The sequence below is a fragment of the Staurois parvus genome, unplaced genomic scaffold (genome assembly GCF_062004578.1).
Source record: "Staurois parvus isolate SC_StPar_1 unplaced genomic scaffold, SC_StPar_1.0 ptg001065l, whole genome shotgun sequence".
Taxonomy (NCBI): domain Eukaryota; kingdom Metazoa; phylum Chordata; class Amphibia; order Anura; family Ranidae; genus Staurois; species Staurois parvus.
Window position 1 is genome coordinate 1,751,149 of NW_028318861.1, and position 144,179 is coordinate 1,895,327.

Genomic DNA, 144,179 nt, shown 5'->3' on the forward strand with positions numbered 1-144,179 from the left:
TTGATTTGGAATAGAATGTGTAGTGTTCCCAATGCATTTGTGTGGATGGAAATAAAAGCTATTAGAAGGATTTTGAGCTTTATTCACTTTTTTCAACACACTGCTATTATTTTGAACACATCTGTATGTTGCAGTACAATGGTACATGCACATTTTGGTGCATTTGGCTGCCCAGTAAAATGAATAGCCGTTTTAATAAAAAACAATATTGCAAATGGGCCCATATTTCAACATAATGCCAGGCCTTTCTAAATTGTAACATAGATCATTTTTGGAATAGATATATTTGCTTTTTTTAAAGAATACCCTTGTATGCTTTTTTCTTTTTTTAATTGCATACTTTAGCAAGACAGATTTTAGGAAATGAGTGCAGTGTTACAAATCTCAGAGGTGCAACCAATATCACTGGTCAGTCAAAACAGTATCCCAGCATATTTATAAGTACTAAACAGTAAACAAGGACAATACTTATGCAGCATGTAATAAAACAATGGTAACTGGACCAAAGCTAGCCATCCAGCTGGGGGAACTCCCCGGACATATAGACTTGCAGTAGGTATACGTTGTGTAGACATACAATTACAAAACCTCTCCAGCTGAGTCTTACTTACATACTTAAACGTTCTCCAGGATTGATCTTAAAAAAGAGGGAACCCAACTAAGTCGTTAGTAAAGCCATGGTGCTCCAGCTTGTTAGCTGACTATGTGCCAATTAACATATGGCAAATAATATGCCCTAGAATATATGAATTGATCTTAGTAAGGACAGGTTAAAGAAAAGAGAGTAAGGAAAAAAAGAAGGAAGAAAAAGGGGGGGGGGGGGTAGGGAATACTCTTACAGAGTATGCATGTGGAGAGGTGGGGGGGGGGGGTTGTGATGATTGCGGCGTCAGACCCCAGCCCTTCTCACCAAACTCGTGACCGAAGGACTAGCCAATCTAAAACTGCGCTGTCACATGCGTAAGAATGCCACGCCCAGCTGCACCCTACACAAAGATTTTCCAGCTAATGGACTACAATCTGTGTACCTGCAGCATCAGGTTAATTACGCAATTAACCCTTCACACTGCCACCACCTCCTTTTTGTACAGAGAAAGAGGAAACTCTGCAATATTAGCAATAACACTAGGATGGTTGGATAATCGTCTGTATACCACTGTCACCGCAGGCAGGTTATACAGAGGGTTAAACACACCTACAGTAGCGCTCTTCAGTGGCAGGAATTCATAATTTGCATTAAAGAGCTTTAGAAACAGTTCAACACTTTCAGAAAGTAAGATTTATTACTAAAAGGTCAAAAGGGTGCAATAAAAATATTTACAGGAAAAGATGTAGCCAATATATAAATAAATATACAGAGAATAGCACAGCAAAGAGATAACAGAAAGAAGTTTAGGTAGATAAGTACTTGCCAAAAAGCCTTGGGTTAAGCAGCTTCAGGTTTCATGAGCCAAAAAGGATTTCTTATCTCCCACTGTCAGTTTCGATGTTAAAGCAGGGAGATTCCTCAACTCTCACACACCGCTCAACTCAGCCTAGCTTAGCTTTTCTAGTAACTCCACAGGGTGTTTCCCTGGAGCAGTAAACCAATCGCCTCATTTGGGGAGAGAGGTGTAGGTGGAGACCTAAGTTATGACCAAAAACTCTTGTAGCTTCTATTATAATTCATAACTTATTCTCGGGGCATTTAGCAGCCTTGCCACTAGTAGATTAATACACAGCCGCATCTGCGGAATGGTTAGATAAGAAATATGACATATCTACTTGAATGGTTCAGGAGATACAATTTACTGCTCTCCTATATATGTCAGATAAGGGGTGTAATATATCATGAGATTGGTATAAAAAGTGAGCCATCCGAATCTGTGCTCCATGTTTATGTAAGTCTTCCATAATCCAAGATATGTAATCATAGGGGAAAATGGATGTTGAATGTGGTGTCTAGTTTATGACTTATCTGGAATGTCTTTGAACTCAGTGGACTTGGTTTATGGTCTTAGGAGAGCTAATAGGTACCTAGGCACCAGCTCGGCTGGGGGTTTTATAGTCCTGACGCCCTCCCAATGAGCTTTGCTGCCTGTGATCTCTAATAACACACACTGACCACATTCCTGAGGGAGGGGGGAAATCGGAGGAGGGAGCGAGATACAAAATGGAGGGGTTTGGAGCAAAAAGGGATGACCGCGTCCATCTCTGTGTGCATGATTGCTACAGGGGTAAGTGGAAATAATAACACAGCTGGGACACTGAGGAATGGTTCGGCATATCACGATCTAAATAATTCCCCCGGGTCACTTTATTTATGCACATTCTTCAGTGGATTAGAAGAGAGAAGAGGACATATAAGTGTTGTAGTTGCTGGAGTATTGGAAATCATGCCAATAGTACCATGTTTTGCGGTGTTGTTCCTCCTTGCTTCTCGTACAGTGGGGATCGAAAGTTTGGGCACCCCAGCTAAAAATTTGTATTAATGTGCATAAAGAAGCCAAGGAAAGATGGAAAAATATCCAAAAGGCATCAAATTACAGATTAGACATTCTTATAATATGTCAACAAAAGTTAGATTTTATTTCCATCATTTACACTTTCAAAATAACCAAAAACAAAAAAATGGCATCTGCAAAAGTTTGGGCACCCTGCAGAGTTAATATCTTGTACTGCCCCCTTTGGCAAGTATCACAGCTTGTAAACGCTTTTTGTAGCCAGCCAAGAGTCTTTCCATTCTTGTTTGAGGTATCTTTGCCCATTCTTCCTTACAAAAGTCTTCCAGTTCTTTGAGATTTCTGGGCTGTCTGTCACGCACTGCTCTTTTAAGGTCTATCCATAGATTTTCAATTATGTTGAGGTCAGGAGATTGTGAAGGCCATGGCAAAACCTTCAGTTTACGCCTCTTGATGTAATCCCCCGTGGATTTCGAGGTGTGTTTAGGATCATTATCCATTTGTAGAAGCCATCCTCTCTTTAACTTCAGCTTTTTCACAGATGGCATCAAGTTACCATCCAAAATTTTATTGAATCCATTTTTCCTTCTACTAGTGAGATGTTCCCTGTGCCACTGGCTGCAACACAACCCCAAAGCATGATTGATCCAACCCCATGCTTAACAGTTGGACAGAGGTTCTTTTCATTAAATTCTGTGCCCCTTCTTCTCCAAACGTACCTTTGCTCATTCCGGCCAAAATGTTCAATTTTAACCTCATCGGTCCACAGAACTTGTTTCCAAAATGCATCAGGCATGTCTATATGTTCATTTGCAAAGTTCAAATGATGATTTTTGTGGTGAGGACGTAGAAGAGGTTTTCTTCTGATGACTCTTCCATGAAGACCATATTTGTACAAGTATCTGTTTATAGTGGACTAGTGTACCACAACTCCAGTGTCTGCCAGATCTTTCTGGAGGGATCGTGCAGTAAAACGTGGGTTTTGAATTGTTTTTCTCACAATCCTGCGAGCTGTTCTGTCTGATATTTTTCTTGGTCTTCCAGATCTTGCTTTAACTTCCACTGTTCCTGATGACTGCCATTTCTTAATTACATTCCAAACAGAGGATATTGACATCTGAAAACGCTTTGCTATCTTCTTATAGCCTTCTCCAGCTTTGTGAGCGTCAACTATTTTCAGTTTTCTAGACAACTGCTTAGAAGAACCCATGGTGCTGATTGTTGGGGCAAGGTCAGATGAGTCTGGGCATTTAAAACCTTTGAGCTTGACATCACCTGGTCTTCCCAGACGATGATTGAGAACAATCCATGACACTGGCAGGTCTCAGCTTTGCAAAGGGGGCAGTGCATACTATAAATTCTGCAGGGTGCCCAAACTTTTGCAGACGCCATTTTTTTGTTTTCTGTTATTTTGAAAGTGTAAATGATGGAAATAAAATCTAACTTTTGTTGACATATTATAAGAATGTCTAATCTGTAATTTGATGCATTTTGGAGATTTTTCCATCTTTCCTTGGCTTCTTTATGCACATTAATACAAATTTTTAGCTGGGGTGCCCAAACTTTCGATCCCCACTGTAGCTGCCATTAAACCTTCCATTTCAGCAATCTCGTTCACCACAGTGATCCACTGACCCATCGTCTGCATTCCTCACACCGTGAGGAATGCAGATTTTTGCAGCAGTCAGTAAATGTATCAAAAGTGATTTCTTATATCTACGTCATGATAGTGAAGTTAAATGAAGTAGACATGTTTCTGGCTTTCCTCTAAGCTTCTGTCGGTCAACTGGAAGATTAAGTACCGAATCAAGTCCCAAAAGGGGTGAATACATGGACCCGTCCAGAAAATATGTAGACGGTGCCATTATCTTGTTGCCAGTGCCAACATATTGGTGATATTGCAGGGTAGATCCTGTGTAAAAGGGTAGGTACCCTGCTGTACCATCACATCAGTACTTTATACCCAGATCCCTGTAGCCTGCTGGCTAGAGAGGAGTAGTAGGCAAAGTACAGGATACAGTCTTGCTGCTTATCCGTGAATGTCAAATCTAAGTCCCGTTCCCATTTACTTATAAACTGAGGCATATAGCTTAAAGGCAGAGTAGACAGGACAGAGTAAGCGTTGGAGAGAGCATGGCGTAGAGGGGATGGGTCTAGGCAACAATCCTCAAAAGCAGTAGTCAGGCCTCTTGGGATTCCTGTTCTCGAAGAGGACATCAAATAATATCGAAGCCCTCCAATGGTCTAAAGGGGGTGACACTGTATTCCTGAAGTCCTCTATGGAGCTCCAGTGTGTTCCCTGGGTAAAAAGGTGGCTCCTAAATTGGTTAGTCTGAACAAAAATTTTGAATCTAGGATCCGTCAAACCCGGTGGAAAGTCTAGTGCCCCGATGACTTTGTAATAAAGTTGTAAAAGTGGAGGAGGGAGATCTAGATTGGCATCCAGCCTTATTTAGTATCAGGAGCAAGGGGTGAGATTTGACACAAGTCAGCAGTGGTGCCTTTTGCCACAGAATGGTCTGTAATGGCACTGGAAAAAGAGTCCTGTTCTAACCCTACCCGCCCCTTCTCTTGAGAATGTTTGATCCAATCAAGCATTCTTGCCAGATGTACAGCATAATATTTAGTGGGATCTGGAAATCCAATGCCACCATGTTTCTTTGGGAGGGTTAAGAGGCGATGAGTGATCCGGTTTTTGCAAATTTATCAAATAGTTGGACATGGCTGCATATGTCTTTAGGGATTTTAACAGGTTAGAGATAGTAAGTTCGGGGTTAGTTACAAAAAACAATAAATCATCGTCATAGGCCACAACTATATGGTGGGTGTTCCCACTTTGCATGCCCTTTATGTCCGGGCTGGTCCCAGTATGACAAAGAAGGGGTTCCAGGACTAGCACAAAGATCAGGGGACCCTTGTATGCTTCAAGTGTTACTAAACCCACAACAGTAGAATCAGTCTGTTTATGCAGTAAAAGCATGCTTGTTATATTCACTGTGGAACCTGTTAATCCTCTGCACTGTGTAAAAATTCTGTTGGATCCTGTCTTCTCTGATCACCCCCTACTTCCACAGTCCCCAATCCATCTGCTGACAGTACAGAAGCCTAGGAGGCAGTCTGCAAATACTCAGTTTGGTGTGTATTGCTAGAGATTTGGGTTGTCTTTGGAAGGGTGCATGTCATCAGTACAGGGCCAATCAACACTGTCCAGATGGACGGTCAGGCCTTATAGGACACTCAGAGGAGAATGAAAACTCCTCCTACAAGCTTTAACCAGTGCTCAGCCAGACACTGTTAGAAGTCACAAGACTGCCATGTACTGCTGATGAGAAAAGGTATTTAGCAGTTTAGATTTACTAAAATAATTGCATTTCCATTTCTGTGTACTGTGGGAGACCAGCTACAGTGAATGCAGGGTCCTGGGTTTAGTAACGCTTTAAGCAATTGCTTTCCAATCATGTAACATGAGTTGATCACAAATGATTTAAAGGGACACAATGGGGCAGGTGGAAAAGGGTTAAAAAAGAAAAAAAAAAAAGTTTATTTTACAAGTACAAGAATTTAGATGAACCGTGCAAAAGTGGAAATACTACAACTTCTTATTCTCTCAGCATTTGTGCTTTCAAGGATCAAGAGCTGTAATTATATGTTTCACCTCCTCTGCTGTAGTGCATTCATCAAATGGTCCTCCAGAAGGCTAGAATCACATTAGCCAAATTTAGTAGCTCAACTGCACTAGTAAAGTTGCGAAGAATTGCGCTTTATAATAAACTACAGTAGTATATATTAGAAATTATCGCTACAGGGTCCATGTATAACCATGTACTGCATGTAGCTACACAGAAAGATCCAACTAGATAGCAGATTTCTAAGCTTTTGAAAATCTCTCTGTAGTCGAAACTTATTTTTCTAGATTTGGATTGAGTAGGAAAGGGTTAGAACCCTAGTCAGGGTATACACACACACACACACACACACACACTATATATATAAATTTTTTTTTCTTACTAAAAGTGAACTTGGCTTTTAGGCTCCATGCACACTGGGCGTTTTAATAACGCTGGTAGCGTTAGCTGTGTAAAGTCATGTTAAAACACAAGTTTTTCAGCGTTGGGCAGTGTTTTTCTTCCACGAAAAAAAAAAAAAAAAGAATAAAATTTTTGTTAAAAAAAAAAAAAAAAACCCCCAAACACACCCAAAAACGCTGGTTTGCCACGTTTCATCACATTGTTCAGCATTAGAGCGTTTTTACAGCTAAAAAACTCCTCTAGAAACCCACTAGTTCTGGGGGGGTTTTTCCAGCCAAAAAATGCTGATTACAGTCTATGTGTGCATAGACACATAGGATAACATGCTGGGGAGTTTACTAGCTTTAGAAAAAAACACCAAAAGCCAAAAACAGCCGCTGTAAAAATGTCCCGTGTGCAAGAGGACTTAAACTCAATCTTCACTGTCCAAGCTTGCTATACAGAAAAATTCAGCACACAGTTTAAACCGGTAGTCTTTTATTTAAAAAATAACAAAGTTATAAGATCACATCATGGTAAATACATTGCTTTGCATTTCAGTAAAAAGCTTGGAATAGAAGCAGTCTTTGTTTTCAAAATACATTCCAGAATTCTGAATACAGTTAATATACAGTTTTATAGTTCGTCAGTACAATAATTGAGGTATACAATGCACGCATATAAATAGGTTTTTCATAAATAATAAAGAAAAAAAAAAACGTCACTATATTTGGTCAGCTTTCTCATACAGCGACTGGCAGGAAGATGTACACCTATCATTGCATCTTGAAAGCTTTTGTGCAAGTATAGCTGTCATTACTAATACAGGCTGATAAGCATGAATGACGCTCTTTATATAGGGACAGTAAGGGAAAGGCAAAAACACATTTACAAAAGTGCTTCATTATACAGCCTGTACCAAACTTAGTGTTTCTTCTTGATTAGAAGTCATGTTTCTAAGATACAGGAGTTGAGCACCTTTGGATGGAAGGATATACTGCATGATCATTAATAAGAAATATATACAACTACAAAGCCTGGGTTTGCAACCATATGACAAACACAGTAAAAATATGTCCCTTACCTACCTTTGGTGCAGCTAAGAAAAGCCCCTATGCAGCTGCTCATTACTTATGTCTAATGCATTAAAGTATATATACAGCTATTATTCAGTTTTACCGCACATACCACCTCCTCAAGTTATAGAGTGTCTCCCAGCGTTATTTTTTTCTTTTACTGTGTTAATGCTGCAAGAAACAGCTTTTACTATCAATGTATTTTGTGAAGAGGGACAGAGGGGTGAGGATAGGTAGAGTTCTTTACCTAGGAGTCAGGGCTGACAACACCGCTTGAGATTTAAGCGCAGAAAAGGCACTGTGTCGTCAGCTCAAACAGGAAGTAACAGGCACACTGGATTTCTGATCGATCAACAGGTATTACTCTGTACTAGCAGCGTTTTTAAAAGGATAAGGCTTGAGGAAATATACAGTATCTCACATTGCTGCAGAGGTTGAAGGGGTTAGGGGTCAGCCTGTCAGTGCTCACACCATATGCCACACACTGCATCAAATTGGTCTTCTTGGCTGTCGTCCCAGAAGGAAGCCTCTTCTAAAGATGATGCACAAGAAAGGCCGCAAACAGTTTGCTGAAGACAAGCAGACTAAGGACATGGATTGCTGGAACCATGTCCTGTGGTCTGATGAGACCAAGATAAACTTATTTGGTTCAGATGGTGTCAAGTGTGTGTGGCGGCAACCAGGTGAGGAGTACAAAGACAAGTGTGTCTTGCCTACAGTCAAGCATGGTGGTGGGAGTGTCATGGTCTGGGGCTGCATGAGGGCTGCTGGCACTGGGGAGCTACGGTTCATTGAGGGAACCATGAATGCCATGTGATATACTGAAGCAGAGCATGATCCCCTCCCTTCGGAGACTGAGCCGCAGGGCAGTATTCCAACATGATAACAACCCCAAACACAGCTCCAAGATGACCACTGCCTTGCTAAAGAAGCTGAGGGTAAAGATAATAGACTGGCCAAGCATGTCTCCAGCCCTAAACCCTATTGAGCATCTGTGGAGCATCCTCAAATGGAAGGTGGAGGAGCGCAAGGTCTCTAACATCCACCAGTCGTCATGGAGGAGTGGAAGAGGACTCCAGTGGCAACCTGTGAAGCTCTGGTGAACTCCATGCCCAAGAGAGTTATGGCATTGCTGGAAAATAATGGTGGCCACACAAAATATTGACACTTTGGGCCCAATTTGGACATTGTCACGTCGGGGTGTACTCATTTTGTTGCCAGCGGTTTAGACATTCATGGCTGGGTGTTGAGTTGTTTTGAGGGGACAGCAAATTTACACTATTATACAAGCTGTACACTCACTTTATATTGTAGCAAAGTGTCATTTCTTCAGTGTTCACATAAAAAAGATATATAATTTACAAAAATGTGAGGGGTGTACTCACTTCTGTGAGATACTGTACATGTATTGCAGAGATTTATTGAATATTTTAATTTTACACTGACATACACTCTAAATGTCTCTCAAGGGGCTAAAGTCAGAAGACTTGATGGGAAACGGTCTTTAATAGCATATATACACGTATCAAACTATTTAATATTAACTACTCATACGTAAAAGAGGTGATAAAGATACTGGGAGGTAAGATGGTAGCAGTGTAAAGTGTTTGTAAACCACTAACAATGAGTTTCTCTTATTCGGTCCCTTTTGGTCATTGTACCATTGAACGTGCATTTTGTTATATTGGTTTTATAAGTTAATAGAAAAAGTATGGGATTCTTTAAAACTGGGCTGTGGAAGGGGTGGGAGAGGCTCACTGCGAGGCTGAGCTAGCTGCTGGTCTAGGCATCTAGGTGGAACCTGACTGTAAAAGTAGGGATCTCTCCAGAGCCTGGACCAGCTGAATGACGGCAACCGACAGCGAACTTTTGCTCATTGTTGGCTGAAAATGGGTCTCATGAATGCAGAATGAACTGATCCATAGGAGTAGGGTAAAAAAAAAAAAAAAAAAAACTTTACTCCTACTTCTTCTTTAAACAAATACCTGTTGATCTTGTGCACCAATCCTGTGAACTGTTCTCATGCATCTCTGAGGACTACATAACCATGCCCTTCTTTTATCAGTAGACCAATCTTGTTTGTTGCATCAATATAGTATAGTAAGAGTGCTCATTGTCACTCTTGGGCTGGAAATGAGTTACTGGTACAAATCACTGAGCGAAAATATAAAGACTGAACAAAGAAAAAACCAAACCAGCCACCAAATCTGGCAAGCTGCAATATATTACTTTGTTTTTGGGTTCAGATACGCTTTAAGGGAAAATAAATGTATGATCATCTATGACTGTTCCCAAGAACATTCATAGATGAAAAGGCCTTTGAGGGTCAGTTTGGTAAAAATTAAAGTGCTATTTGAAAGTCTGAAAAGAGATTTAGGGCTCATTCTCACCTGTGGCAGTCATTTCCCGGTAGAGCAGCGTCTGCCAGGCATTCAGAAGGCGATACTGCTGCCTTCTGAATGCCTGTTCCAGTTTTTTTTTTATTGACAGCTGGATGGGGAGATTTTGTAAGTAAATACCACAGGGCAACTGGAGCTCAGCATCTGGTTCACAGAGCGGCCCAATTCACTTGAATGGGTTACTACCCGCTGTCAAGGGGTAGAATTTTTGCTGTGGAATGTCTACAACCCTGCATGCTTTATTTTGAGAGGGTGCCAAAACGTCCGCTAAACCACCTGTACTTACTGGCTGCCCGTCAGACATGGCCTTACAGGGCTGTGGACATAGCAACACATTCCATCTCATACACTACAGCATGGGCAGAAGTAAGCTGGCAGGAAGTTTAGAAGACATTTATCTCCACAGAGAAAGCATGTCTATGCATATATTAAATCACAACTGGAAGAACTATAATAGAATGCACTTTATTAATTTATGTTTGGAGATGCCTCTAAAAGCAGTGGACTCCAAACTGCGGCCCTTTGCTTGCCTTTATCTCGCCCTTGGGACACTATTCTTCCCACTTATACAAAACACAATTCTGCCAACTGACATCAACAATGGGGCACCATATCTCCCACTGATACCAGTAATAAAACACTATTCCTCCCACTGACACCAATGATGGGGCACTAGTCCTCCCACTGACACCAATGATGGGGCACTAGTCCTCCCACTGACACCAATGATGGGGCACTAGTCCTCCCACTGACACCAATGATGGGGCACTAGTCCTCCCACTGACACCAATGATGGGGCACTAGTCCTCCCACTGACACCAATGATGGGGCACTAGTCCTCCCACTGACACCAATGATGGGGCACTAGTCCTCCCACTGACACCAATGATGGGGCACTAGTCCTCCCACTGATACCAATGATTGAGCACTCTTCCACCCAATGATGGGGCATAATTCCTCTCCTTTATACCAAATGTTGCAAAGTTTACTACCACTGATTCCAGGAAAACGTCCACTCCTGCTGGCTAGTCCCCCTAAAGTCTGAAGGACAATAAACTGGCCCTTTGTTTAGAAAGTTTGGAGGCCCCTGATCTAAAGGTTTAGTTCCCAATGCTGGTGAAGGAGGTGGCACCTTCAGTTCTTTTCACATTAAAATAAATGGAACAAACCACTAATAGTGCAGTAGCACAAAAACAGCAGCTGTGTATCCTAACCCTATTGGCTTTAACTATACTAAAACATTTTGCCCTCAACAAAGTTTACAATCCTATCGAGTTGGCTTTACAACCCCCCAAAAAGTCAGCTTATTTGATATAACATGTATGTGTTAACCTCATCATTGGCACAGAGAAGTAGCAAAGCTATGGCAGTGGAGCAAAAAATGATCCGTACATGCAGGCAGACGAAGCTAAGGAACTTCACATACTTTGTTGGCAAGTACATACTGTACCATAGGTAATACTAAAAATAGGTATATTAAGATATTCATTGTTATAACAGCCATTTGATCTCAGAAGTTTAAGAAAATATTAAGCATTTAACATCATATACAACTAGGAACAAAATACTGCACAAGAAAACTGTATATAACAGGAATAGAATTTAAATCATTCAAGCATTTTGAGTCATTCTAATTACTACATACTTAGTAATCGCATACCAAAATGTATATAAAACTGTATTATAGAAAATAATTTGATCACTTTATGGGAAATACCATATGAAAAACTACAGTACATGTTGAGCTCACCAGTGTCTGGTCTGAATTATGCCATTTGCACTCCAGCTCTTGGTTATCTGTTGAGTGATCTATATTTGTACCGTATTGATACAGACAGATATTGGACCCTCTTCAAGAGATAAATGCCTTGGGAAGCATAAGTAAATACATTGCTCAGTGCAGTTTGGGATTCATCTACCAAATGTGGAGGATAAAACTAAAGCCCACATTAATAGCAAGACTAGCTGCATGTTTTCCTGTACATGTGGACCTCACCCTGGCTTTCCTGTGAACCCTGAAGTTTGGGAAGCCCTGGATCTTACACCATACCCTCAATAATTAGTTACCAATAAATGCTAACAACTCTGGGATGTAGAACATCTCCAGTCTATGTCACCAATGCTATGCTGCATATAGTTATTTAATGTTACCTCTACTTTGGCATATCAAGATGTCCAAAGATCTCAAACTCAGAAGAAGCCAGGGAAAAGATATCAGCACTGGGAATGGGAGCTGGCAGACATTGCATCAATGGAAGGAAGGCGCGTATATTTCCGCTTTGATGGGTATTGTAAACCCAGACAATGAACTTCTCTTACTTGGTCCCTTTTGGGCTTTTAAATATACAACTGAAGGAAAATGTTTTGTTATGCATGTTCAAATAGTACAAAAAAATACCTCTCAATTCTGCAATAAATCTTCTTAGTTAATAACTTTCTGTGCTCTCTGCCTCTGCTGCATTCTTACTAGTTCCCAGCTATTTTTGACTTCCATCTATAGTAGGAGGAGAAGATGAGGAGCGAGGGTGGGGACAGGAAGTGTGTTACTGGTGAAAATAAATCTAATGCAGCCACCACATCTAAGGACTGATTCAAATTTTGTTGGGTTTAATATTCCTTAAGCAAGTATATCCGAATCTGAACTAGTGTTTGTGGGTGGCAAACCTTCATTTGTATGACTGACAAACTTTAAAATGCTGCAATAATTTAGTGTTCAGTGTCAGTGGTACTAGAAGTAGACTAGAGGTGAATTCCCTTTAAAGGTTCTTCCAATTACAGCATGAGCAGCTTTTTCTGCTCAAGATGGAAAAAAAGTAATTAATAACTTCTGCGCTCTGCTACTTCTGAATTATTTATGGTCCAGCAAATGTGACCTTGAGGAGGCCATCAGATTACCAGCATTACATGTGCTTCATGTGGTTAGGGATGTCCACCAGTGCATAAAGAATATTCTTTTCATCACATAAACAGATTGGTATTTCCACAATTATCAAGGCAAAATGCAAACTGCAAATCTGCTTCCACTTATTGTGAACAACATATAAAATACCGAACTGTTAAGGAAATAAGTACATTACTCTACAAGATATGTTAGATATGCTAAAAGGAGTTTTTCAGCATAATGAAAGAAAAACTTTAATCACAAGTAGTCTTTTATCATTCGCGTGAACCCAAGAAAGGATTTAAATTGATATACATTTACCCAAATGCCTACCCGTTATCTTATTCCTGGGAGTGGGCCTCCACCCGGTAATCAATTTAGTGCACATACTGCTGGCGCTATATAAATCCTGTATTATAATAATAATAAAAAAGGCCAGTTAAGGGTGCCTAAGCCCAAGAGAGTAAAGGCTGGCCATACATTGTACATTTTTCTTATTCAATTACCTTTAGATTTATTTTCAACTATGTAGTGCAAAGGCCTGCCTGATTGCATACAAACTGAAAGTGTATAGGTTTGAGCTCATATTATATGGTTTTGGCAAATTTAAAGGGAAATTGTACAAGAAAATTGTATCCTGTCCCATGTATTAATGCTGCAAGCCAATCAAACCAAACTGTAAATTCGGATTAACCACTTGCCCTCCAGCGGATTTACCCCCCTTCCTGACCAGGCCACTTTTCTCATTATGGCGCTGCGTTACTTTGAAAATTGCGCAGTCATGCAACACTAAACCCAAATGAAATTTATGTCCTCCCCCCCCAAATAGAGCTGTCTTTCGGTGCTATTTGATCGCCTGTGCGTTTTTATTTTTTGCGCTATGAACAAAAAAAAAGACAATTTTGAGAAAAAAATATATATATATTTTTGACTTTTTGCTATTAAACATGTTCAATAAAAAGGTTTTAAAAAAAATCTAATTTTGTCATAAATTTAGGCCAAAATGTATTCTGCGACATGTCTTTGCTAAAAAAAAAAATCCCAATACGTGTAAATTAATTGGTTTAGGTGAAATTTACAGCGTTTACAAATGGCCGTATATATACTGAAATTTTTTTTTCTTTACTAGTAATGATGGCGATCAGCGACTATCAGGGACTGCGGCAGGCATTCTGACACTGGGGGGAACTGACTTGGTGTCAGTGACATCTCCGGTGACACCAATACAGTTATCAATGCTAATAAAAAGGACTGACACTGTACTAATGGCATTGGGCAGGAAGGGGTTAACATGCAGAGCAATCAAAGGGTTAACTGTGTGCCGTTTCACATTATGTGCCGTGTGTGCTTTCATCTGTAAGCACACTGCTTTCATCTGTAAGCACAAAGCAGTGTGCAGGACCTGACAGGGGAGAGAACTAAACTGTTTGCTCGGCGATCACCGGCCGGGACCTGATGATTGACAGCCGAGGCCTCGAATGGCGGCCGGGTAGGGAGCTGCAAAATTGCATATATATATATATATATATATATATATATATATATATATATACACACACACACACACACAGATACACAGTATATCTGCTATAGGCCGGACGGAAGCTGTTAATAGTGTGCATGAACATTATGGTCGCCGCTAGTGCTGGTGCTTAGATTTGCAGTGGCATGTTAGAGGAAACCAATATGACTAAATAGATTCTAGGAGATTGAAAAAAGAATAGTTGTGATTGGAGTTTCTCTAAGTCAATAAAAAGTGAAGGTGTTGCAGGACTTCACCAATCGTATTTAAGATTTTGCGATTGCTTGAAAGTGAAAGCAAACATATAATTTTCTGCTGGTGGCAACACCTACACCTTCCTTTCCTGAAACGTAGCAGACTGCCCATATTGAATGAAATATGTCTAACATATAACACCTAACATAAAAAAGTATACAAACTGAAAATATAAACCTTTTTTTATAAAAAGCCCTCTATGTTTTCAAAATGCTCACAGCAGTGACAATCGCCTATAAATAAAGGTATCAATGGTGCTCATTGTTCACTGCAGCACATTCAGGGTTCACTGATCTATTTTTTCAACAAAACTGTTAAAGGGACACTATCATCAATTAGGAAAAAACACAACTTGTAATATTTATTAATATAGTATTAAAGTGTTACTAAACTCACAACAGTAAAAACAGTCTGTGCATGCAGTAAAGCACTGTGGAACCTAAGGGATTAATTCCCTGCATTGTGTAAAAAGGCTGTTTGATCCTGACTTCTCTGATCCTCCCCTTCTTCAAGTGTCCCCCTCTTATCTCCGGATAAAGACATATCATGTGGAGTCACTCTGTACATGCTTAGTTTTGAGTGTATTGCTAGAGAGGTTTTTTTTTCTCTTGGGAGAGTGCATGTGATCAGCACAGGGCCAATCAGCACTGTCCAGAAGTCAGGGGTCCTGCAGTCTCCTAGAGCAGAATGAAAACTCCTCCTACAAGCTTTAACCAGTGCTCTGCTGAACACTGATAGAAGTTACAAGACTGCTCTAACAACTGTTAAGAAAAGGTATTTAGAAGTTTATATTTACTAAAATAGTTGCTTTTTCATGTTGTGTGTATTGTGGGGGACCGGATATAGTGAATGCAGGGTCCTGGGTTTACTAACACTTTAAGCTGAGTCCCGACAAGGAGGAGGTGCTTCTGACCCAAGCCAAGTCCCCCCCCCCCCCCAGGTCTGACAGCTTTCACAAAATAGAGCATCTCTGTATAAACCTCTGTGTCTCTCAAGTTTCACATTGTTTATTGCTGAATGCAAATGTTTAGGACCCGCTGAGTCCCTGAGCTAGCCCTCATCAAGAGAATGTTCTTATGTTTGGTTGCCTCTGTATCCACCATCCTTAGAGATCCTGACTTACATATACTTTCTCATATTTGCATTTTTTGGTTTGTATCTTCAGTGATCAACAATTTGTCACATGATCACGGATTAATCAGAGACCTTTATTTGTCGATCAACCCAAAGTGGTTATTTCAGTTACAGATAAAGAGTAATGACAGTCACTGGTAATTCTTGGGCTCTTCTCTTAATAGTTTTTGGCTAAATTCCTTTACAGTCTCACTTTTCATCTTGTACCCTGCATAATATAGACATCCAATATCCAACAGAAAGCATAGATATCCGGCAATGCTAACAGGAGTCCCAGATCGAAGAGACCAGTAGTTGATTTTACTTTTCATCTCAGCTTTCCTAATCAAGTGTTCTATGAAACCTTAAAGCTGGAGTTTAGGCCGGCTTCACACTGGTGTGCTGCGGATTGGCTGCAGAGCACGTGTATCCGCAATTTTCATGCGCTTTACCCACAGTCCTATATACTATTAGGTTTTTGCCGCATTTTCTGAAAGCTTCCTAATAGTGCTGCATACTGCATCTTTGCTGTGCTTTCAGAAACTCCATCAAAAAGAAACAATGTAATAGAAAGTAGATGGGACTGCAGCTAAAATCGCAGGTAAAGAGCGAAAAAAAGAAAATTGCGGATACATCCATGCTGTGGCCAAACCGCAGCGCACCAGTGTGAAACCAGCCTTAGTGAAATTTTTTTTCTTCTTTTAAATCAGCACCAAGAGCAGTACTTACAATGAATGAGAAGCGTCCCTTTGTGCTGGTGGCTGATATGTTCTTTTAAATCTTAATTTTTCTGCCCCCCCCCTTCTTATCCTCTGAAAAAAACCCCAGCTGTCAACTTCCTGTGCTGCAAGGGATAATACAAGTGGCTGGACCTGTCACAAGCACTCATCAAAAGTGCCGAGTACACCTGCCCTTGCTGTCCCCCCCAATTCATAAAATCTGTATTATCGCCTCCTGCAATCAAAAGTGTTCTATGAATGGAGGACAGGCAGGTGAATGAAAAGTCTGTCTTCTTCATTCATGGAGCAGGTTTCATTGATGATAGCACAGCTTTAATTAACGGAATGGGGGTGCAGAAAGTGTGGGTCACTTTTAAAAGAATGCTTGAGAAGTCCAGCAGTTCATATTAACTCCTGCAGCATTGGAAAATCACAGCTGAAGGGGTATCTGGGGGCAGAGGACTGAAGATTTCAACAAACCTAGCACCCACTAGCACAAGGCAGACTTCTCATTCCCTGGTGCTGCTGATTAAAAAAAATATATATAATTTAACAAAAAAGCTTCAGCCTAAGTTAAGGTTCCTCCAGAGGCTGCTAGGGGCTCACTGAGCAGTAGTGGATTAATTTCCTTTCTAATGGTATTTGTGTAGTTCTAGCACCTGCATTGCTCAACAGAACCAGTGGAGCTCTTTTTTTTTTTTTGCATCTCTCAGGTAAGAAGCCACTGACACCAATGAATATTTTAGATGTCTATGAGATGGGTCTTCCTTCCACTGACCACCAATGTAAAGGGGTCATTCTCCCTCTGACCACCAATGTAACCGGGTAGTGCACAGGTGACAAATGTAAAGGGCCCTTTCCCCACTGACCAACATTAGGGGGTATTTTTCAACAAATCCCAAATACAAAGTAGACACTACAAATTTCAGTGTCTGTTTTTTAATTGCCACTTAATACTCAACGTTATTACTGAAAATAGTTTTGTCATGGGGAAAGGGGGGGGGGGATGTTAAAGAAAAATCATCTGCACTGGGTGACAATTCAACATAGAAGCAATTGAGTACTGTTCATGATACTTTTTTTTATTTTCACTAACATACAATTTTTCAGGACAGTGCTCAGTTGTTTCTGTTGTGAGTGCACTAATATGGCCACAATCACTTCAATTCAACATGGTAAAGCTAAATGCAATTTTTTACTAATCCACCTATGTTTTCATTTGACTGCTCCCTTTTGCAAACTCTCATTACGTAGCTTGGGTAAAACAACTACAATAAGATCAACCTTACTTAATAAATGGGTTACTAAGCAGGTTAAAATGACTACAGTCATCAAGAAGCTGTAGAGAAAGGCCAACCGACTTCAATGCATTAGGTTCCACAGAGTACAAACCTTGGGGTTAAAAGAAACATTTAGGAGCCACCGCAGAAAGAACACCACATGAGGGCAGAAAATAAACATAAAACCTACATACAGCGGGTAAAATAAGTATTGAACACCTCATTCATTTTTCTCAGTAACTAGATTTCTAAAGGAGTTATCGCCATGCAATTTTCACCACGTCGGTAACAACCCATGCCATCCAAACATACCAAAACAAATAAGTTCAGAAATTGTTATGTGTAATAAAATGGAATGACACAGGGAAAACGTATTTAACATGCTAACTGAAATTTAATACTTTGCCAAAAATCCTTTGTTGGTAATGACAGCTTCAAGACGTCTCTAGTATGGAGAAACTAGTCACATGAATTGCTCAGGTGTGATTTTGTCCCATTCTTCCACAAAGTATTCAAATCTTGAGGGTTCCGTGGGCCTCATCTATGAACTCAGCTCTTTGGTTCTTTCCATATATTTTTTATGGGATTCAAGTCAGGCGATTGGTTGGGCCATTCTAGCAGCTTTATTTTGAGATTTCTTTGGCTTTGTGTTTGGGATCATTGTCTTGCTGAAATGTCCACCCTCGTAACATCTTCATCATCCTGGTAGATGGCAGCAGATTTTTATAAAGAATGTCTTGGTACATTTTTCCATTCATCCTTCCTTCAATCACACGAAGTTTGCCAGTACCGTATGCTGAAAAACAGCTCCACACCCCAGATGTTCCCACCTCCAAACTTCACTGTTGTTATGGTGTTTTTGGGCGATGTTCAGTGCCATGTGACCTCCAAACACGGTGTGTATTATGACATCCAAAGAGTTCACTTTTGGTCTCATCTGGCCAGGCTATATTCTCCTAGTAATTCACAGGCAGCAAACTTTAAACAAGCTTCAATATGCTTTTTTTTCAGTAATAGAGTCTTGCATACAGGCCATGGTGGTTGAGTGCATTACTTACTGGTTTATTTGAAACAATTGTACCTGCTAATTCCAGGTCTTTCTGAAGCTCTCCACAAGTGGCCCTTGGCTCTTCAACAGCTCTTCTGATCATTCTTTTCACTGCTCTGTCAGAAATCTTGTGGGGAGCACCTGGTCGTGGCTGGTTTATGGTGAAATTATATTCTTTCCACTTCGGGATTATGGCCCAAACAGTGCACACTGGAACATGCAGAACTTTAGAAATCCTTCTGGAAATCAAATCCATCAGTATTTTTTGTAACAATAAGGTTTCGAAGGTCTTGAAAGAGCGCTTTTTGCTTTTCCCCCTCATGAGATGTTTCTTGTTTGACACCTTGGTAATGAGACACCTTTTTATAGGCCATCAGTTGAGACTGAACCAGCTGATATTCATTTGCACTGGCAAAGGGGAGGATTGCTTTCTAATTACTGATATATTTCATCTGGTGTCCTGGCTTTCCATGCCTTTTTGCACATTCCTTTCTTCATGTGTTCAATACTTTTTACCTGTGTCATTCCATTTTATTACACTAACTTAATTTCTGAACTTGTTTTGGGTTCTTTGTATGTATGGATTGCATGGGTTGTTACCGACATGTGGTGAGAATTTCATGTTGATATCACCTTTACAAATACATTTCTTGAGAAAAATGGTGACCTGCTCAATACTTATTTTGCCTGCTGTATACCTAACCATCTACAATGAAAATTAAGTTGAGGATAGTGTCCCTTTAAGGATGTTCTTTGACAATAGGCAGCCATAAGGCAGAATAGGTTAAAACACAGGATTTTTGGCTGGACCTGGTTAGCAATAAATGGGAGTAGCAGGCATGGTCATGGTGCAAGGAACTGGGATGAATCTTTGTTTGCAGTGGGAGCAGGAGGATGTAGTGCTGTCAATGTCGGAGGACGATTCTGAGGGCTCCGCCGGAGATTATCATCCATCTGCAGAAAGCACAAGGGAATGTTAGCAAAATGTGATTCATGGAACAGCAAATACTACTCACATGGTGTTATTCTGAAAGAGATTAACTAAGTGCAAAAAGCCATAGCACGTAATCAGAGTAGATCTTCATCTGATAGGTCTACAATAGATTGGGTCCTAGGGGTATGCACTGGACACATTTTTACTGCCTTACTGAGCCTGCATGATAAATCACATTGCATAATTGGGCCTGGTTACTGAAGATTTGGCATTTTGGAAAGCTCATGATTTCCACTGATGAGTGTAGCCATGCACAGTCATTGGAACCAATCATGAGAATCAATTTCTTTCGTTCCCCACAGCCAAAGAGGATGGCTGCTTCACCTCTACAGATTACTCTAGCTTGCATACTGTCGTCTTACAATTTATACATTTTACCCTCAGCATTTGTATTTAAGGAACTCGTTTGTTTTGGGAAAAACCACAAAATCTAGTAAAAGTCATGTCCACACATGCAAATTTTAAAGCCTGAACAACGAACACATTATTATGGCTCACAGAGCATAAAGAAAAGATCAAAATGAGCTTAAAATGTATCCTGAACTGACCTAAAACAGGTCAAAACAGTACCTATGTTAAGCTTGCCATATATGGATTGAAATTTGGCCTGTTCAACAGGGACTGTATGAATTTCGATCCACCTATGGCCATTCCCATTTGTGAGAAGTCAACCTACTGATCGATTTCTCGTGAACAAACTCATTGGAAAATTTTTGTTCAATCAGCACTGCAGCCAATCATGTGGCCTTTGGAACCCTCTGATGTGGCCCTCAACCTCAAACCAGGAAAGCACATGCCCAGTGTCAGCAACCTGTTGATCATGATCTGGGCTTGCCGACCCGCCATCCCAGAACATCAAAGTGCATCTAGCCAGCAACAGAGGAAGGAGGAGCCACATAAGCCGATGTTTCCTTTGTAGAGCCAGCTCCTGTCCCAGGCAGGAGTTAGACCAAAATGCACTTCACCTGGGGCCTTTCTAGCAGCCTAGAGGGCGATGCCAGCAGAAGCTGGAAGATGAAAAGGTCAGTGTAATAAACACAGACACTGAGCTTTTGCAATGGGCATATTAGCATATTAAAAGGGTTAACAATTATTAGTCTGCTTTGAGAATGATCCGCAGGTGCAGTGCAATGTACCTGCAGCTTTCCTGCACTGAGACACAGGCTTCTATTATATCCTGTGAGTTTGGTGTGCTGCCGGAAAGTGCGCCACAAACACAAGATATAATAGCTATGGCAAAGTGCAACTAACCCGCAGAAAAGCTGCAGATGCACATCGCTGCACCCGCAATGTGGGTAAACCATAGTGCATTAGTTTGAAAGCAGCCTTATAGGGGGCTCTGGACAGTAAGGGCGTGTTTACATTTGTAGTTTGGTAGCGGTAAAACCCCATAGTTCATTGTGGCCCACTACCAGTAACCAAATCAACCGCAGCGCATCAGTGTGAAAGCAGCCCTATAGGGTTTGTTTACATTTTTGGTTTGAGGGAGGTGAAACCCCATAGCTGAGATGTGTTTTTACCACATTCCCTCAACCACTGGTGTAGTGTCAGGGGTTGCAATGGTGACACCATCACATGCTCCAGGGGGCCCATGCGACCTCCCCGTCACATACTGTTTCACACTCGGGCTGCTGAAATCTGGCTTCTCCTCCTCTCCCTACCGCCAATATTCAGCAGCTGCAGGAGGAAAATGTTCATCATGCTCTTCAAAATAAAAAAATGTAAAATTCAGAACCATTTAATTACACTGTGGTCAGTGATTGGTTACCAACATCACTTAAGTGGCCTTCGTTCTTCAAAAGGTTGAGCACCCCATCCTACACCTTTACTTTTGGTTGGTAAAGCTGAGTATCCAATTCAGAGCCTAATAAATAAGAGCAAAGGAGGCAAAAAAAAAAAAAAGGATAGGCCACAGCTACAGCTTAAGAACTGCAGGCTGACCTTTGCAGACTCGAGGGGAGATTTAAAACTGGTTCACTCTAGTGCAGCTGTGCATGGTAGCCAGCTTCTAACCTCAGTTTGTTCAATTAAGCTTTGGAAGTAAAACCTGGAAGCCGATTGGATTCTATGCAGAAGTTCACTCGATTTTGCACTCTCCAGCTTTAGTAAATAAACCCCTCTGTGGCCAGGGTTCCTAGGCTCATGAGATACAAATAAGTAGAAGTATGGGAAGGCTTTTATTTCTGTTGCCAATTTATAGACTTTAATATATATAGAACTGGAATAATAAGGTGTTTTATTGTCATATTCCTTACACTTTAGAAGCTAGCCAATGCAGTCTCACAAAAATGGATCTCAACAGCTACCTATCTGAACTCAATTTCCCCCTTTTCTATGTGCCCAGAGTATCTCGTTAAAGATTTCTTTTACGGAAAAGTGAAGTGGTGTTAAACTACTGCTGGGAAAAGTCCAAATCGCTTCCAAAAGACAACACAGCTCATTAAGGCAGTTAATGAGTGCGTAGACACAAAAATATTCTGTTTATAGATACTTCCCCTGCAATGACATCATCACACTTCCACGTAAAAGACGCAGAATTTCTGAAATCAGGATAATTGAGAAAATACGGGTTTCTTATAAACTACTGGAAAATATGACTGGGCTCAAAGCAAAATATAATCAATGTGGCATGCCAGCGGGGTATAAAGAAAGCTTTGTTTGAGTAATTCAAGAGGGAATTATTCATATCGCAAGTTATGTACAAGAACAAATGGTGTGCTTTTCTATATGCGCTGTCATCGGTCTATGGGTTAGACATAAGAGTATGATCTAGGGCCAATAGATTGTACTATCCATTCACACCTACTTAATTCCCAGAAATATGAAACGATTTTCCAGATGAACACCTATAGGGAATTGTGACTGAACAGCAATGGCATTACCAGATGTGTATTGTTCACTTCTCTAGTAAATGTCGTCTTTTAGTTCTAATGCAATACACAATGAGGGAAAATGTCACCTTCACTGGGACAAAGTAGATGTGATCTATGAAAACAGAAGGGACAATACTGTGCAGAACTAAGATTTATCATGTATATTACATATCAAAGCAAGTGCAAAACAGGAGAAGTAAGACACATTTGCTATAAACATGTCACATGCAACAGTGTGGTAATATGTAAGTGCGGTAAACCGAGCTCCTGGTCTTCCCCCCACCCGGTGCCCCCCCCCCCCATCTTCTCCATCACTACTAACAACGCCACCATCTCTCCCACCCCACATGCCAAAGTCCTGGGTGTCACCCTGGACTCCCACCTCTCCTTCCTACCCCACGTCCAACTGCTATCTAGATCTTGCAGGCTCCACCTCCGCAACATCTCCAAGATACGCACGTTCCTCACCCCAGACACCACCAAACAACCCGTACACTCCCTCATCATCTCACGCCTGGACTATTGCAACTCCCTTCTCACTGGCCTACCCAAACGAGCGCTATCCCCACTCCAGTCGATCCTAAACTCAGCGGCTAGACTCATCCACCTCACCAACCGCTCCACATCTGCCTCCCCCCTCTGCCAATCCCTTCATTGGCTTCCGATTGCCTAACGCATCAAATTCAAACTGCTAACTCTGACCTACAAAGCCATTCACAATGCCGCCCCAAACTACATAACTGACCTGATACCCAAATACTACCATACCCGTGCCCTCCGCTCCTCACAGGACCTCCTACTTTCTAGCTCCCTGGTCTCCTCCTCCCACACCCGATGGAAGTCCTGGAGAAGTCCTGCACCCATCCTCTGGAACTCCCTACCCCAATCCATCAGACTGCCACCTACCCTCCTCACCTTCAGGCGCACCCTGAAAACCCTTCTCTTCGGGGATGCCTACCCCAACCTCACCTAACACCCGACCTCACCTAACAACTGACCTCCTCCCCTCCTCCCGCCATTCCATCCCCCACAGCCATCTCCTCCTGTGTCACCTTCCCCTCCCTCCTAGATTGTAAGCTAGAAAGAGCAGGGCCCTCGAACCCCTCGTGTATTGTATTGTTACTGTCTTGTCTCATGTTCTGTCCCCCTTGCTATTGTACAGCGCGCTGAACATACCCTTTGGCGCTATATAAATACTGTATAATAATAATAATATACAATGCGACTGAGCATGTCAAACTGTTCCTCTTTTTATTGCTGTCTCTGCTGTAGATACTTACCCTTTCTATTGTGTCACCATAACAAAACCACGGGTTGCAGAAATGAAAAATCGCTTGATTCCACCATCAACAGTCGATGTTGATGGGGAAATCCCTCCCACGGAGCCACTGTGTTCTCCCGTCCCCGCCGGGAGAACACAGTGATTACTGCTAGTGGCTATAACAGCCACTAGCAATAATTGCATCTAAAATCTGACAGGCTGGTTGTACCCAAGTTGATTGATCGATCAACTTAGGTACAATCATCCTGCCCATAAATAGTTAAAATCTTGGCCAGTCCCTGCTGAACTGTCCGAGATTCGAACCGTCTATGGCTGGCTTAAGAAGGGCTTTCCTTTAACTCTGTAAAAATTTCCTCTCATTTTCAGTTGTAAATACAATTGAAGGTAGTTCTCCCCTATGGACACGACAAGATTGTCAGATTTCAATAATTTCCTGTTCCACCTAAAAGCTGAAAAATGTTTGGCTGCAGATACACTTTAAAGGAGATGTATGGCCAAAGATCTTTTGTTCTGCACTCCTTATCCGTTTTCAGCTGACAGCAGGCTAAAGCCCACTGTCTGTTGACATCGCTCAGCCGGCCCAGGCTCTGGAAAGATTCTTTTATGTCTGGATCCACCCAGATGCCTGAACTGGCATTTGGCTCAGCCTTCCAGCGAGCCGCTGAGAGCCTGAGCCAGCCACTCCCTTCCCCTCCACAGCCCATGGACTGATGCTGCATCCACCTAGGTGAGTATCTATGCTTGTTTGTTTTTTCCTGAACTTCTTTTTTAATTTCATGTGGATTTATGGTGTCTCAATTATAGGGGTAACTTTGGTATGGACTTTATAATGCAATGTTAGTTGGCTACCCAGCACTGCAGGTTAAACAAAAAAAAAAAAAAAAAAAAAACAGGAAAAAAAAAGAAAAAAGAAAAAGGTTGCAGATCCTTTGCTAAAATGTAAGACAGGCAGATTTTCAATAAATAGGAAGGGAAATGATAATGTTAACATTTTCCAATGATTGTGGACATACCGGTAAGTCCCCATTCACACTTGAGCATTTTTCCTCTCCTTTCCCTATGCCTGTCTATATCTTACTACACTCGACTATGCTGACTTCCCATTCTTTCAAAATTGTACATTTCATACTTGTATGCTCAGTTAGCCTATGCTCTACACCAGGGGTGCTTAACCCATGGCCCGAGGGTCACATGTGGCCCATGGAACCCTCTGATGTGGCCCACGACCTCAAGCCAGGGAAGCACATGCCCATTGATGGCAGGTCAGCAAGCCCAGATTGTGAACAATGGGTTGCCGACCTGCCATCCCAGAGTGCATGGAGCCACAGCCAGCAGCAGAGGAAGCAGGCAGCCATGGAGGAAGCATGAGCCACATAAGCCAATGCTTCCTCTTGGAGTGATACCAAGTGCACTTCACCTGGGACTTTTCTAGCAGCCTGGAAAGTGATGCCAGCATAAGCTGGAAGAGGAAAAGGTCAGTGTATTATCAGATGCACTGTTGCAATGGGCATATTAGCACTTATAAAAAAGGGTTATTAGGTTGCTTTCACACTGATCTGCAGGTGCACCTATGGCTTTCCTGTGGGTTAGCTGAGCCATAGACTTCTATTACATCCTGTGGGTTTGGTGCACTTTCTGAAAGAAACAAGATATAATAGAAGTTTATGGCTCAGCACAGCTAACCCGCACAAAAGCTGCAGATGCACTGAGCTGTACCTGTGGTGCGGGTAAACTGTAGTGCATCAGTATGAAAGCAACCTTATAGGGGGTCAGGACAGTAATGGCTTGTTTACATTTGCGGTTTGGTGGCGGTAAAACCCCATAGTTCATTGTGGCCCACAACCAGTAACCAAATTAAGCGGCCCTCACTCTTCAAAAAGGTAGGGCACCTCTGCTCTACACTCAAAACAGCATGTTTCTTTTTTTTTTTTTTTTACGTATATTCAGGCTTTTGATCCCACAGGCATTGACATGAATGCCTATAAATGCACTATGCAAGCATTTTTGCTTTTGAAGTTTGATACATGTGCAAGAACATCAGTAAAACACCTGTAATGCACCTGAAAACCGCCAGTAAAACCTCTGGAAAAAACCCCTCAAGATCACCAGGAATACTGCTCAGGTCTGAATGCAGGCTAAATGTTATTTAATTTTGGATAATGTAGACAGATTTTAGTACCTCTGCCACCAAAACAGAAAATGATGAGAAACCCAAAATTGTACAGTTGTTACCAAAACCAGAGGTGCGGTGTGAATCTTCTAATGCACAGGTGTCAAACTGGCGGCCCCCCAGCTGTTGCCAAACTACAAGTCCCATGAGACATTGCAAGATTGACAGTTACAAGCGTGACTCCCAAAGGTAGAGGCATGATGGGACTTGTAGTTTCGCAACAGCTGGAGGGCTGCCAGTTTGACACCCCTGCAACTGAAATACAAATGTTCCAGAGACAACCAAGAGAAGAATACCCCTCACTCTGCAGAGATTTCCTCCCACTTCCTGTTGTGTGTCTGGGAAAGGAAGTGAAGATATAAATCTTCAGACTGCAAAAATGTATTAACTGAAGAATTTGAACCCTTCCTTAGTCTGCCCAAATAGATTTCAATATACAGGTCCTTCAAGCGGTCATTATAAATACCAGAAATGCATAGTGTAGGATTCTAAAATTCCTTTTCTAGAAGAAACACACACCTCTGTGTGTAGGAATACAGGCCAATGTATCCCCTTTAAGAAAGAGCCCCTTCCATCCCATCAGAATACATTTATCCTTCTCTCAGCAGCATTCATCAATTACAGCCTTCCGAGAACAATGTACCTTTTTCCTAGCTATTGTACTATTACCATTACTAAAAACGTATAGTTAGAGATCAGTAGAAAGATGAAACAAGGAAAGGAATGCTTCTTATAAACACAGGTTAGTAGAAAGGAAATGAGAAAGAAGAAATGGGTTATAACCTTTTCTATGAGGTTGGATTCCTTATTTACAAGCTGTGTTAGTTTCTGTAAGTTTGCATCTATTGATTCCTGTCCAGCAGGAGATGAACCTATAGAGCCAGGGAGGGCGAGAGCAGAAAATAGCAGTATTAGTACAGGACATGAGACAGATTGTTAATTCTAAGTCAAAGTGCATCTGTAAGGGATTGTAACCTTTTTTAAAGATGAATTCCAGGTAATGGATATTTTAGACAGATGGGACCAATGTAACTATGTATATACCATACGTGGGTGATGCCCCTAGAACAGGGGTGTCCAAACTTTTTTCAAAGAGGGCCAGATTGGATGAAGTGAACATGGTGGAGGGCCGAACATTTTTCCAAACATTCTTTGAACCATTACAATTAAATGCAAATAAATTATTTTATGCCAAGTTACCGTATTTTTCGCCGTATAAGACGCACCTGACCATAAGACGCACCTAGGTTTTAGAGGCAGAAAACAGGAAAAAAAAAAATTCTGAACTAATGGACTGCAGACACAGTACAGGAGATGACCAGAGACTGCGGACACAGTACAGGGGATGACCAGAGACTGCGGACAGCACAGGGATGACCAGAGACTGCGGACAGCACAGGGATGACCAGAGACTGCGGACAGCACAGGGATGACCAGAGACTGCGGACAGCACAGGGATGACCAGAGACTGCGGACAGCACAGGGATGACCAGAGACTGCGGACAGCACAGATGACTGCTGACCTTTGGGGAGGTGGGGAGCGGGTACCTGAATTTGACAGGTACCCGCTCTTACTTCCGCAGTTGTTCTTTGATCTTACCTGTTCCTCGATCCAGCCGCGCGCTGTCTTCCCGGCTTCTGTAATGGCGCTCGGCATGACAGCCGGGTGCCCAGTGCGCATGAGCGAGAAGCACTTGCGCTTTGTGATTGGTCCGGCGGCTTCTGGGATCTGTCATGTGTCCCAGGTACCGCCTTACCATTCACAAAAAGCACCGCTTCTTGCGCATGCGCACTTGGCACCCGGCTGTCATGCCCAGCGCCCACACTACAGAAGCCGGGAAGACAGCGCGCCGCTGGATAGAGGAACAGGTAAGGTCCCGCTGCAGAGCTGAGCGGCCGGCCTGGTATTCTGACACGGCCGCGGTGGAAATACCGGACCGGCCGCTCCATATTCGCTCCATAAGACACACTGACATGGAGGGCCGTATTAAACCGACCCTCGGGCCATAAATGGCCCGCGGGCCGGACTTTGGACATGCATGCCCTAGAAGCTGAAAATCACTGTAGGCACCACTACTCCAATGACATCCACTTGATTCCAGGTCTAGCTCCAAGAGGCTCCCTTGCTGCATGGTGAACAAAGGAGGTTGGCCACACGGCATGGTGGCCATCCAGAGAAAGCTTTGCATTTTCCGAAGAAAACCACCTCTCCATCTTGTCCATTCAGAAAATGCAAAGCTTTCTCTGAACAGCGCCTGTGCCCAAAGCCCAACCTCCTGGACCACTGTGACTATGTATAAAATAAAAGATCTACACCTGGAATTCTTCTTTAAATAATATAGCTACGTACACTACAAGTATATCCCTTTACTGTATGCCTGGAGCCAGGGACGGACTGACAACTCATGGGGACCCCGGGCAATAGGAAATAATGAAGCCTCACCCACACTCAAACCACACCCAAAAAAGCTTATGAAACGTACCAAGGGCATCTCATGGGGCCCCCTACTGACCCCGGGCAGTGCCCGAGAGCCTGAATGGTCAGCCCGCCCCTGCCTGGAGAGCTCCTCTGATCCTCGTTGCACACAGAACAGAGCCCTTAAAGCTGAACTCCAGACAAACCGCTAAATACACAGTTGAGAGCCTATAGTTTGGTTTATAAAGTGAAAAGTGACAAAATTTTCACAACTGTTACTCTACGCCCTTTCAAGGAAGTTGAAATAAAGCAATCAAGATGCTATTGAAGTGTAGATATTCAGCTTTAAAGTGGTTGTAAAGACTCAAGGTATTTTACCTTCATGCATTCTATGAATGAAGATACAAAACCTGTGTGCAGCAGTCCCCCCAGCCCCCCTAATACTTACCTCAGCCCCAATCTATCGATGTGTACGAGAGCCTCACACACAAACTCTACCTCCTCATTGGCTGAGCCAGCAGCGCAAGTCATTGGCTCCTGCTGCTGTTAATCACAACTAGTGAGGAGAGGGAGGGGGGCAGGGCTGACTGCTGCTCTGTGTGTGAATGGACGTGCAGAGCAGTGGCTCAGGAGCAAGCCTGCTTGGTTGGCCCTATAGAAAGTGGTTTGCTCTGGGGGAACTTGGCAGGAGGGAGGGGCGAGGAGCGCTGGTGGGGGATCTGAGAAGAGAAGGCTAAGGGCTGCTCTGTGCAAAACTAGACAAAAGGTAAACATGACAATTTTTAATGAACTTTAATATAACTTTAATACAAACAATTTAACAAAAATATTGTACAAGCCATGTAAATAATAAAGCAAACATATATATTAATATATATATACAGTCAGGTCCATAAATATTGGGACATCGACACAATTCTAAAATTTTTGGCTCTATACACCACCACAATGGATTTGAAATGAAATGAACAAGATGTGCTGTAACTGCAGACTGTCAGCTTTAATTTGAGGGTATTTACATCCAAATCAGGTGAACGGTGTAGGAATTACAACAGTTTGCATATGTGCCTCCCACTTGTTAAGGGACCAAAAGTAATGGGACAGAATAATAATCATAAATCAAACTTTCACTTTTTAATACTTGGTTGCAAATCCTTTGCAGTCAATTACAGCCTGAAGTCTGGAACACATAGACATCACCAGACGCTGGGTTTCATCCCTGGTGATGCTCTGCCAGGCCTCTACTGCAACGGTCTTCAGTTCCTGTTTGTTCTTGGGGCATTTTCCCTTCAGTTTTGTGTTCAGCAAGTGAAATGCATGCTCAATTGGATTCAGGTCAGGTGATTGACTTGGCCATTGCATAACATTCCACTTCTTTCCCTTAAAAAACTCTTTAGCTGCTTTTGCAGTATGCTTTGGGTCATTGTCCATCTGCACTGTGAAGCGGCATCCAATGAGTTCTGAAGCATTTGGCTGAATATGAGCAGATAATATTGCCCGAAACACTTCAGAATTCATCCTGCTGCTTTTGTCAGCAGTCACATCATCAATAAATACAAGAGAACCAGTTCCATTGGCAGCCATACATGCCCACGCCATGACACTACCACCACCATGCTTCACTGATGAGGTGGTATGCTTAGGATCAAGAGCAGTTCCTTTCCTTCTCCATACTCTTCTCTTCCCATCACTCTGGTACAAGTTGATCTTGGTCTCATCTGTCCATAGGATGTTGTTCCAGAACTGTGGAGGCTTTTTTAGATGTCGTTTGGCAAACTCTAATCTGGCCTTCCTGTTTTTGAGACTCACCAATGGTTTCCATCTTGTGGTGAACCCTCTGTATTCACCCTGGTGAAGTCTTCTCTTGATTGTTGACTGACACACATACACCTACCTCCTGGAGAGTGTTCTTGATCTGGCCAACTGTTGTGAAGGGTGTTTTCTTCACCAGGGAAAGAATTCTTCGGTCATCCACCACAGTTGTTTTCCGTGGTCTTCCAGGTCTTTTGGTGTTGCTGAGCTCACCGGTGCGTTCCTTCTTTTTAAGAATGTTCCAAACAGTTGTTTTGGCCACTCCTAATGTTTTTACTATCTCTCTGATGGGTTTGTTTTGTTTTTGCAGCCTAATGATGGCTTCACTGATAGTGACAGCTCTTTGGATCTCATCTTGAGAGTTGACAGCAACAGATTCCAAATGCAAATAGCGCACTTGAAATGAACTCTGGACCTTTTATCTGCTCATTGTAATTGGGATAATGAGGGAATAACACACACCTGGCCATGGAACAGCTGAGAAGCCAATTGTCCCATTACTTTTGGTCCCTTAACAAGTGGGAGGCACATATGCAAACTGTTGAAATTCCTACACCGTTCACCTGATTTGGATGTAAATACTCTCAAATTAAAGCTGACAGTCTGCAGTTAAAGCACATCTTGTTCATTTCATTTCAAATCCATTGTGGTGGTGTATAGAGCCAAAAATTTTAGAATTGTGTCGATGTCCCAATATTTATGGACCTGACTGTATATATATATATATATATATATATATATATATATATATATATATATATATATATATATATATATATATATATATATATATACATATACATACACACACACACACACACACACATATATATATATATATATATATATATATATATATATATATATATATATATATATATACACATATACACACACACACATACATATAGACACACACACTTAGTCCCCCCTTAAATGCTGCAGCTTATCAGCCCTTACATGTGGTGACTGCATTTGTTTTTCCTTTTCAGGCTAAGAATGCTTTCAGCAAGTACAGAAAATACTAGTTCATCTTGCCAGGAATGCAGTGTTGCCTACCATATTTTGTAAGCTAAAAAACAAAAGCACACGCTCATTTTTCATGTGCAAACCACCATTTCCATCAACCCTTCAATGTAATAGAGAAGAATAACAGACATGTTTAAAGTGCAGTCTGTGTGACAACCATGGCTACCCCACAAGTACATAAAAGGCCAGAAAGTGTGTTACCAGGTGAAAAAGTATTTTTTTTTCTCAGGCTTCTATAGCAGCCACCTCATCTAAGAACAGGTAAGCTACAATATACGTATTACATTTTTGGTTTTGGATTTAGATACACATTAACAGTGCCAACTGCAGTGCTGGTGTGCAGTAACACATTTACCAAGCAAAATTAGTGCTGTGTATCTGAGGGGGCAAAGGTTAGTGAAAAAATGATATCCAGTTTTGTCTGGTTGAGTTGGCACTGCTCTTTGCCCTGTCATGCATTAGAAAATCAGTTGATTGTTACCGGTGTGGTTACCATCCACCAATATGTACCTATAGCTTTACCGTCCATGCTACAAATGAAATGTACATACCTTCAGCATTCTCTGTGAAATAGGCACCAAGGATACGATCACAAAATTCACACAAGTTTGGAAGCTGCTTTAAATGTTCTTGCAGCTGGACTTTGCGAAGGTGAGCTTTATAGAGAGGAGCCAGGAAACCAAAGACAAAAGCATCCAAAGATGTTGGTCTGCAATTAGACATATATTTGAAGTCACTGCTGTAACATTTGCTTGAAATTCAGTTATGACACAACAAAACGTAGTAAATGTACATTCTATAGCAGGTACCTCCAGGCAGTAAGGCACAGAGGCTGGCCCAGAATCAGCATCTGGTATAGTGTACAACCAGGGTGGATAAAAAAAAAAAAAAAATCAGATTTTTTTTATTTAAATCGGATTTTTTTTATTTAAAATCGGATTTTTTTGAATAAAATGCTTTTTGAGGAAAATATATTACCATCCAAAGGTTATTCCATCATGAAATAAAGATTAGTTTTTTAATTATCTAGAATAAGGCTGTATATGTTTAATTGTTTTGGTAAATAAATTCCATGAATCCATTCACAATGTCATGCTCTTCCAGAGGTTTTTGTAAGATTATTGGGCAGTTTCTCTGCCTACAAGATATTATCACAGATGCTTGGTTTACTTTTGCAGTTCTCAAAACTGAATTTGACTCAGCGGAGATCTCATGCCTCTTCTTCACAGCAAAAATGTTATAACATGAACAGAGTTAAGAAAAAGACCTTAATCCTAACTTCTACAAACCTATGAATACAGAATCAACCCCTTCAGTGCTAAGTTTCAAGAAGTTCAGTGAATAGAATAGAAACAATATTTTTCTGATTGTTTGGAGTGGAATAGATCTGCACAAGAAGAAAGTGAAACTAAGTGTGAGGAGGAAGGGGCTGACAGTCTAAGTTTCTTAAAATATATATATTTTGTTTAGCCAAATTAGTTAACAAACATGGATGTTTGTTTAGGCAAATAACATATGCTGGAATGTTATTGTTTCAGTTGAATAAATCTATTTAAATTATTATTAAGGTAATGATTATTTTTCTCCTTCCTAAGTACAACAGAAAAGTTGTCCAAATATGAATGATTAACCTATTAAACTGGGGATAAAAAAACTAATATGAAAAGTTGTTATTCTAAAAATCTTCATCTACTTGCATATTAAAGTTATACCAGCAAGAATTAGTCTATGTAAAAAACTATGATTTAAATCAAGCCTTACTGACTAGTGATTTAAATCGTGATTTAAATCAGTTTGATTTAAATCAAATCCACCCTGTGTACAACTGTAAGTTTATTTATTTTTACTTTCTTTATGGTTCACATATATGCAGATTGGATGTGGTTTGAACTACATCCAATCTGCATGACATGTGAAATAACATTGCTTCCTATGGTGCCTGTTCACATACACTATATTGCCATCCCAGCCTTCGTCCGTAGGGTTCAATACGGAGTTGGCCCATCCTTTGCAGCTACAACAGCTTCAACTCTTCTGTGAAGGCTGTCCACAAGGTTTAGGAGTGTGTCTCTGGGAATGTTTGACCGTTCTTCCAGAAGCGCATTTGTGAGGTCAGGTACTGATGTCGGACGAGAAGGCCTGGCTCACAGTCTCCGCTCTAATTCATCCCAAAGGTGTTCTATGGGGTTGAGGTCAGGACTCTGTGCAGGTCAGTCAAGTTCCTCCACCCCAAACTCGCTCCTCCATGTCTTTATGGACCTTGCTTTGTGCTCAGCTGCGCAGTCGTGTTGGAACAGGAAGGGGCCATCCCCAAACTGTTCCCACAAAGTTGGGAGCATGAAATTGTACAAAATGTCTGGATATGCCGACGCCTTAAGAGTTCCCTTCACTAGAACTAAGGGGCCAAGCCCAAGCCCTGAAAAACAACCCCATACCATAACCCCCCTCCACCAAACCTTACACTTGGCACAATGCAGTCAGGCAAGTACCATTCTCCTGGCAACTGCCAAACCCAGACACGTCCATTGGATTGCCAAACAGTCAAGTTCATTCACCCTAAATCTAATGCACACCAAATCAAAAATATCAAACGTTTTTTGAAGTACCTGTAATGTCATCAAATGTACTAATCAGAATTTTCCTATGACTAATTGTTTGAAAATTTACTAGTGTATGACCAAGTCTCCTTCAGACAAAAAAAAAGAAAAAAAAAGAATACAACACAGGTGCCAGCCACATGGACAGTGTATGTGAACCCCAACAATGAACTTCTCTTCTTTGCTCCATGGTCTTCTAAAAACACCAACACATTTAGTTATATCTGTTTGATAAGTGCAAAAATACCCGCTGATCAAGTCAGAAATACAGAGTGATCCTGGGTCCTGTGCACAATTCCTGTGTTATCTCAAGAAACCTATTAGCCCTTCTAGTTCTTATCTTTGAGCTACACAGCAATTAGTCCTTCTGTTGTGGAGAATAGGATAGTGGGAGGATTTGAGTAATTTAGCAAAGGACAATATCATTCAGTCCAAAAAACCTGGGTGTGATCAGCTCACAATAGTGAGATTAGTGCATTTCTAGCAGATATTTTTCTGTACTTGGAGGGCCTTTCGAGCAATACAACATGAGAAATGTGCATGTATTCCAGAGATGTACTGCATGTTTTATATATGCAGATATACTGTATATTTGCAAAAACTTACATAATGAAAAAAGCCATCAGTGAAGAATGAAAATTCCTAAATCCTAACTTCAGAGAAGGTCACTTTTCAATCTTGACACACAGCAATTTACCCAACTTGTGATCAGTATTTTTATCCAAATCAGTCAGGTATCTAAGCAATAACGAAAAATGTTTTACTCTGAAGCCATCCGCTGAAACTTGTGGGTTCTCAATTTCCTTTCTGTAACTTACATTTCTCCAAAAAAGAAGCGCGATGCTCCCAGTCTGCTGGAGAGGAGATTTAGACATTCCTTGGCATCTTTGTAAACCTATAAAAACAGAAAATGTTCTGAGCACAAAATCCCAAGATATGACTATTGCAAAACTGGTGATCTCTCTCGAGAATGTTTTTTTGTTGAATGTTCTTCCATTGAAGCCCAGTCATTTCAAAAGAAAAACAAGTCAGGAAAATTTTGGAAAAACCTGGATACTGTATCAATGAGTCACATTATGACATTATCCAGATATACAGCTCTTTATTCAAATAAAATCCTCTCTTGGACTTTTCTGTATTTTGTAGTATTACTGCTCAGAATTAAAAATGAATCAGCTGCATTTTATATGACTAATCTACATAAAAGAGTAGCTACTGTCAAAAGTGGAAAAAAATCTGAGCTGTCCAAACTACCAAATGAAAAATTTAAAAAAAATACTTTGGGTACACTTAAAAGGATAAGTTCACCTTCTGAACAAAAATAATAAAATGTGCATTTTTTTGCAGGTAAAAAAAATGTGCATTTATTATTTTTGTCCAAAGAACCCTGGAAAGCATTGCACTAGCGATCAGTAGATTGCTGATGCCATGCAGGTCTCCTGAAGACCTGTCAGAATATCTGCTTGCTGTACGGAATCTACAAATGGCGGCCGGCAAAATCCATTAGCGTTCCGGGTGGACGCCATATGGCGTCCTCCCAGGCATGCGCAGTTTGCGCGCCTGCAGTGCCACGATCTGTCACCGGCCGTGTACCTCGGACACAGCTGATGACAGATCTGAGTACCGGCCCCATTGCCGATACCATGTGACCTGCTGTGACCAATCACAAGACAGTTGTATACAATGGATGGCTTCATTCATGCCATCCATTGTATACTAGTGTGTAGCTGTGATTGGTCACAGCGATCACATGCACGAGCTGGGCTAATCACAGCTGTGTCATGTGATTAGCTGTGGCCAAATCACAGCTAAGCACAAAAAAAAACCCCTGAATGAATCGATGTCATTCAGGTAAATGCTTGCTTATAGCAAAGTAATTCTTTGCTATAAGCAAATTGTGTAAACAAAAAAAAAATATACTGATCACTTCCCCAAAGTAGTAAAATGTTACTATGGTAACATTGTACTACTTTGGTCATAGTGAAATATGAAAAAAAAAATCGTTAAAAAAAAAAAAAAAAAAAAAGTAATAAAAAATAAAAAAAAATTAAAAAAAAAGTATTTTTTTTTCTTATACTATCACCAGTCAGTGTCCCTGATCACCGCCATGCCAGTTATATGATGATGCTGTACTGCACTGGTGACAGTATGAAAAAAAAAAAATAGTGAAAATAATTTTAATTTTTTCATTTTCCGAAAAATTATGACAAAAAAAAAATACAACTTCAAAAAACTCGCCATGCCTCTTATGAAGTACGTCAGACTGTCTACTTTGCATATTTGGGGGATATCTGTACTGTTGACATTCTTGGACCTCAAAAAATTAGATTGGCTGCCAGTACTTCAGGATTGATCAATATTCAGATCTATACCATAGTTTGTGACCTCTATAACTTTCCTACAAACTAAATAATACATCCTAATTTGGGTTATTTTCACCAAACACATGTAGCAGAATACATTTTGGCCAAAATTTATGAAGAACAATTATTTATTTGCAAACGTTTATAACAGAAACAAAGAAAAACGTGTTTTTTTTTTTTTCAACATTTTTGGCCTTTTTTTTGTTAATTTAGCAAAAAATAAAAACCCAGCGATGATTAAATGCCACCAAAAGAAAGCTCTAGTTGTGTGAAGAAAATAATAAAATTTTAGTTTGGGTACAATGTTGTATGACCGCGCAATTGTCATTCAAATTGTGAGAGCGCTGAAACCTGAAAAATGGCCTGGGCAGGAAGGGGGTAAAAGTGCCCGGTATGGAAACGGTTAAGTACACTTTAATGAAATGTCAATGTAAACAATTTGGGGAAAATTGCGACTGAGGCCTTTATACAGTCTACCTTGAAGGATGAGGAAAATATTAGGAAAAATAGAATGTCCAACAAGATTATCCTTCTTATATTAAAGTACAGGTGTTAGACAGAAAATGGAAATACTACATGATTTGCAGCTGTTAGAGTGACATTTTACGCATTAAACACGAAAGTGATGTAACACTCTTGCTTCTGCTGTGTGATGAGACACCTAACAGGTGGGAAGCCTCACTTTCATAATTCACTGCGTGAGCTGCTATTAAGGAGTCACGTCAGGGCTTACTTAGCCACATAAAGGGCAAACTGTTGGTGTCCGCTTAATTGGTACCGCTCTGAAAGACGTTGCCAATTTATTCGCTGTGTCGCGAGGTACAGTATTAAAGGTTATGATGGCATATACAGTTTCCGGGAAAACGTCCTCTGATAAGCATTAGCCCGGTCATCATGGTCAACTGACCAAGAGACAAAAGGACATTGCGCAGGACTGTGACCCAGAATAAGAAAACAGGTGCTGCAAAAGTGACTGCAGAGCTCAATCTCAGTCCCATGAAGACGGAGATTGAGCTCTGCAGTCACTTTTGCAGCACCTGTTTTCTTATTCCAGGTCACAGTCCTGCACAATGTCCTTTTGTCTCTTTCGGTCAGTTGACCATGACGACCGGGCTAATGCTTATCAGAAAACGTTTTCCTGGAAACAGTATATGCCGTACTAACCTATGATACTGCACCTCACAACACAGTAAATAAATTGGCAACTTCAGTCAGTTATATTGCAGCTTACCAATCCATACATAGTTTTCTTTTTTTTTAGACTTTCTTCTATTTTCATCTGGTGATCCAACCAGTATGTCGGTTATATTTCAAAAGAACAAGCTTTCTTTTAGAAGTATCAGTTACAGGGATGAGATAAACCATATACCACTGACAGGGGTGTTTACAATGATGAGCTTGTATTTAGGTAAAACAGTTATCCCAAAAGGAAAAAAAAACCTGTTACTGTAACAGCTTATAAAGTGTGAGCTGGAATTTGGCTTCAATTCCTCAGTGTATTGTAATTTGTGATTTCATCCAATAGTCCCCTCTCCCCAAACTGGCAATGCTGCTGTCCAAATGTGGCCCCTGTGCTCCTTCATCCAGAGCAGGGACACACTAATACAGGAGGTGTGTTACAGGTCAGATCACCAGGTAAAAACAGAGGGCAAAGAAGCCTAAAAAATGGAAACAAATGCAGCCACCACATCTAAAGATTGGCAAGTTGCAATATATTACATTTTTGGTTTTGATTATTAAGGCTTCAGCTGAAATGCATTAGAACTGCGCTGTGATCGTTGATGCTCTAGACCAGTGGTCTCCAAACTGCGGCCCAGAGGCCAGATGTGGCCTTTTGCTTGCCTTTATCCAGCCCTTGGGGCATTATTTCTCCCACTGTGACCCAACAATGAGGCTTAATTCCTGCCACTAATACCAACATTCATCCCCGACACTAATGATGGGGCACTATTCCTTCACCTGACAGCAACAATGCAGCAATATTCCTCACTCTAATACCAATGATGGGGCACTGTTTATTTCAACTGACACCAGGGCATTTCTACTCACGCTGGCCATAGTCCAGCCCCTCACATTCTGAAGGTCAGTAAACTCTTTATTTAGAAAGTCCCATACTCTAGATCACTTGATTTTTTTGATGAATAAAGCATTTTTAGGGATTGTGGACAGATTCCAGCTCTCTTATCAAACTGCATATTTTGGAGATGTGCAGGAGCATGGGCTGTTTGAGCCTGACATCCCGGGAGTGAATACTGACACAAAAGTAGAGCTACTTTTTTGAAGTTTTGTATTTGTAACTTTGATATAAAGTAAACAGAACGGATGTTCTGACTTTAGCACATTACAATTTTCACATTTACAATTATTTGCCTAAAGCTGATCTTTTCTATACACACAATCGGCACCATTGCTACCTGAGCTTCTACTTCATTGAGACTGTACAGAGGAGGCTGCCCTTTGGTCACCAGGATCCTGTTCAAAGCCTCTCTGGACATCTTCCCAGGCAGGTAATATCTCAGAGGGAAAGGAGTGTGTGACGAGTACCAGGGCCTTGTTACATCGGAATAATTCTCAGCATCAACCCAAAACGTGTGCAGCTGTGAAAATACGAATGAAACAGGAAGAAAAGTTAAATAACCAGTACAGAATCTTAATTCAGCTAGAAATCAGTTTAGACAAGATTACATGATTCATAAAGCAATCCCCATCCATATTTCTGACAGATTAAGTGCCGATTATCTTGATTCAGTCAGCAAATCCCCCATGATTTAAAGTGGTTGTAAGGCTCAAGGTGTTTTTACCTTCATGTATTCTATGCAAAAGGTAAAAAACCTGTGTGCAGCAGGCTTTCCCTCCTTATGGAGGGTGTCAATGATGGTTTTCTGCACAACTGTCTGGTCAGCAGTCTTTCCCATGATTGTGATTCCTACTGAACCAGACTGAGAGACCATTTAAAGGCTCAGGAACTCTTTGCAGGTGTTATGGCTTAATTAGCTGATTAGAGTGGGACACTTTGAGCCGAGAATATTGCACCTTTTCACAATATTCTCATTTTCTGAGATTGTGGATTTGGGGTTTTCATGAGCTGTAAGCCATAATCATCACAATTATGACAAATCACGGCTTGAACTATCTTGCTTTGCATGTAATGAGTCTATCTCATATATTAGTTTCACTTTTTAGGTTGCATTACTGAAATAAATGAACTTTTGCACAATATTCTAATTTTTCGAGTTTCACCTGTATATAGCGCCATCAATTTACACAGCGCTTTACATACATATTGTACATTTGCATCAGTCCCTAACCCTCAAGGGGCGTACAATCTAAGGTCCCTAACTCACATTCATACATACACATACTAGGGACAATTTAGACAGGAGCCAATTAACCTACCAGCATGTAGTCGGAGTACCTAGAAAAAACCCACGTAGGCACAAGAAGAACATGCAAACTCCAGGCAGGTGGTGCCGTGGTTGGGATTTGAACCAACGATGCTAGTACTGCCAGGGGGAAGAGGGATGTCTAGAGGGATGCAGAGCAATGGCAAGCTAATTGCTAGGAAGAAGGAGCCAGGAGCGCCAGCAGGGTACCCGATAAGAGGAGGATCCAGGCTGCTCTGCACTACTGCACAGAGCAGGTAAGTATAGACATGTTTTTTATTTTCTTTTTATAAAGTGAACCTTTAGTTTCGCTTTAACTATATCCTGACCATACAAAAGGTCTATAGGTGTTTTACTTTAAAAGAATCCTGTATCGTCAGAGACCGTCATTCTGACCACCTTCTCTCGTTAGTTGCCTGGCTGTCTATGACTTCAACACTGTATTAATCCCTGACTTTGAACAAGCATGCAAATCAAGAAATTCAGAAAAAATACTTTTTCTGCATCAGTAACTCAGAAAGTACAGAAGCAATAAAAACAGCATAACAGCCTGGCAGCTAGCATTTTTAGAAGAATCCAGCATAGCAGCCTCCATACCTTTAGTTTAGGTTTCAATTTCAGGGGCTATTGTTAAAACGTGAACGTGTGTTTGTCCATGCAGGGCAAGCAACAGGTTAGACTTAGGCCCCTTTCACATGTAGCAGACACCATTGAGATCAGCAGAAAGATGGCACCAGATCGTGCTAATGACAGGTCCATGTCTTCTCAGTTTACATAGTGCACACGGACTGAGCCTGCTGTTTTATGAGCAGCCGGGGGTAAATTGATTCCACTATCCGTTTACACCTGACTGCCCTCCAATCCACGAAGGAGGATGGATCCCCTTCCTCTTTTTTATTTTAGCGGACCGGATGTAAGCGCATGTAAATGGACACAAGTCAGTTTACAACCGCCGATTCATAGGGGTGGATGAACTGTCCAAACAGGTCCGCCTGAAAAACTGACCCTTCGAGTGAAGGTAAACTCAAAATCTAATTTTCAGTATGTTTTGCATTAGTTCTTACGGTATACAATTTTTCTAAAGTTGAACTGTAGGATTAGCAAACACTGCCTAAATACAAGAACAACGTATATATTTACTAGAATCTGTGTGTGCTTTTTGTATTTCTTCTAGACCAGTGTGCTAATCCAGCATAAAAAGTGGCCTCCTTTGCAGGAGCTCTTTGTAATAAAGACCAGTTACTACTGCTCTCTCTCCTGGTGCAGAGAGACTGGTCTTGTATGAGGCAGTCTGTAACTGGTGGACTTGCTGGGTCCCTTCCACAGCTCTGCTCTCTCCACATTCTATGTGAAGCACAGAGATTATATCACAGATATTTTTACAAAGTAATACCTGGGGTTGTAAGGACATTTGCTGCACACAAACTAGATTTATATCCTTTGTAGGCAGAGGCATAACTAGAACCTTCAAGCCCCGGTGCAAGAAACCATAAAGAGCCCTCCTGACCCCCAGCCGGGGCCGTTCCCACTGATCCTGGGACACTTTACTCCAGTCACGGGGCCCACAGCAAGACCCTTTCATGTGTTCTGGAGTGGGCCCCCTTCCTGCCATCTTGCCCCCCACCCCCCCACAGTGGTTGAACTCCAGGACCTGGTAGCAAATTTTACCTTTGCGACCCTGGTAGTTCCGCCACTGGTGTCAGCTTTTATTTTTGTGATTTGTTTTCATTTTATTTTCTATTGTTATTTACAATTTTTTAGGAGCTCTGTTGGGGGGCTTTGGTGAAATATTAGGGTTCCAAACAGACCTCTGATGTTTCACCTTTGAGAGTTCAGTACAGAGCTTTCCATTCATGCACACACTAAAGCATAGCAAACACAGTTTATGTCAGTTATGAATGAACAGAGTCAGTCTCTATACATTAAGACAAAGAAGAGGCCAGTAATGACACATTTACCAGCCCAGTCCCCACTGCACTGCTGGGGATGAGGGGGGCAAGGGGATCACACAAGGGCCCAATAACAGCAGAAGGTGGATAGGAGGGGTGGCAGGGCAGCATATACAGGAACAGATCCCCTCTGTTTTCCTTCTACAGCCACTGAAAGGCTGCAAGAGGAAAATGGAGGGTATTGGTTCCTCTATATGCCCCCCCAGCCCCCCCCCATCCAGATGCATAGGGAAACCGCATGGGCCACCTAGAGCATCGGGTCAGGTTGCAACTGCACCCCTGTATGTATGCCGTTTGTAGGTATTGAAGAATATACTGCATGTAAATGACATTTTTTAGCTTTAAGCAAATAATGTTTAGAATCTGAAATTTTAAAGTTTCTTTCCATGAGATCCTGCCAGTAAGACTTCTTTTTGCAAGCTGAAAACGCTAAGCAGCTGAATCGCAGCAGCATTGTCACCCGTTTGTACCTGCTACTTCAGTTGGTCGTTAAGCTGCCTGATACTCCTGACAGGCAACTCAATGGTCAGCTAAAGGAATTTTCTGCAGCAGCAGTGACTGTTGGTCAATATTCCTATATAGTAGACACTATATCAGAGTGTAAATAGCTAGGCCACTTATCCCTTTTGAAGCCTTGTGGCAAGACACAGTGAACACTCCTCACCTTCTCTCTGTGATGTCCCACCTTATATACGTAAATAGAAATTAGAATTGTGCATCGCATTTATCAAAACCCAGACACCGAGAGCCAGCTCATTGTCTTGTAGGGCATTTCTATTTAACAGATTCCAGGCAGAAAGTTAGAAACTTCTCATGTGATGGCATAGCATACCAGCCCTTCTACACAAGGGAATTCCACAGGTCCCAAGTACCTGTTGGTCCTGTCAATGGGACTTGGGATCATTATCTCACATATTTTAGGGCTACCCTCCGCTATGCCCGTTCAGGGAAGAGGTATGCAAAACAATTTGTCAGCTTACATTGGTGGACTTCGGGACCAACAGTTACCTCCAACACATCAATAAAGTGCCAGTAAAACACTATAAAATCTTCTCTCATGGCACAACTTTCTACTGTGGCCCAAGCATATTTTTCAGTCCTATGGAAATAACCCCCCCCAATGATTTGGATGTGGTTCAACAGAGTCAATGAAATTTGTAAGATGGAGATGTAGACATCTACTTTACATAACAGAGAAGACCATTTCTGCAATACCTTGCTCCCCCGGACAGCTTTTACATGTTCCCCTAGTTAGCAAATTTTGATGTTTCAAGAAAATCTGACTTTCCCATCTTCACCTGATTCTGTTAGCATGCAAGTGTTCTTCACTCTTGTACTACTTTTAGATGCTAATAACATGCCTCCTCTGGGCCATGTCTTTAACCCCTTTTCTGCCAGAGCCATGCTGTATAAAAATAATTTTTTGGTAAAATGTAAAAGATGAGGATTTGCCGAGTAAATAGATACCCAACATGTCAAGTTTTGCAATTGTGTGAGCTCGTGAAATGGCGACGAACTTCAGTACTCTACATTTTCCATAGGCAATGCTTTAAGAGCCCTTACAGGTCATCAGTTTAGCACTAACTGTAAATAATGGGTCCATAATTATTGCTGACATGCGCAGTGTTACGTAACATGCATAGCGCAATCAACATTTTAAGGCATAGGTGCACAAGACACATGCATTTACCATTGCACGTACATGTATGTGAGTCTGATTGGTGGGGCCTCAAAAAAATTTTCTTGGGGAAAGTCACATTTTACATTTCGCTTCTAATAACAGGAAAGGAGACCAGTAAACAGACGCTTGGTAGCCTCCTTCCTCTCTAGCCGGTTGCACTCTCCATGTTGGCCCCAGGACCACTGTCAGCTGAAAATGGGTCACATCAGTGCAAAAATAACTGAACTCCTGTGATCCATATGAGAAGTATTGCAAAAAAGCTTTGGCCATACTTCTCCTTTAATGCCTTTATTCTTCACATGGATGGCCGTGACCTGTCTTACATAAATAATCTCCCAAAAATATCTTGCAGAGTACTAACCAGTCTACCCACCATTGCAGGAAGTAGTTTCTCCTCCAGTAGAGCGATGTATGCCAGTGTGTCCGACCCCTCTCTCGCTGATAACACATAATCAGCATTATATTTCTGTCAATAGTAAGAATATAGCATTTAAGTCACAATAAAAGTGCACACTTCAGCTGATATGTTACAAGGATTTTCTAAAAACATGAGCTCACATTGCAAAAATGGATCTTTTACCTGGCAGCATCAATACTACTAACCGCTTTCCTGCCGCCCTATAGCAGAAATACTGCTACAGGGCGGCAGGGGTGCACAAAAATCACATATATACACATACATATACACACACGTAATTTTGCATTTCCAGGTAGAGCCGTGCACTCGACCTAACCGCTCCGCCATTGGCGGCCTCACCTGTCGATCACCAGGTCCTGGCTGGTGATTGCCATGTATCACCGACGGGGGAGAGACCTGTATGTAAACAATACAGATCTCTTCCTTGCCAGCTCCTGCACACTGCTTTGTATGGCTCTGCAAAACAGAGTCATACAAATCAGTGTGCTTACAGTGTCAAGCGCACGCAGCACACAGTAGAACAGTACACAGCACACAGTTAACCCTTTGATTGCCCCAGATGTTAACCCCTTCCTGCCCAGTGTCATGAGTACAGTGTCCGTGCTTTTTATTAGCACTGATCACTGTATTGGTGTCACGGGGGATGTCAGTGACAGTTCCCCCCCAGTGTCAGAATGCCAGCCGCAGTCCCGCTATAAGTCGCTGATCACCGCCATTACTAGTATAAAAAAAAAATTCCAGTATCTTTACCGCCATTTGTAGACGCTATAACTTCCATGTAAACCAATTAATTTACATGTATTGAGATATTTGTTTTTTTTAGCAAAAGACATGTAGCAGAATACATTTTGACTTAAATTTATGACAAAATTTGATTTTTTTAAATTTTTTTTTACTGGACACGTGGATAAATAGCAAAAAGTCAAAAATATAGTTTTGGTTTTTTTTTTCAAAAATTGTGGGTCTTTTTTTTTTTATAGTGCAAAAAATTTAAAAAAACTGCAGAGGCAATCAAATACCACAGAAAGAAAGCTCCATTTGCGGGAAAAAAGGTACATCAATTTCATTTGAGTGCAGCATTGCATGACCGTGCAATTGTGAGTTAAAGTAACGCAGCGCCAGATCGCAAAAAAAATGGCCTAGTCAGGAAGGGGGGTGGGGGGGGGGGGTAAATCCTCTGGAGGGCAAGTGGGAAAAGTAGGTAAATTATAGACGGACATGGACCTTGTGATGTACAATGATCAACGATGGCACATAAAGCTGAAAATCACCTCAAATACACTAGCCTGTGTGGTAAAACACCGTATTTTACCATGCAGGATATTTAAATTTAATATTTCAGATGTGCCTGATTTAAACCTTTTTTTTTTTGAATATACTAAAGAAAATATAGAAAAACACCTTTAATGTGTCGTTGTACACACTTTCAGAATTGGTATGTACATGACAGCAAAATTATGGTGTTTTCTATAGGAGTTAGCCACAGTTGAATACCCGTTTCTGTTTCATCATCTTCTACTTTGAGAAAATACCTGCCGCTTCTATCCAGCATGATTAGGATCAACAGACCACCAATGCTGGAGGGATCTGCTCCAAGAAACTGTCAGTCCAACAGCGCAGATCAAGCTTAAGGAGCAGATTGATTTCATTGTATTTCACGTCTGCAAAATCTAGTTAAAAAAAAAAAAAGGATTCCAAGGCAATACGAGAAATAAAACTTTCCTTCAACATCTGGTTTTTATATAGGACAACACTATGTACAATGGAGTCATCAAAGAGGTGACACCGTGTGGAATGGCTGTTAGACCTAAACTCCAGGCAAACAGCTAAAAAACAGATGAAATAAACATATAAGCTGTTTTAGTTGCCAAGAGAAGTGTATTTCTGTCCATCCAGTCCTGTGAATTACACAGCTTTGTCGCAGAGCACAGCCTTGCATGGCAGGGCAGGGGACCTGATATTTCTCTGCTGCAGTTCAGCAGCAATTATAGATCTTGCCCCTCACCACCATGATTAAATCTCTCGGTCACTCTGCTCTCTCCAGTCAGCAAGCTCCTTGCATTGCAACACAACTAATTGGCTCCTTGTGCTGCTTCACCCTCCACCAGACTGTTGCAGAGAGGCTGCAAGAGACAATTATTAGGTCATATTTGGGTTCTAAGTCCTCATGCACAATGGATGTTTTTACAGTGGCTGTTTTTGGCTTTTGATGTTTTTTTCTATAGCCAGTAAACTCCCCAGCATGTTATCCTATGTGTCCATGCACACATAGTAATCAATGTTTTTTGGCCGAGATGTTTTTTGGCTAGAAAAAAACCCAGGACTAGTGGGTTCCTAGAGGAGTTTTTTTAGCTGTAAAAACAATCTAATGCTGAAAAATGCAGCAAAACATGGTAAATCGCTGCAAACCAGCGTTTTTAGACTTTTTTTTGTTTACTACAAAAAAAAACAATAAATCAAAAAACATGGCAAAACGCAAAAAAACGCCACTAACCGCCAATACAAAAATGCTGGAAAACTCACGTTTTTAACATGACTTTACACAGCTAACATTACCAGTGTTATTAAAATGTCCAGTGTGCATGGAGCCTTACACTGCTTGCAGTAAAAAAAACAAAAACAAAAACACAATGATGATGTATTAAAGATACAGAGCTACATTACTCTCTGCCTTTTATATATGTCTGGTGTTTGGCTTTAAGCACTTGCCTACAGGGCACTTTCACCCCCTTCCTGCCCAGGCCAATTGTCAGCTTTCAGTGCTGTCGCACACTGAATGACAATTGCGCGGTCATGCAACACTGTACCCGTATGACATTTTTGTCATTTTTTGAGACAGATAGAGCTTTTTTTTTGTGGTATTTAATCACCACTGGGTTTTTATTTTTTGATAAACCAATAACTGAAAATTTTCAAAAAAAAATGTGTTTCTTAGTTTCTGTTATAAAATGTTGTGAGTAATTGTTCTCCTTCCTGATGTGCGCTAATGAGGCTGCAGTGATAGCCACTGATAGGCTGCACTGACAGACATCACTGGTGGGCACTGAAAGGAAGTATTCATATGGCATGGATAGGCGGCACTGACTGGCACTGTTAGGCTGCACTGACTGGCACTAATAGGTGGCACCGACTGGCACTAATAGGTGGCACCGACTGGCAGCTCAGATGTGCACTGGTAGGCACCGATATGTGGCATTGATGTGCACTGATGGACACTGACAGGTGGCACTGATGGACACAGATCATCAGTGTAGATGTCTCCTCTGAGCAATGCCAATTAGCGGCTCTCCTCTCCTCACAACATGTCAGCTCATGAGGAGAGAGATACCAATAACTGGCATTTCCTTATTTACATGCGATCAGCTGTGATTGGACACAGCTGATCACATGACAGAGCCGAAGTCAACGGCTCTTTCCGCTGATCGGTGATCCAGCGCACCACCAATTGCCGCATTGCGAGCCCCCGGGGGGGGCGCACATGTGGTTAGAGTGGGAGGACGTCATATGACATCCTCCCAGAACGAGAGAACCACCGACCATCTGTCAGGGAGGCGGTTAAGGAATTCACATTCTATTCAGTTGAAAACTGTACCTTTGTTCTGACATACAAGGGCATTTTTCAGCAGACACGTTTCATTTTCTCAGGAAAAACAAAAGGCAATCTTGTGCTGTAGGCAGGCTTCATCAAGCCCTAAAGAGAGCACAGCTACATCAGAGTACTCATGTTTAGAACCCTATGCATTAAAGGATGAATGACGGATTGCATGCATGGAGCTAGATGCCCCGTGTACAAGGGGCCTAAAGATGAAAGTGAGCAATTTTAACTGTTAAGGAGTGTCAATGGTATATTTAGGAAAGCTTCACAGAGGTCCTGTCTGAGGAGGCAGTCTAAGACTGCTGAAATATCTGTGGATGAATGGGTATGACCACCAAATGTGCTCAAATTTTTATGGCCTCTAAAGCATAGGGTAGATGAGGTTGGACACAATTTCACTCTCAGTAATGGCAATAGGTACCACCTTGAGCTTATTTTTTAAGTAGTTTTCAATGCATTAACATTGTTAGAAAAAGATTTATTGTTCCTACAGATCTGTCTTGAGTCTTCTACACTGATTGAGGTCTCCAGCTTACTTATGGGGGTGGAGAGGAGAGACGCTCCTCTAAGATGGGAATGTAAAAGTGAAACCATGCCTGATGAGGTTGTGGGTACTTTTTGACACGGATTCAAATGGAGTTAGGGATGAATGCGCATCTGGTTTGATGTACTGCTTTTAAAAAAGGTTTTTAAGTTGTGAATACCTGAAAATCTCAGTATTTGGGAGGTATTTTCGTGAAGAATTTTTTTTGTTTTATATCGAGATTTGGTGCATAATGTGTGATCCCGGCCAGAATTCAGCTGAAGTTTTAGGGAGTTTCCCAACCAAAAGCAAAGAGGGATTAAATAGTAATGACTGTGAAGGGTTGGCGTGTTGATTCTAGGTTTCCAGAGAATGCAACGTTGTCTCAAGAGTCCTCCCAGAAGCTTAGATAAAGAGTTTTCTATTGCGTAGTCTGGGCATCTGTCTATCCCAAATAAAAGGATGTATTTTAGCTTGGGTAGATGAAGGAAGGAATTTGAATTATTAACAACCAAAATAGATATTGACAATGATTATATTATTTGTAATCATAACAGGGTCTCCTTAAGATCTGTGATAAGCTAGGGGAACAATGGGGGCTGGAGGCATTGAAGAAAGCTACAGGGCACTGTAGGGGCCTGGGGGACACTGTGGGATGTCAATGGCCACTGCATGCCAACAAGAAAGGTCGGGTAGCACTATAGGAGTACAAAGGCACTAAGGGAGGTTAGGTGATCAGCGGTTGGCTGGAGGTCCGGGAGAAGCAAAGCTCCTCCTTGGCCTCCAGGCCCACAGCCCAGTGGTTGAGAATCACTGATATATAGTGTAGGGAGGTCAAAAATATTGTGTGCAGCCTATAAGGCTATCTGGACCACAAGACCAGTTGAACAGAATTACAAATTTTTTAGCATCTAAAAATCAATATTGTATTGAATTTACTAACTTTAACTGTGTACATGAGCACCCTAGGTATTAACATCCTACTAAATCACCTAATTTTCCAGTTAAGTCAGAGGTCTGACTGGCATTCCTGAGAATGTTTCCTGCATATGTTGCAATAACTGTTCCAGCTGCTCAAATATTTCAGCCAAGAGAAAGATTTATTAGGGCACGAGATTCTCCTGCAACTCTGCAAGCCTAAGCGGCATCAAATTATACAATTGCTTCCTTAAGATAACATCACTTCTGCCAATGAGCCTGAAAACTAGACTGTTATAGGCAAATACCGATAACTGTATAATCTAAAAGAATGGAAAAAGCACTGAAATCATTAAAAAAAAAAAAGAAGAAGAAGGAGCCATATATATTTCCTGATACCTAAAAGTCATTCAGGTACGACACAAGACAATATGATGAGTAAGGAATCTCACCTGTTTCCTAAGAAAATTTAAAATGTTGGCTGGTTGTGTAGTAACTTCATCTTTGGATATTAAGATTGGCCCAAAACCTATGAGATGGAAATAGCACAAGTGAGTCCACAGCAATCTTTGGCTTCTGACAGATGTTTGCAGACAGACTACAATGACAGTCAGAAAGGTACATTCTTTACATCCACAGGAGCCTTAGACTAACCCAGCAGAGGATTGGAAGGTGTTACTTTGTGACTGCAGAGAACATGGTGTGCTGATCAATTCAACCCACCTTACTCAAGTAGTAACTACAGAAAAATAGTCAAATGAGGCAGTTCAGAAGTTACATTGAGCATGTATTGTACCATACTGATTGTTTCAAACTACCACGAGGAACAATATTTTAGAGAAGCAATCCCCTTTGTCTTTCTGGTGACCACAAGATATGATGCCCTCTAGGGAGTGTAGAACCCCTTTAATAAAATAATGGCAGATACTTTCTTGATCTAAGTACTGGTCTTCGGTGGCATCTTTTTTCAGGGACACTTCTTTCACGGAATAAAACGGAATGTATTGAAACTACAGTGCCTTGATAAAGTATTCATACCCCTTGAAATTTTCCACATTTTGTCATGTTACAACCAAAAAAAAATGTAAATGTATTTTATTGGGATTTTAATGTGATAGACCAACACAAAGTGGCACATAATTGTGAAGTGGAAGGAAAATAATTAATGGTTTTCAAATTTTTTTACAAATAAATATCTGAAAAGTGTGGCATGCATTTGTATTCAGCCCCCTTTACTCCGATACCCCTAACTAAAATCTAGTGGAACCAATTGCCTTCAGAAGTCACCTAATTAGTAAATAGAGTCCACCTGTGTGTAATTTAATATCAGTATAAATACAGCTGTTCTGTGAAGCCCTCAGAGGTTTGTTAGAGAACATTAGTGAACAAACAGCATCATGAAGGCCAAGGAACACACCAAGACAGGTCAGAGCTAAAGTTGTGAAGAAGCTTAAAGCAGGGTTAGGTTATAAAAAAAAATCCCAAGCTTTGAATGTCTCATGCAGCACTGTTCAATCCATCATCCGAAATGGAAAGAGTATGGCACAACTGCAAACCTACCAAGACATGGCCATCCACCTAAACTGACAGGCTGGGCAAGGAGAGCATTAGGCTGGCCATACACTATACAATTTTCTGTCCAATTTCTGCCCAACTTCCTTTAGATTTACCTTCAACTGTGTAGTGCAAGGGCCTGCTTAATTGGATACAACTGAAAGTGTTGTTTGGGTTTGACCTTATAAGGTTTTTGGTAAATCTAAAGCAAAAATCTTAAGAAAATTGTATAGTGTATGGCCAGCCTTAATCAGAGAAGCAGCTCAAAGGCCCAAGATAACTCTGGAGGAGCTGCAGAGATCCACAGCTCAGGTGGCAGAATCTGTCCTTAGGATAACTATTAGTCGTGCACTCCACAAATCTGGCCTTTATGGAAGAGTGGCAAAAAGAAAGTCATTGTTGAGTGAAAGCCATAGGAAGCCCTGTTTGCAGTTTGTGAGAAGCCATGTGGGTGACACAGCAAACATGTGGAAGAAGGTGCTCTGGTCAGATGAGACCAAAATTGAACTTTTTGTCCTAAAAGTAAAACACTATGTGTGGTGGAAAACTAACACTGCACATCACCCTGAGCACATCATCCCCACCGTGAAACATGGTGGTGGCAGCATCAAGTTGTGGGGATTCTTTTCTTCAGCAAGGACAGGGAAGCTGGTCAGAGATAATAGAAAGATGGATGAAGCTAAAAACAGGGCAATGTTAAAAGAAAACCTGTTAAGAGTCTGCAAAAGACTTGAGACTGGGGCGGAGGTTCACCTTCCAGCAGGACAACGACCCGAAACATACAACCAGAGCTACAATGGAATGGTTTAGATCAAAGCATAGAATGACTCAGTCAAAGTCCAGACCTAAATCCAATTGAGAATCTGTGGCAAGACTTGAAGATTGCTGTTCACAGACGCTCTCCATCCAATCTGACCGAGCTTGAGCTATTTTGCAAAGAAGAATGGGCAAAAATTTCACTCTCCTAGATTTGCAAAGCTGGTAGAGACATAACCAAAAGACTTGCTGCTGTAATTGCAACGAAAGGTGGTTCTACAAGGTATTGGCTCAGGGGGGCTGAATACACATGCATGCCACACTTTTCACATATTTATTTGTAAAAAAATTTGAAAACCATTTATCATTTTCCTTCCACTTCACAATTATGTGCCACTTTGTGTTGGTCTATCAAATCAAATCCCAATAAAATAAGTTTACATTTATGGTTGTAACATGATAAAATGTGTACTATTTCAAGGGGTATGAATACTTTTTCAAGGCACTGTACCTACAGTGCACCTGCCAGGCTCCGCTTAGTTTTAATACTTCGGAGCCATAGATTTGGCACAAGCAAAGAGTACATAAAATCCAGAAAAGTCAGAATTATTCATTCTTGAGTGTATGTAAACCGTAACAATGAACTTTTCTTAGCTCAGTTTTTCTGAACTTGCAGGATCTTTTAGGAGATGTATTGCACAGGTATACTGCATGTGTTCTTTTTTCATTTTGCTATGAACATACACTTTAACAAATATTTTAGCAAAAGCATCAACTAAGCAGCCAGACAAGTAGCATCTTCAGACAGATAGCTCCGCAAGAGCACCCTACACATTTCTCCAATGACAGGTTTAATTTTTTTTAAAGTTACTTAAAGTGTTACTAAACCCACAACAGTAAAATCAGTCTGTATATGCAGCAAAGCATGCTTGTTATACTCACTGTGGAACCCTACATTGTGCAAAAAGGCTGTTTGAACGTTTCCTCTGATCCTCCCCTTCTACTGTCCCCAAACCATCTGCTATAGTTAGAGCAGCAGCGGCAAGTCTACACATGCTCTGTTTGGTGTGTATTGCTAGAGTTGTTGTTTGGGGGGGGGATGTGAGGTGTTTGACTGAACCCTAATAGAAGTCACAAGACTGCTCCAACTGCTGATAAGAAAATGTATTTAGTAGTTTATATTTACTAAAATAATTGCATTTATTTCCATGTTCTTTTTTACTGTGGGAGACCAGATAGAATGAAGGCAGGGTCCTGGATTTAGTAACATTAAGTTTTAAGGACAAGACACTTTATAACATTGGGCTTTATAACGAATATTTTGGGAATGGTCTGTGCTGTCTCCAGCAATCAGACCCAAAGTTTTCATTCCCTGTCTTTTTCCCCACACAAATCTGAATCCCGATTGTTGTCGTAAGGACCAGTCTGTCTATTCTATTAGCGGTAGGGTAAGTTTTAGGACTAAAATAGGGCTCAATAAATTAGAAGCCAATTGTACTGTTTTGGTCATTGCTACATGACTCCCAGGAATAGCCCAACATTGTAGGCCTCATTTGACCTCAGAAAACTACCTTACTGATATATTTGCTCATACAACTGGCGGCACAAAAGAACTCTTTATGCAAGGAATATCAGAGAAATGGAAACAGAAGGATAATTTAGTGAACCAGCACTAGAATACTCAAGTGGTTTAATCAGTGCATATGGTACATGGTCATGGCATTTGCTTCAAAATCCAATACTGGATGTTCTTTGTTTGAACACCAGACCCCCTTGTATCTCAGAGTTTACACAATCCTCTCAAAGCCCCTATCACCTAGGAAAACCATTGCTGAGCGTTCTTTCCTGAACAAGTAATGTCTATGGGACTGTGCATAGGGATTTGGTATTATCTCACTGTATAATCTTACTCTAATGTTAACCAGAACATCTACAAGTATAGGACATGTTTCTTCAATAAGTAACTTCCCTAGAACAAAATTCCAGGGTTCACACGGTTTCATGTGTTCCTCATTATTGTATATAAATGATTTCTTTGTCACATTATCAGAAGTAGCCAGTTGGGAAACAGCTTTTCCTATCTCTGTGCTGATGATCTCCTACAGCATTTTCATCTGCTTTCTGTGTATGTAAACTTGCTCCAGCAGCTATATTTTATTCCTCTAGTTCAGTTTCCTGAAATCTGACAACACTGGGCAATGCCTCCACAATGTGTGTTGGCACAACCGATTGTAGTCTCCACAGGGGGTAAGGGGTTAAAGAGGAGGAGCACAACTGGAAGAAAGGGAAGGAGTGCTGTCCCCCCTATACCAGGTGGTGCCTGAACAAGGACCTTTATGACAAGGTCACCGAATATAAAGTTTGATGAATGCTGCAAATTTAAAAATTGAAAACTTTAATAAGCACATTAACATGTTAAAGCGTATGTGATTTTTTTTACCCTAATGCATTCTCTGCATTAAGGAAAAAAACCTTTTATGTGTAGCTGCCCACCCAGCCCTCCCTAAATACTTACTCAAGCCAGATCTCAATCCAGAGCTGTGTGTCTGCAGTAGCACTGCTCTCTTCCTTCTCACAGGACTTCGTGAGAGCAGTGAGAGCCATTGGGTCATGCTGCTGTCAATCAAATCCAGTGACAAGGGAGCGGGGGGCACGATCAGGCTCACAGATGTGCCACCATAGGAAGTGGCTTCCTATGGTGACACAAGGAGAAGAGAAGGAGCCAAGAGAGCCGGCTGGGGACCCCAGGATGAGGATCAGGAGAGCTGTGTGCAAAACCACTGCACACAGCAAGTAAGTATACCATGTTTGTTATTAAAAAAAAAAGAACCTTTACAATCACTTTACAGTAATATTAAAGGCATTTAACATAAACAAGTTGTATGGTTTTGCGCAATGCAGCCCCGATCCTCCTCTTCCTGGGTCCCCGGCTGGCACTCCGTGCCCCTCCCTCCTGCCAAGTGCCCCCACAGAACGCAGCTTGCAATGGGGGCACCCAAACAAGCTAGCTCCCGAGCCAATGCTGTGTCCATTCGCACACAGAGCTGTGGCTCAGTCCTGCCCCGCCCCCTCTCACTCCTCACTGGCTCCTAGCTGTGGTTGACAGCAGCGCTGTCTCAGCCAACGAGGAGGGAGTTACCTGGGATTGCCGAGGCTCTCCTGCACATCGCTGGATCGCAATGGAGCTCAGCTAAGTACTGGGGAGGCTGCTGCATGCACAGAATGCATGAAGGTAAAAAACCTTAAGCCTTTACAACCACATTAAGGCTTTAGTCTACAAGGGTTTTTAGGATCAAAGAAGTTCATTCTGAATAAGGATTGTTCTTTGCTTAATTTCTCCATGCAAGTTAATATGAAGCAGGGCAAATGTATTGAGATGCACACATACACCACGCACACTTTAAGATACCAATTATATAAAATTACACAGAATTTCCCAATCCCAGTGGCTCAGCTTCTATTAGACAGCTTCCAAGGTGAGGCTTGACATGTAAAAACTACCCTAAGGGAATACAATTCCAAAATAATTTGCGAGAAGTCCTTTTCCAGGGTTCCTGATGCCCAAGAAAGGATCGGGAGGAGCTGGAAAACAGGAGAGCAACAGGATCCTCCTATCTTGTTAATAATGAAGTCCAAAAAACACAAAAAAAACCCACTACACCTGTCAAATCACTGACATGACCGCTTGCTAATTCCACATAAACCCATGCAGACTGAAAGCATAACCATGAAAAATAATAGCCATGTTCCACTGACAATTCTGTTACTGGATATATAGAAGTGTACTTACCATACATCTAGCAGCCCACTACAATGTTTAAATCCAGCCAATAAATGTTTTCCTTTCTCCTCACCTCACATGCACAGTCAATCCCTATAGACTTCTATGGAGTTATCTCTCTTTAGACAGGGGACCCTCAGAAGATGGAAGTCTATGGGAATAGACTGACCTGGCCGGTGCAAAGATTTTACCAGTTAGATGTAAACACCACCCCATGCCACAAGATGGTGGCAAGCATACAATCTGGGGGGGGGGGGGGGGATTTGGGTGGTTTTATTTAATTTTGGGGTGGGGGCAAGAAGAATGTGTACTTTTCTGATAGTACACGAAAGGTGGTCATACAATGATTGAATTACTAGCTTTAATGGACACTTTTTAAGGATCCTGTAGCTGCTGACTTAATAAAAGGACACTTGTCCAGGAATTCAGCGCCATCCCCACCCAGGCTAGTTCTTCACTAGCCTTCAAGTTCCCGGCGCAGGCATCCTAACTGTGGGCAGCTGGCTATGCTTCTTTTGGCTTTAGAGTCAAGTTGCACTTTGTGAATGGCCCAGCAGTCTTCTGGGACCTGTGACATATCCCAGAAAACTGCAGGGAGGAAGGGGAAGAGGAGCACTTCTGGAAGTGGGAGCGAGTACCTGCTGAAACTAGGCACCTCCCCCCCAAAAAAAATAAATAAATAATATATGCCGAATATGGAGGGGGGGGGGGGGGGTGGAGTTCACTTAATTTGGAAATGGAATGGAATTTCCGCTTTAAGCTGACCATACACGTCATGCATTTCAGGTGATCCCTGCTGAAACATCCAAAATTTGAGCTGTGCGTGGCCTTGTTGGCACCACCTAGCATGACCAACTTTATCTAAAAATAAAAAAAACAACGGAGCCAGGTGGAAAACAGTTAGCCGAACAGGGACCACATACTATCAGATGCAGTCACCACTTGGATAGTCAGACAGCCATGGGCACTGTGGTTATCTGAATACAATAGCCGGCAAAGATGATAAAGAGGTGCCAGTACAATACGGTTGATCGGTGCGTGACTTCAACTGAATGCTGTGTACAACCATTGCGAGTATACAGATTACCTTGAAGACTTGCCCAGGTGTAATCCACGGGGTTCAACTTCAGAGGAGCACCAACAAATCTTGCATAAGCCTGGAAAGTACACAGAAGTAAAAATGTAATAGAGATCTAAGAGTACAAAAACTGATGTTGTGCTCACAAGAAAAGCTAACACAAATCGGCAGAAAACTGGGGGAAGGAATACACATTAATTATTACTGTAGGCTGCACTTTTTAATGGACCAGGTAAAGACAGAAAGACCATGATCACACACAATTGTTAGAGAACGAATATGCTGCTCCGAAAATTAGATTATTGCATTTTTTAGGTAAACAACATACCCCAGCCATTGGGAATTGCTTCAGACCTGATTATACAGAACATGGATATCTGTGATTAAACATTTTAGAGAGATTTTTCCATTAGCTATCTAAAAGTAGTAACCCACGCAGCAGTAGGATTGGGAGGGTGGGTTACATAGACAGACTGGTGGGTTGTCTTCTTGCCTCAAACCCCTGTGACCTGCTTTGCCAAAAAAAAAAAAAAAAAAAAAAAAAAAAAAACAACAACCTTCTGCTTTGCTCTTGCACCCTATCATAATTTTCTTTTCTACCAATGGCAGCACACTTGCAATTTATCTCCACCCCCAAGGAACCACTGATATCTTTTACATCTTTTTGACCTCACATTCTAGTAAACAGGTTAAGACAGAGCAGATTTGTATGCCATCATGAAAAGGCACAAAAAAGGAAAGAAAATGTAGGTAAGCACTGAAATTTTTTTTTTCTGATGGCTTGAGAACAGCATACTTGTTGTAATTAAAGTATGTGTAAACCCTCACCTTTTAAAACAACCCATTCAGTTTAAAATAGAAATGAAAGGCAAAACATTTATAGATAGAAAAAAAAAATATAAACACATTTTTTCTCCTTTTCTTAAGTGATCACATACCCTCTGTTCACAGCTGCATAAAAAGCTCAGAGCTGGGGAAGGAGCAACAGCAGTATACTGATCTTCCCAGTGAATGGCTGTGCAACAGGGGCCTGTCAGGATGAGTCTGATCATTGAATGAGAGCACGCAGAGTTGTGCTCTTATATCTAGCATGGACAGATTTTTAAAGGAAAGCAGGGGGGGGGGGGCAGGCAGGAACACCAGGGATTTCACACAAACAGAAAAGGTTACTTTTTTTTTATAGAAGTAAATGGTACTGCAGGCACAGATCAGGAACTAGATAGACAATGAAGTCAGATGCAACAAAAATGGTTTTTGCTGTTGCTCTTACTGACCTCTAAGAATGCTAGTTACCTGGTTGTCTACGGTTTATGTGCTTCAAATCGCTAATCTAGTAAAAACGTACTCTGCCAGTAAAATTCCTAATCTACATACAAGTATGCTGTCAACAAAGTCAGAACTCCTGATCTACATACTGGGTCTAGATCAGGGATTCAGAAAGCACTGAAACCATTAGCAAGACGTGAAAGTCGAACGGCTTCCATTTTAAGGAGAGGCAGCCCTACATATTGATCAGGTTTCTTTGGGACCAGTTCCTTATGTTATACAGCCACTTGGCTCTTTCTGAAAGGCATCATCCCCAGACATATTAAAAGACAGATAACATTTTACTTCCCTAGCAAAGCATGAGAGGCAATGTTAGCAAGAATGCCCTATACGGCAAGCTTTAAACCATGGCAGTGAAGTATTGCATGTTACTTCTGTTAATGCATTGCAGTGCAATTTATTTAAATGGTACCCCAACATACAATAATGCACTATTGTGCGATGTGGTGTGCTGTATTGTAAAAAAAGGTGCATTACTGTAGTTAATCTCCTTTTAGTATATGAATCTAGTTTGTAATATATCTAGAGAATAAAATCTGTAATCCATGTACTTCAGTTGTTGATGGGATCTGTATTTACTAGGAAATATTGGCATCTGACTGCATCATAAGGAATTTTATGCTGCAGTAGTTCTCAGCTATTAATTAGATGGAGATTGTTGCTGTCTCTACTTTGCATGGGTAATGGTTACACCTTAAAGCAGGGGTGTCCAACATGCGGCCCAGGACAGCTAAGAACAAGGACCAACTCAAAATTGTAAACTTACTTAAAAATGTTGATAATTTTTTTTTATATATTTTGTTAAAAAGCATTTACACTTGAGGCCAAAAAAAAAAAAATTGACAGTGTCTCTTTACTGGACTTTTATAAGTTTTATCTTCCCAAAGAAAAATCTCCCACTCTTAACAATCACACCTTATCCATGTCATCAGTTTTCGGCAGCACCTAAATTTGAGAGCAACTATTTTCAAGGATGAAGCACATGAAGGACTAAATTAGAACCAAAATATCTGAGGAGCACCCTGAGAATTCATTGAGAATTGCTACTACATACATCGAACCAGATATTGAAGCTTTAGTTTATCAAAAACAGTGTCAAATATCGCACTCGTTTTATGTTGCCCTTTTACTTTAATAAAAAATTGTACATTACTTATTTCAGTAAACATTAGACATGTGCACACCAGAAATTTTCATTTTGTTGTGGATGCATTCGTTCATTGAAGAATTTTGTTTTGTCATATTTGTTATGGTGAAATGATTTGTCTTTGGGATTCATTTAGTATCTTTGGCATTCATTTTGTATAATCCTTGTTCCAGGAGGACTCGAAAATTGTTTCAGTTTTTCAATAGATTGCTATAGATGCTATATACATATATTGCCAAAAGTATTGGGACACCTGCCTTTACATGCACATGAACTTATATGGCATCCCAGCCTTCGTCCATAGGGTTCAATATTGAGTTGGCCCACCCTTTGCTGCTATAACAGCTTCAACTCTTCTGGGAAGGCTGTCCACAAGGTTTAGGAGTGTGTCTATGGGAATGTTTGACCATTCTTCCAGAAGTGCATTTGTGAGATTAGACACTTATTCGGACGAGAAGGCCTGGCTCGCAGTCTCCACTCTAATTCATTCCAAAGGTGTTCTATGGGGTTGAGGTCAGGACTCTGTGCAGGCCAGACAAGTCCCTCCACCCCGAACTTGCTCATCCATGTCTTTATGGACCTTGCTTTGTGCACTGGTGGGCAGTCATGTTGGAACAGGAAGGGGCCATCCCCAAACTGTTCCCACAAAGTTGGGAGCATGAAATTGTCCAAAATGTCTTGGTATGCTGATGTCTTAAGAGTTCCCTTCGCTGGAACGAAGGGGCCAAGCTCAACCCCTGAAAAACAACCCCACACCATAATCCCCCCCACCACACTTTACATTTGGCACAATGCAGTCAGGCAAGTACTGTTCTCCTGGCAACCGCCAAACCCAGACACATCCATCGGATTGCCAGAGAAGCGCGATTCGTAACTCCAGAGAACACATTTCCACTGCTCTAGAGAGTCTAATAGTGGCAGCGTGCTTTACACCACTGCATCCGACGCTTTGCATTGCACTTGGTGATGTAAGCCTTGGATGCAACTGCCTAGCCATGGAAACCCATTCCATGAAGCTCTCTACACACGATTGTTATCTGAAGGCCACTTGAAGTTTGGAGGTCTTTAGTTATTGACTCTGCAGACCGTTGACGACTTCTACACACTATATGCTTCAGTATGCACTGACTCCACTCTGTAATTTTACGTGTCCTACCACTTTGTGGCCGAGATGCTGTTGTTCCCAGTTGCTTCCACATTTTTATAATACCACCAACAGTTGACCGTGGAATATTTAATAGCAAGGAAATGTCACGGATGGACCTATTTTACAGGTGGTACCTTATCACGGTACCACACTTTAATTCACTGAGCTCCTGAGAGCGACTCATTCTTTCACAAATGTTTGTAGAAGCAGTCTGCATGCCTAGGTGCTTAATTTTATACATCTGTGGCCATGGAGGTAATTGGAATACCTGAATCCAATGATTTGGAGGGTGTCCCAATACTTTTGGCAATATAGTGTATTTTTTAATTGGAAGGATTCAATGTTTTTGGACACTAGTCCAACCCACCAAGAGAAATTGCACAACCTGATGAGACAATTTCGACTGACATCATGTACATTCGAATTAATGAATGGAGTGAAATTCGGATCCATTCCTTTTCCAAATTATCGAACGAATTTGAAAAATAAATTAATTTCCACATGGGCCCGAACTACTATCACATCATGTGATATCACCTGAATGAAACAAATGCATTTGTTAATTTTGTTACAATGTTGTTTCAGACTAGTTCACATTCGTTACTATGTCCATTCGGAGATTAGTATATATCCGAATCACTGAAAATTTAATTTTAGTCTGAAAAATGAATCATACTGAAAACGCACATGTCTAGTGATGGTTAACTTGTGATCTGCTGACTTTTTCTGCTCATCAGCGATCCTTATTGTTAGTGTAGCTAATGACAAGACAATTCCTGTTCTTCCAATGTGGCCCAGGAAAGTTAAAAGGTTGGACAGCCCTGGTGTAGGTCATTTGTAATCTTTCCTGAGTAGTCCCTGTTCTGATGTAAATCAGCTCTCTATAGGCAATAAAAAAATAAAAAAAAAACTTATGTCACCATTTGCTTTTAAAAAGCAAATGCTAGTAACCACAGCAAAAGGTAAACATGTTTGCCAGGTCATTTCCCCAAACCATACTACCAATTACGTCAGCATACAGTATATAAAAAACTGTATGTATTTTATGCACATCATTACTAAACAGGTCTATAACACTTTACATGGATATGGTCCAATGTAATTACATTGCTATTATACCTATGTAGTAATGGAAATTTTTAATTCAGAATATTAAATTTACTACTGGTTTTACTTTCCTCATAGGGGTTTTGAATTCCCCATCTTTCTTTAGTCAAGCTCATAAAATCTAATAAAGAAATTATATTTACATGAAAAACTATAAGGACATTTTAATCAAAGCTGGAAGTGAGGATTTAGAACACACCTTAGAAGAATCCACCGACCCCCCAAGAAAAAGTTAAGGACCATAAATCGAGCTGGCTACCTGGTGCCTGGGACTGGTACAGTCCTATTGTGAACAAGACTGGCCCATTCACACTGAGCATGGGATGAAAAAAAAAAGTAGAAGCTGAGGCTAAATTCACAGATAAACACGTATCAAAATGACAAGCAGATCCAAAAATAGACCGGTTATATGCAAATCTTGACTTTATTTGTGGCCCATAGATCCATCATGGGTCCGCAAACGTCCACTGTCAAAATACGGATTAATGGGTACAGATATCACAAAACTGACACCTGTCAGCTCCAGTTACCCCAGCAGTGGGTCACTTCATGGATACATAAACACACACAGATATAAACTCATCGAGCACTTTTTTTCAATCCCAAAAAAAGTCGGGACGCTGTGTAAATTCTATATAAAAACAAAATGCAATGATTCGCTAATCTCATAAACCCATATTTTCTTCACAATCGAAAACAAATCAAATGTTTAAAATGAGAAAATGGACCATTTTAAGAAAAAATAAGGTAATTTTGAAAGTAATAGCAGCAACACGGTGTCAAAAAAAGTTGGGACTGGGCAATGTTTATCACGGTGTAGCATCCCCTCTTGTTTTAACAACACTCTGTAAATGTCTGGGAACTGAGACCAGTTACTGGAGTTTTGGGAGGGGAATGTTGTCCTATTCTCAGCTGATATAGGATTCTAACTGCTCAAAAGTCCTGGGTCTTTTTTGTTGTATTTTTCCCATTTCAAAATGCACCAAATATTTTCATTTGGTGAAAGGTCTGGACTGCAAGCAGGCCAGTTAAGCATCCAGGCTCTTCTACTATGAAGCCATGCTGTTGTCATAGATGCTGTATGCAGTTTAGCAGTGTCCCACTGAAATATACAAGGTCATCCCTGAAAAAGATGTTGTCTGGATGGGATTATATGCTGCCCTAACACCTGGATATATCTGTCAGCATTGATGGTGCCATTCCAGATGTGCAAGCTGCCCGTTCCATACACACTAATGCACCCTCATACTATTAGAGATGAATGCTTTTGAATGGAGCGCTGATAACAAGCTTGAAAGTCCCTCTCCTCTTTAGTCTGGAGGACTCGGCGCCCTCAGTTTCCAAAGAGACTGTCAAATTTCGATTTGTCTGACCACAGAACAGGTTTCTACTTTGCAACAGACCACATTACATGAGCTTTGGCACAGAGAAGATGGCAGCATTTCTGGATCATGTTCAGATGTGGCTTCTTATTTGCATCATAGAGCTTTACCTTGCATTTGTAAATGGCAATGTTCAGACATTGATTTCTGGAAGTATTCCTGAGCCCATGCAGCAATGTCCACCACAAAATTTTTAATCCAAAGTCCAGATCAATAAAGAATAGATGTCATTGAACTATTATGCTTTGCACGGCACTAATCCTGCTATTTGGCTTGCTTTTTCACCACTAACATGCCAGCTGCTTTTTGAATGTGGAACCGTTGCCATATATTCATTATTGATCTGGACTTTGGAGAAACAGTATTACAATTTATGACTCCAATTTTATGTAATGGGTCCTCCTGACACTATCATTTATTACCAACTTGTAATAGGACTATTTATTTGAGAAATCCAATGGTGTCACCTCATCCACTGGAACGTTCTCCTTACTCCACAAATTACCACGTTAGATAGATTATATATATATATATATATATATATAGGCTTTTTTCACTATTGATATGTATATGCAGCTAGTTGTCAGGACACTGAGATAGATAGAGATATATAGATAGATAGATAGATAGATAGATAGATATATCTGAAGACATCTGGACGTCCATATGCCGACATTGTTTTTAAATTTTTTTTCTTTTGTGATTTATGGTAAGGGTATTGAGCACTGCGTGTTTTCAAACATATGATATGTAATTTTATTTTTTTTGATAATTACACTGCTTTATAATTTAATTAAAAAGTAATTTTTTTTTACATAAGTCTAGTTTGCCGTTTCAGTAACCGCTTGTCCCACCAGGGGGCTTTACCTTGTGGTTGGGGTGATTTTTCTGTCTATAGTAACTTATGGTTTAGACCAGCGGTTCTCAACCTGGGGGTCGGGGCCCCTTTGGGGGTCGAACGACCATTTCCCAGGGGTCGCCTAAGACCATCGGAAAACACATATTTCCGATGGTCTTAGGAGCCGAGACACCGCTCCTCCGTCTCCGGCGATGTGTGGGCGGGATGATACGCTGCTCCTGTCACCGCCTCCTCGCCGCTGATTGGCCACCGGAACTGTAGCTCAGGAGAGGCACACAGGCGGCCAATCACCGGCGAGAAGGTGGAGCTTGGAGAGGAGGAGCCGAGCGGCAGAGCGCGGAGATCGAAGAAGATCAAGGGAGCTGCAGGAACGAGTGAAGAGAGAGGCCAGAGAAGGAAGACAGCTGACAGGTAAGTGCAAATTTTGCTGCTGCAGCCAGGAATGCAGGTTGTAGATGGGAGAGAGAGAGAGCGAGCCCAGGCTGGAGCAGGAGTCAGCAAGGTAAGTATCATTGGTGTCAGTGGGAGGAATTGTGCCCCATCATTGGTGTCACTAATACCAATGATGGGGCACTATTCCTCCCACTGACACCAATGATGGGGCACTATTCCTCCCACTGACACCAATGATGGGGCACTATTCCTCCCACTGACACCAATTATGGGGCACTATTCCTCCCACTGACACCAATGATGGGGCACTATTCCTCCCACTGACACCAACGATGGGGCACTATTCCTCCCCCCACTGACACCAACGATGGGGCACTATTCCTCCCCCCACTGACACCAACGATGGGGCACTATTCCTCCCCCCACTGACACCAACGATGGGGCACTATTCCTCCCCCCACTGACACCAACGATGGGGCACTATTCCTCCCCCCACTGACACCAACGATGGGGCACTATTCCTCCCCCCACTGACACCAACGATGGGGCACTATTCCTCCCCCCACTGACACCAACGATGGGGCACTATTCCTCCCCCCACTGACACCAATGATGGGGCACTATTCCTCCCCCCACTGACACCAATGATGAGACACTATTCCTCCCCCCACTGACACCAACGATGGGGCACTATTCCTCCCCCCACTGACACCAACGATGGGACACCATTCCTCCCCCCACTGACACCAACGATGGGGCACTATTCCTCCCCCCACTGACACCAATGATGGGGCACCATTCCTCCCACTGACACCAATGATGGGACGCCATTCCTCCCACTGACACCAATGATGGGGCACTATTCCTCCCACTGACACCAATGATGGGGCGCCATTCCTCCCACTGACACCAATGATGGGGCGCCATTCCTCCCACTGACACCAATGATGGGGCGCCATTCCTCCCACTGACACCAATGATGGGGCGCTATTCCTCCCACTGACACCAATGATGGGGCACTATTCCTCCCACTGACACCAATGATGGGGTACTATTCCTCCCACTGACACCAATGATGGGGTACTATTCCTCCCACTGACACCAATGATGGGGCACTATTCCTCCCACTGACACCAATGATGGGGCACTATTCCTCCCACTGACACCAATGATGGGGCACTATTCCTCCCACTGACACCAATGATGGGGCACTATTCCTCCCACTGACACCAATGATGGGGCACTATTCCTCCAACTGACCCCAATGATGGGGCACTATTCCTCCCACTGACACCAATGATGGGGCACTATTCCTCCCACTGACACCAATGATGGGGCACTATTCCTCCCACTGACACCAATGATGGGGCACTATTCCTCCCACTGACACCAATGATGGGGCACTATTCCTCCCACTGACACCAATGATGGGGCGCCATTCCTCCCACTGACACCAATGATGGGACGCCATTCCTCCCACTGACACCAATGATGGGGCGCTATTCCTCCCACTGACACCAATGATGGGGCACTATTCCTCCCACTGACACCAATGATGGGGTACTATTCCTCCCACTGACACCAATGATGGGGTACTATTCCTCCCACTGACACCAATGATGGGGCACTATTCCTCCCACTGACACCAATGATGGGGCACTATTCCTCCCACTGACACCAATGATGGGGCACTATTCCTCCCACTGACACCAATGATGGGGCACTATTCCTCCCACTGACACCAATGATGGGGCACTATTCCTCCCACTGACACCAATGATGGGGCACTATTCCTCCCACTGACACCAATGATGGGGCACTATTCCTCCCACTGACACCAATGATGGGGCACTATTCCTCCCACTGATACCAATGATGGGGCACTATTCCTCCCACTGATACCAATGATGGGGCGCTATTCCTCCCACTGATACCAATGATGGGGCACTATTCCTCCCACTGACACCAATGATGGGGCACTATTCCTCCCACTGACACCAATGATGGGGCACTATTCCTCCCACTGACACCAATGATGGGGCACTATTCCTCCCACTGACACCAATGATGGGGCACTATTCCTCCCACTGATACCAATGATGGGGCACTATTCCTCCCACTGATACCAATGATGGGGCGCTATTCCTCCCACTGATACCAATGATGGGGCACTATTCCTCCCACTGATACCAATGATGGGGCACTATTCCTCCCACTGCAAAATTACAGTTATGAAGTAGCAACGAAAATAATTTTATGGTTGGGGGTCACCACAACATGAGGAACTGTATTAAGGGGTCGCGGCGTTAGAAAGGTTGAGAACCACTGGTTTAGACGGCAACACTTAACAAGCGATTAGGTGGTCAAGTTTCACTTATTCCCTAATTTTTTTGCTTATAGTTACTTCCTTGTTAGTATCACTTACTAACAGTTAACCCTTTGATTGCCCCTGATGATAACCCCTTCCTGCTCAGTGCCATTAGTACAGTCAGTGCTTTCTTTTAGCACTGATCACTGTATTGGTGTCACTGGGGATGTCAGGGACACCAAGTCAGTTCCCCCCAGTGTCAGAATGCCCACCACAGTCCCGCTATAAGTCGTTTATCGCCACCATTACTAGTAAACATTAAAAAAAAAATCCCAGTATATACACCACCATTTGTAAATGCTATAACTTTGACATAAACCAATTAATTTACACTTATTGGGATTTTTTTTTAGCAAAGACATGTAGCAGAATACATTTTGGCCTAAATTTTTGATGAAATGTGATTTTTTTCTGGACATATTTAACAGCAAAAAAACTCTAAAAATATTGTTTTTTTTACTCAAACATTGTTTTTCTTTTATAGCGCAAAAAATAAAAAAGGCACAGGCGATCAAATACCACTAAAAGAAAGCTCAATTCATGGGGGAAAAAAAAAAAAAAGACGTAAATTTCATTTGGGCGCAGCGTTGCATGACCACGCAACTGTCAATTAAAGTAAAGCAGCGCCGTAACGGAAAAAATGGCCTGGTCAGGAAGGTGCGTAAATCCTCTGGAGGGCAAAGTGGTTAAAATGGTACATTTTCTCAGTTTAAATATTAGATAGATATATATATATATATATATATATATATATATATATATATAAGTGCAAGGATAATATATACAGTATATATGAACAGGGATTATATTTATTACAGTTAGGTCCATATATATATTTGGACACAGGCACAATTTTAGATTTTTTCAGGTATTTACCAAAACATATTCAAAGCTACAGTTATATAATGGATATGGGCTGAAAGTGCACACTCTCAGGTTTAATTTGAGGGTATGTACATCCAAATTGGAGGAAGGGTTTAGGAATCACAGCTCTTAAGAGAAGCCATCCCCCTCTTTTCAAGAGATCAAAAGTAATTGGACAATTGAATCAAAAGCTGTTTTATGGCCAGGTGTGGGCTACTCCTTTATTTCTTCATCAGTTAAGCAGGTAAAAGGTCTGGAGTTGATGCTAAGTGTGGTATTTGGAATCTATTGCTGTGAACCTACATCATGCGTTCAAAGGAGCCATCCATGGAAGTGAAACAGGCCATTGTAAGGCTACAAAAACTAAACAAATCCATCAGAGAGATAGCAGCAACATTAGGAGTGGCCAAATCAACAGTTTGGTACATTCTGAGGAAAGAAGAACGCACTGCTGAACTCAGCAACATAAAAAGACATGGACGTCCACGGAAGACAACAGTGGTGGATGATCGCAAGATCCTCTCCATGGTAAAGAAAAACCCATTCACAACATCCAGACAAGTGAAGGGCACTCTCCAGGTGGTGGGCATATCATTGTCAAAGTCTACAATCAAGAGAAAACTTCATGAGAGCAAATACAGAGGATTCACCACAATGTGCAAACCATTCATAAGCCTGAAGAATAGAAAAGCCAGATTAGACTTTGTCAAAAAACATCTAAAAAATCCAGACCAGTTCTGGAAAAGTATTCTTTGGATGGATGAAACTAAGATTAATCTGTACCAGAATGACGGGAAGAAAAAAGTGGGGAGAAGGGTTGGAACAGCTCATGATCCAAAGCACAACGTCATCTGTAAAACATGGTTGAGGCAGTGTGATGGCATGGGCATGCATGGCTTCCAGTGGCACTGGATCATTGGTGTTTATTGATGATGTGACAGAAGACAGAAGCAGCCAGATGAATTCTGCAGTGTTTAGAGATATACTGTCAGCCCAGATTCAGCTAAATGCAGCAAGGTTGATTGGACAGCGCTTCACAGTACAGATGGACAATGATCCAAAACACACTGAAAAAGCAACCCAGGAGCTTTTGAAGAAAAAGAAGCGGAATATTCTGCAATGGCCGAGTCAATCACCTGATCTCAACCCAATTGTGCATGCATTTCACTTGCTGAAGACAAAACTATAAGCAGAAAGACCCACAAACAACTGAAGACAGCTGTAGTTAGAGCCTGGCAAAGCATCAGAAAGAAGGAAACCCAGTCTTTGGTAATGTCCATGGGTTCCAGACTTCAGGCAGTCATTGCCAGTAAAGGATTCTCAACAAAATATTAAAAATGAACATTTTATTTATGATTATATTCATTTGTCCAATTACTTTTGATCCCTTGAAAAAGGGGGGATGGCTACTCTGAAGAGCTGTAATTCCTAAACCCTTCTCCAATTTGGATGTACATATCCTCAAATGTAACCTAAGAGTGTGCACTTTACTTCTGGTCAATACCTGAAAAAATCTAAAATTGTGCCTGTGTGCAAATATATATGGACCTGTGTGTAATATATATATATATATATATATATATATATATATATATATATATATATACACACAGGGATAATATATGTACACTGATCACAGATAACAGAGCAGGGATCATGGTGTCGGTGCACAGCTCCCCTCCCCCTCAGCACGGTGTATATACACAGATGACCTTGCTCTGATCACTTTCACTTTGTTCTCCCAGGACGTCCCAGCTGGCTGCATACCATCCGGAGCTCAGGACGGGCAGTGAGCACACCATGAGCCGGGACACCGATCCCACATCCGTGCACATCTCTTACCAGGACCACCAGGCTCTCCGGGTGCACGGAGGGCAGGCCCCAATCTCCGCCCCAGAACCTCAGCTCCATGGCACGAATCCCCCCTCCCGGCAAACCGGCTGCAGCAGCGGAGCTTCAGCCCGGAATTTCCTGCGGAGACTCACAACATGGCCATCCCTGGAGGGCGGGACCCAGGAGTCCAACACGAAGCCGTGAGCAAAAGCTAGCCCCGCCCACTACGGGGAAGCCGTCGAAAAGAACGTCACCATTATGGAAACCACGCCCCAAGGCGTGGTAGCCAGCACACCAGGACCACCCAGCGTACCGCCCACTGCTCAGCTGTAGGTGACATCACGTGTGGTGATGGAAGGCTGTGGCGGGAGGGAACCGTGTGCCTGCACAGTCTATGGGATTCAGAGGTGCTGTCATCATTATAGGAGGCCCTGTCACCACACCATCACTGTCGATGGAAATCCAATCTTCTGCTTGAGAAATGAGTTTGGTTTTGGTGATCTTGTCTTGTTCAGCTACTTCCTGTCATGAGGTGACAACTGTCCCCCCCTTCCCCCTTCAGTGTTACTAATACTCAATCTGGGCCTAGGCTAGGTTCACACCAATGCGTTTTGCGGTACATTTTCAGATTTGCAGATAAGCAGTACAGTCCATGCGCAACGTCACTTACAAAGGAACATTCTGCTTTATGTCATCTTTGGGGAGGAGCCGCTAACTACAGTAGTGCGCCAAAGTTTATATACCCGGCAGAAATCATGATATTTTAGCATTGATGTTGAAAATATGTCTGATCATGGCAAACAAAGTCTTATTTAAGAATAGTGATCATATGAAGCCTATATTTATAAAAAAAACCCTCCGCAATAAACTTCCTATGAAACAAAATGTGCAGCTAGCATGTAATGTGTTCCCACATGTAAACCGGAAATCAAATGAAAAATGCAGCAAGCAATATAAATCCAATGCTGCTCATAATACAAACATGCATAAATGAATAGAGAAACAGGTATTGTGTATGTGACAATAAATATGTGCTGCATCCAATGTATTCTTACCACATACACGTGAATCACCATAGACTTGCACATAGGAGTGCTGAAATGAATATAAAAAACAAATAAATGATATTTAACCACTTGCCCTCCTGAGGATTTACCCCCCTTAATGACCAGGCCTCTTTTTGCTACTCGGCGCTGCACTAATTCAACTGATAATTGCGCGGTCATGTGATGCTGCACCCAAATGAAATTTACGTCCTTTTTTTCACACAAATAGAGCTTTCTTTCGGTGTAATTTGATCACCTGTGCGCTTTTTATTTTTCACGCTATAAACAAAAAAAGGCCAAAAATTTTGAAGAAAAACAATATTTTTTATTTTCAGCTATAAAAAATATACAGTAAACTCAAAGTTGGTTATAAATTTAGGCCAAAATGTATTCTGCTACATGTTTTTGGTAAACAAAATCCCAATAAGTGTATATTGATTGCTTTGTGTGGAAGTTATAGCGTCTACGAACTATGGTATAGATACTGCAATTTACGCCATTTTTCTGCTATACAGCACTGCGCTAGTTTAGCGGACAATTGCGCAGTCATGCAATATGGTACATAAATGAAATTTACATCTTTTTTTTCCCCCACAAATTGAGCTTTCTTTCGGTGGTATTTGATTGCCTGTGCGGTTTTTATTTTTTGCGCTATAAAAAAAAAAGGCTGACAATTTTGAGGAAAAAAAAACAATATTTTGGACCTTTTGCTATAAAACATGTCCAGTAAAAAAAAAATGCAAAAATCTAATTTAGTCATAAATTTCTGCCAAAATGCATTCTGCGACATGTCTTTGCTAAAAAAAAAAACAATACGTGTAAATTAAGGAAGATACTGGGATTTTTAGGGGGTTTTTTATACTAATAATGGCGGCGAGCAGCGAATTATGGCGGCGATCAGGGACTTATGGCAGCGACTTATGGCGGGACTGTGGCGGACATTTTGACATTGGGGGGTACTGACATCCCCAAAAACACTAATACAGTGATCAGTGCACAAAAAAAAAAACTGACACTGTACTAATGGCAATGGGGAGGAAGGGGTTAAGTTTATTTTGCAGGGAAGGGTTATAGGAGTGAGGGGAGTGTTTTACTAGGGGGCGGGGGGGTGTACTGGGCGGGACAAGGCTGATCGAGAAAGAGAAACTGTTCTTTCTCGATCAGCTCATCCTCGAGCTGACAGGGAAGTGACAGACAGCACAGCTACTGCAACTGTGCTCTCTGTCACTGTTTGCCGCCGATCGCCGGGACATAGCCGCTAAGGAGCAGCTGTGACCCGGCGACTGACATCTGCGGCGGTGATCTGCGGGACAAATAGGGCGGCAGCGCGCCTCGAGCGCGCCCCCTATTTGTTTACAAAACACATGTTTTAAAACAAGGTTTTGCCTGTGACTGCTGCCCTGCCGCCTTATATGTACAGTGGCTGGGCGGCATGTAGTTAATAGTGAACTGTCCCATGTAGCACCGCACATGTGTATGCAGTAGTGTGATTACACTGATCCACTTGGAGTAACTCAGATTTAAAGGGACAGTTCACCATTGTTTGGAGATTTTTGTTGCTGGTGTATTTGGAGCCCGATATATAGGAGACATACCGCACAAACACACATGAAGATTTCTGAGACTTAAAGGGACAGTTCACTATTAAATATAATTTATTTGGTTTTTATATCTATATTCAATTCAGTACTCGTATGTGTAAGTCTATGGTAATTTATGTGTATGCAGTAAGAATACATTGGATGCAGCACATATTTATTGTCACATACACAATTCCTGTTTCACTATTCATTTATGCATGTTTGTATTATGAGCAGCATTGGAGTTTATATTGCTGCGCTGCATTTTGCATTTGATCATATGAAGCCATTGATTATCACCTAGTATATGAAGCCATTGATTATCACCTAGTATATGAAGCCATTGATTATCACCTAGTATATGAAGCCATTGATTATCACCTAGTATATGAAGCCATTGATTATCACCTAGTATATGAAGCCATTGATTATCACCTAGTATATGAAGCCATTGATTATCACCTAGTATATGAAGCCATTGATTATCACCTAGTATATGAAGCCTTTGATTGTCACCTAGTATACGAAGCCATTGATTGTCACCTAGTATACAAAGCCATTGATTATCACATAGTATACTAGTGGTGGGCAACCTTTTTTTTCAACTGAGCCAAATCTCGCCAAAACCACTATTGAAATTTATTTTGAGAGCCACATTTTTAAAACTGAAAATACATAGGATGGTACACTGTTTTTAGTTTCAATAGGTTTTTATAGTAATTCATCCCCCATAGTAATTCATCCCCCATATAGTAATTCATCCCCCATAGTAATTCATCCCCCATATAGTAATTCATCCCCCATATAGTAATTCATCCCCCATATAGTAATTCATCCCCCATAGTAATTCATCCCCCATATAGTAATTCATCCCCCATATAGTAATTCATCCCCCATAGTAATTCATCCCCCATAGTAATTAATCCCCCATATAGTAATTCATCCCCCATAGTAATTCATCCCCCATATAGTAATTCATCCCCCATATAGTAATTCATCCCCCATAGTAATTCATCCCCCATAGTAATTCATCCCCCCTATAGTAATTCATCCCCCATATAGTAATTCATCCCCCATAGTAATTCATCCCCCCTATAGTAATTCATCCCTCATATAGTAATTCATCCCCCATAGTAATTCATCCCCCCTATAGTAATTCATCCCCCATATTAATTCATCCCTCATATAGTAATTCATCCCCCATAGTAATTCATCCCTCATATAGTAATTCATCCCCCATAGTAATTCATCCCCCATAGTAATTCATCCCCCCTATAGTAATTCATCCCCCATATTAATTCATCCCTCATATAGTAATTCATCCCCCATAGTAATTCATCCCTCATATAGTAGTAGTAAGTAAGTAGCAAGTAGTAAGCCAAGTCCCCCCTGTGTCAATTCACTTACCTTTGCTCCGCGCGTTCCTCTCGCCGTGTTCCCGCACCGTTCCGGTCTTCAGGGCGGACTGTGAGAGGAGCCTAGCTCCTCTCACGTTCATCACGCTGCCCCGCCTACACACATCCTGACAGCCAATCACTGGCTATCAGGATGTGAGTGGCAGCGAGACTGGCCAATCATTGCATTTGAGCGCGTTGCCCTGGCTGTTTTTTTTTTTGGATTTGCTGCAGAGTCCCTGCCGCCCGAGAGGAGGGAGGGGAGCGGGCGCCCGGCACACAAGAGCCGCATTAAAGCGTGTAAAGAGCTGCATGTGGCTGGCGAGCCACGGCTTGCCGACCACTGTAGTATACGAAGCCATTGATTGTTACCTAGTATACGAAGCCATTGATTATCACCTAGTATACGAAGCCATTGATTATCACCTAGTATATGAAGCCATTGATTGTACATAGTATATGAAGCCATTGATTATCACCTAGTATATGAAGCCATTGATTATCACCTAGTATATGAAGCCATTGATTATCACCTAGTATATGAAGCCATTGATTATCACCTAGTATATGAAGCCATTGATTATCACATAGTATATGAAGCCATTGATTATCACATAGTATATGAAGCCATTGATTATCACATAGTTGTTTGGCTCCTTTTTAAATCACACTGATAACAGAAATCACCCAAGTGGCCCAAATCAAAAGTTTCATCCCCTGGAATGTTTGGTTTTGGTACAGATACACAAGGTGGCACACACAGGTTAAAATGGCAATTAAATTTCCCACATCTGTGCCTTTTGAAATTGCAATTAGTATCTGTGTATAAATAGCCAAAGAGTTTGTTAGCGCTCACATGGATGCACTGAGCAGGCTAGATACCGAGACATGGGGAGCAGAAAAAAAATGTCAAAAGACCTGCGTAATAAGGTAATGGAACTTTATAAAGATGGAAAAGGATATAAAAAGATATTCAAAGCCTTGAATATGCCAAGGGCCATCTTTAAGGAGGGACAAAAGGGGCAGCTGCCCTGGGCCCAGTCATTGTTGTGGGGCACAAAGCAGCTGCCCCATACTTGCCAACTGTACTGGTTTACATTCCTTTGTTCCTTGATGTCTTTGTCCCGGGCTGTGCCTAATATCTGAGTGTGAAGTGCTGTCACTTATGCTGCCCAGCTCTGTCCTATTGCCATGTACAGATGACTCATGTGTGAAGACCCTGCCAGCATTCACATGTAAATAACAACAGTATTCATATGTATATTATACATTTATAGTGTAAATTCTTCATTTAATTGGTCATCAGTTTTTATCCCCCCTAACATTGGTGTAGAAATGTCACCACCCATCCCCATCCAGCACTGCCACTAATGCCATTCTCTCAAAGCACTGCTATTGATCCCATCCCCCCAAGCACTGCCAATGATTCCATCCCCCATCAGCACTGTCACTCATCCCATCCTCCCAGCACTGTCACTCATCCCATCCTCCCAGCACTGCCACTTATCCCATCCTCCCCACCACTGCCACTGATCCCATCAACTCTCCTCTAGCACTGCTATTGATCACATCCTCCCCCCCAGCACTGCCCATGATTCCAGAAGTCCTAGGAGTTTTCTGTCTATTGGTGGGTCCCCTCACTACCTGCACACCATGGACTGAGAAGGCTCCTTAACGACCAGGCCTCTTTTTGCTATTCGGCGCTGTAATGTTTCAATTGATATTGAACCTGTGTAATCTAGCACATTGTAAAAGATAACCCAAGCCTTCCACTGAGCTCAAACATATTCCAGAAGGAGTAGAAACTAGATAACATTTTTAAACTCCATTTTCTCCTTATGTCTCATATCTTGGAATATGAGAGACTTACATAAAAACCAGCTATATCTTCAGATTGGCCACGAGAAGACAAACAGTTTGATAGGTCACACTCCCTGACTGGAATACCTAGGACAGCAGAGAATTATATCTCTTGAACTTCAAATATGTATTTCATATGTAACCGTTCCTCAGAGGCGTCTGCATACTAATCTACCCGCCGGTGGAATGTCACTTGTGCATACGGAAAGTTATGAGCAAGATATGAGTTATGAGAGATTTTGGCTCTAGTTTAGGGCTCCGCCCGGACCTTCCCTCCCTAAATGAAGCATTGATCCTTGGCTTTAGAGACACTCCCTGCTGGGGGACAACAAAATGGGCTGTCAGGCCTAAGAGAAGTAAGTTGAAGAATTCTCCCGTTTAACATCAGAACCAACCTGGGAGACCTGCCCTTTTGCTCTGAAACTTGATCTGCAAACGCAAGGCTGATTGGCAAGTACTTTAACCCTTTAACCTCCTTTCTGTCACCTCTTTGCTGTGCTGTTGTTCTCTGTATATTTATATATGTATTGGTTACATCTTTTTTCTGTAAATATTTTTATTGCACCCTTTTGACCTTTTAGTAATAAATCTTTCCTTCTGAAAGCGTTGAACTGTTTCTATAGCTCTTTATTGCAACTTACGAATTCCTGCCTCTAAAAGAGCGCTACTGTGTTTGTTTAACCCCCTGTATAAGCGGTCTGCGGTAACAGTGTTATACAGACAATTATCTCAACCATCATAGTGTTATAGCTGATATCGCCGAGTTTCCTCTTTCTCTGTACAAAAAGGAGGTGGTGGCAGTGTGAAGGGTTAATTTCGTAATTAACCTGACCCAGTAACAATCGCATTCAGGCTGCCGGTACATCGATTGGTGGTCCATTAGCTGGAAAATCATTGTGCAGGGTGCAGCCGGGTGTGGCATTGTTACGCACGTGACATCGCGGTTTTAGATTGGCTAGTCCTTCGGTCAGGAGTTTGGTGAGAAGGTCAGGAGTCTGGCGCTGCGATTGTCACAGTGAGTATTTTGCGATCTCATTTTTTCTAACAAGGTTTTGAAATATAAAAAAAGAAAAGAAAAAATATGTTTTTGTTTTCTTTCTTCATTTTCCAAAAACTTATGGCAACAAACGAGATCTGCAAAATACTCACCATGCTTCTTATCAAATTCCTTGGGGTGTCTACTTTCCAAAAAGGGGTCATTTGGGGGGGGTTTGGTTCTATCCTGGCATTTCAGGGCCTCCGAAACTGTGATAGGTAGTCTGGAAGTGTAATGGGGAAATAAAGCCCTTTAAATGCCTGAAGGTGCTTATTGGATTTTGGGGACCTGTACTTTTCTAGACTGCCAAAAAGTCTCTTACCTGTGGTACCGCCATAGTCGAGAGGAGTAGCAGAATCTATCATGGGGAGTAATTCCACATATACCCATGGCATGTGTGAGCAATAAATCATTTAAGTGACAATTTTGTGTAAAAAAAAAAATATATATAGGGGGGGTTAAGCGTAGGGGCTAAACGCAGGTGCTGGCGTTGATCCCGCTAACTGTGTTTTTGGGGACACTATACTAATGTGAACGCTGGTATAGTGCTGATCTGATCAAAGATATTGATCCGTTCAGATACTATACTAGCAATGGAGGTTTATTATTTATGTGCGTGTTCCTGGCAATCAAAGGGTTAAATGTGATTACTGGTGTACTGATGCTATCTGAGAGGTGCTTGAAAACCACGGGAGCGCGAATCACGTATTTATACGTGATTTTGCGCATCCGTGCTGCCCTGTAATAGTATTTCTGCTATAGAGCGGTCAGGAAGCAGTTAAAGAAGCGGTTTGCGTTACGGCACTGCGTTACTTTAACTGACAGTTGCGCGGCCATGCAACTCTGCACCCAAATGAAATTTTGTTTCGCACTAATTCAGCTTTCTTTCGGTGGTATTTGATCCCCTGTGCGTTATTTTATTTTATTGACAATTTTGAGAAAAAAACATTATTTTGGACTTTTTGCTATAAAACATGTCCAGTAAAAAAATGTAAAAATAAAATTTTGTGATAAATTTAGGCCAAAATGTATTCTGCGACATGTCTTTGCTAAAAAAAATCTCAATACGTGTAAATTAATTGGTTTACGTGAAAGTTATAGCGTTTACAAATGGCAGTATAGATACTGGAATTTTTTTTTATACTAATAATCAGCGATTTATGGCGGGACTGGGGCGGACATTCTGACACTGGGGGGAACTGACTTGGTGTCGCTGACATCCCCAGTGACACCAATACAGTGATCAGTGCTAAAAAAAAGCACTGACACTGTACTAATGGCACTGGGCAGGAAGGTGTTAACATTTGGGGGCAATCAAAGGGTTAACTATGTGATGGGAGTGTTTTACTAGGGGATGGGGGTGTGTGCTTCACTGTAACTGTAACTGCGGCGGCACGGATCGGGTGGCTCACGGTCCCTAATCGGTTAAACATGGCCCTGAATATGCCAGTCAATCACTTATTGACCCCTTGGCGCTGACGCCACCTGGCCCTTTAAGGGGTTTGTGACACCAGGGTTTGTGGTGGGGTGAGAGACTCCACTGTCATTAGGAGCTTTGGATGTGCATTTTCCAGAGCGAGGTTGCCAGGAGAATGGGAAAACGCTGCATTCTCTCAGGCTGTCCAGGACACATGCTTCCTCTTGCCATGACGGTGACTGAAGATTGTACCACCACAGCTGCATAACAGCAGGCTTAGCAGGATGCAGAGAGCTGAGTCCAGGTATGCCAACAGCCAGTCACCTGGGTGCAGAGCAGAGAGTGGACTATGCCCATGTGCAATGATGGTACAGCTGTGCCCCAACACTAGCCGGCTTAAAAGTTAAGAGTAAAGACTGTTCCTTTGCAGCTGTTACACAGAGACATTTGCTTATTGCTTTTGCTGAGTTACCTCTCAGTGGACATTGCACCATATCCTATTCATTCTCCTAGAGTGCACACTAGCCTAGTTTTAGTATTATTCACATTGCAGTTAATGCTGATATGCACAGGTTATTGCTGACTATGCTGATTCATGAGTTCATCTCAGTGTGGTGGTGCCGGAACTCTACTCTTAAGTTTCATTGTCATAGTGATTATACTGTCTACAGGACTGTGTCTCAACCTTCCTTCTGGGTGTTCATTTATGTTCAAACCACCATTTATTCTATGCCTTAGCAATACATTGAGTTCATTTACCACTAAGTGGTCTTGTGTCTATTCCCTGGTGCTAATTCACAGCCAAGTAAAAGGTATCATTTTCGTGTTTTTATAAGTGCTTGCAGAAAATTTCATTCAACCAGTTACGTCGGAGGGAATGAGACTGTTTTTGGAGTTGATGTGCAGAACAGAGAACCCAATCTACCAAGCGGCTCCTGCGGGGGTAGCGCTATATCAACAAATTGATATTGTTTGTAACCTGCAAAAATACCTGTATGACCTGTAGAAGTAGTTTTAGTAGGTAGTTCATGAGCTATATTTGCCAATGATGTATTCATGTAACCTTTGTCATACTCTCATCTTTTTTGTCTTTTCTTTTAACCGCTTAAGGACCGCCCTATAGCAGATATACTGCTACAAGGAGGCACCTGTGCGCAGAATCACGTATATATACATGATTTTGCATTTCCGGGTAGGGGGCGCACGCATCCTACCTGTGCCGCCATTTGTGGTCACGGATGTCAATCACTGGGTCCTGGCTGGTAATTACCTTCCGGCACCTGGTGATTGCCGAGCATCTCCGACGGGGAGGAAGATTGTTTTGTTTACAGTCTTCCTCCCTGTCAGCTTGAGCACACTTCTTGGGATGGCTGTGCACAGTACAGCCATCCCAATCAGTGTGCTTACAGTGAAGAACACGCCCCCTAGTAAAACACTCCCAGTATACAGTTAACCCTTTGATCGCCCCTCACATTAACCCCTTCCTGCCTAGTGCCATTAGTGCAGTGTCAGTGCTTTTTTTTTAGCACTGATCACTGTATTGGTGTCACTGGGGTGTCAGTGACACCAAATTAGTTCCCCGCCAGTGTCAGAATGTCTGCCGCAGTCTCGCTAAAAGTCGCTGATCGCCACCATTACTAGTAGAAAAAAAATCCCATTATCTATACTGCCATTTGTAAACACTATAACTTTCATGTAAACCAATTAATTTACACGTATTGGGATTTTTTTTAGCAAACACGTCGCAGAATATATTTTGGCCTAAATTCATGCCGAAATTTGATTTTTAAAATTTTTTTACTGGGCATGTTTAATAGTAAAAAGTCCATAATATTTTTTTTTTCTCAAAATTGTCAGTCTTTTTTTGCTTATAGCACAAAAAATAAAAAACACACAGGCGATCAAATACCACTGAAAGAAAGCTCAATTCGTGGGAAAAAAAAGGACATAAATTTCATTTGGGTGCAGCGTTGCATGACCACGCAATTGTCAGTTAAAATAATGCAGCACCGTAACGCAAAAAAATGGCCTGGTCAGGAAGGGGGGTAAATCCTCAGGAGGGCAAGTGGTTAAGGAAGTTCTTCTAACGATTTGTTTATGAAAATAACTCAATCACGTTACTATTTATAAAGCCTTTGTTATCTGCTTCTCATCTGGGAATGCTCTTCACTGAACCATCAATTTATACTTTGTATACTTAGTGGAGTGTTTTCTTTTCAAGTGTGTTTTCTACAGTCTGCTACCATTTACATCGATGTTGTTTCATTTCTTGCAGATACATTTTGTGGTGTCAGACAGAGTCTGGAAAAAACATCATGAGCATCATGCTTCCCACTTTATTTATTACAGGATCTTATATAGTGCAGTTAATTTACACAGCACTGTACATACAGTATATATTGTACATCTACATCAGTCTCTATCCTCAAGGAGCTTACAATCTAAGGGTCCCTAACTCAAATCAATACATACATGTACTAGGACCAGTGTCATGTTTCACATGACTGTCATATTGACTGTCATATGCCTTTAAGTGTTTTCTATATTTTGTTTCTGCTTCTCCCTTTCCTTTGGTTTAGTTAATGCTGTATAGATAGCCCTCCCCCTTTCCCAGAAATGCATTGCAGCTCTAGCCTCATGTCATGGAGCAAGAATCATTATGATCTTTTCACCTATCGAATGTTCATTGTTGTAAGATTCTCTCAGTTTATGGAATAAACTTCACAAGATCTACAAGATGTCTTATCGATTGAGTCACTGACTGTGGTATCCAACTGAGGTTGAAGTTATCGCTATCTCATCACAACTGTAAGTTACAGAGATCACACTATCAATGCTTAGATTGGAGAGATAGAACAGCCAGTTTAGCCAGGAGCCAGTTAACCTATCAGCATGTTTTTGGTGGGTGGGAGGAAACCAGAATACCAGGAGGAAACCCGTGCAGGCAGAGGGAGAACATGGAAACTCCAAGCAGGTGGTGTCATTGTTGTGGATCAACCTAGTGACTCTAGTACTGCCAGGTAGAAGTGCTAACCAGTTAACCACTGTGCTACCCCAATGATTTTACAATTATTTCAAATGTATAGAGTTATATCAGATGCAAGTTTTGGGTCAGTCTTGGCTTCACAGCTTTAAGTGTTACTAAACCCAGGACCCTGCATTCACTATATCTGGTCTCCCACAGTACACACAACATGTAAGTCCAATTATTTTAGTAAGTTTAAATTGCTAAATACCTTTTCTCATCAGCAGTTAGAGCAGTCTTGTGACTTCTATCAGTGTCCAGCCAAGCACTGGTTAAAGCTTGTAGAATGCGGTTTTATTTTGCTCTAGGAGGATGCAGAACCCCTGAACTCTGTCTGGACAGTGCTAATTGGCTCTGTGCTGATCACATGCACTCTCCCAAGAAGAAAGAAACCTCTCTAGCAATACACACCAAACTGAGCATGTGCAGAGTGTCTCCACATGATATGTCTTATCAGGAGATAAGAGGGAGACACAGAAAGAAGGGGAGGATCAGAGAAGTCAGGGTCAAACAGCATTTTTACACAATGCAGAGGATTAACCCCTTAGGTTCCACAGTGAGTATACCAAGCATGCATTACTGCATATACATACTCATTTTACTGTTGTGGATTTAGTAACACTTTAAAACCCAACTCCAGGAAATGTTAAAATTCTCCCTTGCATTGTGGCTGGAGAAGCACTTTTACTTACCTGATTCTCCGCACCCCTGGCAGATGATGCTTCCCCATGTGCTAGCGATGGCCTATCCCTCAGCGTCATCACGTACAGTACACAGCCACGGACCCTACTTTGGTCTCAATGACATTAGGACTTTAGACCAAGGGAATGAAAGTGAAAAGAGGCTGCGGGGACTGGTCTAGCAGCACAGAGGAGTGGAGGCTCAAGAAAATAAATCTTTTCTGTATCCCCCTAGACCTAAGTGAGCAATTACCCTTGCAGTCCTGGCACAGCCCCATTGCAAGGGATCATTTTAAAGTTTCCTGGAGTCCACATTTAAGTTGACCAAACTTGTTTCATGGGTGGTCCTGTTGTTACCACCTGGCTCGAAAAAAGATGTTTCAATTGACTTTCGTCAGGGAGCCAGAAAACTTCTCAGCTGCATGGTGTCTGTATGCAATTAGATGCAAGCAATGTTCAGGTATCCTGGCAGCTGTGGGTGTCAGCTGTCAGAATACAATAGCTGGTACTGCAGAGCTGTCCATCCAAGCAGCAGTTTAGCGTGGATAAGGGAATAAAGGGCTTTGTCTGAGTTTGCTTGCAAGAAATCTTGACATGTATGGCCACCTCAAGTGAGTCACTGATTAGGAACAAGTATGCAAAACAAAGGGGAGTGAAGCAAGGTAAAAGTCCCTCTGTCACTTCAACACAGAACAGCTTCTAGTGCTCCTACTGTACCTGAGTGCTGAACAGTTCTGATTGGGCAAAGCAAATAGAATAGGAAAGAAAACAAGTGAACAGAAAGTCAGTCAGACAGGAGACGCATCGCTCAGTAGAAGAAATATCTATTTAAAAGCAATCTTGTAATAGGTTACACATTCTTTATGTAGCACCCTCTAAAGTTGCTAGAGAGTTAGGAAAATGTAATGGCTCACTCAGTAGTTGAAGTGAACATGTCTGAGTAAGGGTCAAGCCCAGGTTTGGCTGGATGACTCAGTAGGTTGGGCCTCTATCACCTCCCCCTGGTTCTAAAGATCCATGGGAACTTCCAGAAGCTAGTTGGAGACCTGGATCTACATAAGTCTGACAAATTCCAAGCAGGAGGTCCTGGCAGTGTGGAAAGACTGACCCATAAATAAAAGAAAGCCATGCCAATAGAGGAGTCAAGTGGAAGATGGAGAAGTGAAGAGTTGCTGTGTAGCCTGGGAGAGGACCCTAGAGAAGAGGGGTTTTGCCTCCAGGCTGGAGGCTGAATGAAAGGAAAAGAAATTAACAGAGGGAAGGTGGATTGCCTTACAGCAGGGACAGAAACTGGCTCAGTGATAGGCCAGAACACAGGTTACACAGAGTTACAGGATACAAGGACAGTGTGAGTACCTCTACACCCCTGAGGCCTACAGGAGGGAGGGCTTCTAGGTGCAATACTTAACCAGTTCTCCCTGGGGCATTGCTGCATGCCTGTCTTGGAATATCTTGCTTCAGGATATTCTTCAAAAGACAGCCAGGTTAATGGGCATTTCCTAGCTCGGGTCTGAAGAGAATTCACTTAGAGGGGATTGGGTGCTCCACACAGAGACTGCTGTTGATTTATTAAGAGATTGTGCCACTCCGGCTGGAGTAGAAAGTTCAGAATCTACCTTTTTTGTTCAGAATTAGAAAGTCTGTCCTCAGAGTTATTACTGCAAGTCAAGTTGGGCATCTCATATACCCCTAAACCCTATCCAAGTTGTTTATCCAATAAATAAAACAACAAAAATTAGCTCATGGACTGGTTACTATTGACTGGGTGGAAGTCTGAAAATGCATGTTGCCTGGATGTGCAGGACATGGGGGACCCAATACTCAGTGGCTCCTTTGGGGGTGAGCACTACATTTAAAATCCCTGCTGCAGTAAAGCCCATATAGGCAGCTGCCTACTAGGTACCACATGTACACTGTTTTTTTATTTGTTGTAATAAAGTTTGTTTAGTGTTCCGCATTTACTTGTGGAATTGTGGTGGATAGTGTACTAAATGCTCTTGCCAGTCTGCTCCCTGATGTTCATGGCACTGCCCCTTGGGTGGCACATAAATATTAGAGGAGGCAAGCCTCATGGATGTTCTCAATCCTGAGATGAGAGGTGTTAGAAGGAACTGTCTTGAGATGTAAACAGACTACACGTCAGGACACCAGGGGCAGCACCGCCAACCTATGTCATTAATAATGCTACAATGCTAAGATGAGGTTTGTGTGATGGGAGTTACTATGTATGGAATTCTCCAGTAAAAGTATCAAGAAAAGCTGAAGAAGAGTCTTTGCCTGATCTGAATTTACTGGGAGGGGGAGGAGAGTGCTGCTTTAAAGTAAATAGAAGTGTTTTGCAATTCCTCTCCTAATTTTCTCTTGTGGAATGACACTGTGTGCCTTTTTGTAAACTGAAATTGTGAAACGTAAGGGCATATGCAAAGTGTATTGAAATGTATGTGAAATTCGCCAAATATTAAATACAAGTGAATATTTGGTAACAATGCTTATAAATATATCCATTGGTGTCAGCCCTACTCAGTTGTCTGTTTTTAAAGTACTGATTCCTGCCCATTCTCTTAATCTCAACAGCGTAAGGACTAATTGTTCTGTAGTGCAAGAGAAGTACTGAAAAGACTCCTTGGGATAACAGAGGAAGTGTGCGCAGGACACAGGACAGCTCTGAATTTGTGACATGATCAACAGGTATTTAAAATTATTCTAAAGGCAGAAGTTTTTTTACCTTAATGCATTCTATGCCAGTGGCATCGCTATGTGGGTGCGAACCGCAGGTGACTTGACTGGCTTACGTACAAGGGTTGCAGGGGTTGCAATTGCGACCCTGCCCCTGCTTCAGCGGGCCCTTGAGGCACCCCTGTCACATTATTCAGTTCTCCAGGCTCAGGTGATGCTGCTCTGCATCTCTCTCTTTCACAGTCATGCCCCCAATCCCTGGAATCAGACTGGCTGCCAGCTAACAAACCCCCACATTCCGTCTCAATGGCATTTGCAGGTGGACGGGGGGAGAGGACAGTTTCGGGGGGATGACAGCTCACATCAGTATGTATCAGCATGAATTGGACTTTGCTCCACCTGGATCACTGATAGCCGACCTGTACTTGGCTGATCAGCCTCTGCATCCTTACTAACCTGACCAATCTTTGCATCCCCTTCTCTTCATCATTGCTATGCATCATTACTGGGCTCCATAACCCCCACTTCTGGACACATATAGCTGTATTTCCCCCAGCTGTCACTCATCCACCTGGCCCTCCACCTACCCTCTACTCTGGGCTGCATCAATCCAGCAGTCAATAATCCAGACCCCATGCCCACCTCTGCACCTGCACTCTGTACCCTATGCCTCAGTCACCTCCCTGACCACCTGCACTGTATCCCATCTACTGATACCCTGCACCCCATCCACCCAGCATTGTCTGCTATTCCAGTGCAGAAGGAAGGTCTGCATTGAGGGAGGGGGGTCTGTACTTTGTAGAGAGAGGGGTAAAAAAATTATTGGGGGAGGTTACACCATGTTTTACCGCACCAGTTGACACCCTTATTGACACCACTGTTTTATGCATGAAGGTAAAAAAAAACTTTTGCATCCAGCTCTGTCCCAGCCCCCCTAAATACTTACCTGAGTCCGATCTTGATCCAATGGTGTGCACAAAAGCAGCAGCTATCTCAGCTCTCTCTCTTCTCCATGAACAGAGAAGCAGCAGTGGGAGCCATTGGCTCCTGCTGCTCCCAATTACAGCCAGTGAAGAGAGTGGGAGGCGGGGCTGAGCCGCGCTCTGTGTGTCAATGGACACACAGAGCTTGCTTAGGAGTAAGCAAGTACAAGTGCCCCTATAGCAAGTGACCTGCTATGTAGCACTCAGCAGGGGAAGAGGGCAAGATTGCCAGTGGGGGACCTGAGAAGAAGGGGATCAGGGCTGCTCTGTGTAAATGTATAGGCTGCAGTGCTGATCGGTGTAAATGTATAGGCTGCAGCGCTGATCAGTGTATTCTGACAGCGTAGGAGTCCCCACTGTCAGAATTCAATACCACAGCAGGGAGGATTCCTCCATCCAACTCGCTTGTGCGGATGGGGGACTCTGTTCATTTTTTGATAAGCCTGCTGGAAAAAAGATCAATGTGTGGTCAGCCTTACATTCAAGCCATGCCATGAATGATAACTGTAGCAGTTGCCTGTGCTAACAATCATCAAATGGCTGGTGTAATAACTGATCACATGTGCAGTACCTGTTGTCCTCCTGCCTGACACCCTTCAATTAAAAAATCGAAGAAGCCAGGTGGAACATTGTTGGCGAAAAAGTGGCTGCTTCTAATATGATTCAGCTGCTGTTTGGATATTGGATGGAAAAATCTATTAAAACGTTTTAATTTAGCCAGCAAACTGAAAGAAAAAAAATCTACAGGTGAAACTCGAAAAATTAGAATATCGTGCAAAAGTTCATTTATTTCAGTAATGCAACTTAAAAGGTGAAACTAATATATGAGATAGACTCATTACATGCAGAGCAAGATAGTTCAAGTCGTGATTTGTCATAATTGTGATGATAAATGGCTTACAGCTCTTGAAAACCCCAAATCCACAATCTCAGAAAATTAGAATATTACGTGCAATCAATAAAACAAGGATTGTACATAGAACAATATCGGACCTCTGAAAAGTATAAGCATGCATATGTATTCAGTACTTGGTTTGGGCCCCTTTTGCAGCAATTCCTGCCTCAATGCGGCGTGGCATGGAAGCTATCAGCATGTGGCACTGCTGAAGTGTTATGGAAGACCAGGATGCTTCAATAGCTGCCTTCAGCTCTTCTGCATTTCTTCGGTCTCATGTCTCTCATCTTTCTCTTGGCAATGCCCCATAGATTCTCTATGGGGTTCAGGTCAGGCGAGTTTGCTGGCCAATCAAGCACAGTAATCCCACGGTCATTGAACCAGGTTTTGGTGCTTTTGGCAGTGTGGGCAGGTGCCAAGTCCTGCTGGAAAATGAAGTCAGCATCCCCATAAAGCTTGTCTGCGGAAGGAAGCATGAAGTGCTCCAAAATCTCCTGGTAGATGGCTGCGTTGACCCTGGACTTAATGAAGCACAGTGGACCAACACCAGCAGATGACATGGCTCCCCAAATCAACACAGACTGTGGAAACTTCACACTGGACTTCAAGCATCTTGCAGTGTGTGCCTTTCCATTCTTCCTCCATACTCTGGGTTCTTGGTTTCCAAATGAGATGCAAAAGTTGCTCTCATCAGAAAAGAGAACTTTGGACCACTGAGCAACAGACCAGGTCTGTTTTTCTTTAGCCCAGGTAAGACGCTTCTGATGTTGTTTGTTGTTCAGGAGCGGCTTGACAAGAGGAATACGACATTTGAAGCCCATGTCCAGGATCCGTCTGTGTGGTGGTTCTTGATGCACTGACTCCAGCCTCAGTCCACTCCTTGTGAAAGTTCCCAACACTTTTGAATGGCCTTTTCCTGACAATCCTCTCCAGGCTGCAGTCATCCCTGCTGCTTGTGCACCTTTTTCTTCCACACTTTTCCCTTCCACATAACTTTCTATTAATGTGCTTTGCTACAGCACTTTGGGAACATCCAGCTTCTTTTGCAATTACCTTTTGAGGCTTTCCCTCCTTATGGAGGGTATCAATGATGGTTTTCTGCACAACTGTCAGGTCAGCAGTCTTTCCTATGATTGTGATTCCTACTGAACCAGACTGAGAGACCATTTAAAGGCTCAGGAACCCTTTGCAGGTGTTATGGCTTAATTAGCTGATTAGAGTGGGACACTTTGAGCCTAGAATATTGCACCTTTTCACAATATTCTCATTTTCTGAGATTGTGGATTTGGGGTTTTCATGTGCTGTAAGCCATAATCATCACAATTATGACAAACCACGGCTTGAACTATCTTGCTTTGCATGTAATGAGTCTATCTCATATATTAGTTTCACCTTTTAAGTTGCATTACTGAAATAAATGAACTTTTGCACGATATTCTAATTTTTCGAGTTTCACCTGTATAGGTGTTTGGTCTTTCAACTGTTTTCCTTCAAGAATAATCAGCTGGAAATGTCTTCTGGTACCCACTGATAAGATGTGGATCATCAAGTCATCAGAGTAGCAATTTATAAGTGTGGGAATCTTTAGTTGTGTTGGGATGGCAACTATTTAGTTAATGTATAAAGTGAAAGACAGAGTAATCTGTTGCACAGAGACTGATAGTTTTGTGTGCACACTCCCCTAGGCATGTCTGGCAAAGTTTTCAATCATACCCAGCTTTAAGTTCAAAAGCCAAAGTGACATCTGTAAAAAATTATATCAGTCCCCTGCCATCCTTCACAAGCCAAAATAAATTGAGCTTTGTGCTACTCCCTCCCCAGTCCCAGTTTGATACCCGAATGCGGAGAATCAAGCCACTGTCACATTGGTGCTCTTAAATATTTAATACTTCAACACTTTCAATAAATTTCCCTTGCCATGCTTCATCATACAGAAGTAGATGTACATATTAAAATTCTTTGGACGAGCTTTGGCTGAAGTAGCATGGTCAAAGTACTATAGTGCACAAGAATGGAAATGTACTTTTTTTTTTTACAAGTTTCTGTGTTATGAAGGCTTAAATCTTGGCTTAGGTCTTTAAGGACTACTTAATATGCTAAGACACATTGTTTGTCTAGAACATTTTCCTTAGTGATATTTTCAGAGCTAATTTAAAGGCTCAAATAGGCCTACTTGGAGGAAGAAATGAGCTTCAGCTGTTCAAAGTGACACATGCTTCTGCTATGTCACCAGTTTGCAGTCCGTTTGGCTGAACACTTGTTTAGTCTAAAAATTCTTGCTTGTCTTCAATCTATAAGTGTTCTATAGGCTTGGTATAGAGTGCCAAAAAGAATAGCATGATGTTGGAGTGAGTAGTGGCAAAACAGGGACAGCATGAACAGGAAACTTTATCAAGCCTAAAGCTGGCCATACACCAGTAGAATTTCATTCACACATTCATTAGAGCATTCTTTCTTGCCATCATTAAGTCAACTTTTTTTTTCGGTCAAAAGCCCTTACAGTTTTGTCTGGACCTGCTATTTGAATGGAATCTCAGACATAGTAAACAGGTTTCTTCGGTAACTAGGACATGAACATTAATATCTGTATGAGATATGTATGACTTTTCCTGAAAGAAACCACATTCACAGTTAGAATTCAGTTCATTTGAGAAGAATTTTTGATTCTGCTCCTTCAAATTATCTTGTCTCATCAATTTGACCTTATTGATCATCAGAAGATATAATGAATATTCTGAAACTTACATTTTTAAACTAAATGTTACTGTTCCAAGGCAAGCTTAAAACTCAGTTTTTATGCTGTGTAGCACTTATAGTTGGAGAAAAAAAATGTCCTTTTCCTTGCGTTTATGTGCATTAATTTGTGGGTTTTTAAAATACTATTAGAAGTGGTTTGTATGTTAGGGACAAAAAGGGTTCAAAATAGCAACTTTTGCGATTTAGATACTGGTCACAAGGTTAGGCGTCTCTTTCTAATTGAAAGTGGTTTAAAGCGTGAAGTGTTTTTACCTTCTATGCGTAAAGGTAAAAAACCTTCAGTGTGCAGCTTCCCCTGCAGCCCATCTAATACTTACTTGAGCTCAATCCAACGATGTGCATGAGAGCAGCGGCACTCCCGGGTCTTTCTCTTCTCATTGGCTGAGCCATTGGCAGCGGTGTGTCCCATAGTAGCTAGCTTGCTCTGGGGGCACTCTGCAAGGGAGAGGACAGGCAGGAGACCCAAGAAGAAAAGGATCGGGGCTGCTCTGTGCAAAACCATTGCACAGAGCAGGTAAGTATAACATGTTTGTTATTTAAAAGAAAAAACTGAACCTTTATAACCACTTTAACCACTAGCCTACAGGGCACTTATACCCCCTTCCTGCCCAGGCCAATTTCCAGCTCTCAGCGCTGTCGCACTTTGAATGACAATTGCATGGTCATGCAACACTGTACCCATATGAAATTTTTATAATTTTTTTGTGACAGAGCTTTATTTTGGTGGTATTTTGGTGGTATTTAATCACCTCTGGGTTTTTTATTTTTTCTTAAACAAACAAAAAAAACTGAAAATTTTGAAAAAAAAGAGTTTTTTCTTAGTTTTTGTTATAAAATTTTGTAAATAAGTGATTTTTCTTCTTCACTGATGTGCGCTAATGAGGCTGCAGTGATGGGCACTGATGGACACTGATAGGTGGCACTGATGGGCACTGATGAGGAGGCACTGGTAGGTGGCACTGATGGGCATTGACAGGCATCACTGATGTGCACTGAAAGGCAGCACTGACATATGGCACTGATAGGCGGCACTGACTGGCACTGATAGGCGGCACTGACGGGCACTGATAGGCGGCACTGATGCACACTGATAGGCAGCACTGATTGGCACTGATAGGCGGCACTGGCTGGCACTGATAGGTGGCACTGATTGGCATTGATAGGTGACACTGAAGGGTGACACTGAAAGGCAGCTCAGATGGGCACTGATATGTGGCATTGATGTGCACTGATATGTGCCATTGATGTGGCACTGATGGGCACTGGCACATGGCACTGTTCAGCACTGACAGCTGGCACTGATGGACACTGACAGGTGGCATTTCTGGGGCAACACTGATCATTAGGGCACACTGATCATCAGTGCCCTGATGATCAGTGTACATGTCCCCTCCGCGGAATGCCGATTACCGGCTCTCCTCTCCTCTCGAGATGTCAGCGTGACAGCTTGTGAGGAGAGAAATGCCGATAACCAGCATTTCCCTGTTTACATGTGATCAGCTGTGATTGGATACAGCTAATCACATGACCGAGCCGACAACTTCGTCTCTTTCCGTTGATCGGTGATCCGCTGTGTCCGAGAGACACAGCGCACCACTGATCGCCGCGCTGCGCGCTCCCTGAGCCGCGCATGTGCAGTGAGAATGGGAGGACATCATATGACGTCCTCCCAGAATGAGAGAACCACCTTGCGCCCGTCATTGCACTATATGGCGGGTGGTAGGTGGTTAACCTCTTCCCGTCCGGCCGTTGTATATGAACGGCCGGACGGTGGCAGTGCAGGGTTGGGTGGCTGTTTATAAACGGCTTCCCCGCACCCTGCTTGTGCGCGCTCCCTGGGAGCGTGCAGCACTGCGATCCGGTGCCCGCTGTGTCCTCCGGACACAGTGGAACACCGATCGTCAGACGGGACCTCGCATGTGATCACTGATTGGCCAATCAGTGATCACATGCAGAGTAGTACGCAAAATGTCACTTGTGACATCATTGCTTACTACGTGTGAAATCTGTGAATGATCACAGAGGTCACATGATACAAGGCTATTCACAACAGCCTTGTACCATGTGACAAGCTGTGACCAATCACAGCTCATTCAGTAGTTCTCAATGGCTGCAAGAATGCAGCTAGAGAGAAGGAGAAATGATTGCTTTTACATTCTTTATGGGTGTAAAAGCAATCAGTGTAAGAAAAAAAAAAATCTTCATCACCCCCCCACAAATAGTACAGTGTCACCATGGTGACACTGTACGGCTAGGGTGACAGTATGTAAAAAAATAATATAATAAGTGTAAAAAAAGATGTTTACAAATAATACTTTTTGGTTATAAACTAATTTGGGTTATTTTTTTTTTTTACTAAAAATATAACGGAATAAATTTTGGCCAAGATTTATGATGAAATACTATTTATTTGCAAAATTTTATAAGAAAAACACTTTTTTTCAAAATTTTTGGACTTTTTAATTTACATAGCAAAAGTATTTATAGTGAATAAATACCACCAAAATAAAGCTTTATCTGTCTCAAAAAAATGCTAATAAATTCATATGAGTACAGTGTTGCATGACCGCGCAATTGTCATTCAAAGTGTGATAGCACTGAAAGCTGAAAATTGGCCTGGACAGGAAGGGGGTAAAAGTGTCTGGACTAGAAGTGGTTAAAGTCCCCATTTGAAATGCAAAAAATGCAAAACAAAAAATTGGAAAGCACATAAGCATTTTATTATTTTGAAGTTTGTATTTTGTATTTGTTTTCTTCAAGAATGCAGTTGTTCTTGTAAATCCCTTCATAGTACTGATCTCTGAAGTTAGTACAATGTCCTCACTTTAGCTTCTTACCTTCGTATAAATGGCTTTGTTTACCTTAAAGCCTAAGCACATCCAAAAAAAAAAACACAAAAAAAAAATAGCACTGTGGATATGCCCCACCTGAAGCTGTAATCTTTCAATGTGGAGGGGGTAATAGAACTGTGAGAACTGGCACAGGAGACCCTGACAATGCCCTCTCCTTCCAGCCAACTACTATATTCATAGATGCCATACTACAGCTTCAATGAATGAAGAAGAATCTGTGAACGGAGGGAGCACACCTTTGAAATATTCCGCTCATCTGCTAGTCCTCCATTTATTGATCCTGTCTCTGGGTCCATAGGGGGCCAGAGACAGCAACAAAAACTTGACAAAGGCTTTAACAAGAGAAGACCTGGAAATTTTGACCTGAAAGCCAAATATAACCAACTGGTCCTGTCATGTTACAAACAGTATTCAGTGCGCCTAAGAAGTTTCTCTAAAAGTGTGTCACAATTATTGGTGGCCATGGTTAAAGGTGGGCATGGTCTCAAAAAATACAGTTTATTGCATCCCACCCTTTCCCATATATGTTAAAAAAAGAGAAATTGCATATAATGAAGTTTATAGGTTTCATTTGTGTCAGACATGTTGTAGAGACCCATATTTGACTACCATGTGTTCCTGCAACTTTATTGGAATGTCTGGTATGGAACTCCCTACTATCTCTTATTTGGAAGGCCTATTGCTTTTTTGAGACCAAATCCCTCTGTCTATTATGCAGCCTCAGTTGTCCCTCTTTTTGTTCTGATCTGTACTTCTCTATACAAAATGTGCTTCTCTTACTACTAAATGTTTTATGCTGCAACTAAACTTTTTATCCAACTACTATATTATTACTTTTAACCCCTCATTTTCATGTATATTAGATCTTTCTGGTCTATGCAAACGGGGCCATGGAAGGTATGTGTCCTTTGCCTACATACTGGACTTGATTTACTAAAACTGGAGAGTGCAAAATCTGGTGTAGTTGTGTATGGTAGCCAATCAGCTTCTTATTAACCCCTTCATGCTGCTGTAACACAAATATGCAGCCTCACAGAACTGGACTTTTTTCTGTGGGGCCGCATATTTGCATACCTGTCTTTGTGCTGGGAGCACGCCGCACAGCGTCCTCCCAGCACAAAGACCGGGGTGTCACTGAGAGCCCCGGGTCCCGTTCTAACGATTGGGACACTGGACTCCTGATTCTGGGTCACATGATCGCTGTGATACCCTCTGATTGGCTATCAGAGTGATCAGTCACTGTACAGCCCACCCCTCTTGTTTTTCTTTTTTCCCTTTCTCTCTGAATGGAGGAGAGAGATACACTGTATCTCTCTCTCTCCATACATAGAGGAAAACAACTGTTTGTTAAAAATATAAATATATAAATATTAAAAAAGAAAAGAAAAAATACCTAGATCAAGGTTTGATCTAGTTCAGTGCCAGGGTTAGTGTTTGGGTCAAGGTCAAAGGTCAGGTTTTTTTTTGGGTTAAATTGGTATCAGTGTCAGTTAGTGTCAGTGTGTTTTAGGTAAAAAAAAAAAACACAAAATGCGCACTATTGTTTGTGGGCTGTACTGTGGGTACAATTAACAAATAACATACACATAAATGGTATCGCTGCAATCGTCAAGAGCTGGAAAATGTATTTTGGGTTGTTCTTTGGTGGTAGGTTATTGTAGTAACAAGTATCACACAGCTAAATTTAAAAAAAAAAAAAAATGTCACTATTTTGGGCCAGTTTTCCTTTGATAATAAAAAAAAATCAGGAGATATCCATTACCATTTACCACCAAATTAAAGCCCAATTTGTCCTGAAAAAAGCAAGGTATAATTCACCTGGATGTACAAAGTAGTTGTGATGATATGTACGGTTTTACTAACACATGTCAACGTTGCAAAATTGTGCTTAGCCTTTAAGATTTGTTTTACCCTTAGGCATGAATGGGGTTAAGCTTTGACAAAATATTACCTGGAAGCTGATTGGTTTCTATGCAGAGCTGCTCCAGATTTTGCACTCTTCAGTTTCAGCAAATCAACCCCATTGTGTGCAAAAAGTATCTCTATTTATCATTTCAGAAAGATGGGAAGTATGTAGATTGTAGTACTGTGCCAGGTCAATCTCATGGCTTGCTGGTGACGTACTTCATCCACTGGGGAGAATTCCCTTCACTTCTTGTCCTGCAGACAGTGGTCACTGAGACAGAAAATGAAGAAAATCAATAAATACCAACTGAGGTTCTAAACCTTCCCCTCTGTATCCCAAACAAGAAAAACAATCTTTTGGCTGAAAGTTCCAAGCATGTCAGAGAAGGCTTCATTTCCTGATAGAAATGTAAAACTTTGACATAACTTTGACTCTAAAAGTTTGGGCTTTTGATATATGTAAAATAAGGAAGGCTATTCTAAGATATATTATAGTTATCACATGTTATTTTATTCCAGAAATATAGTCAACGGTGCTTTGAAAATAGCCAAACTCTATTCCTAAGAATGCACAACGTTTATCCAGCTCTTCCTGTTGGATGGGACATCTTGATCTATTTCCATGAGCCTCAGGCTTCCGAATTATTGGATTGAAGTTTCTCTGGGACCCCAAATCCCCATATGTGTATAATAGTGCTATAATAAACCAAGAAATAAAGTCTTGAACTGAGTGGTCAACGCAATGCAGCTTTCAGCTATTCTGAATGTTTTTATAGTATGAAACCTTAGCTGCCTGGCATAGGCTCCTTATACCAGGCTGGAGGTGTTGTGTTACTGTTCACTGTTTTTACACTTGCTTTGTCGAAGGAGGTAATAGACACTTTGGGATTTCAAACAGCTGGAGTCCCCATGAAGAGACCACCTCTTTTCAACAGGGGGACTGCCAAATAAACTCTGCAGGCTGTGAGGGCAGATCATCATTGCCCCCAAAAAGCTGGACCAGACAGCTGCATCCACTGACTCTCCCCATGCGTGTGCTTTAGAGAGGATCAGGTTCTGTCTGCTTGCTTCCATCCACTCTCCAGACTGCTGCTGGGGAGCTGCCCATCTGCTGCCCTGTGAGGGGATAGAGGACTATTATTCCTGGAGATCACATAGAAGAAATGAAGATGCCTAAAAGGAAAAATTTGCTGCTGACATGGCTTGTTCTTCTGGAACTCTACTGGGGATGTGAAGCACAGGCAAATTATCAAGGTAACTAATATACCATAACTTCACATAGCAGCTGAATACACACCATCCTCTTTTTAACAATCTAACACATTTTATAGAAGTATTGATACAGCATCTGAATATAGTTGATATACTTGGGTACTGTGTGTAACATTTTATGTGTCTAATGACTTTAAAGATATAGGTGGGTTCATCTGGGTATTTAAAGCAGTATTAAACCCAAAAGTAAACATTTATTTAATGGCAGCTTACCAATTCTTAGATGTGATGGATGCATTTGTTTTATTTTTTAGGCTTTATTTCTTTTAATTTCACCCAGTGATCCTGCCAGTCTTTTATGTTATTAACAGAACAAGCTGAACTGCAGATGTAGTGGTTAGAGAGTTGGAACAAACCATTTAACACTGACAAATGTTCTTACAATAATCAGCTTGTATTTGTTTATGTGAAACCTTATCCCAAAAGGAACAAGACTGTTTGATGTAACTGCTTAAAGCATATTAGCTGGAGTTTGGCTTCAATTTGTTTATTATGATTAAATCTACTAGTACATTTAGCACTAACCCCCCCCCCCCCCCTCCAGATTAAATATGTTGCTGTCCAAAGGTGTTTCTGTTGCTCCTCCATCCAGAGTGTAAGCACCCTAATACAAGAGGCATGTTACTGGCCACTTCAACAGGTGAAAACAGAGGGGGAGGAAGCCTAACAAAAGAAAACTAATGCGGCCACCATATCTACTGATTGCTAAGCTGCAATATATTACATTTTTATTTTGGGTTTAATACTACTTTAGCAATAACACAGATCTTATTCTTACATATACTATAATATCTGGGACAGCCATATTTAATGAAAATGTATTGATTATAAGTATTTATATAGTGACATCAAATTATGCACTGCACATTTACATCAGGTCCTGCCCTCAAAGAGCTTACAATCTTTAGACCCTATTTCACATACATATACTATGGTCAATTTAGACAGGAGCCAATTAACTTGCCAATATGTCTTTAGATTGTAGGGGGAAAACAGAGTACCCAGAGGAAACCCACACAATCATATGGATAACATGCAAACCGATAGTTTCATGGTAAAATTTTAAATTTGTCCTAATTAACCTCATAGATGTGTATTCCGAAGTCACCATGATATACTCATGTCCCCTTCTTTTGTGCCAATTTCAGCTGCTGGTTTTAGTTGTGCACTAGCCCTATAGTGATGATCAGATTAGTCTGTCAGTGGAACTATACTCACCTCACTCCAGTGATGTGGTGTCCATGAGTACCCTCGTCAGCCTCTGACATCTTTGGACAGATTCTGATCATAAACAATTTAAATTGTATTAAACAAAATAATTATTAATTAAAACCCTACTTTAACAAATATGGCTGCTATTACTTGGTGTTCACAATTTTTTTTGGTATAAAATACCAAGTGGCAGCTGCAACAGAATATTTTATTTTTTATTTCAGGTACTTATATAGCGCTGTCAATTTACACAGTGCTTTACATATATATTGTACATTCACGTCAGTCCCTAACCCTCAAGGGGCGTACAATCTAAGGTCCCTAACTCGCATACATATACGCATGCTCCCCCATTGACAACTGCCTAGTTTGACAACCTGAGTGGCATCACGTACAATAAGAATAGCATTTGATATTCCTTGGTAAAGATGGTGAAATTATTATGATACAAGATATATTTCTCTAGATCAGCCTTTCTCAACCAGGGTTCACTGGAACCTACAGTTCCTCTAGAGGTTCCTAAAGGTTCCTTGAGCAATGAGCAATCTTTGCCTCTTAGATAAGTTAACACTGACACCTTTTAGAGATCTTTTAAAATGTTACTAAACCCAGGACCCTGCATTCATTATATCTGGTCTCCAACATTGCACAGAACATAGATGTGCAATTATTTTAGTGAACATAAACTGCTAAATACCTTTTCTCATCAGCAGTTAGAGCAGTCTTGTGACTTCTATCAGTGTCCAACAGAGCACTGGTTAAAGCTTGTAGGAGGAGTTTTCATTCTCCTCTTGCTGTCCTATGAGGCTGCACTGTCCTGTACAGAACACATGCACTCTCCCTAAAAATAAACTCTCTAGCAATACTAACCAAACGTAGTATGTGCAGCTTGCCCCCAAGGCTCTGTTCTATCAGGAGATGAGTTAGGGACAGTAGAAGAAGGGGAGAATCAGGGAGGACAGGATCAAATATCCTTTTTACACAATGCAGAGGATTAACCCCTTAAGTTTCACAGTGAGTATAACAAGCATGTTTTTCTGCATATACAGACTGATTTTACTGTTGTGGGTTTAGTAACACTTTAAGCTATCTATAAGGGAGGCATTTGTCTCAAGTGAAAGGAACCTTCTTCCCCCTGACCATCATACGAATGTACCATGAGCTAGAGATATAGTAATTATTAGCAGGGTTTCCTTGAGGCTGAAAATACATTTCAAGGGTTCCTCCATGTTAAAAAGCTTGAGAAAGGCTGATTGAGAATAAAATGCTTGAGAAAGGCTGCTCTAGAATAAAACACTTGAGAAAGGCTGCTCTAGAAAAAAATGCTTGAGAAAGGCTGCTCTAGAATAAAATGCTTGAGAAAGGCTGCTCTAGAGTAAATCGCTTGAGAAAGGCTGCTCTAGTGTAAACCGCTTGAGAAAGGATGCTCTAGAGTAAAGTGCTTGAGAAAGGCTGCTCTGGAATAAAACGCTTGAGAAAGGTTGCTCTGGAATAAAACGCTTCAGAAAGGCTGCTCTAGAGTAAAATGCTTCAGAAAGGCTGCTCTAGAATAAAACGCTCGATAAAGGCTGCTCTAAAGTAAAACGCTTGAGAAAGGCTGCTCTAGAGTAAAACGCTTGAGAAAGGCTGCTCTAGAATAAACCACTTGAGAAAGGCTGCTCTAGAATAAAACGCTTGAGAAAGGCTGCTCTGGAATAAAACGCTTGAGAAAGACTGCTCTAGAGTAAAATAGTTGTACAATACTGTCTAGAACTTCCTAAAACTAAAGCCATCTGCATCACTAGTGTCCACTAGTGAACACTAATCACTTCCAGAGCCTGCGTCTCAGTGAGAACACTCTAGCACCTGCTGGCACAACAGAGTTTCTGTGCTTGTATGCTCTAGAGCAGTGATGGCGAACCTATGGCACGCGTGCCAGAGCTGGCACGCAGAGCCATCTCAGTGGGCACGCCAGGAAGAAGAGCATGATGAGCGCGCATGGACCGGCCATCCAGATCTTGTCCACACTGGACCCCCATCAAACTACATTTCCCACATGTCTCTGGGGCCAGGGTGGGCGTGGACGAGAGGAAACGGCTCCAATGCGGCTCTGGCACCAGGGGTGATGTACCCGGGGATTGGCGCGGAAGAGAGGAAGAGGCTCCCACACTGCTCCCACACCGCTCCGGGGCCAGGGGCAACGTGTTCAGAGTGGATGGGAATGAGCTGCTGGGTTGGAAGCCACACCGACGCTGCCAGAGGTGAGATTAACTGCTTGCAGTGTCGCCTGTCAGTGCCCAGCAGTGTCGCCTGTCAGTGCCCAGCAGTGTCGCCCATCAGTGCTGCCCATCAGTGCCATCCATCAGTGCCCAGCAGTGTCGCCTGTCAGTGCTGCCCAGCAGTGCCACCTGTCAGTGCTGCCCAGCAGTGCCACATGTCAGTGCCCAGCAGTATCTCCCATCAGTGCTGCCCATCAGTGCCACCCATCAATGATGCCCAGCAGTGCCATCCATCAGTGCCCAGCAGTGTCACCCAGCAGTGTCGCCTGTCAGTGCTGCCCAGCAGTGCCACCTGTCAGTGCTGCCCAGCAGTGCCACCTGTCAGTGCCCAGCAGTGTCGCCCATCAGTGCTGCCCATCAGTGCCACCCATCAATGATGCCCAGCAGTATCCAGCAGTGTCATCCATCAGTGCCCAGCAGTGTCACCCATCAGTGCCCAGCAGTGTCGCCTGTGAGCGCTGCCCAGCAGTGCCACCTGTCAGTGCTGCCCAGCAGTGCCACCTGTCAGTGCCCAGCAGTGTCGCCCATCAGTGCTGCCCATCAGTGCGACCCATCAATGATGCCCAGCAGTGCCACCGATCAGTGCCGTCTGTCAGTGCGTCCAGGTAGGCAAGTGGTTAATTGCAGTGTTGGCACTTTTGAAATAAAAAAGTTGGTTTGTGTTGCAGTTTTGGGCACTCGGGCTCAAAAAGGTTCGCCATCACTGCTCTAGAGTAAAACGCTTGAGAAAGACTGCTCTAGAGTAAAACGCTTGAGAAAGGCTGCTCTAGAGTAAACCGCTTGAGAAAGGCTGCTCTAGAGTAAAATGCTTGAGAAAGGCTGCTCTAGAGTAAACCGCTTGAGAAAGGCTGTTCTAGAATAAACCACTTGAAAAAGCCTGCTCTAGAATAAACTGCTTGATAAAGCCTGCTCTAGAGTAAAACATTTGAGAAAGTCTGCTCTAGAGTAAAACGCTTCAGAAAGGCTGCTGTAGAATAAAACACTTGAGAAAGGCTGCTCTGGAATAAACCGCTTGAGAAAGGCTGCTCTGGACTAAACCACTTGAGAAAGGCTGCTCTAGGGTAAAACGCTTGAGAAAGGCTGCTCTAGAATAAAACACTTGAGAAAGGCTGCTCTGGAATAAACCGCTTGAGAAAGTCTGCTCTAAAATAAAACGCTTGAGAAAGGCTGCTCTGGACTAAAACGCTTGAGAAAGACTTTCCTAAAACTAAAGCCATGTGCATCACTAGTGAACACTAATTACTTCCAGAGCCTGTGTCTCAGTGAGAACATTCTGGCACCTGCTGGCACAACAGTTTCTGTGCTTGTATGCTCAAATCCTGAACCTGCACTCAAGTTGTTGTTTGTCTGCGGTGCTCTGTATATCCACTCTACTCTTTTCATCAGGTTCTTACCCAACAGAATCCCAAATTATAGAAAGCAGTCATTTACCACAGCGTATTCTTTGAAGTAGAACTGCACTGCATCCGAGTACCACAGACCAAAAATGCTATTTAATTCAATTTTAATATCCAAAACAAACTCCTCCATCTCCCCATGTCTCCATGCTTTATTTTGCTAAGAATTCATTTTGAAAAACACCTCTTGGCATTTCTGGCAGCGGTCATCTTGAGTAAGGGCTGGTGATTCATGTAGCGGTTACTTCCTAGAATCCATCTATCTTTAGCTCAGGCATTGGCTGAGCCGAGAACCCTCCCTCCCCTCCTGAAGACTCCTGGAATGTATGACATCATTTGCCTAGGCCTGAAACCAGGAAATAAATGAAGGAATGGAAAAAAAAGATTAAAACAAGTAAATACGATATACTTTCCTATCTATTTACTAATGCTAACAGCACAAGGATTAGAAATAGTTCATGTTGATTGAGAGAGTGAAGTTCCGCTTCAACAGCAGTGTTTGGGCTTTGAATGATTTTTAAAGCTTTAGAGCATCTCTTGCTGCAGGATGAATGAAGCAGGTCATGAAGAAGCAAAAGTAAAATTTTTTTTAACCATTTCAATACCGGGCAATTTTACACCCTCCTGCCCAGGCCATTTTTCACGTTTCAGCGCTCTCACACTTTGAATGACAATTGCGCGGTCATACAACATTGTACCCAAACTAAAATTTTATCATTTTCTTCACACAACTAGAGCTTTCTTTTGGTGGTATTTAATCGCTGCTGGGGTTTTTATTTTTTGCTAAATTAACAAAAAAAGACCAAAAATTTTGAAAAAAAAACACGTTTTTCTTTGTTTCTGTTATAAATGTTTACAAATAAATAATTGTTCTTCATAAATTTAGGCCGAGATGTATTCTGCTACATGTCTTTGGTGAAAATAACCCAAATTAGGATGTATTATTTAGTTTGTAGGAAAGTTATAGCGTTCACAAACTATGGTATAGATCTGAATATTGATCAATCCTGAAGTACTGACAGCCAGTCTAATTTCTTGAGGTCCAAGAATGTCAGAATAGTACAGATATCCCCCAAATGACCCCTTTTTGCAGAGTAGACAGTCCGACGTACTTCATAAGAGGAATGGCGAGTTTTTTGAAGTTGTATTTTTGTTGTCATAATTTTTCGGAAAATGAAAAAATTAAAAAAAATATTTTCACTATTTTTTTTTTACATACTGTCACCAGTGCAGTACAGCGTCATCATATAACTGGCATGGCGGTGAACAGGGACACTGACTGGTGACAGTATGAAAAAAAAATTATATATTTTTAATTTTTTTTTATTTTTAATTTTTTATTAAATTTTTTTTTTTTTTAAGATTTTGTTTTCATATTTTACTATGACCAAAGTAGTACAATGTTACCATAGTAACATTGTACTACTTTGGGGAAGTGATCAGTATTTTTTTTTTTTTTTTTACACAATTTGCTTATAGCAAAGAGTTACTTTGCTATAAGCAAGCATTTACCTGAATCGATTCATTCAGGTTTTTTGTTTTTTTTTGTGCTTAGCTGTGATTTGGCCACAGCTAATCACATGACATGTGCATGTGACCTGCTGTGACCATTCACAGCTAGGCACTAGTATACAATGGATGGCATCAATGAAGCCATCCATTGTATACAACTGTCATGTGACCTGCTGTGATTGGTCACAGCAGGTCACATGGTACCTGCAACGGGGACCGGTACTCAGATCTGTCATCGGCCATGTCCGAGGTACAGGCCGGTGACAGATCGCGCCGCTGCGCAGCTTTGCAATTGCACGAACTGCGCATGTGCGGGAGGACGCCAAATGGCATACACCCCGGAAAGCTAAACCATTTTTGCGGCCGCCAAACGGCTATAGGCCGGGCGGCTAATGGTTAAAACCCAAACTTTTTTTTTTGGAGTTTTGGATAGAATGTGGAAGGGCTAATAAACCTATTTATTGCTCTTTATTCCCTACTTTGGAAATTCACCTTCTCTATTTCTCCTGGTAAACATTGTCACTGGACTGAAGGTGAAGGGAAAACCCAGGGGGGGCTTGTTACATGACAACTGCCTAAGAGACTATTTTCCTCACTTTGGAGGGATTTCTTTTCTCTCTTCCTTTTGTGTTTGTAGGAAGTGAAGTGAAATCTCCCTTTTGGAAACAGATGGCAAAACCCGACTATGGTTAGGCACTTCTCACTCCGTATAAAATATATAAAGAAATATAAAAAAGCTTTAGTCAAACTTGAAAGCGGAGCTCCAATCGTTTTTGTAAAAAAATAAAAGTCAGCAGCTACAAAAACTTTAGCTGCTGAATTTTAACCACTTGTCCTCCAGAGGATTTACCCCTCTTCCTGATTAGGCCATCTTTTTGCGATACGGTACTGCGTTATTTTAACTGACAATTGCACGGGCATGCAAAGCTGCACCCAAATGAAATTTACGTCCTTTTTTCCCCACAAATAGAGCTTTCTTTCGCTGGTATTTGATCGCCTGTGCGTTTTTTTTTGCACTATAAACAAAAAAAATGACAATTTTGAGAAAAAAAACAATATTTTTGACTTTTTGCTATTAAACATGCCCAGTAAAAAAATTTAAAAAATCAGATTTTGTCATAAATTTAGGCCAAAATGTATTCTGCTACATGTCTTTGCTTACAAAAATCCCAATATGTGTAAATTAATTGGTTTAAGTGAAAGTTATGGTGGTATATATACTTGGATTTTTTATTTTTTTTACTAGCAATGGCAGCGATTAGTGACTTATAGCAGGACTGCGGGAGTGCAGGACTGCGGCGGGCATTTTGACACTGGGGGGAACTGGCTTGGTGCCACTGACATCCCCAGTTGCACCAATACAGTGATCAGTGCTAATAAACAGCACTGACAGTGTACTAATGACAAAGAACAAAGGTATACCGCTCAGGCAAACCATCCAGATCAATCCACAACAGGTGCAGGCTCTGGCTCGCAACCACACACAATGTAATAGGAAGAAGGGTCAGCTGCACACCGGAGGATAGATGAATATAGTGTATATTTATCGATCCATAGGACACACAAAACACCAGGACATGAATACAGGACCTGTTAACGCGTTTCACATGATCTCGTGCCTAATCATAAGATTAAACATGTTAACAGGTCCTGTATTCATGTCCTGGTGTTTTGTGTCTCCTATGGATCGATAAATATACACTATGTTCATCTATCCTCCAGTGTGCGGCTGACCCTTCTTCCAATTGCACTGTACTAATGACACTGGGCAGGAAGGGGTTAACATCTGGGGCAATCAAAGGGTTAACTGTGTGCTGTTTCACTGTGTGCTGTGTGTGTGCTTTACACTGTAAGCAGACTGCTTTGTATGGCACTGCTATGCCGAGCCATACAAAGCAGTGTGCTTGAGCTGACAGGGGAAAGATCTTTGTTGTTTATATACAGGTCTCTCCCCCATCGGTAATACTTGGCGATCGGGAGTCGGCGAGTAATCACCGGGCAGGACCTGGCGATTGATAGCCGAGGCCACGAATGGCAGCGTGGGTAGGGCGCGTGCACCCTCTATCCATAACTGCACAATCATGTATATATACGTGATTTTGTGCCCAGTGCTGCCCTGTAGCAGTATTTCTGCTATAGGGCGGCACGGAAGCAGTTAATAAACAGACTCTTACCTGTCCACAGATCCTTTAGTGTGCTCACCCAAGGGGGCGCCAGGTATCATCTTCAGTCCCTGATGCCGGCATCTTAGCTGTGGCCACCTGGTTGTGACAGCTTGCGGCTTCACAGCCGGGTATCCATTGCGAATGTGTGAGCCACGCTGCACACTGTGATTGGTCCCGCAGCCTTTTAGGACTTGTGCTTGCTCCCAGAAGACTGTGGAGAGGGAGGGGGGGGGGGCACTTCCACTTGGATCGCCTAGGCGGTCCCAGAGGAAGTGGGAGCGGGTACCTGTCAAAATCAGGTACCCGCTCCCCCCACCTCCCAAAAAGATTGCCAAATGTGAAAGAGGAGGCGGGGAGGAGGCCTTTTGGGTGGAGTTCTGCTTTAAGTATCAGTGGTATAGAAAATAATAAGAAAAAGATCCCTGGTGTCATTGCAGCTTAATAAATGTAACATTGATGTTACAATGTGGCAGATTTAGAGCTGTACATTGTTGTATAATTGGCTATAACTGGCAATATTGTGGGCTGTACTTTTACTGAGCTCATTTGTTGCAGAGATATTTAGCAACCCTCTCCAGAGTAAGACCATCAATGCTTAGGAAGCAGCAGAGGTAGGACTTGGCACCGGGGTGGTTGCAGAGAACTCAGTGCATCACATATTTTGTTGTACAGTTGGTTGAGTAGATCAGCTTTAGCCAAGTTGATTGTACGAGATGAAACAGTCCGCTACTACTGTGTGTGATGCTGGATTTATGCCAGTGTGGAGGTGCCATGGTGTTAAGATGAGTTTGAAGTCCATGCAAGTGAGATGCCAGTGAGGTAGAGCAATTCATTTCTGCCTTCCCCTTTTTTTTTCTCTCTGTCTCTTATTTAACTCGGAAACCTGTGTTTACTATATCTGGTCTCCCACAGAAGCCTCCTTCATAACAATTACTGGTTAAATCTTGGAGGAGGAGTTTTCATTCTCCACTGATTGTCCTATGAAGCTGCATAGCCCCTGACCCTCTGCCTGGACAGCGCCGATTGGCCCTGTGCTGATCACATGCATTCTCCCAAGAAAAACAAAAATTCTCTAGCAATAGACACCAAACTGAGCATGTGCAGCTTGCCCCCGAGGCTCTTTTGTATCAGTAGATGAAGGGGAGGATCAGAGAAGACAGGATCAATCATCCATTTTACAGAAGGCAGAGAATTAACCCCTTAGGTCCCACAGTGACCAAGCATGCTTTAATGCATATACAGACTGATTTTACTGTTGTGGGTTTAGTTACACTTTAAATTATCTATGCTTGTTGCCATATTATGGTTACATTACCAATTAAAAGCCCAACTGAACCTACTGATTTTATTATTATTATTATTATACAGGATTTATATAGCGCCAACAGTTTGCTCAGCGCTTTACAATATAACGGGAGACAATACAGCAACAATACAGTTCAATACAAGAGGGATAGGAGGGCCCTGCTCCTTGGAGCTTACACTCTAGGAGATTTTATTGCTATGATGCAGTCAGGCTGCATAAACAGTAATAAATATTGTCACCTTTTTATTTGTTTAATTTCTATGCATGCTGGAATGCTGGACTTCTGTTCTACATGCAGTCACGGTCTACAGCCGTCTGACAACCCGCCCCCTGTGCGGTGCTCCAATCAGCATAGCTCATACTCCCTGAATAGTGCCGTTGATTGGAGCAGTTTCCATTGAAGGATGTTGGAACTCTGGAGACCTGGACCGCTGTGTTCTGTGTTGAGTGGAGGTCTGTCTCTTCTGAGTGCTGCTAGCATAGAGTGTTTTCACCCTTCGCTTCAGCAAATAGAAAGTAAACAAATAGCAAATATGATTGTATTTATTACTGTCTCACACAAATAAAGCTTTCTTTTGGTGGTATTTGATTGTCGCTGGGGTTTTTATTTTTTGCACTATAAACTAAAAAAGACCAACAATTTTGAAGAACAAATAGTTTTTTACTTTTTCTGCTATAAAACATATCCAATTAAAAAAATAAATCTAATTTCTTATAAATTTAGGCCAAAATGTATTCTGCAATATATTGTTTGGTAAAAAAATCACAATAAGTGTTTATTGATTAGTTTGCACATAAGTCATAGCGTCTACAAACTATGGGATATATATACTGGAATATTTCTTTCTTTCTTTATATTTGTTTATTTTTTTATATTAGTATGGTGGCAATCAGAGACTTATAGCAGGACTATAATAGTACGGTGGTCAATCTGGTCTAACTGACCCTTTGTGGGAACCAGTAACCCTAATACAGTGATCAGTGCTAATAATATAATCTGAAACTGTGCTAATGACACTAATTGGGAAGGGGTTAACATCTAGGGGCGATCAAAGGTGTATGCCTGTCAGGAATGGACTAGCCAGCAATGGTGGGACTCACCTGCCTTTTGATCTGCAGTACCAGGGCTGGCCAGCGGGTGCTCCCAGCAATCAGAGACTCAACTTTGCAGCCAGCTAACACCTGGAACTGATTATGCTGGGGTATTTAAGGGATGGCCAGACTTGCAGACTCTGCCTTGGTGTTGTGTTCTCTTGGGCCCTGTATCCTGTTCCTGCTCTCTGTTCCTGTCTGATTCTCTGCTGACCCTGCTCTGATCCCTGGCTTGTCTGACCATCCCTCTGCCTGACCCTCTGTACTACGCTACTTGCTACCTGTTCTGATCCCTGGCTTGTGACCCTGACCATCCCTCCGCCTTACCCTCTGTACTACGCTGCTTGCTACCTGCTGAACCTGGCCTGTGACCCCGACCCATCTCCGCTTGCTCCCCCTGTACCTACCTGCCCTATTGATATTGACCCGGCCTGCCTGACGACGCTTGCTTGTATGTACTGTTATCTGTGGGTGGTTGGTTTGGTTTGGTTTCACTGTATTATGTTTTAGTATTGCACTGCGTTTATGTTTGTATTGTTAGTGTTAATAAATTATATTGTTTATAACATATCTGAGGTCTGCGTTTCCCTGCGTCAGTCACACACATCTGGTTACACCTGGGAGCCCTGACATTACACCAAGGCCAATCCTGACCAGAAGTGGCTGCACAGGGAAGCCATCTTGGCTTGTTGCTGGGAAGGATGGATCTGGATGAGGTTGTGTATTTATATCTGCTAGTGTTTGATGACAGGGAGTATGCTTATCAAACTCTGAAGGAGTATCCCCGGGATCAACTACTAGAATGTATACGGCTCGCTCATGTTCTAGTAGATCAGGGTACAGAGTTCTCTGAGGTGCAGCCTTTGATTGAGGTTTGTGCTGAGTTGGTTTCATCTGGTTCCCCTGAATGCAGGGATGAATTTTTGCCACCATTTAGTGCAGACCAGGTAGAGTCCCTGGTGTGGTTATTAGAGGATGATGTGGGTTACTTTCTGGAGCGTTATTCCACATGTTCACCACAGACACTAAGAGATTGTATAAACGCAGTGCAGTCATTGACCAGACAGGCTTTGTGTAAGCTCAGCTTTGTTCAACCCATACTGCAGACATGGACAGACTTGTTGCACCCAGCCTCAGTCAGCTTACAAAAACCCAGTCCTGCTTCTAACTCTACTCCTGTATTCCCACCAGCTCCTCCAGTTACAGCCCAGTATACTTGGCTATCTACCGCATGTCAGTCCCCTGTTCCCACTCGCTGCACCTATCCTGCCTTTAACCCTGTAAAAAAGCCCTCTGTAGCAACTGCTCCCTCTCCTGTTCCATCCTCCAGTTTTTCTCTGTCTCCAGCTGCTCCATTCGTTTGCAGACCTGCGTTTACTTGCAGTGCTCCAGTAGTTAAAACCAGAAAAAAGCAAAAATTCTTTCCAACCAATACCATCCTGCCAGTATCCAAACCGGTGAACCTGCCTTCCGTGACTCAGCCGGAAGCCTCTACTCAGCCGGAAGCCTCTACTCAGCCGGAAGCCTCTACTCAGCCGGAAGCCTCTACTCAGCCGGAAGCCTCTCTTCAGCCGGAAGCCTCTCTTCAGCCGGATGCCTCTCTTCAGCCGGAAGCCTCTCTTCAGCCGGAAGCCTCTCTTCAGCCGGAAGCCTCTCTTCAGCCGGATGCCTCTCTTCAGCCGGATGCCTCTCTTCAGCCGGATGCCTCTCTTCAGCCGGATGCCTCTACTCAGCCTGATGCCTGCATTCAGCCGGATGCCGCTACTCAGCATGATGAACTGATCCAGCCCGACGATCCTATTAGGCCAGTTGACTCGATGCCCGCTGTTGATCCAGATGATCCGGTACCTGATCCAGTGCCCGCTGTCGTGCCAATTGACTCAGAGCCCGCTGTCGTACCTGGTGACCCGGTGCCCACTGCCTTGCCAGATGACGCGGTGCCCGCTGGCAAGCCAAATGACCTGATGCCTGGTGACCCAGTGCCCGCTGTCATACCTGGTGACCCGATGCCCGCTGTCGAGCCAGACAATCCGATACCTGATGACCCGGTGCCCACTGTCGTGCCTGTTGACTCGGAGCCCACTGTCTTGCCAGACGACTCGGTGCCCGCTGTTCCGCCAGTCGACTCGGTGCCCGCAGTGTTGCCAGACGACTCGGTGCCCGCAGTGTTGCCAGACGACTCGGTGCCCGCAGTGTTGCCAGACGACTCGGTGCCCGCAGTGTTGCCAGACGACTCGGTGCCCGCAGTGTTGCCAGACGACTCGGTGCCCGCAGTGTTGCCAGACGACTCGGTGCCCGCAGTGTTGCCAGACGACTCGGTGCCCGCAGTGTTGCCAGACGACTCGGTGCCCGCAGTGTTGCCAGACGACTCGGTGCCCGCAGTGTTGCCAGACGACTCGATGCCCGCAGTGTTGCCAGACGACTCGATGCCCGCTGTTCCGCCAGTTGACTCGGTGCCCGCAGTCTTGCCAGACGACTCGGTGCCCGCAGTCTTGCCAGACGACTCGATGCCCGCAGTCTTGCCAGACGACTCGGTGCCCGCAGTTCCGCCAGTTGACTCGATGCCCGCTGTTCCGCCAGTTGACTCGGTGCCCGCAGTCTTGCCAGACGACTCGGTGCCCACTGTTGTGCCTGGTGACTCGGTGCCCGCCGCTTCGCCTGGGGGCTCGAGACCTGTTGCTCCGCCTGAGGGCCCGAGACCTGTCGCTCCATCTGGGGGTCCGGCGCCCGCCGCTCCGCCTGAGGGCCCGAGACCTGTCGCTCCATCTGGGGGTCCGGCGCCCGCCGCTCCGCCTGAGGGCCCGAGACCTGTCGCTCCATCTGGGGGTCCGGCGCCCGCCGCTCCGCCTGAGGGCCCGATGCCTGTCGCCCCGCCTGGGGGCCCGATGCCGGTCGCCCCGCCTGGGGGCCCGATGCCGGTCGCCCCTCCTGGGGGCCCGGCGCCCGCCCCGCCTGGGGACCCAATGCCTGTCGCCCCGCCCGGGGGCCCGGCGCCCGCCCCGCCTGGGGACCCGATGCCTGCCGCCCCGCCCGGGGGCCCGGTGCCTGCCGCCCCGCCCGGGGGCCCGGTGCCTGCCGCCCCGCCCGGGGGCCCGGTGCCTGCCGCTCCACCCGGGGGCCCGGTGCCTGCCGCTTCGCCTGGTAATCCGATGTGCCTCTGCCCGGAGTCCTGCCCGATGTGCCTCTGCCCGGAGTCCTGCCCGATGTGCCTCTGCCCGGAGTCCTGCCCGATGTGCCTCTGCCCGGAGTCCAGCCCGATGTGCCTCTGCCCGGAGTCCAGCCCGATGTGCCTCTGCCCGGAGTCCAGCCCGATGTGCCTCTGCCCGGAGTCCAGCCCGATGTGCCTCTGCCCGGAGTCCAGCCCGATGTGCCTCTGCCCGGAGTCCAGCCCGATGTGCCTCTGCCCGGAGTCCAGCCCGATGTGCCTCTGCCCGGAGTCCAGCCCGATGTGCCTCTGCCCGGAGTCCAGCCCGATGTGCCTCTGCCCGATGTGCCTCTGCCCGATGTGCCTCTGCCCGGTGTGCCCCTGCCCGGTGTGCCGCTGCCCGGAGTCCTGCCCGATGTGCCAGTCTTTGATATCCCGCCAGTTACCAGACCCGGGCGGTGGAACATTTTGCCCAGCTAGGACTGTTTGGAGCGTCCTGAGGCCACTCCTTGAGGGGGGGGTACTGTCAGGAATGGACTAGCCAGCAATGGTGGGACTCACCTGCCTTTTGATCTGCAGTACCAGGGCTGGCCAGCGGGTGCTCCCAGCAATCAGAGACTCAACTTTGCAGCCAGCTAACACCTGGAACTGATTATGCTGGGGTATTTAAGGGATGGCCAGACTTGCAGACTCTGCCTTGGTGTTGTGTTCTCTTGGGCCCTGTATCCTGTTCCTGCTCTCTGTTCCTGTCTGATTCTCTGCTGACCCTGCTCTGATCCCTGGCTTGTCTGACCATCCCTCTGCCTGACCCTCTGTACTACGCTACTTGCTACCTGTTCTGATCCCTGGCTTGTGACCCTGACCATCCCTCCGCCTTACCCTCTGTACTACGCTGCTTGCTACCTGCTGAACCTGGCCTGTGACCCCGACCCATCTCCGCTTGCTCCCCCTGTACCTACCTGCCCTATTGATATTGACCCGGCCTGTCTGACGACGCTTGCTTGTATATACTGTTATCTGTGGGTGGTTGGTTTGGCTTGGTTTCACTGTATTATGTTTTAGTATTGCACTGCGTTTATGTTTGTATTGTTAGTGTTAATAAATTATATTGTTTATAACATATCTGAGGTCTGCGTTTCCCTGCGTCAGTCACACACCTCTGGTCACACCTGGGAGCCCTGACAATGCCTAACAGTGCTTTGTGTGTACTTTTACAAGGAGATGAGACAGTCTTTATTTCCTGCTTTGCAGGGAAAACAAAAATTGGCACATCCCCAATGATAGGGCAGAGCTCTGTATTGTGTACATACACAGAGCTCTTCTCTGTCAGCCTCTTCTCTTGGTCGGGACCTGCTGATCAGCTTGTGCTGCGTCTAATCACCTCTACCTGGAAGAGCTGGATCACGTACCGCCTTGCTGCCACACATGTAAGTGATGTGGTCAGCAAGCAGTTAACGTGCACCTGTGCCTGTGTGCTTTTCCATATTTTTAAAGTATATGTAAACCCTCACCTTGTAAAAGAATACATTGAGTTTAAAATAGAAGTGATAGGAAAAACATTTGTATACATATAAGAAAACATTTGAAATACCTTTATTCCACTTTTTTTATAAGTGATCACATACCCTCTGTTTTCAGCTGCATAAGAACCTCAGAGAGCTAGAGAAGGAGAAACAGCAACACTCTGATCTTCCCAGTGAAGGGCTGTGCAGAGGGGGCGTGTCAACACAAGTCTAATCATTGGAAGAGAACAGGCTGAATTCTCAGCACAGCCAGAAAATGACCACGCTGTGCTCTCATGCCTTGTGTGGTCAGTTTTTAATAGGAAAGCAGAGGAACTGGCAAGAACACCAGGAATTTCAAAGGAAGCAATACAAAGAGAGCAGGATACTTTTTCATCAAGTACATGGTACAGCAGGCACATGTCAGAAATATGAAATGTTGGGTTTACATATTCTTTAAAAAGCAGTAAAACAGATTTAAAGTGATATTAAAGGCTCCTTTTTTTTTAATAACAAACATGGTACATGTATCTGCTCTGTGCTCTTGCACAGAGCAGCCCCAATCCTCTACTTCTTGGGTCCCCCACTGGCACTCCTCTTAACCAGTGCCTTCAATAGCAAGCTGCTTGCTACGGGGGTACTAGTGCATGCCTGCTCCCGAGCCCTGCTCTATACATCCATAAAACACATAGAGCCATGGCTTGGCCCTGCCCGCACTCTCTCATCATTGGCTTGCTGGCTGTGATTGACAGCAGTGGGAGCCAATAGTTCAGCCAATGAGGAGAGACAGTCAAGGCTCCCGTGCACATCACTGGCTCGAGATGGCGTTCAGCTGAGTATTAGGAGGGCGGTGGGGGGAGTAGCACACAAAAGGTTTTTTATCTTCATGCATAGAATGCATGAAGGTAAACAAAACCTTCAACCTTTACAACCATTTTAAAACAAGTCCTCCCTGACCCAGTTACAGATTACAGGACAAAAGTGAAGGGAAATCTCCCCAATGGGAAACATGACAATGGTTTTAATCCTTCCCTACTCTATCCAATTTAATATTTTAAATACATTTTAAGTTTCAGTGCTGTAGAAAATATTAAAAAGTTGATCCCCGGTGTGAAACTTAAAGTTTCTGTTACAATTCGGCACTTTTAAATTTCCATTTTGTTGTATACTTGGCTAAACTAAACCCTCCCTGACCTATATAGCTTCTTGTATTGTGAAGTATTTCACCCTCAAAGATCACAACAGAGCTCCAAAGTCAGTTTAAGTCAGTTCTGTACATAGGGCGATTGCTTTTCTCCTCTGAACGCCAGAACTCCTGGCAGGAGAAAAGCAGCATCAGATGTTTGAGCATTATTTGATTCCATTCACCAGAATATTAGATTATTCTGACCATTGGAATTCATTAAAGCTCAAATGAGCCTAAAAACGCCTAGCATTTAGACACTTTTGCAAGCATTTAGGCACGTCAAGCTGTTTTTTCTGCTCAAAAGCTCCTCTCCTGAATGCACTTGCGATGAGTTTTTTCAGTACGTAAATGCTCTCTTCCAATTTGCCTGTGTGCATGAACACAGGCTAACATAGAGGTGCTTTTACACGCCTGTAAAAGAGGTGTTTTTTAAAGCAGAACTCCAGGCAAAAACGTCTTTACATGTCCTTGTTGCTGATTTTCTACCTTCACTGAATATTTTTTCCATCTTCTGGTTCACTCAGTAGTTGCTCTGAAATAGCCTATTCATTTTCAAAGCAAACCGTTAATTCTCTTTGGGTTCCTGTTTGTAAGACCGGTGGCTGGTCTGTCTCCTGTTCCGCTAACCACTGGTCTTGGCACATCCCTTCTGTAGTTCTTTCTCCAGGAAGCAGTGATGTAATTCAGCCCCACTTGCAATGATGGGTGGACTGAGACTCTCAGACACAGTCAATAAGTACAGGCCTAGTGTACGCACTCACATTCACTACAGTTTCTCTGTGGTTGATGGGAACTGTAGTTACCTTTACTGCAGATAGGTGAAGATATGATGTAACCCCGGTTGTTACACCTCCTCCTTGGCAGAGCAGATGCTGTTAACTTTTGAATTATAGAGATGAGGTCATGATTCAATTCAATTAGACATTTCTCCTAAAGGGTGTAGATTTTCAAAATTGTATTAACTGTTTAGTGTTTTGTATTGGGGGGTGTACTAATGGGTGATTTTATTTGCCTATCCTGGAGTTCTTCTTTAAGCCTTGTTCGCATGAGGCCTAACAACTTACAACACTCAGTATTTGTTTATGTTAAGGCTGGTTAGCTGCCAAATCCATGTTGCCTTAGAAAATAAAGGGATTTCAGTAGCTGTATTATACATTGTGAAGATACATTTCTCCACAATGCCTACAGCTACAGAGGACAGGGCTTGTTTTAAAATGCTTTTACTGCTTATTATGTGAAAATGACTTAATGTGCATAATCTGGCCACTGATGTACTTAAAGGGTCTACAACAACCTGGGCAACTTGTCCATGTCATAGCAAGCCAAAAAATCTGGTGCATGGATGTGTTGGATTTAAAGCTGGAAGAGGTTTCCCTGTACAATATGATATAAGGTGGACTCTTGTATTGCAATATAGAGGGATTACGTAAGGGTCCTGTGCACAATAAGCCATTCCGTGAAAGTTATGATGACAGTAGCAGATGGCCTATTTTTGCCCACATCTGGTTTTGTTCTTCATGTACTAAGAATGGCTTCTGTTGATGCCATCAGACATACTTTCCATTGCCCAGTCAGCTTTTTAATATGCTTTCCTTGTGCAATGCCACGCAATCCTATTCTATGAATTGCAGTACATGATTAGAGTACCTGACACTGGTCCTCTTGTAAAATAGCATAAAGAATCTGTTTATAATCTTGAATATGAAGAACACTTCGCTATTAAATCCTCTAGTTCACTAAAGTGTACTGTGCATTGTAAGAACAACGTTTTTGGGATATTATAAAAGCTTATTTTTATTTGCATTGCAAAACAGCATTGGTGAAAAAATGAAGATCTTTTGTATGGCAATTTTTTTTAGGTTTTTATAGACTAGGAAAGGGTTACATCCCATGTGACTTGATTTTTTGCCCAAACCATAGAAATGCAGAACGAAGCATAGATCAACCCCAGATAAAAGAGTCCAAAATATTTTTATTTGATGGTAAAACAAAGTATTAAAAAACAGCCAACGCGTTTTGGAGGCAACATCACTCCCCCTTCATCAGGGCTCGACACAGGATAAAATGTGGATGGATTCAGAGAAAACAGTGACTTTACAGATCTATATTAGAACCAGTACTGAACTCCCTACATGGAGAGGAGCAGCTTGACAACAGTTGTTAAGCGGCAACGGAGCATCCATTGGATGTATTAGTATCAGGGCATTTTTTTTGAATGAAGTCTCCAGAGATAATAGGGAAATTTACTATTTTGATACAAAGGGTAATGTAAATAAATATTTTTGATATATTTCAGTTTGGCTTCCTTTCCCCGTATTTCCTTACTTGTTTTTTTAATATACTTCATACATATTGGTGACAAACACCCCACAGTTTGTTTTTTTTATTAAAGAATAAACCCCTTTTCAAGGGTTTACTTCAAAGTACAATATAAGTATATTTTTTCTGATGGAATTCTACATGCTTTTTCAAAAAGAAAAGAAGCTCACAATATGCCTGCTCCAGATATACTGTACAGTCATAGGGACTCCCAGAGGATTATCAGGGATTTTCATTTGCCTCTCCTGGCTTGTGGAAGGAAAGCTTAGTGATTTTGCACATAGTTTCTTTATTTACTATGGCCAGGACTAAAACAATAACATTTTGAAATATTTTTTAAATTAGGTAATATAAAAACAAGAATATATAAAGGCAATTTAAATATGCACCCCAGGAATTATTAATTGATCATAAAACAATGTTATTGGCTAAAATATGCACTTTTATTGTGTATAAAACAGTAAAATCTAATAGTCAATTTTCATAAAATAAAAATGATTTTTTTTAAAGCTCAATACATCCCAATATATTGTGTGACAATCAATCTACTGTGTTACATTGAAGCTACACATTTCAAGGCTGATCCACTTCTTCAGAACTGAAGATGTGCTTCTCTTCGAACCCTGACAATAAACTACAGAAATAAATCTACAGAAATAAATAAACAATCATATTTCTATAGATGGACCTTAGTTTATTTTCAGGATTCATTCAGAAGTGCCTCCTCAGTCCTGAGAAAGCAGCTCAACCATGAAATGCATAGACTCAATGTGACACAGTAGATTGATTGTCACACAGCATATTGGGATGTTTTGAGCTTTCAAAATATTTCCACCGTATCTTAAAGAAAATCCTTTTTATTCTATGACACTTGGATTTTACTGTTTTGCACACAATAAAAGTGCACGTTTTAGGTAAAAACATTGTGATCAGTTAATAATTTCTGGGGTGCATATTTAAAGTCCCTTTACATGTACAAGCGTTGAACAAAATTAGGGAAACACCATGTAAAAGAACAAAATCGTTACCTAATATGGTGTTGAACCTCCTTTGGCATCCAAGGCTGCCTGAATTCTCCTGGGAATTGACAAATATATATCTTGGATGTGGACAATGGAATTGGATATCACTCTTCATGAAAAAATCGTTCCATTTCTCGCAGAGATTCCGGAGGCAGAAAAGCAGCCAGAACCATGTTCTCCAAAATTGACCACAGTGGCTCTATATTGGGGACCAGCTTGCATGTTTGTCAAACCAAGATTTGACAACACCAGCTGTGTGAATCAGAGCATTATCATCTTGGTAAATGGTGCTGTGTTTGGGAAACAATGTCTGCAACATGGGGTGTACATACATATTTACATAGTTAGTCTGGCAGAAAAAAGACAAAAGTCCATCCAGTTTGAACCATTAAAAAAAAAAAAAAAAAGTTATAATCCTATACCCACAGTTGATCCAGAGGAAGGCAAAAAAACACCCAGCAAAGCATGATCCAATTTGCTCCTGCAGGGGAAAAAATTCCTTCCTGATCCCCCGAGAGGCAATCGGATATTCCCTGGATCAACTTTACCTATAAATGTTAGTATCCAGTTCTATTTTGTGTATCCAAGAAAGAATCCAGGACTTTTTTAAATAAATCCACTGAGCTGGCCAGAACCAACTCTTTAGGGAGTCTATTCCACATTTTCACAGCTCTCACTGTGAAATAGTCACATGATCATATATAGTCACTGCAGGGCTTGCAGAATACCAAAATATGACTGCCCGCCACCATGCTTTACCATTGGCACAAGACAGCCTGGTCATAATTTTGGGATGGTGTAAGCCACACATATACACATTCGGTGGTTGGGAACAGTGTGAAACTTTATTCATTGGACCATATTATAGTCTTCCATTGATCGATAGTCCATGATTTATGGGTGTTGCACCACTCTCTCCTCTTCTGAGCATTAATATCGGTCACTAGTGGTTTGGGAATTGCATCTCGCCCGTGAATGTTTTGGTTATGGAGTTCCCCTCCGCATAGTTTTTGTGGACACGGGCTTTGGAAAACTGACATTGAGCTCTGCAGTCACTTTTGCAGCAGTTGTTTTCTTATTCCAGGTCACCATCTTGCACAATGCCCTTTTGTCTCTTTAGGTCAGTTGACCATGTTGACCGCGCCTATGCTTATCAGATGACGTTTTTATGGAAACTGTATATTCTGTCATAATCTATAATACTGTACCTCACGACACCGCAAATACATTTTGCAGCAAAAGATGCCACGCAGCCCACAAACCTTCACTACAAAATAATCATAAAGTCCAAAGTAATAATATCTTCCACCAAATTATCCATGTGTCCCAATATCTCTGTGCACCAATATCTTCTGTAATGGATCACTAGTGCTACTCATGCATACAGCTCCCATGAACAATATATGCTCATCTCCATACTAGACCCTGATGACAAGTCAAGGGTCAAAGGCACTTGTGTCCCCTTCACAGGCTGCAAACAGGATTGGTCCAGATTCACTCCATCACATATGGCTTCCACTGTTCCACAGATCTTCCACTCTCATAAGAAGTATTATTTAATTCACGAAAGTAGAATAGGGACTGATAGTGCTCTATGTACAGTAAAAACATTTAATATTTAAAATGACACTCACAAGTCAGTGCACACACAGTGCTATGTACAGCGCATATCAAACACAGGTAGCTCTCCGGGGGTAATCACGTATTTGTTGTGCTGATTGATAATTAGGTTTGGTTTATACCGTAAATAAATTGGCAACTTCAGTCACAGAGGTACCAGTTAAGCGGCACCAACAATTTGCCCTCTTTGAAACTCAGTAAGCTCTGACATGACTCCATAATACTAGCAGCACACGCAGTGAATGATGAAAGTGAGGCTTCCCACCTGTTAGCTAGGTGTCTCATCACACAGCGGAAGCAAAAGAATGTTACATCACTTCCGCTTTCAATGTGAAATATGTTGCCAGTTTCATGCCTGCATATCATGTAGTGTTTCCATATTTTTGTCTAACACCTGTCCAACACCTGTCCTCATGGAAACATTATAAGTTGTAATAAATGATACCTTACATATTTTTAGGTAAAATATTAAATATTTTATATTATGTAAACCAAGAATGTGTAGTGCGCTAACTCCTCATCCAGACATATAAATGAAATAAAATAATCCTCCAGTAGTCCCATGTAAGATAAATCCACACTACAATAAAAGTCCAAATCTCAGAATGTCCAAATTAGTGCGTTTAACAAGCACTTTCCAAAAGGCGTGCTTGAGCTCAAGATACTATCCCTGCTCAACTTTAGGTTTGACGTACAATTTATAATAGGTCAAATGCATTTTTACAGAAGTGAATCCTTTCATGTGGCATGAATCCAGAATTTTTTTACTCAATCACGACTCCAAAAACATTTATACAAAAGACAAAAATATATATCATAGTGTAACACCGTTTACATTAAAGCTAATGATTGAGTGCACAAAACATATGTGCTCACATTACAGCAAAACACACTGTGCTCCACAACAATGTTGTAAAGTGTTCATTTCATCCAACATATACAAAACTGCTTCCCATCACCAATGAGTGTGCCATGCACATACCTTCTTCCTTGACCCATATATCATATAGGTCATAAGCACTATAAATGTTGTTAAATCTTTTGCTTTGTCCACCGCTATCCCTTAGTAGCTATTTCCTTGCTACTGGCCCTTTAAGAGACCGTATTTCCGCTTCCCACCAGGATGGTAAATGCTCTAGGAAACCAATTGTCGGGAAGGGGGATTGCTGGCAGCTACTTTCCCATTGCTGGGCACACAGTGCAAATCCTGCTGGTATCCATCTAAGTTTGCATGGTAGGCTTCCTTCCTCATAGTCCACCAAGGCAGGATTCCCATCCAGGGGGACATAGGAGTTCCCAGGGTCAATCCCTGAGGAGGGTTATCGCAAGGCTCTGCACATCCCAGTTGTCCTATAGACCAGCACTGTCTTGAGACCCTGCTCTACGCTTTCTGATCTTCAAAGCTCCAGCTTGATCCAACATTGGTGATGGGAAGCAGTTTTGTATATGTTGGATGAAATGAACACTTTACAACACTGTTGTGTGTTTTGCTGTAATGTGAGCCCATATGTTTTGCGCACTCAACCATTAGCTTTAATTCAAACGGTGTTGCACTACGATATTTTAATTATAATTATATTTTATATACACGTTTTTGGAGTCGTGATTGAGTGAATAAATTCTGGATTCCTCTCCACATGAAAGGATTCACTTCTATATAAACGCATTTGACCTATTATAATTTGTAGGTCAAACGTAAAGGTGAGCAGGGAGAGTATCTTGAGCACAAGCACGTCTTTTGGAAAGTGATTGTTAAACACACTAATTTGGACATTCTGTGATTTGGGAGTTGGACTTTTATTGTAGTGTGGATTTATTTTACATAGGATTACTGGATGAAGAGTTATATGTCTGGATGAAGAGTTAGCGCACTACACATTCTTGGTTTATATACAGTTTAAGTGAGTGTACACTTAGTGATTGGGTGCAGCAATCTTCCTTTGTTTATTTTTATTCAGGGTGTAGCAGCGCGCGAGTGTGAGCTTTTTCATTTTATATTATGTATTCTTATTTTCTGCAAGAAATGGAGCTTTAGGCTCTTTTTTACCCCTTTCACACGGGCAGCAGTCTCTACCCCCACTCTGAAAAGTGATCCTGATGGAAAGAGCAGTGTAGTAGAGAATCTGTTTCTTTGTGTTTAGGGGGGCGATTATTTGGCCTTCTGAATGCATGTTTTACTTTCAATCCCAAGGGGAATTTTGTACTGATATATCAGGCCGCAACCATGAGTTAGGTGTTTGGCTCATGGTTGCAGCGCAGTCCCATTGACATTAAAGGGGAAAGTTTTTCTAGGTAAACTTACTGTGAAGTAAAGCATAATGGCTGCAGCATGTATACCACTCCCTCTGGCTGTTATGTTAGGCTTTAGATGGGCCATCAGGAAGGGTGGTAAAAACATAGACTAACTTCCTTTTTTAACACTCTTTTGCCTCCTACGTGAAAGGGGCCTTATGAATGTGTTCTTGTATCTCCTTACCACTTGTTAAAAACGTTTTGTCTACAGACATCAATAGCTCAAGCTAAAAGTTAGAAACACAAATGAATGCATCAAAGCATAATTTAGAATGATTGAATTTTGAAAGGAAATATCAATTTAGAGGGAACAAGAGATTAATATAACATCTTGATACAAATATTGTTTCCAGTGTGTGTTAAAATGAAACAAAAATGTGCTTCACCCATGGGAGGCCCTTCTCCACAAACCACTGAAAATATTTTACTTTCTGCTTTGCAGACAAAAACGATCACATCGCCACTGACAGGAGAAAGCGCTGTGTTGTGTACATGCACAGAGCTCTGTCCTGTTTTCCTCTTTGCCGATCAGCGGGTCCCAGCTGGCAATCATTGGCCGGGACCAGCTGATCAGCTTGTGCTGTGACTAATCACAGCACAGCCGGGGCGGTGGGTGCATGCGTGCCCCCTACCCAGAAGAGTCGGATCACATATCAAATACATGATCCGGCACAGGAGAGCCGCTCTGCTGCTGTACTTCTATATGAGGCAAGCAGTTTTTATTTAAACTTGACCACCGTGTCAAATGATACTCATGACAAATTCTTCTTTACCTTCTTGACCTGGCAGTAATGGCTTAATTATCCACACAACACACTACATGCCTGCATCAACTTTATGCCCCTAAGGTCATTCCCTACTCCTCAAGAGCGTCTATGCCTTCTATCCACAGCCCCCCCCCCATCACTTCTGGCAGCCTCTAAGTAACCCCCTCTTCCATTCCCTTCCCTCCTTCCCTCTACCCTTTTTTGTTGAGATGGAACAAGCTTCTAACTGATTCTTATGTCTGAAGTGGATTCTAAGTATCCTTGCAGCTGTGAAATGAGGTAGCACACCATTAAGCTACGCTAGACTGTGCACATCTCAAGAGGAACCACTTGGAGATGTAGGATCCTGGTGTACCAACTGCTTGCAAACTTGGTCAGGATAGGGCAGTGTTTCTCAACTCCAGTCCTCATGGACCCCCAACAGGTCATGTTTTCAGGATTTCCATTATTTTGCACAGGTGATTTGATCAGTTTCACTGCCTTAGTAATTACCACAGCTGTTTCATCTGAGGGAAATCCTGAAAACATGACCTGTTGGGGGTCCATGAGGACTGGAGTTGAGAAACACTGGGCTAGGGGATGGTGGTGGATGGGGAAGTGTGAGCCTGTCATGGAACCACATGCAGGTCATCAGGCCTAATGCAGTGAGCATTCCCAGCCAGAGGAGCAATGGGATAGACTTACTAAAAGTGGTGTACTCAGAATCTGATGCAGCTGTGTATGGTAGCCAATCAGCTTCTAACTTCAGCTTGTTCAATTAAGTTTTGGCAATAAAACATGGAAGCTGATTGGTTTCTATGCAGAGCTGCACCAGATTTTGCACTCATTTTAGTATATAACCTCCATGTGTCAAGGGAGACCAGGAGTATGATGAGTGTGTGCATTGGGCACACCTTGGCACACCATGTGTAAAGGTGAAGAAGAGTACTTAGAAGACTGTGAACTATGAGCATGGCCGCTGTTAGGCCTGAAGGAGCCGTGATACAGGCAGTCTCTGGAGGTGTACATGGGATTGATTAAGTCATGTTTAGAGACCTGTCTACAAGAAGCAGCCTTTCTGCAGAGGTCTGAACTACCGTCGCTGAATCCAACCTAGAGCTGTCCAATAAGCAGGAAGCATGAGTTTTGCTGATTGCAGAGTTATAGGTCTGACTTAACGGGGTATGTCAGACAGGCTATTGTTTCTACTCAAAGTGCTGGGATTCTTCTTTACAGTATTATAGCAGGAACAGGCTTTTCTGTTCATTCTGTGACAGCTTTCCAAAGAAAACAAACTAATACTTTGCACATCTTTAGTTTCTGTAGTGTATTTAGTTGAATTATTATCATTATTATTATTATTCAGGATTTATATAACGCCAACAGTTTGCTCAGCGCTTTACAATATAAAGGGAGACAATACAGGAATGATACAGTTCAATACAAGAGTGTTAGGAGGGCCCTGCTCCTTGGAGCTTACAATCTAAGATTTAAAAATGAAAGTTCAATTTAACTTTAATGCTCATTCACATAATGCTAGAGTTGTGTTATCTCAACCGTTGTCAAGCAGGGAGGCTAATTCAAATACAGAGCTCCAAATAGAGGCTAATCAATTAATTTTTATATTCAGTACTATAACAAAATTATAGAAGAGTGAGCACCTAAAAAGTGAAATTCACATCAAAATGGCTTTAAGGTAAATAAAGTAATAGTTAAGTGCTCAGTAGAAATACAATTTTCCTCTGAATATCATTTTTCCCATCTTTTCTAGTCCTTGATCTCCTCTCACCAGCAGTCCAGCGACAGGTCACAAGCTACCTTCAGCAAGCACTCAACAATCCCTCCATGAATGAAGTGTATGTACTGTCCACGTTTAAACTACAGCCCAAGTCTACAATCACTCTCTTTGGCTTGTACTCTACTAAGGAGAACAGTAGGTACTTTGAATTCACAGTAATGGGACGTTTAAACAAAGGTAAGTCTGTAGAAGATGAGTGTGATCCAATCTACTATTCCAGAAATAAATTCATTTTTAGGCTAGGTTCAAATCTCTGCAGGTGGGAAAAACATGCAAAATTGCATGAGTTCTCAACCCACAGAGAAATGCTCCGTACTTTAGCAGATCCGTGAGGGTGCCATTATTTCATAATGGCACTCCCACGCCTCCTCAGCCATGGCGAAATTTCACAGCACTGTGTGATTCAGTGTGGCACGATTTCAAAAAAGGTTTTGGGGGCTTCTTTCCCCATGTTTCTTGTGGATAGGGCAGCCCATTGAAATGAATGGGCTGCATTACCCATGACTTGCACACACAAACATGCACACAAAGAGCCTAAAAACAACATATTAAGGCATCTGATAAAAGTTCTTCCAGATATATTGAATGGTTACAACGTAACGTTACCTGACAGCACCTGGAAGAATATTTGTGGGAGTGAATTTGGAATGCATAAGACTTGCCTGGAAAGGGACTCTGGAGGCTTTAAGTTGATGCTAAAGTCAAAACCTTTTTTTGTATTTTTGTATACTGTGAGGACGTTTTAAACCCCTCTCAGACTTTTATCGCTGTCTCCTTTGGGGAGATTCACCGCTCTGTACTTGTAAATATTGCTTGTCAATATGGAAATCCAACATTTTAGATGAGGTGCACATCTGTGCAGTACTCCAACAGACGTACTAGGGTTGATTTACTAAAACTGGAGCACCCAGAATCTGGTGCAGCTGTGCATGTCAGCCAGTCAGCTTCTAACTTCAGCTTGTTCAATTAAACTTTGGCAATAAAACCTGGAAGCTGATTGGTTTCTATGCAGAGCTGCACCAGATTTTGCACTCTCCAGTTTTAGTAAATCAATCCCAAAATGTTATTGTGTTGAGCTATGAAAGCCCAATCATTTTGAAGGGGCTGTCAATGCACACCAGTACATAGGAAACTGCTCCTGAATATTTTTTTTGGAAATGCAGCATGTTACAACACAGATGAGTTGCTTCAGTGCATGGGTTGGGGACATTCTCTAGTGCAGCTACAGACTAGTGTAGTAGCTGGCATAGGCTGCTGTGGGCTTGTGTTTTTTTGAATGACAGTACTGCTGTCCAGCGCAGTCATTCACAACACATGCCTCTATTTACCCCTTGGATTCAAAATAGCTGGTTTTGGCTGCTGGTGGGCAGATCTGTGCTCAATAGCAATGGAGGGAGGGGGAGCGAGCTGTCTGACCACAGTTTTAGCAATCCGTGCACAGAGTTCATTGGGGCCAAGTACTTTTGAACTAAGGTTTTTAAAATTATGGTCATGCCATCTTCTTTAAAGGCCCTTATTTTAAAAGGAGGGTGGTCTATATTGAAGCAATAAAACCCTGAGCATAAATGTTGAGAAAGAAATTTAACTTTTTTGTATAACATGGTTTTCTGTTGTTCATATCTTTGCCTCTCCTTCGTTGTCTTGGTTTAGCTTTTCTCCGATACCTCAAGAGTGATGGTAAACTGAACTCAGTCATCTTCAATAACATTGAGCTTGCTGATGGCAAGCAACACTCACTTCTCCTGCACCTCAGTGGTCTGCATCGAGGAACCAGCGCTGCTGAGCTGTACCTGGACTGCATACAAGTGGATGCTATTAAAGACCTGCCCCGACCACTCACAGGATTAAACTTGAACACAGGATCTGTGCAACTGAAGACTATACAGAAGAAAGGACAGGCAAGAATTTATCTGAAAATCTATGAGTTCTATAATAAGTTCACAAAAAGGGATACAAAGACTGGTGGGATGTAATAGGTAGACTAAGATATCGGTGTAGAAGGAAGAAAGAGTATAATGTCGAATATAAGGCAGCTATTACCAGTTTAAGTTTACTTCTAATTTTTAAGCAAAAAGTGAAATCCAAAGGAGAAGAGTAACAAAAGTAGAAACGGTCTTTGTGGGTTGGAGCAGTGTTTTTCAGCAGCTGATTGAAAAAATGCCCTGTTTCCCCCTGTATTATCACAATTACGTTTATTTTTTGGGGGGTTTATTTAGAGATCTGCAAAGTGAGATCACACAAACATTTGCAGGTAAAATCAAACTGTATATAACATTTAATTAAGTAATGAAAGATAACAGTAACAAATGTAACAATATTGGAAAAATATAAAAAGAAAACTTAGCTACAGGTATGATATAAATGCCTTTCGGCAAGGACTCCTGCCCATTTCCAACAGCTTGGCAGATGATCAAGCCAGACATGGGCATGTAACAGCTCTGTTGAGAGAATACCTTACTCCAATCTTGCCTGTGGTGTATATAGAAATAATTGGTAGTAATGACTAATCGTAACGCCTGGAAAGTAGTATTACCTTTTAAGTAAGATAGCACGCATATCTGAAGGGGTTTGGTCAGTTCGTATTAAGGACATTCCTATAGTATTTGGTCAGTTAGGTGAAAAGCATCCTTCATCTACATTCTTATGTATTAGTGAACCATGACTAGGGGAAATTACAATTTCTCCATCACCCTCATCCACATAAGTGGGGTAGATGGAGGAATCCTCCCTGCTGTATTATTGTATTCTGACAGCAGGGACTTCTCCGCTGTCACAATACACTGGTCAGAGCTGCAGACAATTGACTGCAGCCACTGGTTGACAAAAGTTTTCCAATATTCCCATTTAAAATGAATTACTTAGCGCCTGAGGAGTTGTAAAGAGAAATCCCAGGTGCTGGAAAAAATATACTACACCCCTGGGTAGGTGTGATCTATAATATATAAGTAACCAGCGCTTGAAGTACAGTCCAGAGTTTCTTAAAAGTTCATCCCCAAAGTCACAGGAAAACTTCCTTATTTTATTTATTATGTTCTCACGCTCTCACCAGATAATAAAGCAAGTAAAGTCCTTCAGTCCATACACTTGTGTCTTCTCTTGTGTGTAGACATTCAATTTGATTCCAATGTGTTTCTCTCCCACCACGCAAAAAAAATCAGATATAGTGTAATCTCTTAAGATAAATTAACTATTTAAAAACAAATAATCATGATCACATAAAGAACAAAATACTGTGCAAACTTATCTCCACCATGTGAAAAAATTCTGGTATCCACCACCTCTACCCTTACCCTCAGTCCAAACAATTCTTGCAGTATTATCAATTATCCTTTCACTGTTCTCTACCTGTTGATCTCCTCATACGATAGGCTCCCCAAAAAAGAAAAGATCATATAGTGTAGTAATTTATATTAATAAAAATAAAATTCTTTTAGTTATAAACACTCACATTCTATAAATATAACTCAAACACCCAAAATTTGTAACCATCTACCTGGTGTGCACCGCTCCTCACCCTTCAGACCATGCACCTTACCAGATTCACAAAAAAACAAGCATGTATGAACTCTAAGGTCCACTCTCTTCAAACCAACACCATCTTATATCTACAATACCTCCATATATCAGTGTGTATTCCTCCGGCGTTGGTTCAGCTTTTAACCACCGATCATCCAGCTCCAGCTCCACCAATCTCCCGCACCTTTGGAAACACGTTGGAATCAAATTGAATATCTACACACAAGAAAAGACATGGACTGAAGGGCTTTACTTTCCAACATTCCTGTTTGATCGATTTCTGTCGAGCACCATTGGCCATACATGGATCAAAATTCCCTGCTGAACTGACTCAATTTTAATCAATCTATGGCCAGCTTGCCTTCCTAACCGAAGTCAAATATAAAACAATGTTATCAACTTTCCAAGCTATCTTCTGTAAACTACAAAGTAACATCCCTCTATGTAATAGAGATAAAGTGAGGGGGAGTTATTTGCAGTCAAAATAAGAAGAGCAAGTTAGGGTGACAACGCTTTTCCTTCATAGATACAGTGATTGAGCGTTGTCATCCCAGGGCAGGAAGTGTGTTAGTAGCAGGATCACTAGGTGAAAATAGAGGAGAAAAAAAGCCTACAAAAAGCAACTATAGCGGCCAGCACATCTGAAGACTGATACCTGCAATATATAAAATTTTTGTTTTCTGGGTTTATATGCAGTGTCTTGAAAAAGTATTCATACCTCTTGAAATTTTCCACATTTTGTCATGTTACAACCAAAAACGTAAATGTATTTTATTGGGATTTTATGTCATAGACCAACACAAAGTAGCACATAATTGTGAAGTGGAAGGAAAATGATAAACGGTTTTCAACATTTTTTGCAAATAATTATCTGAAAAGTGTGGTGTGCGCTTGTATTCAGCCCCCTGAGTCAATACTTCGTAGAACCACCTTTCACTGCAATTACAGCTGCAAGTCTCTTTGGGTTTGTCTCTACCAGCTTTGCACATCTAGAGAGTGAAATTGTTGCCCATTCTTCTTTGCAAAATAGCTCAAGCTCTGTCAGATAGGATGGGGAGTGTCTGTGAACTGCAATTTTCAAGTCTTGCCACAGATTTAGGTCTGGACTTTGACTGGTCCATTCTAACACATGAATATGCTTTGATCTAAACCATTCCAGTGTAGCTCTGGCTGTATGTTTAGGGTCCTTGTCCTGCTGGAAGGTGAACCTCCGCCCCAGTCTGAAGTCTTTTGCAGACTCTAACAGGTTTTCTTCTAGGATTACCCTGTATTTGGTTCCATCCATTGGCTCTGACCAGCTTCTGTCCCTGCTGAAGGAAAGAATCCCCGAAGCATGATGCTGCTACCACCACGTTTCACGGTGGGGATGGTGTGTTCAGGGTGATGTGCAGTGTTAGTTTTGTACTACACATAGCGTTTTGCTTTTAGGCCAAAAAAGTTAAATTTTGGTCTCATCTGACCAGAGCACCTTCTTCCACATGTTTGCTGTGTCCCCCACATGGCTCCTCACAAACTGCAAACGGGACTTCTTATGGCTTTCTTTCAACAATGGCTTTCTTCTTGTCACTCTTCCATAAAGTCCAGATTTGTGGAGTGCACGACTAATAGTTGTCCTGTGGACAGATTCTCCCACCTGAGCTGTGGATCTCTGCAGCTCCTCCAGAGTTGCCATTGGCTTTTTGGCAGCTTCTGTGATTAATGCTCTCCTTGCCTAGCCTGTCAGTTTTGGTGGATGGCCATGTCTTGGTAGGTTTGCAGTTGTACCATATTCTTTCCATTTTCGGATTATGGATTGAACAGTGCTCCATGAGATGTTCAAAGCTTGAGATATATTCTATAACCTAACCCTACTTTAAACTTCTCCACAAGTTTATCCCTGACCTGTCTGGTGTGTTCCTTGACCTTCATGATGCTGTTTGTTCACTAATGTTCTCTAACAAAACTGTGAAGGCTTCACAGAACAGCTGTATTTACACTGACATTACCACTTGCCCTCCAGAGGATTTACCCCCCCCCCCTGACAAGGCCATTTTTTTTATATGGTGCTGTGTTACTTTAACTGACAATTGCGCGGTCATGCAATGCTTCACACAAATGAAATTTATGTCCTTTTTTTTCCCCACGAATAGAGCTTTCTTTTAGTGGTATTTGATCACATGTGCGGTTTTCATTTTTTGCACTATAAATGAAAACGTCCGACAATTTTGAGAAAAAAACAATATTTTTTTACTTTTTGCTATTAAACATGTCCAGTAAAAAAATGTTAAAAATCAAATTTCGTCAAAAATTTAAGCCAAAATGTATTCTGCTACATGTCTTTGCTAAAAAAAATCCCAATATGTATAAAGTAATAGGTTTACGTGAATGTTATAGCATTTGCAAATGGCAGTATATACTGGGCATTCTGACACTGGGGGGAACTGACTTGGTGGCATTGACATCACCAGTGACACCAATACAGTGGTCAGTGCTAATAAAAAGCACTGACACTGTACTAATGACACTGGGCAGGAAGGGGTTAACATCTGGGGCGATCAAAGGGTTAACTGTGTGCTGTGTGTGTGCTTTACCTTGTAAGCATGCTGCTTTGTATTGCTCTACTATTTATATACAGACCTCTCCCCTGTCAGTGATACTCGGCGATCGCCGGGTGACGGTGGGGAATCACCAGCCAGAACCCGGTGATCGACAGCTGAAGCCTTCAATGCGGCAAGGGTAGAGCGCGAGCAAATCTGCTACAGTGCAACATGTGATTTTGCGCAGCCGTGCTGCCCTGTAGCAGTATTTCTGCTATGGGGCAGCGGGCAAGCAGCTAAATTACACGAAGGTAACTCTATTTACTAATTAGGTGACTTCTGAAGGCAATTGGTTCCACTAGATTTTAGTTATGGGGTATCAGAGTAAAGGGGGCTGAATACAAATTCACACCACACTTTTTAGATATTTATTTGTAAAACATTTTGAACACCATTTTTCCTTCCACTTCACAATTATGTGCCAGTTTGTGTTGGTCTATCATATAAAATCTCAATAAAATTAATTTACGTTTTTGGTTGTAACATGACAAAATGTGAAAAATTTCAAGGGGTATGAATACTTTTTCAAGGCACTGTATACTTTATAAAACTTTCAGTAACAGGGGATTACATATCAACAGAGTTGGATGCAGAGATTGTTAATGTTGTTGCTACTTTATATATTTTGTTACATTGTGGGGGAGAATTCCTCAGGTTTTCATCTCACAACACTGTCTAGCGACCCCATAGAGCATTAGGTGCTGAATATTTGGATGCATGTGCCCAAGCATCCTCATGATATTTTGGATAATAACTAAATCCAGGATCCTGCAGTGGGATTGAGTGATGGGGGAGGGGACTGGGATATTTTCATGCAAGGTCCACTTTAGGGTACCTATACAGCAATGTTGTCTCATGAAAGACATGCATGGAAGTAAAAGTATTCCAAAAGATTGCAATTGCCTGGCTGGGTGCTGGTTCAATGATGGTCAACACATTTTTCTCTTCTGGTCTTTTTGTTTCAGGATTCTATGGAAGAACTGAAGTTGGTCATGGGAGGTACACTGACACAAGTAGCATCAATACAAGAATGTTTCATGCAGCAGAGTGAACCTGGACAATATACAGGTGGGTCCTACTTAGTGTAAGTATTTCCATATTCACAGACCTAAAGGGAAGCTAAAATAATTTTTGGTTCATACATTTTTGAATGTTTTGTTTATGTTTATAAGCTTTTGAACGATGTTATATTTTTTTTTTTACTTTGTACAGTATATAAAATCTTTATTTTACAAATACCTATCTAATAAACATCCAGAGAGAGCAAGCAGGCATGAGAAGTAAGGGAGGAAGGATGGAGCTTTTCTCTGAATCATTAAATATCTATTTTATATCAGGCTGATCCTATAAATTGCGCCTATCTTTGTCATTTCATAATTGGTTTACCTATACCGCTACTCCTGATGAAGTGGCCAATGTGATGCTATAAAGTGTATTGATGGTGTTCCAAAATATTTGCTATTATTAAAAGCCTTGTACAGAATACTTTGAGTGTATTGTATAACAGGCACATAATGGGTATTACTGGCACCTTAGCACATCATCACATCTGTTTTGGGACCAGAACATACCTAACATTATTGCGTTGAAGGCAGACAGACAGAGGAGGAAATGTTAGACCTTTACCTTTACCTGAGAAATAAAAAACATTACATTCAACCAGGGAAAGATTAAGAAATTTTGGCCTGGGGGGGGGGGCATCTACAAGTGGCCCTTTCATGGTGGAATTCTGTGGGCTACAAAATGTACAATGCAAAGTATTCTATCGTCCAGCAGTTATTTGTAGGCATTGTAACAGATGAGTGTTCCTACAGGACATGGTTTATTGTGACACAACGTATGGCATCTCCCAGCATCAGCTTCCTTTGCAGTTCTCTGCATTCATTCTCATGACATTTCATAGCAGCAAGTAAGGTTATTAACTGCATTTTCCATGATAATTATTTTTATTTGCAGGTGATGTCAGCAGGCAGCTTTTAGGGCACATTTCACAGCTGAACCAACTCCTGGGGGAACTCAGAGATGTCATGAGACAACAGGTGAGTGGAACATTCAATAACATTAATCTCTGACTTTACTGCTGATAGTTACATATCAGGGTGATGAATATTATACAATGTTCTAGGCATAATTATCATCAGTAGCATAACACTTCTGCTATGTAATCCAGCAACTTTTTCTACCACAAAGTAATGTTGCTGAGGAATATTTTATCTGTCCTATACTGTAAAATCATTTTTTTTGCAGATTTAAAGCAGAGCTCCACCCAAAAGGGGAAGTTCCGCTTTAAGGACTGGTCCCCATTAAGGATTGGCACCTTTGGGGGGCAGGGAGGGAGCAGGTACCCAAATTTGACAGGTACCCGCTCCCGCTTCCCATCCAATTGCCTAGGCGATCGGAAGCGGAAGGTGTACTCCCTCCCTCCCTCCCTGTAGTCTTTTGGGACACGTGACAGGTCCCAGAAGACTACAAGACCATTCATGAAGTGCAGCGCTACTCACGTATGCGCAGTGGGTACCCAGCTGTAAAGCCAAAAGCTATCACTGCCAGGTGCCCACACTGAAGATGCCTTCTGGAATACAGGAGGGTCGGTGAAATGGGCTGCAGAGGACACACCGCGGGACCGAAGGACAGGTGAGTGGCTGTTTTTTAAAAGTCAGCAGCTACACGTTTTGTAGCTGCTGACTTTTATTTTTTGACAGCATGAGTGGAACTCCACTTTAAGTTTTACAGGATCTTGTCCCTTAACATGACTATCCAGCTTTGTACAAGCAAAAAGTTCCCTCCATCCTGCAAACTCCATTCCAAAGACATTCTCTATTCTAGTCCTGTATAGTTACTATATATACTACTGGGTGATGAGCTGCAAATAAAACATTTTGGCTCTTCTGATGCTCTCTGGCCATTCACTGATTAATAAACAGCCTTCTGTCACAGAAATGTCTGTAAAGCAAAGTTAGACTGACCATGGACTTTAGCAGGCAGACTGATGCATAGGCTCAATAAGCTACTCTTTTGCCAAATTCTGTCCAGATTGCTTCATAACTAGCCGAGCATACAGTTGAAACTGCACGAGGAGATCCATGCTGATAGGTGAAAAGTTTTAAGACACGGTATTCTGACCTATCAGTTCAAAGGCTTGCTGTGCAAAACAGTTGTCTATGGTGTCTGCAAGTACTACAGTCACAAGGGCAGTTTTCCTGTTCAGTATAAAATTCCCGCATTAGTTGATCTTCTGTTGCTTTTTATATATATATTAGGTAATGTATATATATATTAGGTAATGTATGAACATTTTGATTTCTTTGTCTTCCCAAGGTGAAGGAAACCATGTTTTTGAGGAACACTGTCTCAGAATGCCAAGCTTGTGGTTAGTGCTTTGTAAATCTTCATTTTTTATCATTTTTAGTCATGAACTTTGTGTGGACATATAGAAGAGAAGCTGAGTACCACAAAAACAACTTTTTTACGTACCATTAAAAATCTATTACACAACAATAAAAATTACTCTTCACATAGGGGTTCGCAACATGCGAAGATTCCTGTGACAGAGTCAGTACACTGGAACCCACTCTTAATCTTTAATTAGTATTAAATGAATCTTTAATTAGAGTAATATCAATAAGTAGGGTAGACTCAGGGCCTGTGCTTCCACTAGGACGGGTGTCGGCAACCCGCGGCTCCGGAGCCGCATGCGGCTCTTTTTCACCTTTCCTGCGGCTCCGGAGCACACTGCCCACCAGGTGACAGGCAATAGGGTCGTCAAGCCGCGGCTCTTTTAATGCAGCTCTTCTGTGTGCCGGGCGCCCGCTGGCAAACATTGGCTGTCAGGATGTAGGCGGGGCAGCGTGACGAACTCCTCTCACAGTCCGCCCTGAAGACCAGAACGGCGCGGGAACACGGCGAGAAGAACGCGCGTAGCAAAGGTAAGTGAATTGACACAATATGGGGAATGAATTACTATAGGGGGGATGAATTACTATAGGGGGGATGAATTACTATATGGGGGATGAATTACTATATGGGGGATTAATTACTATGGAGGATGAATTACTATATGGGGAATGAATTACTATATGGGGGATGAATTACTATATGGGGGATGAATTACTATATGGGGGATCAATTACTATGGGGGATGAATTACTATATGGGGGATTAATTACTATGGGGGATAAATTACTATATGGGGGATGAATTACTATGGGGGATTAATTACTATATGGGGGATGAATTACTATATGGGGGATGAATTACTATATGGGGGATGAATTACTATATGGGGGATCAATTACTATGGGGGATGAATTACTATATGGGGGATTAATTACTATGGGGGATAAATTACTATATGGGGGATGAATTACTATGGGGGATTAATTACTATATGGGGGATGAATTACTATATGGGGGATGAATTACTATATGGGGGATGAATTATTATAGGGGGGATGAATTACTATATGGGGGATGAATTACTATATGGGGGATGAATTATTATAGGGGGGATGAATTACTATAGGGGGGATGAATTACTATATGGGGGATGAATTACTATATGGGGGATGAATTACTATGGGGGATGAATTACTATGGGGGATGAATTACTATAGGGGGGATGAATTACTATGGGGGATGAATTACTATGGGGGATGAATTACTATGGGGAATGAATTACTATGGGGGATGAATTACTATATGGGGGATGAATTACTATATGGGGATGTATTTTCAGTTTTAAAAATGTTTCTCTCAAAATAAATTTCAATCGTGGTTTTGGCGAGATTTGGCTCAGTTGAAAAAAAAGGTTGCCCACCACTGACCTAAGGCTATGATTGTGATTATGACGATACACTGTGGCCCTGATTAACCCTTTGCTTACTGGGCCCTTAAACCCCCTTCATGACCAAAGCGCTTTTTGCAATATATGCAGTGTCGGATTTGTTTTAAATGTTGCAATGGTTTTGCGGCTCCCAGTCTTTTTTTCCCTCTCGGAAACGGGTCCAAGTGGCTCTTTATGTCTTAAAGGTTGCAGACCCCTGCACTAGGAAAATGAGGTGGCCGCCTAGAGCACACTGCCACCTAAGGGTGCCTGGGCATAGCACAGGCCGGCACGCACTATGTGGGACATCACCACATCATGAATGATCCTCCAGCCTAGTGGAGGGGCAACAGAGGGGAGGAAGATGCCAGGTGTCTGGGGCCAGTGTAGCACCTGAGCTGCTGCTCCTTCCATTGTTCCTCTCAGACTCAGTCCCTTACTGCAAGCCAGCTGGGAGCTGCTGATCACTGTGGAGTTCCAGCCTTTCTCTTCCCATACATCAGCGGAGGTAGAGCTGCGCCTGCGGAGGAAGGCAATGTCTGACTCTGATGTCTCATGTCTGTGTGAGTGTGACCCGGCCGGCCATCCATCACATTTGCAATGTGTCAGTGAGTGATGACATCATCACAATCCCACAGCCTGCGCTTCTACTGCCTGCTGATATGTGTCAGTCTTGGTGGTAGTGTGTGTGTAGGGGCTGGGCTTCCTGCTGTCACAGTGTTTTATCTCCCCCCCCCATTGCCTGGGGAATTCCAGCCTGGGATCTGTGAGTGTGTGGGTCCGTCTTCCCCCACTCACTGCAGCTGTCACCCTGCCACTGCCAGCCACAGATACAGTCCATCTCTGACACTGATTTTGTCTTTAATATTGGTGTTGGTAGCATCTTATGGCAGTTATCTTTGCAAATTAAAAGAAATTTAGCAGTTTCATGTTTTGCTGATTTAATATTTTCTACAGTTTTAAAAAAATTATTTTTAATTTCTTTTTTTTTGGTTGGCGAAAGTAGCTGGTCTTGCCTAGGGCACAAAATAGTCTAGCACCAGCCCTGGTTAGACTGGAATTCATACCATATGCATGTTGCCTATAGAGGTGCAAATGAGTAGACCAAGGTGAAGCTACTGCTAGCGACAGTCTAAAAAATGTATACCATACGGTAATTCTTTTCTTATGTGCTAACCCTACCTTGTGTCATATGTTCTGTGTACTGATCATTAAACTTGTCAATATCACTGTACCAGAAACAAAGACCAATTCAAGGATTGGTTCAGGCAGATGCCAAGTAACCTTTGCTTGTTTACAGAATTTGGGTTGAAAAGTCAAAAATGTTTTATCAAAAGGATACTTTTTAGAGGATAATCAAAAATATTTAAATGATACAACTTTAAATCTGTAAAGCTCCTGCTTCTGGAATTATAACAGGTATAGTTATCTTCCATAATACATGGAGACAAAGCATTAAAACGCAAAAAGTTTTTTGTTAATGTATCTAATTACAACATGTCTCTTTTATAACACTTTGTCCTGCGTATCTGTGTATTTATTCCTGCCTAGCATGGTGCATCATCCATTATTTTTTTTTGCATGCTAGTATGTGGGTCAGATTGAACACAAATATATCAAGAACTAGCTCTGAGAACTTCAATTAACTTAGTAATATACTTTACTATCTATGCAGAGCAAACATATTATCAAATATAATACTACTCATCAGAAGTTTCCAATAATAGAATATTTTTTTTTTGGTCAGTCCACCCAAAAGGCATATTTTACTTGAACCTGGGGAGTTAAGTTAGCAACTTGCTTATTATATATATATTGGATACCCCAACAAAGAGATAGTTTGCCACAATACTTTCCTGTCCACCTGCGAGTTATGCAAATTCCTGACCATATTTGCATGTCCTAGCTACTACTGTTACTTCTTCTCTATTATAAAACACATTTGAAAATCCAACAAGAATAGTGAGAACTCTTCCATCAGATTTGTACTTGCAGGATCTCAAGTGCTGCTATCTCACCAATATAGTCTATGGGAGATATAAGAGATTTTTGTCGGTTAAACTGTCCAGCAACTACCAAAAACTATAAATCTTATCAATATAAGGACTTGGGATAAGCAAAAATAAGTCTTCAGCTGCCTAAGATTTCAGCAAAAATCAAGAGATGTTCATAAAATTATGCCAAAATGCACTGGAGTCAATGGCATAGTTATAATTAGGGTGGGTTTTGATGGTTGGTAAGAGTGCAATAATATAATAATGAAGAAAAACATATGTTTTTTTTTTAAAGAAACTTTAGTTCAAGCATCTCAATGCGTGAAAAATTTAAGTTTCAGCTTTGGTGAAATTTTAAATTTCATGACAAAATAAATTTTGGCAAAATCTTCCTCTCATCCCTAACACTGACATGTGCTGTTTCCTTTGAAAGAGACATAATGAGTTATTATAAAGACTACACTAGAAAAGGCAGCTTTAATCTTTGCACAATAGTGGTGTAGTACTTAAGGGACTCTGGCCAATCCCCAGGCAGGATGCTTGGCATGGGGCCAGGGCAGCCCTTAAGTGTGACTGAGCCTGCTCAGCAGCAGGAGAGTTTGGGTGGAAGATGGAGTGAGAGGCTGGGATGCAGGAGCCAGAGACAGGGCCCAGTGATAAGGGGCCTACCTCTAGGCTGGATTGCTTGACTTTACCGGTCTACAGAAAGTGGACCACCTGTAGAGCAAGGGAAGGAGCCAGCCCAGCAGAATGCCTGAAGGCAGTCACCAACCCAACAAGCCTGCAGGCAAGCAACAGTGAGTAATCCTACACCCCTTGGGGCGGATAAGGGGAGAGGGCATTCTGGTGGGAAACCTGACTAGCCCCATCTGGGACTGTGCACTTAAAGTGACATATTGTGGTATCCCTTGCTAAAGGATTCCCTCAGTACAGCTGGATGAGAAGAGGATTCACCTGGGGTCTGGGGTGGTACACCAGGAGAGGCTGGAGAGCTCTCCAAGAAGAGATCTACTGCAGAGCCTTGTACATAGTTATTCAGGGGTTGTCCTCAGTTACAGTTCCCTTGGGCATCCCATAAATCCCTCAACCCCATCCAAGTTTATTACCCCTTAATAAAATCACAAATACAAGCCTAAGGTCTGGTTACTATCTCCAGTGTGCAAGTTTGAAGAAAGAAATATGTGTTGCCTGGCTGCAGGACTATAGGGGGACCCAAAACTCAGCGACCCCTAAGGGGGTAGTGGTACAGTGGCTATTCTCCACTCTGTGACCTCTAAAGAAGTTGTGGAGAACCAAAGCTGAACCTGCTCAAGCTATTTTTACATGATGGGCTTAGAATAAAAATGAAAAATAAATGTTATAGGAGATCTAAAGCTTCTTTTCATAGAGGTAGACTCCATTGTGACAAGGTTCCTTTAAGAATTGGTAACTATAGACAGATAAAATCCCTGTAATGTTCCCTGAAATCTGTAAATATGATATAACATAGTTCTTGCACATGTGTATTCTTTTCCATTTTTGAGGATCCAGAGGCAACAAGTAAATACATTTTTTCTGGACATCCATCCCTGCTTCTTATGTGTTCCATTATGTATAGTTTACCAACTTAGGTTTGTTTAACACCTATGCATTTTTTAGTGCTTTTTCACATTTTGCAGAAAAGCACCATAGTCCATTTAACTTGGTTCCCTATGGGACACGTTCACATCTATGTGTATTCAGCCACTGCATTTTTGGAAAGGGTCAGGGACTTTTTTCTCGCAACAGATTGAAAAATGCAACAGGTATGAACCAGACCTTAATCAGGATAGTCAGCAATCAAAGAACTGTAAAACGTTTATTTTTATTGGCAAACTGTGAATAAAAAGACCTGGCATGCAAAATATGAAGCCACAGCCCACACTTATGTGCCTAACTATGTTTTTCTAAGGCCAATGAAGCATAAAAGTTTATGAACTGGCACACCAGCAGACTTAGTAAGATATTTGGGACCAAGAGCAAGATATGTAATAGTTATAGCCAATTTGTATATTTTATTCTGGATGGGCTGAAAGAGAGTGAGCAGACCGTAAAACCCAATGATTGCTACTTTGTACCTTTGTTTTTATTATGTGAGTTATTAAAGAATAGTATTGTATTTCATTTTGAAATAGTTTTATCCATTTAATATATTGTACATACTTAACTTAAAAATCTTTTAACCTTTGATTTAGTTTCCAACAATAATGAACATTTGAAAAAAAGGCAATAAAAAGTTTTTGAATTGGCCAGCCACACTTTGTAAATTCTTCTAAAATAGTTTGGCTTTGTCCACTTTCCTTCTTGAAAGCACCAATGTCCATTTATTTTGCACCATGAAATAAAAACTGTACTGTTGGTAAACTCCACCAATGTGATCATCTTCTATTGTTATCAAACAGCAAGCACTAGAAAGAAACGAGGAACAGGCTGAAATGCATTGGTTACTGTTGTCCAAAGTTTGATTTTGTGTATTTTGTCTAGTTGCTATTTATTTCACATTTTGCTACATAAGAGGTGAGACTTTGACTGAATAGGACCAGGCATCCCCTAGCAAAACAAGTAGCTAAAGTGTGATTTTAATGCACAAGTTAATGATGAATATCATAATTGAATTGGTTAAAACTTTAGGCTAACCTCACAAGACATGGTAACTCATGATGCAGTGCTGTACAGGGCTATACACCCAATGCATATTAATGCATAATGTACCCCATGTTAGTTGGCTGTAATGCACCCCAATGCAGCAGAGCAGTGTGAAAGAGGCCACAAGGTTCATCACATAATGTAACAAAAGCAAAAAAGAACAATTTAAAATAATAGAATCAATAAAATATTAATCCTCCAAAAACTGTATTAAAACTATAAATGTTCTGAAGTTTAAACGTACTTATTATATGCTTTAACCCAAATTTGTTTTATATAATTTAGGCTTAACTACAGACTACCCCTTTCCAACACCGGCTCCTAAGCCAAAACCTACAACACCTCCTAAGCCTCGATGTGCCGCAACTTCCTGTTTCCAAGGGGTGAAATGCACCGACACAGGGAGTGGTTTCCAGTGTGGACCCTGTCCAGAGGGCTATGCTGGCAATGGTATCATTTGTAGTGACATCGATGAGGTATGCATTCAGTTACCTTGTTATATACATACAGTTGTGACCAAAATTATTCAACCCCCAATGCTGTAAAGGGGTTTAGGGACTATAGTGTACATTTGGAATTGTATTCAGAATCAAATCCTACAAGGACGTTGTAACTACCCAAATGCAACTAAAATGACATCAATTGTTTATGTAATACAGTAGTAAATGGTTCTTATGTGGTTTCTTCATTGCCACAATTATTCAACCCCTTAAAGACTACCACTCTGAAGAACAGAGGTTCATACAGGTGCTTTCCATCAGGTATTGAAAACACCTGTGGATGTCACCGAGCAGCAATCAAGCATAATAAGCACCAATTAGGCAGCTTTAAAATGACTGTGATACTCAGCTCCTTCTAGACATTTACTGGTGTGGTTACAAACATGGTGAAGGCAAGAGAATGGTCCAGGAAGACAAGAGAAGAGGTGATTTCTCTTCACAGGAAGGGCAATGGCTATAAGAAGATTGCAAAGATGTTAAACATACCAAGAGACACCTTAGGAAGCATCATTCGCAAATTCAAGGCAAAGGGCACTGTTGAAACGCTACCTGGTCGTGGCAGAAAGAAGATGCTGACTTCGACTGCTGTGCGCTACCTGAAGCGTAGAGTGGAGAGAAGTCCCCGTGTGACTGCTGAGGAACTGAGAAAAGATTTGTCAGATGTGGGTACAGAAGTTTCAGCCCAGACAATAAGACGCACACTGCGTAATGAAGGCCTCCGTGCCAGAACTCCCAGGCGTACCCCCTTGCTGTCTCCAAAGAATAAGAAGAGTCGACTGCAGTATGCCAAAAGCCATGTGGACAAACCACAAAAGTTGTGGGATAGTGTTCTGTGGACTGATGAAACAAAATTAGAACTGTTTGGGCCCATGGATCAACGCTATGTTTGGAGGAGGAAGAACAAGGCCTATGATGAAAAGAACACCTTGCCTACTGTGAAGCATGGTGGAGGGTCAATCATGCTTTGGGGCTGTTTTGCTTCTGCAGGTACAGGGAAGCTTCAGCGTGTGCAAGGTACCATGAATTCTCTTCAGTACCAGGAGATATTGGATGGAAACGTGATGCAGTCCGTCACACACCTGAGGCTTGGGAGACGTTGGACCTTTCAACAGGACAATGATCCCAAGCATACCTCCAAGTCCACTAGAGCATGGTTGCAGAGGAAAGGCTGGAACATTTTGGAGTGGCCATCGCAGTCACCAGACTTAAATCCGATTGAGAACCTCTGGTGGGACTTAAAGAAAGCAGTTGCAGTGCGCAAGCCTAAGAATGTGACTGAACTGGAGGCCTTTGCCCATGAAGAATGGGCGAAGATACCCGTAGATCGCTGCAAGACACTTGTGTCAAGCTATGCTTCACGTTTAAAAGCTGTTATAACTGTAAAAGGATGCTGTACTAAGTACTAAGATTGAATGTCACTTGGGGGTTGAATAAAACTGATAATGCTGTGAGCACAGAAAAGACATTTGTGGTTATTTCATTATAACTGTTATGTTATATTTGTCTGACCTACAAGTGCCTCTTTAATGTAAATGTAAGCAAGATGACTGAATGATCAAAAGCAATGTCAAACTGGCCAAAACACTCAATTTCAGTGGGGGTTGAATAATTTTGGTCACAACTGTATTTTTAACACTTCCACTGTAAAATTAGCAAGAACTGGTATGCTGAATTCAATTTTTTTTCTTACTGCCGTACAACATTAAAATAAACTTTTCAGTAACTTTACAAGTCTGCATAAACAAACTTATGACATGTTATAACATACAGCAATATTATATTTTAAAAAATGTGTCAACTTTTAAAAAGCAGTCCCTAAAGATGATATCAGTGTATGGAGAAGACACCGCTACTCTGGTGATCTCCACTGACTTCCAGGTCCCATGCTGAGCTGCTGGCCTGCTACATTCTGAACACATGAGTTCGGCTGCTCCTACTGGGTGCTATCCAGAGAATGTTTTGCATTTTTTGAATGATTGCAAAGTGTTTTCTCATTTGACAAGATAGAGAGTTATGGCAGTGACATCACTTGCTCCACATCATCCCTCAGAGAACTGTCATCCAATACAGATTATAGGCAAAAGCACAAAGCCAATCAGAGTGGCTCTGTGCCTTGTGATTGCTGTGATTGGTCCTTTATCTCACAGCGGAGATAAGGAAGGAAGGATGATCTTATAAGTGATTTAATATTAATATGGGATCTTTTTTTTAACAGTTTCACCCCCTCCTCTCCTATACATTCCTCTTTCCATGCTGTGTGTATCTTTCCTGTACACTAATACTTTGACCTCACTTATCTTTCACATTAACTCCCACATCTCCATCATCTCAATGTATGTTACCTGTACATTACCCCCTTCAACTCCTCCTTCCTCTATGCATGACCTTACATTAATGATACATTATATCTAGTGCACTATTACCAAGCTCCATGATTTACCCCACAAAATCATCATATTTCTTCAATTCCAAAAGATTTCAACAATAAATTGGATCATCTTGGGGTATCTACTTTTCAAGAAAGGGTCATTTTGGGGGTGTTTGCATTGTCCTGTCATTTTTACTTTATATGTTTTAGAAAGATTTTTTTTTTTTCAAAATGTTTGGTCTTTTTCCCTTTATATAGTAAAAAATAAAATTAGCCTGTAATACCTCTCCACTATCAGGCATTTCAGTACAGAGGTGTATGACCAAGCAATTGCCAGTCAAATGATCACAGTGTTGACTCACTAAAATGGCCTGGTAGTGGAGAGGTATTACAGGCTAGTGTTCAGATTATGATATTATGTAAATGTTCTATGATAAAACACTGGACATAGTTTAGTGTCAGGAAAGTGTACACAAAACAAATGATCCATTATAAAGTAATTAATGTTTGGCTATTTGTTGATGATTTCAGTGCAGATTGAACCCTTGTTTCCCTGGAGTCCGATGCATAAACATTATTCCAGGATTTAGGTGTGAATCCTGTCCTCCTGGATACACGGGACCAATTGTACAAGGTGTGGGAACAACATACGCCAAGCAAAATAAACAGGTAACATTTTACAGGTGCAATAGTTTCTAGACAAATGTTTTTCCAGGAACTGATTAAACTCTGATATACTGTTTCCCCTAACGGGGACACAGACAGTCAGGGCTACGCGCGGGAATGCAGTTCTGGCACCTCCAGCATTGAATATATGTAATGGCAAGGGGTGTTGGTTGTCCTGGAGGGCCTGTTGATGCTGGCTGCTAGGGAATCTATTTCCATTGGTGGAGATCTGTTTTTTTTTTTGTGAGGGTCTGTTGTTGCTGGTGGGGGATTTATTGTTGCTGGTAAAAATCTACTGTTGAGGGGGAGGTTGCTGGCTGTTGGGGTGTCTATTGATGCTGGCTGCTGGAAGATCTGTTTTTGCTGTGGGGGTGTAATGTTGCTGGGTGGATCTTTTGTTGCTGGGTGTGGTACTATGTTGTGGGTCTTCTGTTTTTCTCTTCTATCGGGAGTCTATTGTTATGCGAGGGATCTAATGTTGCTGGAGTGGGGTCTAAGGTTGCTGGGGTGGGGTCTATTGTCGCTGCAGGGGAACTTTTGTTGCTGGAGTGGGATTTATTGTTGCTGAGGGAACCATTGTTGCTGGAGGAGTCTGTTGTTATATGGATGATCAATTGTTGCTTGCTTGGAGTCTATTTTTCTGCTTTACTGCTTTTTTTGTTAGTGTTACTAAACCCACAACAGTAAAAAGGTTGTTTGATCCTGACTTCTCTGCTTCTCAAATATCCACATCTTATCTCCTGATAAGACTGACAGAACCGTAGCCATTCTGCACATGCTCAGTTTAGTGTGTATTGCTAGAGAGGTTTTTTTTTTTTTCTTGGGAGAGTGCATGTGATCAGCACAGGGCCAATCAGCACTGTCCAGACAGAGGGTCAGGGGTTTTGCATCCTCCTAGAGCAGAAAGAAAACTCCTCCTACAAGCTTTAACCAGTGCTCTGCTGAACACTGATAAAAGTAACAAGACTGCTCTAACTGCTGATGAGAAAAGGTATTGAGCAGTTTATATTTACTAAAATAATTGCATTTCCATGTTCTGTGTACTGTGGGAGACCAGATATAGTGAATGCAGGGTACTGGGTTTAGTTGCTAAACCCAGGACCCTACATTTACTCTATCTGGTCTTCCACAGTACACAGAACATGAAAATGCAATTATTTTAGTAAACATAAACTGCTAAATACCTTTTCTCATCAGCAGTTAGAGCAGTCTTGTGACTTTAGCAGAGCACTAGTTAAAGCTTGTAGGAGGAGTTTTCTTTCTGCTCAAAGAAGATGTGAAACCCCTGACCCTCTGTCTAGACAATGCTGATTGGCACTGAGCTGGTCACATGCACTCTCCAAAGAACAAAAAAAACCTCTAACAATCCACATAAAACTGAGCATGCGTATGTGACTGTGGATTCAGTCTGTATCAGGTGGTCATTTCAACAAGAAGAGAGGCAGAGAAGAAAGGATAAAACAGCCTATTTACACAATGCAGAGGATTAACCCCTTATGTTCCACAGTGAGTATAACAAGCATGCTTTACTGCATATACAGACTGATTTTACTGTTGTGGGTCTAGTAACACTTTAACTAATTCCATACAAATTATTTAGCACCACAAAATGATACTTGGTTTAGCATTCTCTAAAAGGTACTGGGAGGTGGGTAGGTGGTGGAACCAAGGAATGGTGCTCAGAGGAGGGTAGGGGGCAGAGGCAAAGGGGGACTCAGAAAGGGGTAGTTCCTGGACCTATTCTCTGAGAAAAAAGCCCTGCATACAGCAAGAGACCCTTGTCCACTCTATCCAAATCTAAAAAAAAAGCTTACCTTTTAGTTATATTTTAGCTGGATGCACATGTGCCCTTTTTCACAAGGTACTGTACATATCAATATATTAAAAGGATTTTGAACTATGTTTTACAAAAAAACATAATATGTTTGATAAACTGCCAATAAAAAATCTACAATATAATGGCATTTCATTGATCTCTGTATACTGCTCTATGGTAATGATAACAGCTTCATGTCAGCAAAACACATGTAGTGCTAAAATTCCTAAGTAAACAGCTTATCAGCAGTCACAGTGCAATATGCTAAGAAAAGACCTAACAGACCTAACAGTGTCCAAGGCTTCAGATAATGTGCACAGTCAAATAATCTTGATGTGACTAAAACTATTTATACCTCAGTAGAATTTTGTTCAAATGTTTTCATCACGTTTTGTATGATATTTCGTTCTAATGTCCTGTTAATGTTTTGAACCAATGATGGGGCACTATTCCCCCCACTGACACCAACAATGGGACACTATTCCTCCCACTGACACCAATGATGGGGCACTATTCCCCCCACTGACACCAACAATGGGACACTATTCCTCCCACTGACACCAACAATGGGACACTATTTCTCCCACTGACACCAGTGGTGGGGCAATATTCCTCCCACTGACACCAACAATGGGACACTATTCCTCCCACTGACACCAACAATGGGACACTATTCCTCCCACTGACACCAATGGTGGGGCACTATTCCCCCCACTGACACCAACAATGGGACACTATTCCCCCCACTGGCACCAATGATGGGGCTGGCACTATTCCCCCCCACTGACACCAACAATGGGACACTATTCCCCCCACTGGCACCAATGATGGGGCTGGCACTATTCCCCCCCCCACTGACACCAACAATGGGACACTATTCCCCCCACTGGCACCAATGGTGGCGCTGGCACTATTCCCCCCCACTGACACCAACAATGGGCCACTTTTCCTCCCACTGGCACCAATGGTGGCGCTGGCACTATTCCCCCCCACTGACACCAACAATGGGACACATTTCCTCCCACTGGCACCAATGGTGGGGCACTATTCCTCCCCATATACCAAAGTTGGGGCATTGTTTACTCCCACTGATGTCAGAACATTTTCTACTTCCTCCGGCCATGCTCCGGCCCTCCTAATGTCTGAAGGACAGTAAATTTAACCCTTTGTTTAGAAAGCTTGGAGACCCCTGATTTAGAGGCTAAACATAAAATACAGAGCAATATAAAAATTACAAGTATTTAATACTGTAATTTTATATACATAAGTTTTGTACATTATATCTAAAAGAGCGAAAGAAAGATCCAAAGAGATGGACTGTTCCATCAGAAGAAGTACAATTAATAGCTGTTTCTAGGTAGCCTGTGGATCATAGTCAAGGGGAGTTTAAAGTGAATTTCTAGTTAAAATTATTTATTTTTCTTTTTGGTGGAGTAGGGAGGTTTGGGTGCACATAATAGGGGAAAAGAAATCTTTCCAAGGTGAGGAGAAGTTGATATAGTTGTCACCAAAACTCCCCATTGGAAGATTTCCCTTACCTCCTGTTGCAGTGTCAATTGTAAAATGTTGGATTTCCCATCACTTTCTATTCTAGCAAAAACAGTCACCAAGAGAAATAAAGAGGTCAGTTTCCCCAGTGGGGACACAAAGAATCATAAAAATATTACAGGGTTTCTGAACGTTCATCTCTCCATCCAATGCTTTTTAAAAAGTTTCATCTAGAGACACACTTTAAGCAGCTCAGCTGAGGGCCCTCCTCTGAGTTTCCAAACTGTGTTTGTACTAGGAATTAGCAGAATTTAGAGGCTTAGGGGTCATGTACACTGCGGCTGATAAGCTGACATTCAGGAGCTGTTCAGTGTCTTTTTCAGCAGCCCCTGAACTCTCCCTAATGTTTTCCTATGTGTCCATGTACATATAGTCGTTTACAGTCGTTTACATACAGTTGAGTTTACAGTCGTTTTTTTAACGCACCAAACTTGCGTTCAGGAGTAGATTTCACCAGCATTTCAAACGCCAAATGCTTGTAAACACAGCTAACCGTGTTTATAAGTGTTTGCGTTTAGAAGCGTATTTTAACTGTTCCATATCCAATTGCTGTCCAGAGCCTTTTTTCATCCTCAGAAATGCATGCAAAGCGTTTTCCATGTATTCAAATGGACCTAACACACCAGCACAGTCAGTTCCAGGTTTCACGTGAAGGATATAATGGTAGAACATGCCGCATTATGCTCATGATGGGATCCATAGTGAATACAACCAGAAGACAGGTCATCTCAACACATACTGCTCTCTCTGCTTCTGCTCTCTCTATTCCTCTCAAAATGTCTGAAATAGTTCATTATTTACTATTTTTCAGTGCATTCTGGCCATTTGGGAAGGTCTCCTGATGTTATCTTTAAAAAAACGCTTCTAAACGCAAAAGCGCATAGACACAGTATGCAAACGCTGCTAAACAGATGTTTTTAACCTACGTTTTCCAGCAGTCAGTTTCCATTGTTCAGAAGTGTTTTCCAAATGTCCCGTGTACATGGAGCCTTAGCCTGTCATCCCATATGTACGGTTTTCATGGGTTAATGCATAGCAGACATAGCTTGATTTAGGATGTTTAGTGTAATAGAGGAAAAACACACAGGACATGTGGTGATTTGTCAATGGATAGGAAAAGCAAAATGTAAAATAATATTTGTACAGCAGGCATCTTTTCAGTGGAGGAGGATGAGGTTATAACAGGTAGTGTTAGAATGAGCACAGTGCAGGAAATTCAACAGACACCATTGATAAAGTCCTTCCAGTCTCATGAGCCATGGAGCCGCTTTCTGAATATACAATTACTAAAACGGAGGCAGACTCGTCTGGTTTTCTGTGTATTCCTGGATCAGAGGTTAGATTGAATGTAGACTGTGTTAGTAATTATGAAATAGGAACTGTACATCGTGTTTTTCCTACACGCAGGATGCAACCACTA

At 42.0% G+C, this 144,179-nt stretch overlaps 2 protein-coding genes across 2 annotated transcripts in view; one reads left to right on the forward strand and one right to left on the reverse strand.

Moving 5' to 3' along the window:
- Positions 1 to 6,929: 6,929 nt before the first annotated feature.
- Positions 6,930 to 68,568, reverse strand: MTX3 (metaxin 3). Its single transcript, XM_089658375.1, has 9 exons — positions 68,349 to 68,568; positions 55,923 to 55,992; positions 49,197 to 49,273; positions 43,664 to 43,756; positions 38,692 to 38,874; positions 34,733 to 34,809; positions 31,869 to 32,026; positions 26,844 to 26,932; positions 6,930 to 19,695 (listed from the first exon to the last, which is right to left on the reverse strand). Exons 1-9 carry the CDS (start codon positions 68,415 to 68,417, stop codon positions 19,585 to 19,587), a joined length of 927 nt encoding a protein of 308 aa, XP_089514501.1. The 5' UTR covers positions 68,418 to 68,568; the 3' UTR covers positions 6,930 to 19,584.
- Positions 68,569 to 93,410: 24,842 nt separating this feature from the next.
- The window catches only part of THBS4 (thrombospondin 4), an 83,501-nt gene continuing 32,732 nt past the window's right edge, over positions 93,411 to 144,179 (forward strand). Inside the window, exons 1-8 of the mRNA XM_089658376.1 lie at positions 93,411 to 93,699; positions 120,263 to 120,466; positions 121,940 to 122,187; positions 127,347 to 127,449; positions 128,338 to 128,420; positions 129,700 to 129,751; positions 136,147 to 136,337; positions 139,261 to 139,398. Coding sequence (XP_089514502.1) covers positions 93,609 to 93,699; positions 120,263 to 120,466; positions 121,940 to 122,187; positions 127,347 to 127,449; positions 128,338 to 128,420; positions 129,700 to 129,751; positions 136,147 to 136,337; positions 139,261 to 139,398 — 1,110 coding nt within the window. The 5' untranslated portion in view covers positions 93,411 to 93,608. The remainder of the gene's footprint in view (positions 93,700 to 120,262; positions 120,467 to 121,939; positions 122,188 to 127,346; positions 127,450 to 128,337; positions 128,421 to 129,699; positions 129,752 to 136,146; positions 136,338 to 139,260; positions 139,399 to 144,179) is intronic.

Coding starts and splice junctions, on each gene's coding strand:
- MTX3 (XM_089658375.1), bottom strand. CDS start 68,417: ATGGAGCTGAGGTTCTGGGGCGGAGATTGGGGCCTGCCCTCCGTGCAC. Junction 34,810..38,691: donor TCAATGAAGTAGAAGCTCAG/GTAGCAATGGTG, acceptor CTGTTTTTATAG/GTTTACAAAGATGCCAAGGA. Junction 26,933..31,868: donor TTTCACAGAGAATGCTGAAG/GTATGTACATTT, acceptor CTGGCTCTATAG/GTTCATCTCCTGCTGGACAG.